At 44.8% G+C, this 144179-nt stretch overlaps 1 protein-coding gene and 1 non-coding gene across 2 annotated transcripts; both read right to left on the minus strand.

The window, feature by feature from the left end:
- Nucleotides 1–1212: 1212 nt before the first annotated feature.
- cd34 (CD34 molecule) lies at nt 1213–66834 on the minus strand. Its single transcript, XM_078546584.1, has 5 exons — nt 66535–66834; nt 36329–36412; nt 35349–35554; nt 5108–5248; nt 1213–1555 (listed from the first exon to the last, which is right to left on the minus strand). The coding sequence occupies exons 1-5, from the start codon at nt 66602–66604 to the stop codon at nt 1358–1360; spliced, it is 699 nt and encodes a 232-aa protein (XP_078402710.1). The 5' UTR covers nt 66605–66834; the 3' UTR covers nt 1213–1357.
- A 60073-nt stretch (nt 66835–126907) lies between these two features.
- LOC144684090 (U1 spliceosomal RNA) lies at nt 126908–127071 on the minus strand. Its single transcript, XR_013577386.1, has one exon. It is a non-coding gene; the product is annotated as a U1 spliceosomal RNA (small nuclear RNA).
- Between the last annotated feature and the right edge of the window lie 17108 nt (nt 127072–144179).

Consider the following 144179-nt stretch of genomic DNA (forward strand, 5'->3'; position numbering starts at 1 on the left):
CAAATTGTCAGCGCTACAGAGTTGTAGACACACTCGAAAAGAATATTTGCAGTGAACTTGGTGAAAAGGAATAGTTAATTTAAGATTGTTGGGGACTAAGTTACTTTGGAGGGTAACTTTTCATTCAGTGCTCTTAATGTACGGTACACAATAACGTGGGTCGCCTAATAATGTCACTTAGGATGTATCTAGTTGACTGTTGTGAATTCTTTACTAAGCTACTTCATTTCCATGTGTCAGCCAGCCGGCACTTCATTCATTTTCATCACTCACCGCCTTTGCTTCTAATAACTAATATTCACCTGTCAGGTGGAAGCAGCTGATGGTTATATATGTCTTCCCAGATTTTTGTGGATCATTATGTAATTCCCTTGCACCCATGTGAAGAGCAGACCCATTACTCAAGGGCTTTAAAGAGCAGAACATAAAGCCATAGAGTCATTACAGCACAGAAGGAGGCCATTTGGCCCGTTGAATCTATGTAACGAAGATAATTGCATTTCTCCAGTGCCTATGTTCCCATACAACACATGAGTTTTCTGTTTAGTAATGCTGCTGCATATGGCTATTGAGAGAAAGTCAGACATTTCCCGACAGGAATGGTGGCATGGGGGCTGTGGGGAGGGGTGTCGGTGCTGGTGGGCAAACTATAACTATAATAACTGTAACTATAGAAGGCCTCTTAATACCTGCATCTATTTTGATTGTACAAAGTAACATTTTTCTTACACTTTTCCCTTGTCTTTTCAGCAACTTCAGTATTTGGATTGTCTTCCAAATCTGTTTGTACAACCAGGAAACTTAGCTATTTGAATGAGTGGCACATCTGATTAACTTATGTTTGCATCAAAATGAATGTAATGTGATGTGACATGCCATTTTCCCATCTGGAAACATACTCATCAAATTGAGGCATAGCAGTGATGGGGAACAGAATATTTCACTATCTTACATCAAGTGCTGACATTAAGCACTGATTCAATGTAGAATTTCACCTTGCATATTACCCTAATTAATTATAAACTGCCTCTTACTATCCACTGCACCAGCAGTATACATTCATTTCATATGCATTCCATCATCTTGCTGATTATTTTTTTGTTCAAACTGATTTAAACTGGAAGGTTTACCACCTGTCACAGAAAAAGCAGCTTTCACACCGTACTTATGTACACTGAGTTGTAAACCAGGTTAATAGCTAAAGCCTTGTCATTTTTTTTGTGCGAGCAACTGTTTTAATTTCATTTTAAAATCAAGTGATTATTCTTCGGTTCTGTAAGCCAAGCATATAGTACCAGGCATAGAGTCATAAATTAGAGAATCGGACAATGAGACCTTGATTTCTTTCCATTGTGGGTTACAGTTCTGTGTCCGCTTCCTCTGCTTTCTTCCTCTGGTGACCATTTCCTGTTGCTGCTCCTGCGCCAGCTCTTTGGTTCTCCCCATTCTCCTGTGTCTCCCCATTCAGTTTTGGCTTCTCATGTGCATCTGATTGGTCCTCTGAAGTGGGAGAAAACATTGTGCTATCATGATCCTGTGCATCAGGCTCTTCATCCTTAAAAGAGAAAGGACATGCTGAATTTATTGCCAGCGCACTGCTTCTGAACTGAGGATAGGCCATAACTGGTTGTTCTGTTTTGGTAAAACTGCTGATGACATTGAGCTATTGGATTTTGCTTGACCAGTGATTTTCTAAAAAGTGCTTTTTTGAGTTTGGTGGACTGTTACACCTTGAGGGAGCGCTGGCTTTTGCCAAGACAGGAACTGAATGGGGGGAGCAGAATAGGGCTTGTTGGACGAGATCACGGCCTTAGCTTTCTTATCTTAACTAACCATGTAAATTCATTTTACACCTTAATAACTAATGACCTCCATAAAACAAAATCTAGTAATCTTTTTTTACATAGAATCTTGGTGCCCAATTTACTTTATACAAATTTATGGATAAGTCAACTTGAAAATTGTACAGCCCAGTTCATAACCATACAGTAACAGTTGGTTATATGATTGTCATTGACTCTGATCTGTAGGTACAGTGGAGGCCACCAGAGGGCTCTCACTGTCTGTGTAACTGACCTACCCTTCCTCAGAATTTGAACTAGAGAGCAGGATTAATTTACACAAATTAATTCTGGAAGAAAGGCAAAACACTGATATCTACATTAGTTCTTGAATTTACTAAGTTAGCAACAGAATGTGAACATGGTAAATTAACTGGGCAAAGCTTTTGTCTGTTTCATTGGTGACAGCCTAAACACTAATCAGGCGCCCATACGCAGTATTGTACCTCCTTTTGATTTCTGATGTATTTCACGTTAAGTTATTGACAATGAGGGAAACTCAACAGAGCTTCACAGTAAGAAAAAAAACCTGAAATAACAAACATGGTGAGTGGCTTTTCTAGAAATGCTACTAATCATTAATTCCTTTATCATTTCACAGGATCTGGGTGTTACTGACAAGCCAGCATTTATTGCCTATCCCTAACTGCCCTTAAGCTGAGTGGCCCTTGGCTTACTAGGCCATTTCAGAGGGCAGCTAGGAGGCAACAACATTGCTGTGGGTCTGGAGTCACATGTAGGCCAGACTGGGTAAGGATGGCAGGTTCCCTTCCCTGAGGGGCATTACTGAACCAGATGGGCCTTTCTTTTTACAACAATCAGTGATAGCTCTCATGATCACCATCACTGAGACTAGCTTTATATTATTGATTTATTAATCGGACTTATGTCAGTTGAACTCATGACCTCAGAGCATTAGCCTAGGCCTCTGGATTATGAGTCCAGTGACACTATCAGTGTGCCACCATCTTGCTCAAATGGTGGTCAGGTAGAGTCAATGTCAGGATGGTGCTCACACACACAAACAGTAATGCTCTTTAACCCATGTGGGCAGAATGGAAGGTGGATGGATGGGTTTACCAGCCTCTCTTGACTCTACAACATTCAGGAATGACAATGACAAATATGTGATCAGTTTTCCACAAACATGTAATTTTTCGAGATTTCATTCTTTCCCCCCTTGAAAGTAATTAGTGCACAGTATTCCAGCCATCTGTGGACAAGGAATTTATAAACGATAGTTTAATAAGAAAATTTTTAACAGTTTTTCACAAGCTCCCACTGAACTTCTGGGCTGGAAGCTCTTCCTTTGCCTTGCCACTACCAGAGAGTAAAATGACCGATGGGTGAGGTAAGTGCATAAGTGGGTAGGTAGTTGAGGTGGTGGGGCAGCAGGTGGGTAGGATGGCAGGTGGGTGAGGTGGTAGGTGGGTAGGGAGTAAGGGGGCAGGTGGGTAAGAGGGTAGGGTGGGTAGCAGGATAGCGGGTCAGGTTGGGAGGGGTTGTGAGGTCTAGGGCTAGTTAAGTTAGGTCGGGGGTGTAATCAGATGGTGGGGGCCAGTCAGGCCGGGTCGGGGCTAGTTGGGTCCACAACGTCTGAAGAGTCCAGGGCTAGTCAAGGGGTTCGAGGTTGGGGAGAGTCAATGTGAGTTGCGGGGGGGGGGGGTGCAGTTGTATAGTTACCCAGGAGTTAGACTAGGATTTTTCTGTCTAAAGTATCCTGGGTAACTATCCAGATAAGTACATCGGAACTGTGCGACATCTCCGGCTCTGGGAGCAGGAGAATTGCCCATGGGAAGTTTAAAGTTCCCAGGCAATTCCCACAGAGTCAGCGTGTCAGGACTTTCGCAGGATCCCAACTCACATCTTGGATCATACTTCAGGTCTCACAATCCAGAACATCTGGGCCATTAATTCCTTATGTGGCTCGGTGTCAAGTTTTGTTAGATAATTGCCTTATGAAGCACCTTGGAATGATTTACTACAGTTAAAGGGGTTATATCAATGCAAGTTGTTGTTATGTCAGGGAAAGAGTGTGCCCCTTGCACCAGAGTTAGATCGTATTCTCTGTGTCACAGATAGAGCGTGTTCTGTATGTCACAGATAGAGCATGTTGTCTGTGTCACAGATAGATCGTATTCTCTGTGCCACAGATAGAGTGTGCTCTCTGTGTCACAGAACATGTTCTCTGTGTCATAGATAGAATGTGTTCTGTGTGTCACAGATAGAGCGTGTTCTATGTGTCATAGATAGAGCGTGTTCTGTGTGTCACAGATAGAGCATGTTGTGTGTGTCACAGATGGAGCGTGTTCTGTGTGTCACAGATAGAGTGTGCTCTCTATTCGGGGAAGGAGCATTTTCCCTGTGTCAAGGTTAGAGTTTGCTATGTGTGTCAGGGGCTCTCAGACGCTCCGATATCCTTTGGCGTCAGAAAGGTGATGAGGACACGCGTTTGCCATTCCCCCACCCTGACTCTCTCCTATCCATTGATGGGACGGAGGGGGGAGATGATCAGGATGAGAGAGAATTGAATATCAAGTCCAATAATTTTTTATTTATTCCAGAAATTAAGTTCAAAGCTTTATATATGTTTTCCAATCCCACCTTATGTTTACTATTAAAAATGATCAAAAGGCTGATTTCTGTAAACTTAAAAAAGGCTCCTGCAATTAGAAAGAAGTGAAGAAAACGCAAATATTTATTCTGCCCCCTTCCCTTTCCTGTCTGTATGAAATGTCCACCAGGTGGCTGCACATAGCATGCAATAAGCAATTTAAAGTGCAAAGAATATTATTTGAACATTGTTGACTCTTTGGGGACAGTGTCTGATACCATTAGTAGGCATCCAATTGATAGATAGTCTTTTAACGGGAACATTTATTTTGGCACCAGTTTGACCCCTCACATATTCGGCAAGTTTTCCTGTTAGGTTGTGCAGAACAATCGATTGATTTACAGCTGCGTTTATATTGATAGGTTTCTACGTTACAAGCATAGGCACTAAATTTACCACAACATAATGTGAAGCTTCGAGTGACACTGGTGTTCAGCAGATGAATTTCCCCGGGTGCTCTGACAACAGTTCAGGAAATTATGAACTTTACACAAATTGTCCTCAGCCGACACATGCCACACACAACTTACTCTGCCCGTACACTCTCATCAGCAGCAAGACACCCTGGCATCAAAAGATACAATCTACTACAATGATTCCCATTTTGTTTTTATCACTGCTACGGAACGTCAGTAAATCTTTAGACAATTACCAGTCTCTTGGTCTGTGGGCTCCAAGTCCGCTTGTTCATCCAATAGTGCACAGCCAGAATTATTGCAGCAAGACACAAACCACATACAAGCAATGCGATTAACACCTTAGGTGGGCCTGCTTTGGAATATATCTTACCATCCTGGAAAGAAAGAAACATAATTTCAGTGTGACAGTATTTATTTCAATAGCCTACAAAGAGTTGGATATCAAACATTGTAAATTTCTAAATGTAAATGAGGTGATGTGTCTGCCTTAAGGGGGCCTTACACATCTATTTAGCAGTAAGTACACTCATTCAGCATTGAGCATTTCATGCCACAAATTTAGTGAAACACTGTCTTAATTTACGGCCGTCATCAAAATAGGACACAGGGCTAAATTTCACCAGCCCTTCCAAGACGGGCCAGGAGGTGAGAGGGTTGGTAAAATGGTAGTCGAAGGTGTTGGGAGGGAATTGATGTATTCCTGACACCAAGGGATATTTTCAGAAGCAGGAATTATAACAGATTGGCCACTTGCCTACCAGGGGCGGGCAGCCATTTAATTCGTTTTTTTGGCCTCTTCACTGCCATTCAATGACTCCTCCAGGATTCTACGAAACTTGGAAATCCCCCCCCACCGCCCGCCCCACTTCCCTCCCCCACAACTGTGCAGTGTGTCTACCAGCTGGAACAGAGCATCATCAGTGGCTCTCAGGGAGGGGGTGAGCCTTCCTTTCCAGAGGTTTCATGGTCCCAGGAGGAGCCCCATGATGACAATACCCACCGTCGCAGCTCCGACGCTGCCTCCGGAGGGTTCACCCCTCAAGTCGCTGGACCCTGTCTGCGCAGGCTCTGGAAGGCACTTCTGGTCCTGACATTAAGACCCTTGGTATGTCGGTAAAATTCTGGCCATACCGTCAGAGGTCAGCTGCAGATTTCAAATCCATCATCTCAGCAAATGGAAACGAGATACATTACGATAACAACTTATATTTACATCGGGCCTTTAATGTAATAAAATGTCCAAAGGCGCTTTGCAGCAGCATTATAAAACAAAATTAGACACTGAGCCACATAAGGTGATATTAGGGCAGATAGCCAAAAGCTTGGTCAAAGAGACAGATTTTAAAGAGTGTCTTAAATGAAGAGATAGAGAGGCAGAGAGATTTAGGGAGGGAATTCCAAAGTTTAGGGGCACAGACAGCTGAAGGCCGCCAATCGTGGAGCAATTAAAATTGGAGATGCTTAAGGAACCAGAATTAGATGAATACATGTACCTCGGAAAGTTGTCAGGCTGGAGGAGATCAATAGAGATAGGGAGAGATGAGACCATAGATGGATTTAAAAACAAGGATGAGAATTTTAAAATTGGTGTATTGTTTGACTGGGAGCCAACGCAGGTTGGTGAGCACAGGAGCGATGGTTGATGGGTCTTGGTGTGAGCAAGGACTCAGGCAGCAGAGTTTTGGATGATCTGAAGTTTACGGAGGGTTCAATGTGAGACATTGGGTAAGGTGTGCTTTGGAATAGTCAAGCCTAGGGGTAACAAAGGCACGAATGGATCATTAAATATCCTAATATATACAAACCGATACAAATAAAAGAAGGGGTGGGAAAAGCAAATTGAAAATCAACCGTTGTTACTTTAGATTCCCCCCCACCGCCCCCCACAGTGAAACAATCTGTTAAATATAAAGATACATTCTTTGCAACAAAAGTCGCTCCAGACTCCAACGGCAGGATTACGTGTCGGTGAGCAGGGGGCGGGGCCCGATCGCCGATGTGTAAAATGACCTGCGGTGACATCAGGGGGAACTCCTGACATCACCGCACCTCATTTAAATTTTCAGGAAGGCGGGGACGCAGTGAAATCAGCTGTGCGCCCGCCGACCTGTCAATGGCCAATTGAGGCCATTGACAGAGACAATTAAGTAATTTAAGGTTGGCGGGCAGGCCAGGAGCCCCGGTGTGAATTAGAAAAAGCATGAAACCTCATCCACAGGCGGGATGAGGTTTCATGTAGGTTTGAAAAAATTTTAATAAAGTTTTTGTGAAAATTATGGACATGTCCCAACTCATGTGACAGTCACATGAGGGGACATGTTAGGAAAATTTTATTTTTCTATTTTTAGCTTTTTTACATCTAGAGCCGATCTCCCTGAGGCTGCACTTAGCTTCAGGGAGATGAGTGCGCTCTTTCGTGCACATGCGCACAAAAGAGCGCACTCTCGATTTTGGGATTCCCCCCGCCCGCACAGGGAGTGCATAGTACTACTGTGCGGACGTCACGCTGGGTGGGCCTTAATTGGCCTGCGCACACCCACCCTTCAACTTCACCCCCGACGGGGGGGCAAAATTCAGCCTCAAGGGTGGAATTTTATGCAGGTGGGATTTTATGGTTCCACCAAAGTCAATGGGCTTTTGAACAGCTCACGGCATTTTATGGCCCCGTCCCCACCATGATGGGCTGTAAAATTCCACCCCAAATGTTGATTTGAAAAATCTGAAATGACTTGCACTGATGTAAGTTACAGATGGACTGCAGTGGTTCAAGAAGGTGATTCACCACCACCTTCTCAAAGGCAACTAGGGATTGGCAACAATTGTTGATCTTGTCATTGATGATCACATCCCAAGGAAGAACAAAATAGAAACGTATTTTGTGCTCTCAGAATGCCACAATACTTTTGAAATGTAGTCAAAATTTAAATACAGGAAACCATAGCAGCGAATTTGTGAACACCAAATTCTGACAAACGGTGATGAGATACATAACCAGGTAATCTATTCTAGTGATGTTGGTTGTGGGATATTTATTAAGTATTGCCCTGGAGAACAGTCTTGCTTTTCTTTGAATAGTTCTATAAGTTTTTTTTTACAGCCTCCTGAGAGGGCCTTTTCTGTTGGTTTAACATCTCATCCAAAAGACAGCAAACCTGACAGTGCATCACTTCCTCAGCGCTGTGCTGTAGCGTCAGCTTGGATTATGTGCTCAAGTTTTCTGCTGTGGAGTTTGAAACCACAGCCTTCTGACTCAGAGGTGAAAATGTTACTGTTGAGCCAAGGCTGACACCTAATACAACAAATACTGCAGGTTTATTGGCAAAGGACAAAACCTTAAATGAGAGGCTGCTCAAAAAACAGGATTAGAATAAGAAATGGCCGTAAATATGCCAGGAGAGCCCTGAGGTGCCTAACAATACATCCGTGCCTGAAGCACATGTTTGCCAAGTATTTTCAATGAACACACAGGGGAGAGATTAGATCCCCGAAGTCTCAACAGCTTGGCAAGCTTAAAAAATGGCTTCCTTTGGAAAAATTAATACACACAGTAGGTTTGTTTTGAAATACCATTCATTATTGCTGCTTGAATTAGTTTGCTAATGTCAGTTTGTTTAATCAGGAGTACAGACATATTTTAACTGCATAGATTATTCTCAGGTTCTCTGGCATGTCAAGTGGGCAGGATTTTACGCGTCAGCGAGCAGGAGGTGGGGCCCACTCGCCGACGCGTAAAATGACCTGGGATGACATCGGGGGGAACTCCCGACGTCACCGCGCCCCATTTAAATTTTCAGGAAGGCGGAGGCGCAGCAAATCCAGCTGCACGCCTGCCGACCTGTCAATGGCCAATTGAGGCCATTGACAGAGACAATTAAGCAATTAAAGGACCTGCCCGTCCATCCTTAAGGTTGGCGGGCAGGCCAGGAGCCCCTGCGCGAATTTGAAAAAGCATCAAACCTCATCCGTGGGCAGGATGAGGTTTCATGTAGGTTTTTAAAAATTTTAATAAAGTTGTTGTGAAAATTATGGACATGTCCCAACTCGTGTGACAGTGTCACATGAGGGGACATGTTAGGGAAATTTTATTTTTCTATTTTTAGCTTTTTTTACATTTAGAACCGATCACCCTGAGGCAGCACTTAGCCTCAGTGAGATGAGTGTGCATGCGCGAAAGAGCGCACTCTTGATTTTGGGATTCCCCCCCCCCCGCCCACACAGGGTGCGGTGGCTGTCAAGCTGGGCGGGCCTTAACTGGCACGCCCACGTAAAATGGCGGCGCGTCCCCCATTGAGGGCGCTGATCGGAAGTGCGCCTGTGCGTGCCCGCCATTCAACTCCCCCCCACCGGACAGGGAGAAAATTCAGCCCAAGTGTTTTAATCAGGTTCTCCTGTCCACTGAGTTTCAATCCAGACCAGCTCCACTGTATTCATTCCTGAGGGCACAACCATTTCAGAGTAAGAGATGAGACACAGGGATGGGCAATAAATGCTGGCCCAGCCAATGAAGCCCACATCCTGTGAATGAATTAAAAAAAACACAGGACCACAAAGAATCCTCAATAGCCATTTATTATTTGCTATCCAATCAGGGGAATCTACACGTGTCAGTCAGGCCTCAAGATTTTTATTGAATTCAAATTTCGCCATCTGCCGTGGTGGGATTCGAACCCGAGTTCCCCCAGAGCATTACCCTTGGGTCTCTCTCTGGAATATAGTCCAGTGAGAATATCACTGTGTCACCGCTTCCACTGCAGGATCAAAGAGAGTGACACGTGTGTTAGCATATGTGCCCTAAGAACATCTCTTGGTTAAGTCTAAAGGCCTCTTCAGGAGAACGCTGGCCACCACTTGGATGGCCAGTGTGTAGTGCACTTCATGGCTGTCTGAAACCCCACCCATCTCCGCCCCATTCCACTTGACCAATTGGCAGCAGCTTTGCCCACTGGACTGCATGCTGTGCTCTCAGCTCAGGCACAGGCATTCTCCTAACCCGCACTGCAAGGCTGCACTCTTAGCTTAAATCATGAGGGATACTGGTCCAAACCTTAATAAAGACATTGCAAGGGGCTGTGAGCACCTCCACCAGTGACCTTGCCATGGCCGCCTTTCGCAGGGGGATTCTACAACTTGCCCAGTCAGCCAATTGTTCTGCTGACCCCTAAAACACACATTAATTTGCAGTCTGTACCCGAGGGGTGAAAAGTACTGGAGCATTTGGTGGCCCTTCATGCTTTTGCATTGTTTGAGTGGGCAGAAAAGATTCAGAGGCCTGACTCCAAGCATGTCAATGGAACTGCTGCTGAACGGTCTCAGCTGCAGAAGGATGCTTACTTTTGACAAGCTTTTCCAAGTGCGTGGCTGATTCCCTCACCCACCACTACCCTACCCCACCCCCCCCAACCCCTAACCCCTCCACCCCCAGCATGTGCTTGTGTACTTCCTTCAGCCTGTGCTGCCTTGGCCCTGCTCCCCCCAGCCTCACCCACACTGGGGCCCTTGCCCCAGCACCACACTGAAAGCCAGGTGGGAAAAAGCGACTTGCCTGTGCACCGCCCACCTCCGTGAATGCGTGGTAAGTCTTCCTCGATGTCCAAATGGTGATGTTTGCGCACTCACCTCCGAGTTCCCCCTCAAAGCTCAGCTGCACAGCTTTTAAAGGCAGTTGTGAAGCACGCCTTTCTGAAGTCTCGCAAACGTGGGCGGTAAATTTGACGTGCGGGGGGTGGGGTGGGGGGTGATTCTGGCGAGCAGGGCCAATAACAAGATGCTAAAGTATTGAAAGTAGGCTCATGTGAGGCGGTGGGAAACGCGGCCTGACATTGGGGTGGAGCGGACAAACAGAAACTGCTTTCACGACGGCATGAAATGATTTTTGGCCTTCTCAGCATATTGTCCGCTCACACTCACCATAACGCCTACCGTCAACCGGAACGGACGATTCCGCCCCTCTGTGGAACCATCTCTTGGGTAAGAGGAACAGATAGAAAAATCTGTCACACTGGATCTATCGGAAATGCATGATGTTGGGGGTGGGTGGGGGGGCGGGAGGGGTTGGTGGTTGGGGCAAGCGTTTGGGGCAAGTTGTTAATTATGAAATTTTTCTGCAAAGAAATTGAAAGAGAAATCAAACAAAAAAGGGAATCGATCGACGAAGGCAATTTTCATTGGAGACGAATTTGGTCCTGGATAGCAATGCAGAATGGGCTATAGTAAATTGTTTTATACTCCAGCTGGACATGGAAAAGAAAATGGAGCAGGGTGTAGAACAGGTGGCCAATTCTATTCGCTGTTTATCAACCTGCTTGCTATTTTGCCAATTACTATCTCAAGGCCTCAATAAAATTAAAGGGATTTAGATTGAATATGGCACCTTAAAATGCATGATATGCAAACTGCAAAATTAGAGAATTTGTACCACATAAATAGGTCTGACAGAGTGATGCAACTTAAAAGAATGTCACAGTTCATCAATTTTCTGATAAGAACATAAAAACAAAAGAAACAGAAGCGGGACTAGACCATTCTGCTCCTCAAGCCTGCATCACAATAATGGATGATTTTCTGCCTTAACTCCACTTTTCCACCCACTCCCCATTTCCCTCGATTCCTTGAGAGATCAAAGATCTCCCTCTCTCAGCCTTGAATATACTCAACGATGGGACATCCACAAATCTCTGGGGTACAGAATTACAAGGATTCAAAACCCTCTGAGTGAAGAAATTTTGCCTCATCTCAGTCCTAAATGACTAACCCCCTTGTCCTGAGACTGTGCTCCTGTGTTCTAGGTTCTACACTCAGGGTGTCTTTTTTCATGCTAACAGGATGCTCCCCCCTTGTTGAAGCCACAATCAGATCAGCCATGATCGTATTGAAAGTTGTTACAGGCCCAAGGAGCCAAATAGCTCACTCCTGCTCCTAATTCGTATGTCTGTATATTTGTATTAAGGCAAAAAAAAACTCTCAGTATCTAAGTATTGTTCACAGAGATTATTAAAAAAATAGCAAGTTTCTCTTTTGGTTCAACCAACAAAATTCATGGATGAATAGAATTGATATAAAATGCCAATTGTTATATTTTTAGAGGAACAAAATAAAAACAAATGTAATATTTTCCTTTCTCTTATAGTAGAAGCTGATGATTGCCAGGATACAGTTCTATGAACAATAAGATCATTAATATAATTGACCAGCCATATGAACATAGAAAGTGAATCCCAGCAGTTAAGTCAAACATGAGGGAAAAGTGAATCAAGAATATCCTTACATGATGTCCACACCTGCATACTTTTAATGAGGTGTCACTACCCTAACAATGTGTATCGACACATTCATTCGCACCCCCTCTCTCAAAAAATAGATACCTTATTGTGCTACAGAACTCAAGAATTAATTAAACGATAAGCTTAATGTTCTACCAGGATTCACAAGCTTAAGGAATATCATAGCAGCGACCAGCTGTTTCATCACTAACAGAAGGAAAGCACAATGACGGCTAAATCACGTCTTTGATAACTTTCCATTGTCATGAAATAACAGGGATGAATACTGCTCTCTGATGCTGTCTTCTACATCCTATATAACAGCCGCACCTTTGAAAACAAAATTTCATCCAAGTTTGTTGTATGAATCTGTAGTTATCTAAAAATATATATGTAATTTTTTGTCAATGGTCTTCTATCTTTTCTGATTCAGTTGACTCTTGCTGAGGAACGGTGCTCACTGCCGGTGTCTTACCCAAATAGGCACTCTTAATGTTTAAATCATGACAATGGAGGAGGTCTTGTGGTGCAATGGTGCTAGAAGCTCTGGTTTTGAGTACCATCCAGGACTTGATAGCCAAGGAAGGTCAATTCATAACACGGTCAAACAGATTATCAATCTGCAAATCCTTCCGACACATGCCAATGGCAGGTGCAAAGAGCAGGAGAGATTCCTGCAGCCATGTGATGGAAAGAACGTTGGAGCCTCTACCATTGCTATCCATAGCTCCAGATTGCAACATGCATGCAAACATGTATGTTGTCAGAGCAAATCGGACTCCTTGAGTGATCTGTAACACACCACCAAGTCAACAATGAATGTTAGGAAATTAATCTTCTAGAGAAGTGTCAGATCTGAGCCCACTGTCCTCATCAAAACACTTGTAAATAACAAAACATAGACTGATATTCTTGAGAATCATTAAAAATAAAATGTGCATGTTATGTGCTGCCCCATTCTTGGTATTGTTGCGCATTAGACCCAGAAGAAACAGAGTTTAAAATGGATTCTGGGAGTTTTGTCCATGGAATATTTACATATCAACAATTAGTGCATTCTGGGAGCTGTAGACTGAACTGCTTCATTCAAGGAAACTCCAAGACCCCAGGTGTTTGAAAGGGCCAAGTCTCCAGAGACCAATGCTGTTGAAGAAAAAATGTTGCACAGGTAAATATGATGATTTTATTGCAACTTGTGCAATTTGTGTTTTCTCTGTTCAAAACTTTACTTTTAATGTCCTTTTTTTATACATTCATGGGATCTAGGCATCACTATTATTGGCCAGCATTTATTGCCCATCCCTAACTGCCCTTGAGAAGGTGGTAGTGAGCTGTCTTCTTGAACTGTTGCAGTCCATGTGGTGTAGGTACTCTCACAGTGCAGTTAAGGACCGAGTTCCAGGATTTGACCCAGTGACAGTGGAGGAATAGCAATGTAGTTTCAAGTCAGAATAGTGAGTGGTTTGGAGGGAACTTCCAGGTGGTGATGTTCCCATCTATCTGCTGCCCTTGTCCTTCTAGTGATCGTGGTTTTGGAAAGAACTATTCAAGGAGCCTTGGTGAGTTCCTGCATTTCATCTTGTGGATGGTATGCACTGCTGCACTATGCGTTGGCGATGGAGGAAGTGAATGTTTGTGGATGTGGTGCCAATCAAGTGGGTTGCTTTGTCCTGGATGGTGTCAAGCTTCTTGAGTGTTGTTGGAGCTGCACTCATCCAGGGAAGTGGAATGTATTCAATCACGCTCCTGATTTGTGCCTTGTAGTTTGTGGACAGGCTTTGAGGAGTCAGGTGGTGAATCACTTGCCGCAGTATTCCTAACCTCTGACCTGCTCTTGTAGCCACAGTATTTATATGGCTAGCCCAGTTCTGTTTCTGGTCAATGGTAACATTAGGATGTTGATAGCAGGGGATTCAGCAATGGTAATACAATTGAATATCAAAGGGTGCTGGTTAGATTGTCTCTTGTTGTAGATGGCATTGCCTGGCACTTGTGTGGCACGAATGTTAGTTGCCACTTCTCAGTCCAAGCCTTGATATTGTCCAGTTCTTGCTGCATTTGGACATGGACTGCTTCAATATCTGAGGAGTCACAAATGGTGCTGTACATTGTGCAATCATCAGTGAACATCCCCACTTCTGACCTTATGATAGAAGGAAGGTCATTGATGAAGCAGCTGAAGATGGTTGGGCCGAGGACCCTACCCTGAGGAACTCCTGGGCCAGGATTTTACAGCCCCTCTTGCCTAGCAGGATAATACGGTCCTGCTGCACTGAATGGAGATTTAAATGGCTTGCTGAATCCGGCAGGGGGAGACAAACTGCGGCAGGGCTGTAAAATCCTGCAGTGATGTCCTGGAACTGTGTTGATTGACCTCCAGCAACCACAACCATCTTCCTTTGTGCTAGGTATGACTCCAGCCAGCGGAGAGTTTTCCTCCTGATTCCCATTGACTCCAGTTTGGCTAGACCTCCTTGATGCCACGCTCAGCCAAATGCCACCTTGAGATCAAGTGCAGTCAATCTCACCTCACCTCTGGAGTTCAGCTCTTTTGTCCATATTTGAACCAAGGCTGTAATGAGGTCAGGAGCTGAATGACCCTGGTGGAACCCAAACTGAGCTTCAATGAGCAGATTATCACTAAGTAATTGATACTAAGTGCTTGATGGCACTGTTGATGACCCCTTCCGTCATTTTGCTGATGATCGTGAACAGACTGATGGGGTGGTAATTGGCCGGGTTGGATTTGTCCTGCTTTTTGTGTGCAGGACATACTTGAGCAATTTTCCACATAGCTGGGTAGATACCAGTGTTGTAGCTGTACTGAAACAGTTTGGCTCGGGCGTGGCAACTTCTGGAGCATAAGTCTTCAGTCCTATCACTGGAATAGTGTCAGGGCCCATAGCCTTTGCTGTATCCAGTGCCTTCAGTCGTTTCTTGATTTCACATGGAGTGAATCTAATTTGCTGAAGACTGACATCTGTGATGCTGGGGACCTCCAAAGGAGGTCGAGAAGATCATCCACTCGAGGTTGAAGGTTGTTGCAAATGCTTTATTTTTTGCACTGATGTGCCGGACTCCTCCATCATTGAGGATGGGGATGATTGTGGAGCCTTGTCGTCTAGGGAGTTGTTAATTGTTCACCACCATTCACGACTGGAAGTGGCAGGATTCCAGAGCTTAGATCTGATCCGTTGGTTATGGAATTGGTTAGCTCTGTCTATCGCTTGCTGCTTATGCTGTTTGGCACGCAAGTAGTCCTGTGTTGTAGCTTCACCAGGTTGACCCTCAAGTTTAAATATGCCTGGCGCTGCTCCTGGCATGGACTAATAATCCAAAGACCCAGGGTAATGTTCTGGGGTCTGAGGTTCAATTCCCACCACAGCAGATGGTGAAATTTGAATACAATCAATAAAAGCCTGGAGTTGAAAATCTAATGATGTCTTGCACTCTTCATTGAACCAGGGTTGATCCCCTGGCTTGGCAGTGATGGTAGAATGGGGGATATGCCAGGCCCTAAGGCTACAGACTGTGGTTGAGTACAATTCTGCTGCTGCTGATGGCCCACAGTGTCTCATGGATGTCCAGTCTTGAGTTGCTAGTTCCATTCAAAATCTATCCCATTTAGCATGGTGGTAATGCTACACAACACGATTGAGGGTATCCCCAATGTGAAGATGGGACTTAGTCTCTACAAGGACTGTATGGTGGTCACTCCTACTGATACTCTCATGGACAGATGCACCTGCAGCAGGCAGGTTGGTGAGGATGAGGTCAAGTAAGTTTTTCCCTCTTGTTGGTCCCCTCACCACCTGCCGCAGACCCAGTCTCGCAGCTATGTCATTTAGGACTCGGACAGCTTGGTCTGTGGTGATTCACTGAGCCACTCTTGGTGATGCAATTGCTTCTTCCAAGTGGTGTTCAACATGGGGGACTATTGATTCATCATCTGAGGGAGGGCAGCATGTGATTATCAGCAGGGTGTTTCCTTGCCCATGTTTGACCCGATACGATGAGAGTTCATGGGGTCTGGAGTCGATGTCGAGGACTCTCAGGGAAACTCTCCTGACGATACACCACTGTGCCGCCACCTCTGCTGGGTCTGTCCTGTCAATGGGACAGGACAGACCCAGGGATGGTGTTAGTGGTGTCTGGGAGATTATCTGTAAGGTATGATTCCGTGAATATGACAATGTCAGACTGTTGCTTGTCTGGTCTGTGAGACAGCTCTCCCAATGTAGGCACAAGCCCCCAGATGTTAGTAAGGAGGACTTTACGGCGTCGACAGGGCTGATTTTGCCTTTGTCATTTCCGGTGCCTAGGTTGACGCTGGGTGGTCTAGCAGCTTGATACAGCTGAGTGACTTGCTAGGTCATTTCAGAGTCACCCACATTGCTGTAGATCTGGAGTCACATGTGGACAGATTTCCTTCCCTAAAGGACATTAGTGAACCAGATGGGTCTTTACAACAATCGACAATGGTTTCATGGTGATCACTAGACTTTTAGTTACAAATTTTTATTGATTGAATTGGGATTGGTAGGATTTGCACCCCAGTCCCCAGAGTATTATCTTGGGTTCCTGGATTATTAGTCCAGTGACAATATTGCTTTTCCACCACTCCCCGAGCAATTCCTATTTCTAGGTCACTGACAAAACAAAGATGGGAGCCAGAAAAGAGAAGTACGTTAAGGTCCAACGTTCAATATTAGCCCATAGTCATCATTGCCTTTGTAACTCTGCTTTTTTGCTATTCCACAGGATATAATTGCCCATGAATTTGGATTGCCATCAGCAAATAATCAGGGTATTGCTGGGAAATACTTGAATTGCTTGAAGTGCAAATTATTTTTTTGGACCTGACACGCATCCAACATGCCTGTATTTGTTTCTGTTGATACATCTCTGTTAAGCAGCACTGGTACCTCCTGATCTTGCTCCTTTAGCAAGGGTAAGATTCCAGGAATGCTATCAGGAGGTAAAACCTCCCCCAGTGTCCATTGCAGAATATAACTAATCTATTGTGATTTCTAGGCTGGTGTCTGAGTGGGACAGAGACAAAAAGAACCTAAGATATTGGAATGTGGGACCTAGCCTACCTCTTACATTAAACCCAGTGGTGATGCAGAAAGGATATGTTAAGTGGGGTTTTTGATAAATATTTCGAATTCATTTATTGCATTCCTCCTCAAACCTAACTTGCTGTGAACAAACGTTCAAGGCAGAGGCCTTTTTCAGCATAATATGTGGAGTAAATGAGTTGGTTCAGTAATTTCTTCACCTCACCCCTCTACCAACTATAATATCCCTTTTGTCAGTAAGTCATTGGAATGAGTTTTGAATAAGCCTAGCTTTTATAGCCAGGTAAAAGTTAGTCAGAAATCATACAGAGAATGCAGCTGCCAAGAGAAAATTCTTGGCATTGAGAATTAATGAAAATCAGAAATCTATTTCATTTCTGGACCAAAAATGCTGAAATGTGTATGGGAAAACTACAAGAAATAATAACCAATCATATCGCAAACTGCAAATGGAAAATAAACTCTTTCATGGGGAATAATGAGAAGTCCAGCAAACAGGAATCTGAATAGATTAACCCACATAAATATTTTTATACAGTGGAAACTCTTGTCATCCAGAGTATTTCTTTTACAGATATACAGTATTTGAACCGTGACAAACTTCTGACTCGGTTGCCAAGAAGTTTTATGTCTAGGTCAGGATTAATTATCTTTGGATGATTATTGCTGCAGAACAGTTGGTTAATTCATAATAGTTGCACCTCAGCTTATTTAAGTGTTCCTTCAGGCTGAATTAACGCTCAGATTGCCTTCCCGTAACAAGAATAAATAAAAACGATCTTTTGTAGCTGGGATTAAAGTCTGCAATTCTTACATTCAGCGTTGCATTCACACAGAAACATTAAGAGCACAATATTTATTCAGCAGAAGTCAGCAAGATGTGTTTCTTCAAATGCAGCCAAACATTGCTCTTCAAATGTTTACACTAGTTTTGTTGTTTTCCATAAAAAATGTCATTGCAATTAAAAGTGATAAATGTTAAAATGTTAAAAGTGAAAATGAAAGCTCGTAATCACTTCCATGCACTGGCAACATACTCCGGTTAGACTGAAGAGCTATTTCAAATGTCGGGTGATAGAGAACAAGAACTGCAGAGTTGCTAATCAATTTGTTTGATGTTTAAAAGGTGGCTCTCAAAATACAGACTTAATTTCATTGGTAACCATCCAATAATATTTGTATTACAATTATTTGTAGTCCAGTATTATTTGTAATGCACAATGCTTGTACCATTTCCCCCGGTAGCGCTCATGATGAGTTGGAGATATGGGACAGGTAAATTTATCAGGGCCATTGATTTGCAGTGATTGCAATAACATTTGACTTCTTTGATATAATGTAAAATTGTCAATGACGCTTTCAGGCTCAAATTGTATGATCATGTGTAATTTACATACAAACCATAAATCAATTACCATGATTTCTATTAGCTAATTTTATCTTTTACCTTTTCTTCAGGCTATGGAATGCAGGGATGGGTCATAGAGAAGATGTCCCTATGTTGCAGTTAGGAACTGTGTACACCAATACAGGGGATTTGGAGAGCCATGCGAATTAGTAACATTAAGTGGGTGGTACTGGGGTTTGGAACCAATATAAGCATGGGTCATAGGGTGTGAGAAAACAGGGAAGGGGGCTGTGGGCACATTAGAATGGGCAGTGCCACTGCTTGGCAGCATTGGGAAGGGGATTTGAGGATCCAGTTAGGAGTCAAGAGGGGTATCAGTGTATGGAACGCAGGGGAAGTCCTAGGGTGTGGGAAGAGTAGGATAGAGCACCATTTGAGAGTAATGGAATGAGGATATCAGCTCTGGTAGAAATGGGAATGGCGTGATGGGAATTGGGAATAGGGGATGGGAAAGTCCTTGTATGTTCTGTAAAGATTCCCAAGGATGCAGGCCCACTGGGAGTGGATGCAGGGGATGGCAATGGTGGTAGGGTGGAGTTTGGGTGAGTCAAGGCTGCAATGGCTGTGGTGGCATGGCAGCACTCAGAGGCTTCCCTTTGTGTGTGACCGTGAGGAGTAGGATGGAGATTGCAACAGTAGGAGAGGGATTGTGGAATGCCATTGGCAAAAGCATGCCTACTGTGTTTCCTGAGGGCAGGTAAGGAAGAGGTCTGGTGGTAGCATGAGAGTGAGGAGAACCAACAGGGGAATGTGGGGAGGGGGAAGAAATTATAAAAAAAAAGAAAGGGGAAGAAATTATAGCTCATTGTGGGAGGAGTCAGAGGCCATGCTGAATGGTGAATGAGGGGAAAATACCAAGGTACCTTGACAGGGAAGTGATGGGTGTATTGATACAGAAGGTGGAGTTGGATGAAGTAGAATAAGCACTTATCACTTCCTAGGGTATGGTTTATCCAGCACTAACCTGGGGAATCTGATGCAATTTAAAATAAAATTGCTGAGCATCTGTTTGAAATATTAAATACTTATGAAGCAGTGAAATAGCAATTATTTAAAATACATATTTATAGCACTGAGGGGGAAAGGAGAAATTGAAGTGATGAGAGAAGGCAAAAGGGAGGGACAGGTGTGCTTTTGTTGGGTTGTCTCAGACTACATTGGGTGTCTTACCCTAGTAAGAGATCTGACTGGAGGCAAAGGTCTTTCTTTCAAAGTACATTTATTTACATAACTAACTTTATACACGGTAACAGTATATTGGGAAAAAGCTACTGCTTCTCTCTTTGAATCCTCTCACTCTTCTCTCTCTTAAAGTGACATCATTATGACAGAGCTCCTTACGCACATGCTCAGTAGCTGTTATTAGAGTAGGATCAGAATTAACCCTTTACTTTACATCTTCCCCTAAGTCTTTATCCCTACATTATAATATACACATCCTCCTACACCTCCCCCAAAGTCCCTGATGTTTAAAGGGATAGTCTCCTCGGTAATTTCGCCAATCTCCCTGAATGTGTGCAGAATTCTTTTTAAGGTTATTGAGGATCTATTTGCTCTGACCACTTTCCCTGAGGGTTGTCACTCCTTGTTTCCCTTGTTAGTGGTTCAGTAGGCTTAATGGTCTCCTGAGGATCAGGATATGCAGTCCATCCTGCTAATGGTTTTCTGTTCATTGAAATCAAAGCACTCTTGTTTCTTCAGATGATGCCTGTTTCTGTCTGAACCAGATACTATCTCGGCTGTTGTAAATTCTCCATTTCGGCACCTTCTCACATGCAGGTCTCTAATCTACGCCATCTCTCCCTTTGGAGACTGGGAAGGTCGTGAACCCTGTGTCATTGGTTGAAAGTTGCTCATTGACTTGCTCTGTAACTTTCTTCCCTTTGCCTGGCACGACCATGGTCTTCTACTGTGACATTTGATATCAACGTGTGGAGAAAGAAAGGAAGTTAGCTTCTTGGCCTGCAGTGTGGGACGAAACCTGCAATTGTGGAGAGCAATGGCATAGCTGGGCTAACTCAAAGTCTTCATATTTTCTGAGTAGGTATTTTATAGTACACACCCCTCTCTCAACTTTTCCATTGGCCTGAGGTTACTTTGGTGAACTTGCGACGTGGACAAATCCACATGATGCTGCAAAGGATTGGAAACACTCGTTGGTGAATTGTGGCCCATTGTTAGAGACGAAGATATCCGGAATGCTGTGTGTGGAAACATGCTGTTCAGATAAATTATAAGCACAGCGCTGGCTAGGCCATCATTTATTGCCCATTCCTAGTTGCCCTTGAGAAGGTGGTGGTGAGCTGCCTTCTTGAACCGCTGCAGTCCATGTGGCGTAGGTACAACCGCAGTGCTGTTTGGAAGGGAGTTCCAGGGTTTTGACCCAGCGACAGTAAAGGAACGGTGATATATTTCCAAGGCAGGATGATAAGTGGCTTAGAGGGAAACTTCCAGATAATGGGTGTTCCCATCTATCTTCTGCCCTTGTCCTTCTAGATGGTAGCAGTCATGGGTTTGGAAGGTGCTGTCTTAGGAGCCTTGGTGAATTCCTGCAGTGCACCTTGTGGATAGTACATACTGCTTGTTGGTGGTGGAGGGAGTGAATGTTTGTGGATGGGGTGCCAATCAAGCAAGCTGGATGGTGTCAAGCTTCTTGAGTGTTGTTGGATCTACACTCATCTAGGGAATTATAGAGTTTTCCATCACACACCTGACTTGTGCCTTGTAGATGGTGGACAGGCTTTGGGGAGTCAGGAGTTGAGTTACTCACTGCAGGATTCCTAGCCTCTGACCTGCTCATGTAACCACAGTATTTATATGGCTAGTCCAGTTCAGTTCCTGGTCAATGGTAACCCCTCCACCCCCCCCCCCCCCCCCCCCCCCCGTCGCATGTTGAATGGCACAGATGACGCAGTTAAAGACCATGAGTAGAATTGTCCCAGATTTGCACTGAGTGCGGTAGCGGGCGGGAAATGGAACATTTTACCCGCTGGCCGCAATGGTGGCTTTTCACGCCGTATCATCCCAATCCCACCTCATTAATCATGCATTCCCGGGCTCTCATTCGCCCTTCATGCCATCACCTCACCCCTTCCTCACGCTGGGCACCATATTTAAGGTATAGCCACATGTATACCTCTCAGTACTTCCAGCCTAGGAATGCTGCACAGAAGACATGGCTCTGAAAAGCAAGAAGACTGCAAACCCACCTCCACCGATTCAGTGTCGCATCCCTCAGGTGCCTTTTGGATGCCGTGAAGGCCCGCTGTGATGTGTTCTACCCCTACTTGGGGCAAAGGCCAGCAAGCAAGGTCACCAATCCAGCATGGGAGCTGGTGGTAGTGTTGGTCAGTGCCAATGCCATGCAAAAGAGGACAGCCACCCAGTGCCACAAGAGGATGAATGGCCTCATCTGTTCTGCGAGGGTAAGTCACTCTTTTCATCACTCTCAACTCGCACACTCCCAAACATATCACACATCCACATGGACCTCACACCCCAAGGGACAACATCCCTAACTCTCACACACACCTTCACATCTCAATCAGGCTCATATCCTCTTGAGCTCGCTTCCTCATCCCGTCCATGGCTCCGTTCACCACACAAACATTCAACGCAGTGCCATGTGTCCTGCTCACACTCTTTCCATCTGTTTCCATGCAGGAGAAGCTGACTCACAGCAGCAGGGAGAGGTCCCAGATCTGGGGTGGAGTGGCTCACATTAAGCCCCTCACTCACTTTGAAGGTCGTGCTATCGCGCCGACTGGTGAGGACATGGACCGTGCCTGCGACAATGGTAAGGTGGGTGGCGAACACCCTCGTGAGGATCCTGCACCACATCATCCCTCTCTCAATGCAACTGCTTTTGACTGTGCTGCCATGCACTAATTACCTCTACTTTGGTTCACAGGGAGCTCTGCCAAGTGACTGACACCCTCAGCCAGCCAGTCCCTCAGCTCCATCCAGGTCCTCACCTCCAGCCAGGAGGACACCTCCTCCATTGAAGAGCTGGAAATAAGCAGCCTGGAAGACACATCACAGCGCTTACCCACACCCTGCACCAGTGCAGAGAAACACACCTCAGTGGGACCTTTGATCTAGAGCAGGCTCAGTTCACAATCTGGTGGTCACCGCATGGATACATGCCCCCGCTGATGGAGAAGACAAGTTCAGCCGAGCTCCCTGGCACTCTGAGCACTGCTGGCGAAGAGGCATCTGTGAGGTCCGAGTCAGATGATAAGCCTCTGGATTCGCCTTCCAACTCATCGTGGAGAGTCAACAGAAGACAGGGGAACATCATGCAGAGCTGTTGGAAGCCCTCAACAGAGTAGCACACTAGTCAAAGGAGTGCGTCTGCCTGCTCTCTGATGAAGTGGTGCCCACAAGTGTGCACATGGAGATCTCCAGAGGAAGGATGGCGGATGCCATGGAGAGTGTGTGGCAGGGCCTTTCGGAGCCTTGTGCAAGCACTCTCCCACACACCTGGGTCCTTTCCCCGTCACATTCATCTCAGTGTCCCGAGCATTTTCAGTGCTGCCTGCTGGGGTTCTCTTTCAGTTGTCCATCTGAGCTGAACCTGCATCTCCGTCCACCCACTGACCACACTCCCATGTAGCACTTGTTCCCATCCAACACGAGGCTCCTTTCACTTTCAGATTTGCAAGCATAGTGCCTTTAACACTCTTCTTCAGGTTCCTCCGTCCTTTCCCCTCCTCCAGTCACCCAAGCCCTTCCCCCATCACTGTCGTCCCCCCTGCATCACCTTCCACCTACACACTGTCACCTTTGGGGTTGTCCAGGTGAATGTGCATATTCCCTACCTTCCCAAAAATTCCACCCCCTTCCACATTAACCTCCCCCACCTCCTTCTTCCCACCCCTAGGGTCTGTGTCTGCTTCTGAGACCCCACCAACCACCCTTACTGTCCCTTCCACCAATACTGTCGCACCCTCACCCTCCCACCACCTCACTCTGCCCTCTGTCATTCTCACCATTCCCTCCTACCACACCCACCCTCATTTTGCACCCCAGGAGGCAGTCATCGACTCCACAGACCCCTCCCTGGCACGTTCACCTGGACATCGCTCCCTCAGGACTCCTTCCCCCCTTGAAACTCCTTCTCCACTTCTGAACTCCTCCCCCTATACTCCACTTCCCACAGAATCCTACCCCTCCTTTCTCTTTCCCGCTTCCTGATTCCTTCATCCACCCTTACTTCTTCCTCCATCCTTACTTCTTCCCCTCTCCAGACTCCTTCCTCCCCCTGGACTCCTTCCTCCCCATGGACTCCTTTCCCTCTCCAGACTCCTTCCTCCTCCTGGACTCGTTCCCCTCTCTGGACTCCTTCCCCCTTCGAACTCCTCCCCCCTTACAACTACCTCCCCAGTTGCCATCTTCTCCCCCCATTACTCCCTCCTCTCCTGTACTTCCTCCCCCCTCCCAACCTCACCCCCGACACTTTTGTTTCCGCCTCCCCACCTCACCCTCCCTGACACCTTCATTCCCCCCTCCCAATCTCACCACCACCCCCACACTCCTTCCTCTCCCAGTCGAACCTAAATCTTCCTCTCCCACCACCCCGGTACATCTTTCTCTCCCATTCACAGCTGTACCTTCCTCTCCACCCCCTTGATGATAATACGTGGTGGAACATGGCCAAAACACTGAAGTTCCAAAGCAGATCCGCAACGGTGATTTTCCACCTTCCCTGAGCTGCTTCAAGGCGGACCCATGTCTATGGGAACCCACCCAGCATATGATGGACGTTCCTCCAGGGTCTCGTTGCTGTCGGGCTCCAGCATCTTCAGTTCCTCGGATGTCCACGATGTGACCAAGGCCCTGATGGTAAGTTCTGATTTCTGCACATCACACTTGTCAAAACGTGTTCTGCAGCGGTGTGTTTTCGCGCCGAAGTGGGCGGTAAATTTGACGTGGGGTGATGATTCCTGCAAGCCTGTCTCATAATGATATGCAGATGTATTGCAATGAAGTTCCTCACATCCAATGGCAGGAAACGTGGCCCGCCATTGACGGGTGTAACGGATGATTGTAAATGTGTTTTATGACAGCTTGAAACTGATTTTTGGCCTTCCTGTCATATTCTCCGCTCACGACAGCTATGACGCCCACCGCCAATGGGAGCGGATGATTCCGCTCCTTGTCTTTGATACAGTGTGAGATACCTGGCCACCATGCGGACTGTTGTGCCCTAGCCCAACACTTGGCAATACCAAGATATCCGTGGTGAATCTTCCAGTGATCTTCCAGGTGGACAGCTCATGGGACAACCAATGGCTAATTATAAACCAAGAGGTCATCCATGAGGCTAATGTGGCAACGTTGTTCAAAGTACTACCTCAAGGCAGGGTTACTAGGAATGTACTGTGGCCATCCATCCTTCATCTCGCCTTTGAGCCTCTCATATTTCTTGCAACTTCCACTCTGTTGCTAGCAAGTATTGAGTAGTTAAGGTCATGAAGGCCTTGACTTCTTCAATGAAAGTTTCATCTTCTCATTCTGGGTAGTTGATGTGTATCCATGACAGGGCGTCAGCTGTAGTTTGGTATTTACTCTGCACATAGTCCATAGTAGCGTCACATCGCACGAGCCTCAACCTGAATCTCTGGATTCGGGCTGGCATTTTTGCAATTTCTTTTATGTTCAACAAAATTACCAGGGGTTTGTGATCAGTTTCGATCTTGAACTGTAGGCCCAAAATGTTACCAGAAAATTTTTCCATGCCCAAGACTCTGTGAGGGCTTCTTTCTCTATGACAGCATAGTGATGTTTAGTCTTGGTTAAGGACCTTGATGCATAATAGACAGGTCTTCTGGTTCCATTACTCTGGACCTGGAATAACACTGCGTGCAGTCCTGTTGCTGACGCATCCACCGCCACAATAGTTGGAAGCTCGGTATCATAGTGAGCTAGGATCTCCGAACATATCAACATCATTTGGATTTGTTCAAATGATTGCTGCTGATGCTCAGTCCAGCATCATGCCTGCTCTTGTCGTAACAATTGTCTTAGAGGTTCATTTAATTAAGATAGGCGAAGTAGGAACTGTCCCAGTTGGTTCACCATACCCATAAACCTTTGTAGTTCAGTGATATTCCTGGGCAACAGGAATTCTTCTATGGCTTTTGTCTTCTGTTATTCTGCAATGATTCTTGTTGCCTGTATAATATGGCCTGGGAATTTTATTGGGTGTTTGGAAAACTCACACATCTCATTGAGCATTAAGCCAGCATCTTGCGGTGTTCTTAATACTTCTGTTACTCTTTTGTCATAGAAACATGGAAACTAGGAGCGGGAGTAGGCCATTCGGCCCTTCGAGCCTGCTCCGCCATTCATTATGATCATGGCTGATCATCCAACTCAATAGCCTGCTCCTGCTTTCTCCTCATACCCTTTGATCCCTTTCGCCCCAAGAGCTATATCTAACTCCTTCTTGAAAACATACAATGTTTTGGTCTCAACTACTTTCCGTGGTAACGAATTCCACAGGCTCACCACTCTCTGGGTGAAGAAATTTCTCCTCATCTCAGTACCTTTCTCCTACCTAAAGAAGAAGAGTTTCTGAAGAAAAGTCACATGGACTCAAACATTAACTTTGTTTCTCTCTCCAAAGATGCAGTCAGACCTGCTGAGTTTTTCCAGCATTTTCTGTTTTTATTTCAGATTTCCAGCATCCGCAGTATTTTGCTTTTACTTTCCTACCTATCTTGTCATGTTCTTCCTTTGTTGATTCATGGATTAAAACGTTGTCCGTGTGGCATATGACACATTCCATGCCTTCTAGTATGTTGGACATTGTCCTTTGGAAAATTTCAGGTGTGGATGTGATGCCAAAAGGCAGACAGTGAAAACAGTAACATTAAAAAGTTTATGAAGGTGGTTAGAAGTTTTGACTCCTGATCCAGTGGTAACTGCCAGAATCTACTGTTTGTATCGAGCTTGGTGAAGGTTGTACTCTTCACAAGTTTGGCTAGGTTCTTGTCTACTTATGACATTGGATGTATTTCTTGTTCCACCACCTTGTTCCATTGCATCAGTTCAACGCAGATACAGATGGAGCCATTTGGTTTTGGAACTGGTACCATACCAGAGCACCACCTGGTTGGTTAATGACTGGCAAAACAATCTCTTGTTAAAGCATTGCCTCTATATCATTCCTTACCCATTTCAGAAGTGGGTGTGGGATCTTCCTGGGTGTTAACAGACACATAAGTTTTGCATCTATCTTGAGTGTGATGTGGTACACAGTTTTCAATTTTCCTAAGCCTCTGAAGAGTTTTGGGTATTCTGTTCTAAATTCATTGTCATTGACTTCACCAATTTTAAGGATTAGGTTCAGACCTATACAGGCTTTGCTGCTCAACAAAGAGCATTCCTGGTTCTTTAGGACATATAGTCTCTCAGATATTTTCTTACCTTTGTACTTTAGTGTCGCATCAAGCTGACCTTTAACATTTAGCTTGATTTCTCCTGGATCTTGGAGTTGGTTGATGAAGTTTGCAGAGTGATTTTTTGCAGCCAGTGAATTCTATCAGATCAAACTGAGATTCTAGCTCCTGTATACAATTTAAATTCTGTATGATGTCCAATGACTTCAATGTTAGCGGTCCAGTATTGATGTTTTGATGTATTTTCTCTTTTTTTTCCCCTAGGAAGGTGGTTTCCTGGTTGTTTGGTTCCTGTATTTCTTGTATAGAGCTTCCTTTAAAATATTTCTCTTTCTGCTTTGCAAGCACAGAATGTTTTGAACAACATACTGTTTTAAAATGACCAACCTGGCCACACCTATGGCATTGTGTGGTTTGGGCAGGGCATTCTTCCCACCTTATGGGCCTTCTTCCCTCCTGAGTGAAAACTTTGGAAAATGGCAGTTGGCGCCCTTTCAGTGCACTTCCCTGGTTGCTGCCGTGATATACTTTCAGTTTTGCACCCCACAAAGTGAATGGCCTCATCGAGCTGTCCCTGCAGGATTTCTCTCACCCCTCATGAGGACTCAATCTTGCCTTCACTCTTTGGCCTGCCTAGCCAGTTGTCCAGCTTGTAGAAAGTCTGACAGAATTTCTTCTAAAACAACAACCACTATTCTATCACTTATCAAGTTGTCTTTTAATGTTCCGTACTCACAATTGTCAGGCAAACAGTGGCGATCATTCATGAATGAATTGATTCCTTCACCTGGTCTTTGACTTTGTCAATTGACTTTTGCCCCCTGTATTACAATGTTTTGATGGAGACTAAAGTATGAGTCAAAAGCTCCGAAGACATCGTCCTTGTTCACCTCTTCCCTGGCCAATGCATCGTCTGCGCTGATACCAATAGCATATAACAAAGTGCTAACTTGGTCCTTGTCGTTCTTCCTCGCAAGACCTGAAGCACTGTGATACCAAGTGCAGCGCTTTCACCAGTTTTGCCATTGCTCAACATGTCTGGGGTCCTCTACGTTCCAGAACAACTCTGGGAGAGGTTGGGTAGATGTCATAGCTCAGCCTCATCTGAGATTCCATTTATTGCACTGCTTTCCTTGCTAGCTGCTGGGCTGTCCTCACGTTTTCCCTCTCTGGTCTAAATACTGGGTTGGCCTCGAAGACCTTCAACCGCTGTCTCTGCTGCTGCTGGGCTTCTCTTCAGACTGCTTCCTGCCATTTGTTTAGTGCTTCCCTGTGGGTATAGTCATTGCTGCCACCATCTGTTATTGTTGGGTTGTCTTGGGGAGACATTAGGTGTCTAACTCTGGTAAGAGATCTGGCTGGAGGCAAATGTCTTCCCTTCAAAATAAATTTATTTACATAACTAACTATATACAAGATCACAGTACATTGGGATGGAGCTACTGGCCCTTTCATCTCTGTCAGAGTGACATCATTACGGTGTAGCTGCTTACACACATGCTCAGTAGCTATTATTAAATTGTGTTAGAGTTAACCCTTTACTCTATAGCAAGTAGTATTGGTCCAGAGATTTATCAGCTCAAAGGTACTGTGGACAACAGCACCATCTAACTTGGAGATTAATCTTGGAGGTCTCACTTGAGGAGGTTAGTGAAATGAATGGCTAAGTTTCATAAAGGAAATTGAGACACAGGCAAAACAGACAAGCAGGAAGGGAACAGCATGTTGAAAAATAATATAACAGGAATGTGTGATGAGAATTGAATATTACAGGTACAAGAAAGTGTACCTCATAAAGAAGACTTTTAATTTAATATGCACATTGATAGTATTTTTAAAATTTAAGCTACACATTGTAATATTCCAGAAACATGATACAAGAAGAATTGGTATTTTCAAGATTGTGTACATTGCATTGATTGTGGATTTCTGTTTAAACGTAAAGAGCATCAAAACACATGATTAGTGATTTAAAATGTCATTGCATCAGCATTATCAGGTTATTTTGGGTAGTTAAATACACTGAAATCAACTCTGCACTATACATGGCGCACCAATGCTTGTTGTGCACAGTCACTCTGCTGCAATACCATCAGGCTGTTAAACATTGTGCTTCATTTTAAATTGGCAGCACACCAACTGGGGCACAAATTCCCTCTGCCAAGCTTATAACAAGAAACCTTTGTAACAATTAAGCCAAAGAAAAAAAAATCAGTGTATTTCAACAGAATGTTACTGTCCTGGATGTGGTACAATTATATTGCAAAGTTCTCAATGATCTCTACAACTCACTCATGAGAACAAAGCAGTGATTTACAATAGTGTAATATAAATTATATGCCTCATTCATAATTCTCTCTGGTTATATCTCATTTTAATTTCCACAGAGCAACATTATTTACTACATTCTCAGGGAAGATCTCAAGCATGAATCCATGTTTGTGTTCTGTTTCCGATGGTGCTTGTAACCTATTCATGCCAATTTCATGGTCAACATGCATATGTTATTCAGCAGTCCACTCAAGGGATGTATAGATACTCTTGGTAATTTAGAAAGGGTCTCCTACCAGCCTGCAAAAGCTCTCCATCAATACTCGAAGCTGAAACCTCTAGAAATATAAAACTGACACCACAACAACATCACCCCCCACCTGCCGCCTCCCACCTTCCCCCAGCCCCATCACCCAGTCTTTACCTTGAAGCTGATAACATCCTACAGATATTGTTAATGTTACAGAGCCAGTTCTACCAAGAAAGAATGATGCTGTGGGGAAACAGAGCCGGCCATGTGACGTTTTCCCGCATAGGTACTATGCTGTCAGCTACTTGTCAACGTGGTTCTCTGTGCTGGTGGAACTAACCGGACCAACTCAATCATCTAATAGTGCTGTTGTTGAAGTTGTTAGTGGAATTGGGATCTGTCCTATAAACACAGCATAGAAGACAAGGACAAGAAGAGGAAATGTTTACAGTGTTTTGGATGAACCGATGGCTCCTGGAATTACGTGATGAAGGATATCCATTTTGTTTCAAAATGTGTTTTAAGAGCAAATCAACACCACCAGGAAACACTGTTTCTCCGTTGAGAATGGATATTAATAGTTTACTTCTTGCAAGACAACAGTGGATGTGAATGTTCCATAAATCTATTATAGTATGTGGGAAGTGAGGAAATAGTGGGAGAAGCATGTTTCCTATTTTTGAAACACATATATTGAAATCTGAAGTTCATAACAGAATGTTCGATCCAAAACTTGGTTTAGCAAGAATAAGAATGTGATCCTTTAGATTGCAAGCCTTTAGAAATTTGGATTTATTCAGAAGATAGGCACTTGTTGCCTTCACTCATTTTCTCACTTCTTGTTCAAGTTCAATTCTGACATTAACATGTGCACCTTTTAATGCAAATGACTCCTTAAATCACAAATGCAAAATGAAAACCAAATTTTGTGCATCACTATTACAGTTACATTAATCTGCTGCAGGATGATGCTTGTAGTTTTGCTGAAACAAGAGACATTCTGTCAAAACTTTTCATGTTGCACTCATCAGGACAGATGCAAAATACCAAATTTCAAAGGGAACAGCATGAGAAAAGGGTGCTAATTGGCTGACAAGTCGACTTTGATTAGTCAAGTCATCAACACTGAGAATGCACCAGGAAACTATTGTCCCCCACGCTTTAGTTTAATTCAAAAAAGGCGCAATGCCTCTACATGGTCCTTTTGCTGCAGAGGACAGGTCCCTGAATATGAATGCATGTAGCTTCTAGAAAGTGTAAGTGAGCTACATTGTGAACCCAACTGATAATCTTAAACTGGCTGTTTGTGTAATTCTTAGTGTACGGGATTGTTCAGCAAACACTGTCCAATTGCGGAACCTCATCTAATATTAAACATTATGTTCTGAGTTTTGCAAGCATGGGCTGGTTGAGTACGATCAGTACTCTGTCTATTGTGAATGGTTAAAGTGATGTGCTGTTTGATATGATCCGCCAGTCATCAGGACGTATGGCCTATGTACCTGACATCGCACCAGAACTGAAATTCATATACCACACCCCTCCAGATTGCAGCACATCCCTTTGGCCATTCACAATAGGCAGAGCACTGACTATAGCCAACCAACCCATGCTTGCAAAACTCGGAACATAACGGGCGGGATCTTCTGTTCCTGTCAGCAGTGGGTATCGTGGCAGGCAGGGGAACTTAAATTTGGCAGGAGGCCAAAAATCTGTTTCCTGACAGCGGGATGAACTGCCAGAATTTAGTTCTTGGGATTTTAAAGGCAGGTTAATGGCGGGTCAAGCAAACAAGCAATGTCAGGAATCCCTTTTGCATGCATTAGCATGTCATGCATGCTCAATAAAAGGCCATCCCATCAGAATTAAGATCCTCCTCCAAATTAAGTTCCCTGCCAGCAAGAAGTTAGAATGTTCAGTTTTACAACTGTGCATAAGTGACGTGCATTTGGCGAGCTTCACTTCTTCCATGACTTTGAGTCAGTAGATGCTGCTTTCGCCGTCTTGAGGACCGCTCATAGCCTCACTCATATTGGGTGCCAGTTGCAAAAGCTGTGCCAAGGTTCGGCATGGGAGGCAGGGCCCATGGGGCAGGGGGGAAGGACGGAGAGAAGGTAGGACCAGTGGGTGGAGGACCTGTGGAGAAGGGTGGAGTGAAGGCAGGACAGGTGAGGCAGGACCAACAGGGAAGGGTGGAGCAAAGGAAGGATCCTGGAGAGGGAGGACCAATGGGGATGGGTAGGAAGCAGTCCTCAGAAGATTGTCCAAGATATCCTAGAAGGGTAAGCATATCACAAATGTCTTGGTCCCACTGTAGAGTGCTCAAAGGTCTCTCTGAGCAGTGAGCATCATGGAGAGATGTGTCTAAAGGCTGTGGTCCATGAATTCCTGAATTTTGTCCTAGGGGTTTGAAGGAGGGTACTGAGATTCAGAGGCTACAGTCACAGTCAGAGGATGGAGTTAGATCTGGTAGGGGAGAAGTGCAAGGGGGTTGTGGATGGTCTCATGGTGAGGGTCTCGGAAAGCCAGGGCACAACTGGCCTCAGTAACGGGAGGGGTCAAGATCAAGGGGGGCATGGTCATGTCGACAGTGAAGTGAATGGGGGGGAAAGCAGGAATGTCCACAAAACTATAATTGGGTCAAAGGAGAGACTGAATGGTTAAAGGAGGGAGAGGAATTAGAAGGCGGTGATTGTGAATGAGGATGGTGGGGGAGCTTGGTGGGTAACTGAGGGAGGGTAGAATGTGTTGAAAGTGCTGCCAAACCCCACATGCACCATTTTCAATACCTAAAAGTTGTTGCGCAGTTACTTGAGGGAGAGACGGCAGCACAATGATAACGTCATTGGACTAATAATCCAGAGGCCCAGGCTAATGCTCTGGGCACACGGGTTCAAATCTCACCATAGCAGTTGGTGGAATTTACATTCAATTGATAAATCAGTAATAGTAACTGTGATACCATTGTCGATTGCTATAAAACACAACTGGTTCACTCATGTCCTCCAGGGAAGGAAACCGGCTGTCCTTACCTGGTCTAGACTACATGTGACTCCAGACCTGGAGCAATGTGGCTGACTCTTAACTGCCCTCTGAAATGGCCTAGCAAGCCACTCAGTTCAAGGGCAATTAGGCATGGGCAACAAATGTTAGCCTCATTAGTAATGCCAAAATCCCATGAAAGAATAAAGAGAAAAAAACTAAAACTTTGCAGCATTCGATATGGGACAAGGTCTCAGAATGGGTGGGAGGAGTTAAAGACTCATCTTTTGAGCAGAGTGAAGGGGCACCCTATTAACTGAGTACAGCTCTCGAGATTCCAATGCCCAGTATGCCAGTATTGTTCTATGACTAATGGGTTGCATTCCAGCGAGAACAAATCAAGGTCTGGAGCTGCTGTACCCGCTGTGCTGAAGGGAGGGAGGGAGGTGGATACTTCCAAGGTGCACGGGTAGTGGACGGCAGCAAACTTCCAACTCCAAGCCTCCTTCCCCCCCAGTAAATGGTTCTGGCTCCTCCTCCCTATGGGTGCCTGATGGCACCTCCCTAACTCCTTGAGGAGAAGGGGCATCTAGAAGGAGGTCAAGGTGCCCTGTCCCCCTCTCGCCTAGCCGCTGCTGCACTGCATCAATGCCTAGAGTGATGCAGTGCAGGTCCGAGCACATATCTGGCAGCCTCTGTTTGTTCTGCTGGACCTGGGTTTCCAAGACGGCTGCCACCCTTTCCACAGAGGCAGTCAAGTGCTTGCATGCCGGAGCTGTGACAGCAGGGACAGAACGGACAGACTCCTCCAGCCTTCGGTCCAGTTTGCGCATGGCCTCTGGCAACCCTGCAAGATGTTTCCATGCCTGTCTCCGCATCTCCAACAGGTCTCTTAAGGCTGAGTCCAGAGGCTTGTCATTCTCTTCGGGCTCAGCAGAGGCCTGGTCTCCAGCAGTCCCCCAAGTGTCAGAGACCTCGGCTGTCACTGCCTCCACCAGCTGTGGACCCATGTCAGTGATGTGCTCGCCAGATTATGATCCCGAGCCTAACCTAGAACTTGGACCTGCCAAGGTGAGTGTATCTGCACTGGTGGAGGGCAGAAGAATGCATTGACAGTGCATCTTCTGAGATTTCTGAGGTATCCTCCTCAGGAGGTGAATTTGGAGCTGGGCTGTGGAGTGTCTGGGTGGCACTCCTCCACTGTTTCTTACCCATACCTGGAAAAGAAAAAAGAAAGATTTTGTGATTGACTAAGCAGGCTTGTAAATTAGAGACATCGCACAGTCGGTGCATGTAACTGAAATCTGCAGACTGGATGCATCCTCACTGTCTTCCTGGGAAAGTCCTATCTCGCCTTCAGCACCGGCATGGCCCTGCTCCTCCCTGGCTGTGTTGGCCTCCTGCACCTCATGAGGTGTAAGGATTGGGATGTCTGCCATTCCCCTCCAGTCTTGGCCTGCTCCTGCTGGCTGTGGTCATTCTTCCACTGCAGGAAGACAGAAGAATTGGTTGTGATTCCAATGGTTGCATGAGCAGTTCAGGAGCACGCATGCCTATGGCTGCTGCTAAGCCCTCCCCAGTAAGTGATTAAGAAACCATTTCTACTGCAACTATGAGTCGAGAACATAAAGTGGCTGGCACACATTCGTTGCTGATGTCCCATCTGCTGGCTGTGTGTGGCGGCCCTATGGACTCCAACCCTTAGGCTGCCTGATGCCCTTATGAGTTATGAGAGTGGCACTTTACAGTGAGTGGACGGTGCACTTACCCTGGCGGAGCATAGCAGATCATTCATCCTTTCCTACACTGCTGGCTGGTTCCTTTTTGGGTCCCATGTGCGCTAATCACCTCGTGACCTCCTCCCAGGCCACTGTGATCAGACGGGAGGGTCTCCTGCTGCCATATCTGGGAAACAGCACTTCCTGTCTTTCCTGGATGGCCTGGAAGTGAATCTCCAAGGAGGCATCGCTGAACCGTGGGGTTGAAGGTTGTTTTCTTCTCTGTGAGATTCTCGTTCAATGTAGAATGACAGCCAGACTGAAGTTCCTGGCTTACAGTGAGTGAATGGCTGTCTGGATGCCTTTTAAATATGGCACCCGGCCTTTGACACCATTAGGTAATGGCAGGGATGGCGGCTTCCTGTCCACTCCCACCACAAGATGACCTGTGCTCCACACAGATGAATATGTAATGAGCTGAACAGCGCAAGATTGCATGTGTTCAGCCATCCTGCCCCGCCCCCAATGGGAATCACTTCCGTGCCTACCACTGGACTTAGACTTCAGAATGGAAGATTCTGCCCAATGTCTAACATTAGATGTTGTTCCATGATTGGACATCACTTGCTGAACTATCCTGAGTAGGTTAAGAATTATACCAACAATCAATTTAAGATTATCAGTCGGGCTCACAATGTAGCTCACTTGCGCTTGCTAGAAGCAACATATATTCATACCGATGCATCTGTTCTCTACAGGCAAATGGAACATATACAGACATTGTGCATTTTTGAATTCAACTAAAGTATGGGGGAACAATAGTTCCCTGGTGCATTCTCCAAGGCAATAAGTTGACTAATCAGAGTCGACTTGCTAACAAATCAGCACCCTTTTCTCATGCAGTATAAATTATTGCTTATTTTGAAATTTGGCATTCTTGCAACTGTCCTGATGAGTGCAAGATGAAAAGCTTCAACAGCAAGTCTGTTTTCTCAGCAATACTCACGTTCTGTACTGCCAAGTGACTATTGTAGTTTTATTTACAACACAACGAGTTTTTACATGAATAGAATACATAAAGCTATAATGAATCTATTTACCTGCATTTCTGACTTTGGTACATTTGCCCCATTTACTTTTGCAGGAAGTGAAGTAGTTTCAAGGTGACTGATCTCACTTTCAGGATTTATCCTGCCAGAAGTGGTACTGATCAAATTATCTGTTCTTGACTGGATAGTTAAATTTTCAGCAAGGGTACTTAAGTCTTCAGAATTATTCAGTGTACTTTTGATTGTAGAAGGAACACCTGTGAGCATACAAATAGATTGAATCATTGAAAGGTTTGTGTTGAGTACATGGCTGGTGCCAGTATTCACAGGCTATGAGTGTTGTAAGAAATCTGACTGAGCTTTAACACTAAATATCAGGGAGTTTCAAATCTCAGTTTTGATATGACGTATTGTATTAATTAACTAAGAAATTAATACTTTTCACCACTCTTCTTCCCATTTAACCCTTCTACCAACAGGCCTCTGTTGCATGTCTGTGTATAGGCAGTGAGTGTTGGCAGGCAGTTTGATATAGATGATATTGCGGCAGAGCTGAAATTCTCATCCAAAGTTTACGCATACACTCTCGTAATCATTGGGACCAGTAAAGAGTTGGTCTTAGTGTTTTTCTGATTGCTAATGCAGAGGCGCTGAGGTGCGTTTATTCATTTCAGAAAAATGTTTAACTTCTGAAACTAGTTGGCAACATTGAGAGACAAGTGAGCAAGTAGTTTACATCAGAGAATACATTGGAAGACCTTGGAGTAGATTTACAACTTAGCGCCTGGGCTATAGCCGGTGTTGAAATCAGTAGAAAGACAAAGAAGGACAGTTCCTATAATATGCAACTGACAAGTTGAAAATCTATCCAATTATTCTCCCGATGACAAAATTATTCTCTACATCTTTAGCATAAATTTGAATCTTTGGTGGCCTTTGACACTTGTAATTTGATTTAATTATGCTCAAAATACCGATACATTAAATATAAATAATGAAGCTGATAGTCTACCAATGATAGTTAAACTCACCTGATTGTGTATTGTTGTTCTTTGCTGCAGCGACAGTTGGAGTTGTGTCAATGGCTTGTGCTGAACTGTGACAACTCCATTGGGCTACATTGAAAAAGAATCAGAAGGTGGTTAACAAGATGGCATCATTTGCATCATTGAACCAGCGAATGGCTATAGGCAGAAAGAACAAGAACACACATTGCACTTGTTGCAGGTAAACAAAACAAGTGACAGCCATTCGGTGGTTCATTCCACAGGGCAATGTTTTGACCAATCAGAGTCAAGGTGCCTGGTTTAAATTTCAAAGAATGTTTAGCAGTTAACTGTCAGTCACATCAACTGGTGCATTCTACATGGCAATGCCGCTACCAAGTAGAGACCATTTGCAAACCAATCAGCACTCTTTTCTCATACAGTATAAATTTGTTGTTTCCCCTGACATTGGCATTTTCTTGCGAATTATCTTGATGTGTGCAAGATGAAAAGCTTTAGCAAAAAAATGTCACTTTTTTCAGCAATACTCAAATTTTGCACTACCAAATTAATATTACTGTGGAAGAAATTAATCTGGAAATCTACTTTAAATTATATGAAGAGAATTGGACATTTGGAGGCACTGGTTTAAATTAGTAAAATGCAAATTTTGGTTTGATATTTCAGAAGGTTTTCTTTGCATAAAGATTACATTTCAGAGGCAATTTATTGTAATGAGTTTTCTGATGTACAGTTGTTCAGCTGTTATATCTCGTATGGGCTTCTTCATCTACCTAAAACAAAAAAATCCACACACACACACTCCTGTCCTACAGTTGAAAACTTCCATCTTGTATGGAAGCTAGATTGCTTGAGTGTTGTCATCCTTGGCTGCTTTGTCCTTCAATTTTAAGCTGGCTTTACTCAGGGTTGCGAGTTTCTGCCATGGATCTTCATGTTACTGTACAGGCCAATTCTCCACCTGCAGATTTTTGGACATGTGGGTCAGGATAGCCCATGAGGTATTGGGATCTGGAGTACAGGATTTGCTTCCTTTTCTTTTTTTCTCTGCCTCATCATTAAGACTCAGAGCGTGATGCAGCTTGATGGGCAAGTTGTCGCCATTTTGAATGATTGGGGCAAGCTCCTCCCAGTCATTAATGTCAACGCTGCCACACTTCAAGCAGAGCTTCAGGGTGTCTTTGAAGCATTTTCTTTGTGTTCCCAGAAAGCTGAGTTGAGAAAACAGGACCTGGCAGGGTATAGATGCTTTTAGACCATCTGGACAGTGTCCAATCCATCAAAGTTGATTTTGCAGGAGTTTCGCCTGAATGCTTGTGGAGCTGGCTTCAAGAAGGGCATTAGCATTTGTTTGACGGCTCTCCCATTTAACCTGGAGGATGTGACGGAGGAATTGTTGATGGAATTTCTCTAGCACTCTTATGTGTCACTGATATCCTGTCCAGGTTTCACTACAGTACAGGAGTGTGGCGATGACAACTATTCTATACAATAGGTCTTTTGCTGACTTGCTCTTTCCTGCTCTCCTGCTTGGGAGTAATCGCTTTGGAAGCCTTTTCATGGGGATTTGAGCTCCACTTCCTCTTTTTAGAACAAGTAAGAAATTAGCATCCCAAGGGATAGAGTACCAGGTTCCTGTCAAAAAGGTCAGATCCTTTTCAGCTCTACTGCAAGGCATTCTCATAGAAGCTTGATTAACATGCATAATTAACAATTATGCTGGAATTTTGTTTGGTTATGGTATTTTCAATAATAAAATTTCAAAATTCCTTATCGCTTGCTGACTAGATTTCTATTTCGTACCTGCGCAAGTTAACTCTTTCACAAAGCAAAAACTTCAGTCAGAGAGAAGTAATTGTAGAACAAACAGTGAAGCACACTTTAAACCTTGATGACAAAGTTTGTTATTGCAGTATTTGTGTGAGTTACAGAAAACAGGGCAGCAAGAAATTCGAGAAAGGACTGGAGATGTTGGCACAAACATATGGTATTTTTATAACACTATTACCTCTGTTCCTTATATATGAACAGCAGAGCATGCTGCAAGTTTAAACACCAGAAGTTATTTCCCTTCTCCTGCGCGCTACAGTAATTCGGACATCGAAAAGCAAATATTCCCTTAACAGTTCCATAATCATCGAATAGGAGGCCTAAACTAACCAATTAAAGTGGTCCCTGGAGTTATAGTTTTAATAATGTGAAGCCAACAATTTGCAGCTTTGAAGATTATGACTTCCACAATACCATTACATGCTGTTAAGATGTGGTGAATCCCCTTCACTTTTATTGTTTTTTCTAACTGATCATTGAAATCTGCAAGAAGCATTTATTCTTCTTTATGCCCATGGCAGACACCTACCCACTGTGTAAGTTATTGGGTATGATCTTATTCAATAGGAATCCCAACATCACAAAGCATTTGCAACAACAATGTTCATAAAAGATATCCACGCCTGTGTTTATTTTTCCACCAGTTTGTATGTGTAGGTTTATTTTTCAGCCCTGTTTTCAGTATTGCATTACTCAGTGAGGACTATATTAAGCAAGCATATGGTTAACTGGAGAAGTGATGAGAATATTAAGCACCCTAAAGGCTAATGTATTTTCTTCAACAATCTTGGATAATCATGTATAACAAATGTTACCGTTGTGAGATAAATTCTAAATCTTGATTAGAGTTATAAAAGTGAACCGCATCACACAACTGTTTCTTTTCATGCAGCATGTTATTTTTATCTGGAATGTACTTGCCTGAAAAGGTGGGGGAATCAGGTTCAAAAGGGAATTGGATCAATACTTGCAGGGAGCAAATTTACAGGTCCATGTACAAAGAGCAGGGAGTGAAACTCTTATAATTGGACAGCTCTTTCAAAGACTTGACACAGGCACAAGGGGCTGAATGGCCTCTTTCAGTGCTGTATCATTCCATAACTTTATGATTGAGAAGGAGTAGTGTGCTGATAGTAATAGGTCTAAATATAAAAAAGGTCATTGTGCCTCAGCAGTTTGCTTCTAAGTGGTTTGGACTAAATTCCCAACTGAGAAAATTCATGGCATAAACTGTCCCTTTTACATTACTGCATTGGATTAATTCAGCAATCTTGTTGAGAAAAATATTGAAAATATGGACAAGTAAAGTAGCTTGAGGTCAGTTTCAGTGTATCAACAGAAATTGTACATAAGAAATTCTATTAACATCGTCATTAGGAGCACCTGATGAATGATACTGGATGCAAGCTTCCAAATATTGTTATTCTTCATCCTGATCATCCCATATCTGCACCAATAATAAAGGAACATCCAACAAGACAGTTCTAATTCTTATAAATGCAAGCATTTTTCAATAATCCTTTTTTGCAATTTTGTTTTTAAAAGGTATAACTTAACAGGAATATTTTTTTCAGATAATGTAAAAGCAGTTCTGCAATATAGACAAGTGACCTAGTACCATGTGAAGTCCAGCTAAGCCTATTAAACTGAGGGACTCCCCAACATAATGGACTGGGTCTTGTTGAGTCAGGGCATCTCGTGGTCCACGATGTTAGTTAGGCTTTTTTCTGCACCTTTCAGTTTAAAATGCTATTGCACTTAACTCACTGGGAGTGCGAGTCGATAATGGCTCAATGAGGGAACAAGGCATCTGAAACCTCAGTGTATGGCAGGACCAATTGTGTATCTCGCTAACGAATGCAATTTAAGGATTGAGAAAGAAACAGAGGAACAATGGACAGGGAGGGTGAAGTAGAGTTAAATCAGGACCAGAAAGAGAAATAAAGAAAATGATGGATTAAATTAGGAGAGAAAGAAACAAAGATAGAAAGAAAAAGCAAGAAAGATATTTAAAAATTCAAAAGATGACATTGATAAAATCTCTAATAACAATTGACTACATGCAAAAATGAGATTGAACAATTTAAATTGTTCTCTTTCTGGGTCAGAGAGGTTGATTGGCATTGCATTAGTAAATATCATGTCTATAGTTATCAGACTTAACTTTCTGTGGCAAGTCTAATGGCCAATAAATGTTCAATTCCAGTAATTTCTTAAAAATAATGGCGAGGTTAAGGTGAGATGTTGTTTGTGTGAAGACAAAGGCAGTGCAGTGTAAATTGGACAGCAATTCTGGAGATTCGCAACTCATGAAAATCTCTTAATCCCCTGAATTTCCTGGATGATTTTCACATTAATAACGCCATGGGTGGAATTTTACGCTGGCCGGATTTTATGGTCCCACCGAAGTCAATAGACGTTCGAATGGCTTGCCACATTTTATGGTCATGCCCCTGCCGCGATGGGGCCGTAAACTCCACCCCATGTGTCGTTAACATGCCATGTCTGTGCGTCATGACTTCCACAGGATCCCAACGTACATCTCAGTCATATGTCCAGTCTCTGATGATCCGGAGACCAGTAGATTTGGACCATTAATTTCTTTCCAGCTTAGAAACAACATCAAATTGGTTTCAGATGCAGCTCAAGGGTTCTTTCTTATGATAAAAGCAAAACTGCAGAAATATTGGAACACATTCCAGTCTGAAATAAGGGAATCAGCATAGGTCACAGTGTATAGCTAAAATGAACTGGCTTGATCAGCCAAGTAATTTTTACTAATTCATGGTCCTGATTTCAACAGGGTAAGGGCAGAGAATGGAGTGCGTGAGTCCTGAAGAATGCCTGGATGTAACTGAGAGGTTAAGCCAGGCCCAATTTTAATTGCTGAGCCTCATTCCTGTAACTTTTCTCGGACTTCCGTTCGAACCCTCCCAGTTCCACTACCTGACTGGCAAGGGTAACTGGAATTCGGCAGGAAGAGGTTGCAGCCAGGGGCCTGTGAGAACTATTCCTGGCAGTCAGCGGGAGGTGGAGAAGCACTTGATGTGATCAGTGAGGGAGAAGGGAGAGTGAGGTCAGGGACCCTGCGGCAAAGGAGGCCCAACTCATCCTTGTGAGGCCTGGAGCAAGCTCTCTTGTTCCTCCAGGTCCACAAGGAATCTAAAATAAAATCTAATAACTTACCTTTCTGGGCCTCTTCTGGTTCATGATCCACCTCCTAGTTAGTCAGGCCGTATGGAGAAGCTGTCTGCTCCCCCACTCAGGCCCCCAACTAAAACTGCCTGGGTGTGCCCTGATGATGCCAATCTACAATTTTTAAAGAGGACCCCTCTGCCATCCTGCTTGTGTCCTGCTCTCCTGCTAAAAGAACAGGTTAACATCAGGACACAGTGGTTAGGCAGCGGAATCAGAGGTGATAAGTCCCTGTCCTCGTTTTAACTGCCACTTCTCCCCACCCAGTTTCTGCCGTGCACTGGGCATTAAAATCGTGGCCCATATATTTTTTTGGCTCACCAATGGAATCCTTCACCTTGATAAAAATAATTACAAGTAAACAATATGTCTGATATCTCGATGAATTCAATTGTTAGTACATGGCAACAATTTTCATTTCAGATATTGCTTTGACGAACAAACATAGCAAAACACTTGACTGCCAACCCACACATTAGGGAACATTGAGGGCCATCAGTATTCAATTTAAAACATCCTGGTTTCTTTCAAGCAATATATAACTGTCATCAAACTCCACACAGGGTTAATACGTTGAAACTGGGATTGAAGAAGCCTCTGAAGAGTGGTTTGACTGGGTTATGTTTTCCAGCTGTACTCTGGAAAATCTTACCTAATTGTACTGATGTAATGCCTTCATCATGTTTCACAAATCCTACTTAGCAAATAGTTGGCAAATTTGAATCCATTGATGAGCTATAATAAAGTTACAGATGTCCTTGGAATAGATTGTATAGTTCTGCAAGAAACAGGACAAAATCTAGAGAGAAAATCAGTATTTCCAATTTATCATTTCAGGTTGATCAGCTTTTGAATGTTCAAATGCTGAATCTTGCTTTAAAAAAAAAATCATTGTCATAAAGCAACATTTTGCACAGCAAATACCAAACATTGCCAAAGACAAATATTTCACTTTGAAGATTTTTAGCTAGTGGTTGAGAGATAACACATAGAACATTCCTGTCTCCTAATTAATCTTTAAGATGATTATCCCCTGTAAGCCATCAGCATGAAGTGTGCTTACTACAAGAACTAATTTGACAAATGTTATTTTGTATTGACCAAAGTTTAAGAGCATTTATAGGATTTAAGCATATTTACACTAGCTATGGCCTGAACCACAGAGGAACAGTTAACAGATTAGAATTTGCGATTGCAATATGGAGCAAAGCGTTATCCGAATTAAAGACATTTTCCTTCTTAGTATACCTCAGACAAGATGTTCCCATGAAAGCTAGACAAGGTGATTCTTTAAAAAAAATTACTCTTATCATGAAAACCAGCAGAACTTACACTAAGCTTATGGGAGAAACCAAAGTAATGGGTAATTAATCTTTCCAGGGGAGCACTGACCCAGGTACATCCCTATTTACACCACAGTGACTGAGAATTTCTTTATCTTGGGAAGAATCTTGGAGCTTTAAATTACTAGTAAAAACGGCCAGGTAATTTCAGACAAAACCATTAGTTTTCATTTACCAGCATCCGTGCTGTGATTTCAGGGTTTTGTTTTAAAGTTTTACCTAAGCAGTGGGTCGATTTTCTTCTTCATCTCCTAGCAGTAACCTAGCAGAGTTGATTCTCACCCATCCATTGATTTCATGGAAGAAAAATTGGGCAGGCTCCATATTGGGTGGGCAATTTGCGCTGCACCATTACTGCAGCAAATGACATTTTTCATTTCCCACGCCAGATAACCTTTGACCTCCCAAAGCGAGTGCCAAATTTGTTGTCATTAAGGACAGCTCTGGGGTGTGGAAACACCGCCCATGTCCCTTAGGAACTGCTTGGAGAACAGTCAAATATAAATCATGCGAAATTCTTGCCAACAACAGACAGAGAAGATTTTCATCCTGTTGAGCCATTGGGCATTGAATTTGAATTCAAATGCCAGAGTTAAAACCCCAGTATCTAGTTCACTGCACTTTTCAGGCCCCAAATAGAGGGCTTTGCGTTCTGCCTGACAGATTTTCAGCTGTGGTCAAAATGAGTACAGACTTTAAAAGAATACAAATAAGGAGCATTTTTATTCTTGGGGGAGAATCTGGCAGAATGAATGGGCCTGCATTGCCCTGCATCCTGCCGGCCAGCTGAAACATGTGTCCTGAAGCAGCTTGCTGGATCCACGCTGATGAAGATTGCTTGACAGGTGGGCAGGGGGTTTGGGAGGCTACACTTTGGAAGTGGTATGTTTGTGGCAAGTGGCCCAGTCAGTAGGCAGTTAAAATAACATGGGGGTCCTTTCTAGGTAATATGACCCCCTCATTTGCACCTAAAAGCTTGATCATAAAACAGCAGTGTTAAAATAGCTGAATTGGTGGAAATGAATGGTAAGTGTACCCCTTGTTTGGTCAGAGGGAATTGATATCATGCCATGTCATGTGAAAGTATGACCAGACTAAGGGCGGAACTTTCTGAGCCCGCTGGTGGCGGGAGTGATAGGCGACATGCGCGGAAAGTATGGCGGGACCCACTTCACAATGGCTAGCTCTTGGAACGCCGCCATATCGTCCGTCCACGTCGGTGGGAAAGCATGCCAACGTGTTTCACAACAGCACACAGGTGACATGCACTTGGAGGCCTTCACTTTGGGGGGGAACTGAGATGAAGGAGCAGCAGCGTTCTCCACAGCTTGCCCATTGTTTACAGGCCTCAGGAGCGCCAGGGGGAGTGGGGCAAACTGATGCCTGGCCCCGCAGGCGACTGCTGAGGGGTGAGGGGGTGTCTCGGGACAAGTGCTGGCCAGCTTTGGAGGCGACTTCTGAGGGGGTGGGGGGTGATGTCTGGGGGCAAGTGCTGGACAGCCTCAGAGGTGACTGCTGAGGGGGGGGTGGTGGGAGTGGGTGTCTAGGGGCGGATGTCTGGGGGCAGGTGCTGGCCAACCTCGGAGGCGACTGCTGGGGTTGGGGGTGTCTGGCGACAAATGCTGGCCAGCCTCGGAGGCCACTGCTGAGGGGGGGTGGGGGTCAAGTGCTGCCCTGGTGCTGCATCCTGCACACAGGCAATAAAGGTGGGGGACAGGGTAAGTGAGGGAAATGGCCATGCATTAGGGACACCTGTACAAATTGACCATGCCTCTGCAGTTAAGACAGATCAGGCGCAGCCACGGTGATATGATTGGGGTCGGGCTGGTAGCCTGCCCGCCCATGCAAGCAACGCAAAGGCACCAAAGGGCCACCAAGGGCTTCATATCTGGTTGCGCAAAGGCAGGAGCAGCAACCTCATCAAGAAGGGGCAGCAGGGGCTCCCGTACACGCTGCCCAGGAGTGACAGTGAGCCGTGGCTGGTAGGTGCCTAGCGACACCCAGGGTCTATAGACGCCACCTGCCATTCCTGCTGATGACTGCGAACCAGTGTCGCCCACAGCTGCACATGTCTAGGGACCTGGTGGCTCACAACTGCCACTTACTGCAGGACTTGGCACCAAGGGGACATGGAGGGCAACCACTGCCAGTGGCTGTGAAAGTGGCCGTGATGGTCAATTTCTATGCCAGTCGATCCTTTCAGGGCTCCACAGGTGACCTCTGAGGGATTTCACAATCCGCCACCCACAAATGCATCCATGAGGTCACGGATACCATCTTCTCCATGGCACACAACTTTGTGCATTTCGCCTGGGACCGGGACAGTTAGGATGAAAGGGCCATTGGATTTGCCCTGATCTCGGGATTCCCACAAGTGCAGGGTGCGATTGACTGCACTCATGTTGCGCTCAGGTCTCCATCGCTACACTCTGACTTCATCAACCACAAGGGCTTCCACTCACTGAACTTGCAGCTGTTATGCGACCACCAGAAATGCATCCTGCAGGTATATGCACGGTTTCCAGGGACTGTGCACGTTGCCTACATCCTGAGTTGCTCGCAGACCCCTGCAGTCTTCCAGGGTCCACAGAAGCTGCAGGGTTGGCTCCTTGGTGACAAGGGCTACCTGCAGAGGCCGTGGCTGATGACACCCGTGCGGCGGCCTCAGACTGCAGCAGAGCGACGCTATAATGAGGCTCATGCAGCATCTCGCGACTTGGTGGAGCAGACCATCAGGATGCTGAAGATGCAGTTCCAGTGCCTGGACCAGTCTGGTGGAGCCCTGCAATACAGTCCGCAGAGGGTGTCATGTATCGTCATCATCAGCTGCACCTTTTACAACCTGGCGCTGCAACGTGGAGAGGATCTGGCTGAGGAGGAGATGGAGGAGCTGCACGTCTCCTCTGATGAGGAAGACACCGACAGGGATGAGGGTGAAGGTGCCCTCGGTGGTGACAAAGATGAGGATGAGGCTCTCGCACTGGCTAAATGAGGCAGGCATGCGCAGGAGGCCCTCATAGCTGCCAGATTTGTGGAGGATGATGACGACATGCAGTGAGGTGTCCCCATAGACCCTCACATCACAGTTGTGAACGTTTGACTATGAGAATGTTCCTGTCATGGAGATGCAGGGGAGGCCCTAATAGTCGCTCGATCGCAGGAGGATGATGACAACATGCAGTGAGGACACTCCATAGATTTTCACAGAGCCTCTGAGAATGTCTGACTCCTGTCTGGCTGAGGGCAGCTCGCTTGCACTCTGTGATCAGGGTCATATCAGAGAAGCAGCCATGAAACTTTAGATGCATCTGATGCTGTGTCCACCTTCAGTACCTCAGCCCTTCAGGAGCTGGTGCACAGCATCACTGGTCGCAGATGCTGGTGTGATGGGGGCCAGCCCCACCTTAAAGGTGCTGAGAGCACACAGAGAGAATGGGAGAACTCTGTGGCGCCTTCCCACTACATTCTGGCAGCAACGACCAGCACCGTCGAGGTGCAGACATCAGTAATGTTTCCAGGGAGTGTCAGGCTGGACCATCACTGTGGTCTGAAGGCTGCACAGGGCACAGGGAAGAGGCCCTGGACTGAGACACCTACCTGTGTTCTTGTGCAGAAAGGTTTCACATCTGAGTGACAAGAACACTGCTCATCAGAACAAGGAACCATAGGCAGGGAGACATTCTAAGCAGTTCATTGACAATAGTGAACATTATGTACAAGTGATCAACACCTGTGCCCAGGCTGTGCAATGACTTTTGCCTAACTTTCCTAACTCTGCCGCTATGTCCTGGTGCTCCCCGGACATCCACAGCAGAGGTGGAGGCAGCCTGCTGACTGTGATGCCCTGTCTGTGATGACTTTGGCTGGTGTCCTCTGGAGGGCCGAGACTTGGAGGGCTTTGGTCTGCTTTCGGGGTCCTGCTGTGTGGCAGTGGCAACCTCCTAGGCCTGTGAGGCTGGATCTGCAGAGGTCACAGGAAGATCGGGTTCGGATGGGCTGGTCACTCCCAGAGTCACCTGACTGGATGGCCCCGGAGCGTGCACCTGCTGATCCTCCTCCCTATGGGTGTCTGAGGGCCCCTGGCTGACTCCGTGAGCGGAAGGGGTAGTTGAAGTGAGATCGAGCTGCTCAGCACCCCTCTCGCATACACACAGTTGGAGTCCAAGTGTGGCATCAGTGATGGAGTTAAACCCATGCAGCAGTGCAGGAACAACGTCCTGGACCAAGGTCTCCATGGTGGATGCCATCCTGCCACTGTTGATCTCGGTGCATTGGCATGCTGGCACTACCACCTCAGCCTGGAGGCAGACAGACTCCTCCATCATGCCTGCAATCTGAGGAGTGCAGCGGACATCCCTTCCTGATGTTCCCTAGCTTGCCTTTGCATCTCCAGCAACTGTGACATGACCGAGTTCAGAGGCTCATCATCTGACTCGGACTCAGCAACGTTCTGACCTCCAGCAATCCTCCGAGTGCCGGGAACCTGGGAAGTCCCTGCCGCTGCCTACTGTGGATCAGAAAGTGTGATGTGTTCACCAGATTGTGATCCCAAGGCTATTCTAAAGCTAGATGCCACCGAGGTGTGTGTCTCTGCGCTGGTAGAAGGTGTGGGTGAGCGCTGTGACGGGACTTCAGGGAGGGTGCCTCCAGATTCCTCTTCAGAAGTTTCTTCGGAGCTTGATTGGAGGCCCTGGGTCATGGACTCTATCGGCTGTTTGGCAGGTGTGCCTGCGAAAGCAAGGGGAGTACATGGCAGTGGCCTGTGAAAGAGGACACATCACTCACAGCATGGTTGTCTGATGGATGTTGCACTGCTGGATCCTCACTTGGTAGAGCAGCGCTGGCCTCACCGTCAGCACAGGACTGGTCCAGATCCTCGCTGGCCAGCTGGATGGCCCTGTTTTGATCTCTGGTATTCCTCCACCTGTCTGCGACCTTTCCCTCCTGTTGTGAGCGAGTTTGTCCTGCATGGATAGAGATGGGGAGAGTGTACCAGGACACCTGCCAGGCCAGATGATAAGTATGCCTGGCTTGTGTGCCTGGTCCCATGGATGGGATGAGGACAATGACGGTGTGTGTGAAAGAATGAATGGTGATGTCCCTTGCACTGGCAGTGAGTGAGGGCCCTGTGGATGTGTGATGGGTTTGTGAGTGTGTGAGTTGGGAGTGATGAAAAGAGTGACTTACCCTGGTGGAACGGAGATCATTCATCCTTTTGCGGTACTGGATGGCAGTCCTCCTCTGCAGAGCGTTCGCACTGACCACCACTGCCACTGCCTCTCAAGCCATGTTGGTGACACTGCTGCCCATCCTGTGGCCAGAGCTGACAGCACATCCCGGCGGGCCTCCATGGCATCCAGCTGTCGCTCGAGGGACCCGTCGTTGAAGCAGGGGGGCTGCAGTCTTTTTGCCTTTGCTGGTCATGTCTCCCAGGCAGCTGTGGTGAGCTGGTGGCAATGAGCACTTTGCTGGCAGCTGCCTTTTAAAGATGGCGGCCGGCGTGATGCAACAGCGGGGTGATGATGAGCGGGCGAATGAGAACCCGCCTGCCATGGAAATGGCATGTTTCGCAGGGGTGAATATATAATGAGGCGGACTCAGGAAGATACGGCGTGAAAACCCGCCATTTTTATCGGCGGGTAGGACTCCATTTTACCCGCCCGCTACCTCACTCAGTGCAATTCAGGGGAAATTCCACCCTCAGCCTTTTTAGCAGTTACTGCTCACCACCAGCATGAGCCACTGGGAAATCTGAAGCCAATGAAATGAAATCTGTTGATAATCCAACATAAAATAATATCCAGGTGTCAGTCTTCATTAAATATGATTGAGAAGTTTTAGAAGCAGGCAGTCTGACAGATAAGTCTTGTTTCAAATCATGAAGGATTCTATACCTCTAACATTTCTTTGTAGGATTTCAGCATTACTATTATCCGTCTCTTGTGCCGATACCAAAGCAATGGCAGACTCACCTTTGTCTAAATGAACCGTTTAAGCCGTGTTGAATACAAAGCTTGTCCAGATGTTAAAAAATAGTTAATATTGATCACTTAAATGCACAGCCCTTACAAACACCCTAGCATGGAGTCACTGTCTGTGCCTTTAAAATGTGGTCATGGCCAAGCCAGTCAGCCTACCAAAAGTCAAGATTGAACCCATTTGTTTCCTGTGTACATCTTGAAAATATATAAGATCATTGCCCAATGATTGCTTTGTATGCAACGTTTCAGCTCATAGGAAGCAAGGGCTTGCCTTTGTATGCAATCTTCTGTGTTGCACACGTGAAATAGTATCTGAAGAGTGTCCAAATCATGACAGTGATACGAAGACTTACTACTCAATACACACATGTGAATGCACCTCATTGACACACAGTGGAACCGAACACTGAAAGTTAATTTTCTATTTACCTAAAAGATTTCTGTAGATTTGATCATTACGGGTTTTTTTGCATTGCTAATTGTTTAAATAAGCAATGGCTTTCCCAATGTGTAATGCAAATAGAATCTGAATAAGGATTTTACACTGTGTAGATTATAGGTTAAAATTAACAAAATATTCTGCACAAACTCTATTACAGCAGGCTTGACATTCAGTTTTTCACGAGATAACCTAGATCTTAAGCTCCTTTCAAAGATGATGTTCTTTAATTTCTAATGATCTCTGGTAAATATATATTCAAAACTGTAAAATAATTAGAGTTTTACACAATTCCATCTGAAACTTTTTGAAAAACTAACAGATCTCACAAGGCGTTCCTCATGATTTTTGTTTTTAATAAAAATGAAAAATGGAACTTAGAAATAAATAAATGCATACACACTCACTGCACTTGGATAAATAAATATTTCTTGCATGAACGACACTAACAAAATTCAATGTGTGCCTCTCAGCTGTGGCTGCACCTTGTTATAAAATCATTACAAATGAGTAGCTGACCATCATAAACATAGAGAATATACAATATAGGGAACAATGAATAAATATCAGTGTAAAAGACAAAATTAATCAAATTTTCCAATTCCATATGATAGTAAATAAAAACAAGTATATAATTTGAAATTATTCACATTGTTACATATAAATATATTTGATTATAAGGTAAAATGTCAAATTGTAAATAGATACATTTCATAGAATGGTTACATCACAGCAAGAGGCCATTCTGCCCACTTTGTCCTTGCCAGTTCTCTGCAAGAGTTCACCTAGTCCTACACCCCTGCCCTTTCTCTTTAGCCATGCAAATTGTCTCTCTTCAGGTGTTTATCTACTTCCCTTTTGAAAGCCATGATTGAATCTACCTCCACCATACTGTCAGCCAGTGCAATTCAGATCCTAAAACCACTTGCTGCTTGAAACTGTTTTTTCCCATGTCGCCGTTGGTTCTTTTGCTCACCAGTTTAAATCAATGTTCTGTGAGTTCTCGATATTTCCGCCAATGGTAACAGTTTCTCTCTATCTGCTTTGTCCAGAACCTTCATGATTTTCAACACCTTTATCAAATCTCCTCTCAACCTTCTCTTCTCTAAGGAGAGCAGTCCCAACTTCTCCAATCTATCCATGTAACTGAAGTCCCTCATCTGTGGAACCACTCTCATAAATCTTTTCTGCACCCTTTCTAATGCCATCACATCCTTCCTAAAGTGTGGTGCTCAGGATTGGACACAATATACCGGTTGAGGCTGAATCAGTGTTTTATAAAGGTTCATCATAACCTCCGTGTTTTTGTACTCTATGCCTCTATTTATAAAGCCTAGGATCCAGTATGCCTTTCTAACCACTTCCTTAAAGTGCCCTGCCATCTTCAATGATGTGTTGTTGGGAATAATGGGCCGTAATCTTCGAGCTCCCCAGCGTTGGATTTGGGGTGGCTGATACCGCAAGATGTGCTGGGGAATCCCTCTCGGAAGACCCAGGTAAACGTTTGCATGGCAGTTGCCCAGAAGCGCACACTTCCTCTGGACAACTACCCAGCGCTGGGAACCAACTGAAAATGCGACTTAAATTGCATACTTCGGATGGTTCCGCCAGGGTTACACCAATAGTTACTCAGAGAAAGTTAGAAGAATTAAAACCTCTTCTAAATTCTGGGTAGCTATTGTAAAGATCCAGACTGACCCACGGGATTCCCCCCACACCCCTGGCCCCCTCACGGGACAACCCCCACAATGGAACACCCCACCCCCCCAAACCCTCCAGCACCCCCCACCTCACTGGACCCCCCCCCCCACCACCCCACCTGGACCCCCCCCCCCCCTCCCACCCCCCCACCCCCCAAATCCTATCCACTTACCTTAGACACTTATCTTCTCCCTGGCCTGTCAATTTCCTTGGCCCTTTAAACTTACTTGTTTTACCGCAGTGAGTGCTGTAAAAGGGGGCGTAGCCTCCATGACTCCGCCAGAGCTACACTTCGCTGGGGCCTGCGAGGAGTCTTTCGATGCAGGCCCCAAGCAGCTCTGGTGAATGGAAGGGCCAGCGTCATTTTCAAGACCAGGTAAGTGTGCCTTTATTTCTCCTAATTCCTGTGGGCCAGCACTTCCCAAAGCTAGTTGGAAGTTATGGCCCTATGTATAATTTTTAAGTTGAATATATATATATTTGTGCATTAAGTAAGGTAGAAAGGGTTCCATTTAGGTTGTGTTTGTGAGCCTTAGTGCTGGAAAGTCTGGATGGACTCTTGACTAAAAGGTCAGGCCTTTTGGGTTTGTTTGTGTACATACATTTTTAATGAGGTTTTACAAATCCTGAAGTTAAAAAAAATGGTTTAAAAGGAGTAGGAGTTTAGTGATTTTGGGAAAAGCACAAAGTAGAAAAAACTGTGCTGTTACCTAGCAACAGTGGTCAAGTGACAAAGGGACACGGAGAGGGATCAGTGTCTGTCAGAGAGAGAGAAAAAAGGATTTTAAGCTCTCTGAAAAGTAAAGCCACAAGGCTATCGGGATGGTAGTTAACTGAAACATCAGCCATAGAACTCAATAAAGTGATGAATTTAGCAGAGGTGCTACTGGGAATCTGAGTTTAGGGAACTCATGTCATAGTCATAGAGGTCTACAGCACAGAAAAAGGCCCTTCAGCCCATCAAGTCTGCGCCGGCCAAACAAGTACCTAACTATTCTAATCCCATTTTCCAGCACTAGGCCAATAGCCTTGTATGCCATGGCATCGCAAATGCACATCCAAATGCTTCTTAAATATTATGAGGATTTCTGCCTGTACCACCTTTCAGGCAGTGAGTTCCAGATTCCCACCACCCTCTGGGTGAAAACATTCTTCCTCAAATCCCCTCTAAACCTCCTGCCCCTTACCATAAATCTATGCCCCCTGGTTATTGATCCCTCCACCAAGAGAAAAAGTTCCTTCCTGTCTACCCTATCTATGCCCCTCATAATTTTATACATCTCAATCATGCCCCCCCCTCAACCACTTCTGCTCCAGGGGAAATAACCCCAGTCTATCCAATCTCTCCTCATAACTAAAACTCTCCAACCCAGGCAACATCCTGGTAAATCTGCTCTGCACTCTCTCTAGTGCAATCAGATCCTTCCTATAATGCGGATTCCAGAACTGCACGCAATACTCTAGCTGTGGCCTAACCAGCGTTTTATACAGTTCCAGCATAACCTCCCTGCTTTTATATTCTATGCCTCGGCTAATAAAGGCAAGTATCCCATATGCCTTCTTAACCACCTTATCAACCTGTCCCACTACCTTAAGGGACCAGTGGACATGCACACCAAGGTCCCTCTGAACCTCAGTACTTCCCAGGGTCCTACCATTCATCATGTATTCCCGTGCCTTGTTTGTCCTGCCCAAGTGCATCACCTCACACTTATCCGGATTAAATTCCATTTGCCACTGATCAGCCCATCTGGCCAGCCCATCTATATCCTCCTGTAATCTAAGGCTATCCTCCTCTCTCTTCACCACCCCACCAATTTTCGTGTCATCCGCGAACTTACTGATCAACCCTCATACATTCAAGTCTAAATCATTTATATATACCACAAACAGCAAGGGGTCCAATACCGATCTGTGCGGAACCCCACTGGACACAGGCATCCAGCCACAAAAACACCCCTCAACCATCACCCTCTGCTTCCTGCCACTCAGCCAATTCTGGATCCAATTTGTCAAATTGCCTTGGATCCCATGGGCTCTTACCTTTGTTATCTATCTCCCATGCGGGACCTTATCAAAAGCCTTGCTAAAGTCCAAATAGACTACGTCAAATGCATTGCCCTCATCTACACACCCGGTCACCTCTTCGAAAAATTCAATCAAATTGGTCAGACATGACCTCCCTTTAACAAAACCATGCTGACTGTCCTTGATTAATCTCTGCCTCTCCAAGTGTAGATTAATTCTGCCCCTCAGAATTGCTTCCAATAGCTTCCCCACCACTGAGGTTAAACTGACTGGCCTATAGTTCCCTGGTTTTATCCCTTCCTCCTTTCTTGGATAATGGTACCACATTGGCTGTCCTCCTATCCCCTGGCACCTCTCCTATGGCCAGAAAGGTATTGAAAATTATTGCCAGTGCCCTTGCTATCTCCTCCCTTGCCTCACTCAACAGCCTGGAATACATTCCATCCAGGCCTGGAGACTTAATTACTTTTAAGCCTGCCAGACCACTTAGAACCTCCTCCCTTTCTATGCTAATTTCTTTAATTATATCACAGCCCTTCTGCCTGATTTCCATACCCATGTCGTCCCTTTCACTTGTGAACACCGACACAAAGTATTCATTTCGAACCCTACCTACATCTTCCGGCTCCACACACAAATTACCACTATGATCCTTATTGGGCCCTACTCTTTCCCTAGTTATCATCTTACTCCTAATGTACTTGTAAAATAACTTTGGATGTTCCTTTATTTTACCTGCCAATGTTTTTTTCATGCCCCCTTTCTGCTCTCCAAGTTTCCTTTTTAAGTTCCCCCCTACACATTATATACTCCTCTGGGGCTTCCGCTGTTTTGAGCCCTCAGTATCTGCCATAAGTCTCCCTTTTTCTCTTAATCCAATCCTGTGTATCGCTCGAAATCCAGGGTTCCCTGGATTTGTTGGTCCCACCCTTTACCTTTATTGGAATATGTTGGCCCTGTACTCTCCCTATTTCCTTCTTGAATGAGTCCTACTGCTCTGACGCAGATTTACCTAAAAATAGCTGCTCCCAGTCCACTCTGGCTAAATCATATCTGATCTTATAAAAATCAGCCTTCCCCCAATTTAAAACTCTGATTTCTGGCCCATCCTTGTCCTTTTCCACAACAACCTTGAATCTAATGGAGTTATGATCACTGTCTGCAAAATGCTTCCCCACTGATACCTCTATCACTTGCCTGGCTTCATTTCCTAAAATTAAGTCCAGGACCGCCCCCTCTCTTGTAGGACCTTCTACGTACTGGCTTAAAAAGCTCTCCTGGATGCATTTTAAGAATTCCATTCCCTCTAAACCTATCACACTATGACTAACCCAGTTAATGTTGGGGGAGTTGAAATCCCCCACTATTACTACCCAACTATTTTTACACTTGTGTTTACTCTGCCATTAAAGCAGTGGTAAGGTAAGTTTAGAATGTGATGTTGGGTGTCTCAGGGAGAGATACAAGTTGTGTGAAAAGCCTTAAGCGAATGATCAGGAATTAACATGAATAAAACTGTTGGCAATTGTGCTAGTCCCAAGCAAGAAGCCTTTGTGTCAAGATAGTGGTAACTCTTCACTGGTTTATGCGCCTGTAATCATACTGCTGGGTAATGGAATAGTGCGATTTGAATCATTTTCTTGTGTTTGTATGGAGATCTTTCCAACCTTTTTGTCTGGTTCACTTTTCTTGTTTTAATAAATATTTATTCTTTATATTAAAAGTTCATCAGCAGACTCCTGTGAATTTGTTCAGTAACTTATCTCCATGGTTTCTAAAAAAAATTAGAATCTATCAAGCCAGGTTTCATTCTGAGATCTGACTTGCCCAGTATTTACATCTGCTGGGATTGTAACAGTGTGCACATATACCTCAGGTCTCCCTACTCCTGCACCCCCTTCAGAATTGCATCCTTTATTTTATATTGCCTCTCCTGGTTCTTCCTAACAAATTGTATCATTTCACACTTCTCTGCATTCAATTTCATCTGCCAACTGGCTGTTCATTCTTTGTCCTCCTGAAGTTTATTGCTATCCTCTTCACAGTTCACAATACTTCCCAAGTTTTGTGTCATCTGCAAATTTTGAAAGTGTGCCCTGTAAACCCAAGTCTAGGTCATTAATATATGCCAAGAAAAGCAGCGGACCTAGGACTGACTCCTAGAAAACCCCATCATCTCCTCCAGACTGAAAAACCACTGTTCACCACTTCTGTTTCCTATCACTCAGCCAATTTTGTATTCATGCTGCCACTGACCCTTTCATTCAATGGACCTCAACTTTGTTGACAAGCCCATTATGTGGCACATTATAATACACCTTTTGCAAGTCCATGTAAGCCACATCAACTGCATGACCCTCATCAATCCTCTCTGGTACCTAATCAAAAAACTCAATAAGGTTAGTTAAAATAGATTTTCCTTTAACAAATCCATGCTGGCTTTTCTTAAGTAATTCAAACTTGTTGCAAGAGATTGTTAATTTTGTCCTGGATTATCTTTTCTATCACCAAGGTTAAACTGACTGACCTGTAATTTCTGGGTTTATCCTTACACCCTTTTAGAACAAGGGTGTAACATTCAAATTTCTCCAGTCTTCTGGCGCCACTCCTATATCTAAGGAGGACTGGAAGATTATGGCCAATACTGCCACAATTTCCACGTTTACTTCCCTCAGCATCCTCAGATGCATCCCATCTAACCCTGGTGACTTAGCAATTTTAAGTACAACCAGCCCATCCAATACCTCATCTTTAACAATTTTTCGCTCATCCAGTATCTCAACTATCTCATCTTTCACTATGAAAATGTAAATATACCTATTCAGTGTCCGTAAAAATGGAAGTAAGTGAGGATGCTATTGTTTTGATAAAAGGAGAAGATTTAGATGGAGCTGAATTCAGTCATTGCTTGTCTGATTGGCATGATCCTCAATTTTTATCACTTCACCATCAGTTGCCTCAACCCTAAACTCTGGAATTCCTTCACTAAACTCTCCACCTCTCAACATTATTTACGATACTTCCTAAATTTCATTTTTTGACCAAGGGTTTGATTTATCGCTCGAATATCTCCTTACGTGGCTCGGTGTCAAATTAAAGATGCTATATAAATGCAAATTGTTGTTGTATGTCAATAGATGCAGACCTCACTTATCAAATACAACCTGTTACCAAGCAAATAAGTCTTGCAGATCTTTCAGCCTGTGTATTTGAATGCAATTCAGTTGTTTTCACAAGTTTTTCTGGATTTTGTTTTCCACACAGTGTTTGCTTATCTGTAAGGAATAGCTCTGAGTTGGAGGGTTGAACATGTAAATATGGTTGGTTGCCAGGTTACAGAACACCATGGCTGACAGTGGGCAAAATGGTTAGACCAAGGCAATGGGAGGTTCTGTAAAATTACCTGGGGATTATGAGGCAGTTCAGAGCCGAGGTTGTAGATAGGACCAATGTTCAGGATGAGATTAGGGACTGGATTGAGATATGGAACCATAGATGTGGGGCAGGGAACAGAAAGGCTCCACTGGGAATTAGGCTAATGGGATGGAGCAGGCTAGTTGCAGAGTTGGAAGGAATAGGTATGAGGAGGCTGATTACAGGGCCAGGCTGAGAGTAGGAAAACTGGTGTGGAATCTAACAAGGCCAGTTTGCTTATTATAGCTGTCAGATCAGATTGTTCAATGGTGAACTATGACTGATAATTTTATATGGTTTGAGAGCCAAACTGTGTTATTTTAATAATAGAGGGGCATTGATTAGAAACAAAGCACATTTAAATTCTTGAGATTAAAAGCTTCCTGGTAATATCAGTAAACTGGTTAATTCAAGTTCCACAAGCACTTTCTTATTAAGATACTGGAGATGGAGACCGGATATGGAGCTTTAAACAATGTCCTTTAACCATTGGGCCTTTAGCGATATGATCTAAATATCAAGAATCCAAACAGATTGCGGGAGATATCATTTGTGTTGCATTTGATACTTTCACCTGAAATATGGACTAAATGTTACAGACTCAAAGATCTACCTTGGACATTGTGCTCCTATAAATGACAAGTGTAATTCTTTCTGCACATCGAAATACTGGAGATGCTTTTAAAAGTTATGATGAACGGGTGGCTTATTTCAAACTAACATTTTCATTTGCGTGCACAAGTACGTGAAAGTAATTTGGGATACGTAAACCACGTGTCTTAGAAAATGTTATAAAGCTGGTATATTTATATATTAAATCTGTTTTCTAAATTAAAGATGTTACCAATTATCTAAAAATAAAGACTGCAACTTAGAGGTTTGGGTAATTGTCGCATTATTGTGCAGCAATCCATCTCTCATCTGTGTTTCACATTAGTTTGTTTCACACGAACCTTTTTTGTACATTGCGTCCACAACAGTGACTCCACAGTTAGTAGGATAGCAACTCTAGAAAATACTTGACCACAGCATGAGAGTATGAAATAGCCACCAGCCTTGCATCAAACTGCTACTGCTGACCCTCATGTTATCAGATATTTTTCCTGATCCAAAATACACTGCAATGATTAAATGAGTTTATTAAAAACTCTGGGAATAATCGTCCCAGATTTTCACTAAATGTGCTAACAGGCGGGAAAAAGGACGTTTTACCCGCCCACTGCAATGGCGGATTCTCGCGCCGTATCCTCCCATTCCCACCTCATTAATTATGCATTCCCAGGAAACTTGCCAGGCCGCTGGCGGGGTGGCCTCTGATTCGCATGCTGCTGTCAGTAAACCGGGCGCCATATTTAAAGGCCGCCCCTGCACAGAGCTAGCATTCTTCAAGGGATAGGAAGCTGCTGGGAACTGATGGCTGCCAAAGGGAGGAAACATGCTGCCTCCACATGTAGCGACACCTCCCTCGAGCGCCTACTGGATGCAGCGGAGGCCCACCGCAAAGTCCTCTACCCCCGCTCTGGATGAAGGCCAGCAAGCATGGTCACCAATCCAGCATGGGAGGTGGTCAGTGCCAATGCCATTCAAAAGAAGACAGTCACCCAGTGCAGGAAGAGGATAAATGCTCTCATCTGTTACAGCAGGGTAAGTAACTTTTCTCATCACTCTCAACTCACACACTCACAAATCCATCACACCTCCAAGTAGATGCAGATGTATTAAAATGACATTCCCAACGTGTGGCAGCGGGAAAGGTGGCCCGCCATTGACGGAAGGAGCAGACAATAGCGAACTGGTTTCACAATGTCGTGAAGCCGATTTTTGGCCTTCCTGCCTTATTGTCTGCTCAGGCCTGCCATAACGCCCGACGCCAATGCAGATGGAAAATTCCGCCCTCTGATTCTAGCAGGTAACTTTTTTTCTGAAAAATCTTCACCTTTTAGTTTATGTTTTCACAATTCAAGCCAAAGAGGTAAAATATTATTTAATCACCGTGTTTGAAAACAGTGTTCTTACTGGCTGGACAATGCACGTTCCAACTTGCAGGAGGAAGATAAGGCCACAGAAGATATTTTATTCTGGGATGGGGGGGTTAACGAGGGGGACGATGGGGGCTGGGGAGCCGGGGCAGACAGGCCAGGAGGAGGCGAAAACGAAGGAAGGGTGCCCCTTGTTGGGCCCAGCAGGCCCATTAAGGAGACACCTCCTTACCCTCCAAGTGAAAGCTGCCAGTCTGGATGCTTGACCTAGGCCTCTCCTGCTGCTGGTTAAATCCCAGCAGTGGCAGGAGGAGCGACTCAATTGGCCCATGGGCGGGTGCAGGCCTCCTGACGTCCCTCTCACCATTGGTAAAACAAATGCTGCATGCTGTAAATTGTTGTTAGGGAAAATGTCAAATGTCAAATTTTAACAATTTTACTTTCTGTTTCTTTTTTCTTTCTCAATCTAATCCTCTTTGGCTCTCTTTATTTGTCTTCCATTATCTGTTCTGACTCTAATTCACACTCCTTCTCCTTTGTTCCTCTTTCTAAATCATCACATCTTTTTTGTTGATGATGTATACTTCCAGCAAGTTACGGTGCAACTTTCTTTCGAGCAGAATGGTGCAGAAAAGGTCTAATTAATGGCGTGTGGCGTGAGGTGTCCCATTTCAGCAAGTCCCAGCTCAATATTTTCAAAAGGAAGGATGAATTATGTTGACAATGCAACCTTTGTTTTAACCAGGAAGTATGATAGGTGAGACATTATAGCCTCTATTAGTGCCAAATGCATACATGCGAAGGGACAGAAGCAAGGCTCTCTGCCGGCCTCTTGAAATGCAAAGTTACTCTTAAAAACAAATGGTCTGCATTGTTTGAGTGAAAAAGAAATTGCTTTGATCGTTATTTATAGCAGAGGTGACAGGATGCACTTTAAAATCTGGCTGAACTGTGTTTTTACCATAAATATGTCATCGAACCAATGATTAATAAGACTAAGAAATAATTACAGCAGTTAAATAATGATGTTTATTCAGATGCAGCCTGTGGCTTAACCTTTAAACCCACATAGGATGAGATTGTTCAGGCCATTTAACCATTCTCACAAGGCACCGACACACATGTGGCGTAATTAAAGGAAAATAAGATCAAATTTAAAAACTTAACTCTTTAGACATTTTCTGGCCCTGATCTTCTTCCCCGCAGGGTTGGCTTGGTGGGAAACTCGATCATTGCTGCTGTTTAATCAGGCCATCTAGTGAAAAGAGAATCTGGCCTCAAGTCACCATCGGGACTCAACATGCAAATATTAAAAAGGATGCTACCAGATTTGGACAGGTGTCCTTGCCAACTGCTTAGGAGAATGGGTGAAATTCAGGACCAGGTAGCTCTCAATGGCTTCAGGGCGCTTAAGTACTTTGGGCAATTTTAACTGCCCACCTATCCGGGTACAGCAAGACAGGTAGAGCTAACATCACCCTGAATGGGTCCGCGCTTTTTTCTCTTCTAATTTCTCTCTTTCCCATTAGCACTGTTTCATGGGCACTGATCTATATCTGTTACCTCAACCAAATAGCGATGTTGTTGTTTGTGAGCCTGCCTGGCGAGCGTTGGTCTAATGAGGATCATCATAACTGAGCCCAATCCTGCTCTCACTTGATATCCACCAATGTGCATTTTCAGCAGGACTCACTGCGGTCAAAAGAGGGAACACTGGATGATAATCAAAGCCTCGGCACCCGGAAATACTGAGGTCAATTGGGAGACCACAAATGCTGCTCCAGCTGCGTGCAACTAACTCACAGGGAGCAGAAGTTGTCTGCATGGCCCAATTCCACACGTGAACGTGCTAGCTCAGGCATTGATTAAGCCTGCACAAATTGTGAACCTTTTGTGCTGTTGCATCATGCTCGAGATTGAGAGAGCACAGGCCCATTTCATACAGGTCTTCCTGTATTTATTATTGCGGAAAGAGGAGGCTCTATGAATCTGAGCTGGATTCAAACTCTGCCCCCAGAGAGACAAGTGTTTTAACTCATTGAACCATCTGGTTCCCTCTTTAGCTTAACTGCCTTGTTTGTACATTGCCGCTAAATTCTAAAAATCTCTTCCTAACAGTTATCTGATGTCTCAGAAAATTGTCCCTTTGATGTCAATAATATAAAAAATAAGGGAACTAAAGTGCATGTGTTTTGACAAATACAGGTAGTATTAAAAGTTATAGTTTAAAATAACGAGGTCCAGTGACAAATTTCTCTGCTTCGAAACTATCACATTGGATATTCTGGTGAAGATTACATCTTAAAACAGAACATAGTAATCTCCAAACATTCTGCATTGTCTCACATTTGGACAGAACTCACTGTGTAACCAAATTAACGCTGTATCAAAATACCTGTATGTTTGCAAAATCTGACCTGCTCACAGGATCCCATGTGGGTGAGGACACACACTGACCCAAATATCTAACATTTGTGTTAATTTTCATGTAGAAAATGGGTGTGAAACTTTTAACCTCAAGTCACTGAGGAGACAAGGCTACACTGGGTAAAGGAAACTGCGTTGTCTAAGTTACAGTATTGATCCAGTAAACTTTGGAATGATGTCCTTCCTTTAGCTGCATGAGGAACTGACAGATGGAAAAGCACCAGGCAAGTAATGGAACAAATTTTCACCACTGAAGTTTAGCAGCTGCTACACTGATCACTAGTCCTCAGGCCACCAAGAGCAATTCAAAGTTGCACAATTCCCTAAAGCATCTGTAAGTGGCTTCCAGCAGTCATGAAGGCTTTACTTAATTATGAAATCATAGAATCATACAGCACAGAGGGAGGTAATTCGGCTCATTGGGCTTGCATCGGCTCTTTGAAAGAGCTATCCTATTAGTCTCACTCCCTGTCTTTTTCTGGTAACACTGCAAATGTTTCCTTTTCAAAGTTACTATAGAATCTGATTTCAGATAGTGAACTCCAGATCATAACAAATCACTGCAAAGCATAAATTCCCGTCATCTTCCCCACTGATTCTTTCACCAGTTATCGCAAAGTGTTCTTAACTTTATATTATTTGAATGTACTTTGCTACAAAAGTGAGACTTTTAGGAATTGAATTACTTATTTGGGTTTGAGCCTTCACTGCACAGAGAACATGTACCAGGAACAAAAACAGAAAATGCTGGAAAAACTCAGCAGGCCTAGAAGCATCTGTGGAGAGAGAAATAGAGTTGACATTTCGAGTCCATATGACCCTTCTTCTGAGCTGAAGAGAAGTGGAAATGTGATGAAATTTATACTGTTTGTAGGGGGGGGATGGTGGAGTTGGATAGAAGGCCAGTGATAGGTGGGGACAAAGGAGGGACAGACAAAGATGTCATAAACTGAAGGACAAAGGGAGTGTTGGTGGTAGTGGTTAGTGCTAAAAAAGGTGCTAATTGTGGCATAAAGGTAAGAAAGCAGCATGTGATTACATCAGAACAAGGGTAGCATTGTGTGAAAGAACAAAATGGAACAAGTAACAGATGGCCCTGTGGGGGATGGTGGCGGGGAAAAGAAAGGATAGAAACTGGGACATAAAAGGGAATAAAATCACGGGTAAATGAATAAAAATAAAAATAAGTGGACATAAAATAAAAATGGATGTAGAAAAATGGGGATTAAAAAAGGGGGTGAAGATGAAGGAGAGAGTTCATGGTCTGAAGTTGTTGAACTCAATGTTAAGTCCAGAAGGCTGTAAAGTGCCTAATCGGAAGATGAGGTGCTGTTCCTCCAGTTTGCGTTGGGCTTCACTGGAACGTTGCAGCAGGCCAAGGATGGACATGTGGGCATGGGAGCAGAATGGTTTGTTGAAATGGCAAGCGACAGGGAGGTCTGGGTCATGCTTGCGGACAGACAGAAGGTGTTCTGCAAAGCACTCGCCCAGTCTGTATTTGGTCTCTCCAATGTAGAGGAGACCGCATTGGGAGCAGCGAATGCAGTAGACTAAATTGAAGGAGGTGCAAGTGAAGCGCTGCTTCACCTGAAAGGAGTGTTTGGGTCCTTTGATAGTGAGGAGGGAGGAGGTAAAGGGGCAGGTGTTGCGCCTTCTGTGGTTGCATAGGAGGGTGCCGTGGGAAGGGGGCGAGGTGTTGGGGGTGATGGAGGAGTGAACCAGGATATCCCGGAGGGAATGGTCCCTACGAAATGCTGACAGGAGTGTTGAGGGGAAGTTGTGTTTGGTGGTGGCATCATGCTGGAGTTGGCGGAAATGGCAGAGGAACAGGTGCCAGGAACTTCCTATGAAGGGCCTAGCAACAGCACTACTTGTCGGCAACTAAATCAGCAATTTTATAGATTTAACTTGGGAATTTAAGGGACAGAAAATCACAAATTGCAAGTTGGGAATGGTAAATTACTGAATCACCCTTACTGGTCTGAGGAACTGCTCATAAATGGTATGGGCAACAGCACAACTGATCATAAAGTGTGTGAATGCATTGCTATTATCCTCCTGTGCTTAACATAAATGCACCTTATACCCCATGATGACCCAATCACTGTTAGATCAATGCATTCTCTATGAAGTGAATTTGTGGCAAGAGTGAGAAGCAGTTGCAGGAACGGAGAGTTCTGACTTACACTAACCTTTCACAGGTACATAACTCTTCACTAAAGCCCTTCACACATGGGGCCTAATTTTCGGGTCATTGGGCAGGCGGGCCTGGGAATGGCCGGGAAATGGCCCGCCACCCGCGATCGGCCTCTGACTGCGATTTCACGCTGGCTTGCCCGACGTCATCGCGCGCTACTTTACACCCGATCAGGTCAGGTGCGCACCCACGTAAAATTCTGCCCATGGATCTGGATTATACAATTGGTGATGAATAAGCCTGGCACACTGTGTTGAACTTGGGCATCCAGTACATCACATTGTAAACTGTCTTCTTTAGGTTCTTTCACTACGTTGATGGCAAATGTCTAATGAATGGGTGATAAAAAACTGATGGTGGCTAGTAACTATTGTCATCTTCCTGAATAGACATATATCACACTCCATTTTCTCCATGAGGAAATTCTAGGACTTGGGACAACAGATGCTGGAAGGCATTACCTGAAGGTGGTTATGAGAATATGTAATCTTATATCTGTGGAGCCGGTTAGCTCAGTTGGCTAGATGGCTAGTGTATGGTTCAGGATAATGCCAACAGCATGGGGTTCAATCCCCATTCCAGCTGAGGTAGACGTGGGGCCTGCCACATCTCCCTGCTCTGTGGTAAAACCAATGCTTAAGCCATGGTTTAGCAATTTTCAGGTAATCGAGGATGCTACCCGGAGAAGAAGAATCTTATATCCAGGTACAGTGCCCACAATGATTGGGTTGAGAAGTAGCCAGAGCTCTAAATTTCTAAAGTGATGTTGCTAATTCTGCTCATAAGGAGCTCCTGGTACCTACTGTCTGCCTAGTGAAGGCTCAAACCAGTGCTCATAGTTGGCTAATGGCCAACAAATGATTAACTACCTGATTGAGGTCCCTTTGGGTTTTAGATGGATCCAAGATTACACGCCCATGGATGTTCAGAACCAACTTCTGAACAGATGTTGGAATCTAATACTGGAAGCAGTATTCCAGAACACATCCGATGATTCACCAGCACCAGCCAGCCTGCTCATTTCACTAATGGAATCTGGAAGGTGGGGTGGGGGGTGGGGGGTGGGGGGTGTGGGTGGGGGAGGAGTGTGCAGGCAATCTGTTACTGTACACTGGGATGCTTTGCATTCAGTTCCAAATCTGTACCAAAGTGGGTACAGTAGTGTGGTTCTTGCTGCAGAAATAGCAGAAAGTCTACCCGTGCTTTGTCTGGCATGATGTGCCATTTTAGCTGGTTAAACTAGCTAAGTTAAAGAGAAGTAAAAATGTAATTGAATTTATACTGTTTAAGGGGGGGTGGAGCAGGTGAAGCTGGATAGAAGGCCAGTGATAAGTGGAGGTAAAGGAGAGATTGCCAGAGATGTCATGGACATAAGGACAAAGGGGTGTCAATAATGATGATACTGGCTAAAGGAGGTGCTGATGGTGGAATTAAGGTAAGAAAGAAGAATGTGATAATAGCAGGACAAGGGTAAACTCTCTGGAAAGAACAACATGAACAAATGATAGATGGTCCTTGTGGGGGTGGGGTGGGGGGAGGGGATGGTGGTGGGAAAAAAGATTGAAAATAGGATAAAATGCGGTGATAAAACAATGAATAAAAATGAAAATAAATAAATAAAAGTGGATAAAAAATACAAATTAAACAATGAAAATGAATATTGAAAAAAGGGGATTAAAAAGTGGGTGAGGATGGAGGAGAGAGTTCATGGTCTGAAGTTGTTGAACTCAAAGTTAAGTCCAAAAGGCTGTAAAATGCTTAATCAGAAGATGAGGTGCTGTTCCTCCAGTTTGCGTTGGGCTTCACTGGAACATTGTAGCAGGCCAAGGAAGGACATGTGGGCATGAGAGCAGGATGGGGTGTTGAAATGGCAAGCGACAGGAAGGTCTGGGTCATGCTTGCAGACAGACCGAAGGTGTTCCGCAAAGCAGTCACCCAGTCTGCGTTTAGTCTCTCCAAAGTAGAGGAGGCCGCATTGGGAACAGTGAATGCAGTAGACCAATTGAAGGAGGTGCAAGTGAAGTGCTGCTTCACCTGAAAGGAGTGTTTGGGCCCTTGGACGGTGAGGTGGGAGGAGGTAAAGGGACAGGTGTTGCACCTTCTGCGATTGCACGGGAAGGTGACGTGGGGGTGATTGAGGGTGTCCCAGAGAGAACGTCACCCCGTGTCATTTTACGTGTCGGCATGTCGGGCCTGCCCCCGCACGCCAACAGCAATATTCTGCCCTCTTTTTTTTTCTCTCTCCACAAATGCTTTTAGACCGCTGAGTTTTTCCCGCATTTTCTGTTTTTGCTTAGATTTCCAGCATCCACTATATTTTGCTTTTAAATTAGCTAAGATTTGGCTCCGTCAATCTGAGTTTGAGCTCTCAGTAACTGGAGTGTGAGACTGCAGGGAGAGCTTCTGCACTCCAAATTGGACAAACAGAAACTCTGCTTTGTTTGGATTTCTCAGTTGGTTAGTTTAGAGACCCTTATACTTGATGACGTGCCTAAGTGATTTAAAAAATCAACCAGCTAAGAATCAAGACAATAATAAATGAGAAGTCATAAATGTATCAACGCTCATGGATTATTTTGGCCTACAGGAGTCCAAGTATTAAGTAGAAATCTCCTTACACCCTACTCTTGACCAATTGGAACCTTATCATAAATCCAAGTCTAAAACCCAGCAAAATATGCCGATGTTTGGCTTCTCTTGTCCAGGGTGGAGCTGAGGGAATAACAGGATTTTGCTTAATCTCCATTCAGTTTAAAACAGCACCCTTAATTGCTTGCACATGTGAACTGAAATAATGATTCCACTGACATTTTTCTAAGTATCACACTTTCAATTATTCATTCATTCATTCTTCAGAGTTTTTTACTCTATTTATCTCTACCTACCTTCTCCTAGATCGCAAAGCATTTATTTTTCCATGTATAAATACTTTTTTAAGACATTCACTAGTATCTAAATCGCATGAATTAATTTCCTTGTCTTTTGCACATACTCCTGAACATTATCAAGATAATGCAATCAAGAACATACTTGATTGTAATGATTTAATCTATTATTTCTTTGAAATTAATTTTGTCACTTTGTTGCAGAACTTGCTAGAAATTTATTAAATTTGTAGTAGCCTGCACAATTTTGTTTGCTTGGTATGGTTTTAAAACAATGGAGTATTTGTCAGAACTATGAGAAATATATAAACTTTTCACACAATCTCAAGTAAGCACCTTTTTGAAAATGGTAGAGAATTATAAGATGTGCTTGAATCTTTAAATGAAAAGCGTTACAGCTGTATTAATTAATCATTGATATGTTGGAGTTTTGCTCAGACTAATGTTACCATATATGAGGTGAACAAAAGTCCAAGGTCAGAATTCTTATCAGCAACTCAATGCTATAAGTTTCCTTCTGAAAATTGATAATTTCCATTGCTTTAATTCTCTACATTATTGCATACATTTTAACAAAATTAATAGTATGATACTCAATAGACTTTCTTTTAAGACAACTCTGCATTTGAAAAATCTAGCATTAACCTTGTTCCCTGTTTATGAATAAATACTTATATTTAGGAGAAAGGAAATATTTAACAAATATACTAAAGAAAAATTATATTCCTTGTCATATTTGGAAATTAATATAATATATTTTTCATTTTATCAGAAGCAACTTGCTGGCAATTATTTCCATGCTTTTACTTACCAATCAAACACAATGCACACAGCATTAGGGAGAACTGATGTCCTTTTGAAATGTTCACTAAACTCCACATGATAGACAATGATGTTTAAAAGCTAAATTCGTACTGCAGTTTCTTGTTGGTTACTCTGTAAAGTCAGTGCCCAGCATTACACACAGTGTGCTTTGGAGTGGTCTAGCTGAGACTGGATGTTTTATACTGATAGCCCCCTCCCATTCTCTCCACCTCCTTTAATGACAAATACATTCAGGAACAGGGATATCGAAAAGCAGACCTCCATATCTGGAGCGCCCTAAGTAAGGGGAAATGTTTATAATTGCTAAGTGGATAGCTGCTGCAGCATCAGGAAACAGTAAAAAAAACAAAGAACTGTTAGGTCACAAAAGCTTTCTCTATGTTATACACCCCTTCATGAAACATATTTTCCCCTGGACTCTGTTCTGGTTCATTTCCTTTGGGATTTGACTAGTGGAGCGCGCGTCAATTAAGTGTGTCACTTTTAACCCTATCCTGCTAAGTCAGCCACACCCTTGAACTTTTGGAACAAATGTGAAAAGTGCCTTAATATGTTTGGATTGTAGTTAACAAGTTCAACTTTATGGCATGCACTGTTTTGAATTTCGGAATTTTAAAAAAACCTTACATTTACATAAGGCTTTTCTCGGGATGCCCCAAAACTCTTTACATCCAATAAAATACACTTTAAGTCTAGCAACTGTTGTACTATAAGAAATGCAGCAGCCAAATTTCACACAGCAAGCTCCCACAAACAGCAATGTGATAATGACCTGATAGTCTGTTTTAGTGATGTTGCCTGAGGGTTAGGTCTTGGTTAAGACACCGGGAGAAATTCCCTGCTATTCTTTGAAAAAATGCCATGGGATCTGCTTTGTCCATCTGAGAGTGTAGATGGGACCTTGCGAGTCGGATTGGAAGTCAGAGCCACCACTCCTGGAATGAGTGCAGAGGCTGCTGGGTGCAGAGGCTGCTGGGTGGAAGGCCTGCCTCTGTGCTCCGTTATTTTGTTGAAGTTATTTTTAAAAATATTATAACAAAAACAGCCCTCACCCCCTCACCCCCACCCATTCCTCATACCCCATCCATGTCAACCTATGCCACCTCTTGCCCCCCATCAACCCCATGGTCCCTCATATCCCCATGTGCCTCTACACACCCCCATGGTCCTTCATACCTCCTATGTCCCCCACACCCCTATGGCCCTTTATAGCCTCTATGCCAACAGTGCCAACTCATGCCAACCCATGACCCCCACCGACCACCTTACCCACTTTACCCCCTCCATACCAACTCACTGAGTATACTTTGGCAGTTTCACAGTTCTTTGATAGCTTGACAACTCCTTGACACCTTCGACCATTCCAATGAGTTTATGCAAACAATTGGAGGTGCCGGCTTTACCCACAGTAATGCTCACTTTTAACAATCCCAAAGGATGCATTACCTCTCCCAAACGCGTCCAGGGACCATATCCAAAGGGGTACCTTACCTCTCCAAAGGAATACCCTGGCTATCCAAAAGAATCCACCAAGTTCAGACCTCCTCTTATCTGGTCGAATCTGCACAGTCTGGGTTTCACACTCTTGGGCTACCAAAACCCCACATCAATGGAGACAGCTGGTGATTTAACTGGCCAGCTGCCTTCGTGAACTGTGCATGCATGAGCACTGACATGCCTCTCTCCCGACCCTGTAAAAATTGGATGTACCATGTTTGGGGTCGAGACTTAGGATTCCATGGCATCTCCTGAATTTCCGCCCCAATGGAGTGAAAATCTGGGTCTATGTTCTCAAGTCCCTAGAGCGGGACTTGAACCTACAACCTTCTGAAGCATGGCCTTTTGGGAAGGAAATCTGCTGTCCTCATCTGGTCTGGCCTGCATGTGACTCCAGATTCACAGCAATGTGGTTGACTCTTACATGCCCTCTGAAATGGAACCAGAGGGACCACCTGGCATTGACCACCTGAAAATGGCAACGGCAAACTCAATCCTGTCGACCCTGCAAAGTCCTCCATACTAACATCTGGGGGCATTTGCCTAAATTGGGAGAGCTATCTCACAGACTAGTCAAGCAACAGCCTAACATAGTCATCCTCATGGAATCATACCTTATAGATAATGTTCCAGACACACCATCATCATCCTTGGGAATGTCCTGCCCCACCAACAGGATAGATCCAGCAGAGGTGGTGGCACAGTGGTATACAGTCAGGAGGGAGTTGCCCTGGGAGTCATCAACATCGGCTCAGGATCCCCTGAAGTCTCATGGCATCAGGTCAAACATGGGCAAGGAACACTCCTGCTGATTACCACAATTGGCCCTCCCTCAGCTGATGAATCAGTGCTTCCCCATGTTGAACATCTCTTGGAGGAAGCACTGAGAGTGGCAAGGGCGCAGAATGTACTTTGGATGGGCACGTCAATGCCCATCACCAAGAGTGGTTCAGTAGCACCATTACTGACAGAGTTGGCCGAGTCCTAAATGACATAGCTGCTAAACTGGATCTGCGGCAGGTGATGAGGGAACCAACAAGAGGGAAAAACATACTTGACCTCATCCTCACCAACCTGCCTGCTGCAGATGCATCTGTCCATGACAGTATCAGTAGGAGTGACCACCGCACAGCCGTTGCGGAGACGAAGTCCCGCCTTCACATTGAGGATACCCGCCATCATGTTGTGTGGCACTATCACTGTGTTAAATGGGAGAAATTTCGAACAGATCTTGCAACTCAAGACTGGGCATCCATGAGGCACTGTGCACAAATTTCCCCAACCTCAATGATGGGGGAGCCGAGAACATTTGTGCAAAAGATAAGGCTGAAGCACTTGCTACAATCTTTAGCCAGAATTGCCGAGTGGATGATTCACCTCGGCCTCCACTGGAGGTCCCCAGCATCACAGATGCTAGTCTTCAGCCAATGGGATTCACTTTTGGTGATATCAAGAAACGGCTGAAGGCACTGGATATGGCAAAGGCTATGGGGCCTGACAATATTCCAGCAATAGTACTGAAGACTTGTGCTCCAGAACTTGCCACAACCCTAGCCAAGCTGTTCCAGTACATCTACAACACTGGCATCTACCTGCCTATGTGGAAAATTGCCCAGGCATGTCCTGTGCACAAAAAGGCAGGACAAATCCAACCCGGCCATCCATCTATTCTTGATCATCAGTAAAGTAATGGAAAGTATCATCATCCGTGCTATCAATCTGCACTTGCTTAGCAATAACCTGCTCACTGACACCCAGGTTGGGTTCAGCCAGGGCCATTCAGCTCCTGACCTCATTACAGCCTTGGTTCAAACATGGGCAAAAGAGCTGAACTCCAGAGGTGAGGTGAGAGTGACAGTCCTTGACATCAAGGCTGCATTTGACCAAGTGAGGCATGAAGGAGCCCTAGCAAAACTGGGGTCAATGGAAATCAGGGGTAAAGATCTCCTCTAGTTGGAGTCATATCTAGCACAAAGGAATATGATTGTGGTTGTTGGAGGTCAATCATCTCAGTTCCAGGACATCACTGCGGGAGTTCCTCAGGGCAGTGTCCTCGGCCCAACCATCTTCAGCTGCTTCATCAATGACCTTCCCTCCATCATAAGGATTGAAATGGGGATGTTCGCTGATGATTGCACAATGTTCAGTACCATTTGCGACTCCTCAGATACTGAAGCAGTCCATGTCCAAATGCAGCAAGACCTGTACAATATCCAGGCTTGGGCTGACAAGTGGCAAGTAACATTCGCACCACACTAGTGCCAGGCAATGATCATCTCCAACAACAGAGAATCTAAACCCTTTGTCGTTCAATGCCATTACCATCACTGAATCCCCCACTATCAACATCCTGGGGATTACCATTGACCAAAAGCTGAACTAGACTAGCCATCTAAATACTGTGGCTACAAGAGCAGGTCAGAGGCTAGGAATCCTGCAACAAGTAACTCACCTCCTGACTCCCCAAAGCCTGTCCATCATCTACAAGGCACAAGTCAGGAATGTGATGGAATACTCCCCACTTGCCTGGATGAGTGCAGCTCCCACAACACTGAAGAAGCTTGATGCCATCCAGGACAAAGCAGCCTGCTTGATTGGGACCACATCCACAAACATTCACTTCCTCCACCACGGATGCACAGTAGCAGCAGTGTGTACCATTTAGTGCAAATAGGGATGGGCAATAAATGCTGGCCTAGTCAGCGAATCCCACATCCCGTGAATGAATAATTTTTTTAAATGAACCCAGTAGTGAGTTACAGAACCCCTGTTGGTTACACACACTTCCTAGCTGGTGCTTTCTTTACTTCACCTCACAAAATATACAACTTCAAAATTGTGTCTGAGAACTGATTTAAACCACTTGTGTATTTCATTTCTACGCACAGTAGCCCTGTACAGTCCAGCAATCGCACCAAACATTAATGACCAAGTATTTTTCTGTGGGCCCTTATGAATTAACCCCAGCCCCCACCCCAATTTCATTTACCCTAATGGAGAGAAAAATCACAGGCTCTGGAGAATAAAGGCATAAAGCACCGGTGAATAATTTCAAGAGTTTCGCTTATGCATGAAGACAATCATTACAAATAACACTACCAAAGAAACAGTCCAAAGAATATGTCAAATATTTCCAAATGAAATCGAACTTAGTGTAACAAGGTCTGCCATGTCATTTGGAGTTAGATATATACACTAGTGTTGGACTAATGCATAAACTGTAGCATGCCTGTAAGGAATATAGAGAGATGGTTTGTTCACAGACAATTTAAAGTGATCACACTGATAACTGTCTCATCAACCAAAGGAAATAATTCTCAAATCACTAAATAAAGCTTTCATAATTTTAAAAAAACACTATTAAATCTCAGCCCTTTCCCCTTCTATGGAAATAGTCTGAGTATTTCAATTCTCGCTTTGTAACTAAAAGGAAAGAAAAGGAGGAAAGAAATTGTATTTATGTAGAACCTCTCACAACCTTGCAATGTCCCAGAGCGCTTTACAGTCAATGAATCTGCTTTGCATTGTAGTCACTGTTGTAATGTAAGAAATGTGGCAGCGAATTTGTGCACTGCAAGCTCCCAGAAAGAACAATGATGGAAACGAGCAGGCATCCTTTTTTTGTCAGTGATACTGAATGAGGGGTAAGAACTGCGCAGGACACTGGCTGGGGGGATCTCTTCTCCAAGTTGTGTCATGGGATATCTTACGTCCACCTGAGAGACAACAGTTGTGCAAATCTAGCATGATCTGTTTGTGGATCATAGCCTAAAGATTCATGTAGCACCATTACTGGCACTACTGGAGCAACCTCCCCACCAGCTTAGTGAGTTTTGCAGGGTGGTGGCTTGTTGTTTCATGGGTGGGCAGCGAAGGACAGATCAGCGTAACCATAGATCCAGTGGCCCACATCTTCATTGCTGCTGTCCTCTCGCTGGTAGGCCCAATGTTCAAATAGGTGTTCATCTCTCCAGGATTGATTGCCATTTGAATACAACACTCTGGGGCTCAAATACAGACTGAATGGCAGGTACGCCTGGCTCATGTAGACGCACTTAACATTGGCCGCATGGTAGGTGCAACTGGTCAAATTTCTGAGGGAACTTGGAATCCTTACGGACATATCGCCAAATGGAATGGCATTCACTTATCCCCCATTCTTTTAAAATGTGTTTGTGGAGCAGGTAGGGAGTGAAAACCCAATGGAAATGAGATACGCTGCAATTTTCCTCCTCTTTGCCCCAAGTTTACTAGTTTTTTGCTTTGTAAAGAGTGAATTTTCACTGCTTATATATCTATTTTATTGATATATAGGTGCTTACACTAAAACAGCTAGGGCAGCATTTATTACCCATCCCTAATTGTCCTTGAGAAGGTAGTGGTGAACTGCTTTCTTCACTACTGCAGTGCGTGTGGTGACAGTACTCCTGCAGTCCTGTTAAGTTGGGAATTCTGGGATTGTGGCTCAGATTTAATGAAGGAACAGTGTGTGACTTGGGGTGGGGTAGGGGGGGAAGGTGGGAGTGAACTTAAAAGTGGTTGTGTTCCCTATGCCTGCTGCCCTTGTTTTTCTAGATGTTGGAGATTGTGAGTTTGGGAGATGCTGTTGAAAAAGCCTTGATGAGTTACTGCAGTGTATCTTGTATACTGCTCCCACTATGTACCAGTGGTGGAAAGAATGAATATTTAAGGTGGTGATAGGGTGTCAATCAAGCAGGTTGCTTTGTATTGAATAGTGTTGAGTGTTGTTGGAGCTGCACTCATCCAGGAAAGTGGAGAGTATTCCATCACAGTTGTGTCTTGTGCCTTGTAGGTAGTGGAAAAGCTCTGGGGAGTCAGGAGATGAGTTACTCGGCGCATAATTCCCGGCCTCTGACCTGCTCTTGTAGGTACAGTATTTATGTGGCTGGTCCAGTTAGGTTTTTTTTCAATATTGACCTCCAGCATCCGAATGGTAGTAATTTGATGATGGTAATGCCATTGAACATCAAGGGTAAGTGGTAATCAGCGGGTGATTTCCTTGCCAAGGTTTGACCTGCTGTAACGAGACTTCACGGGGTCTGGGTTCAGTAATGAGGTCTCTGGATGCACTCGCTTCCAATTGTATACCACTGGTGCAGATTTCTAAAATAATACAGTACTTAAAAATCAATGGGACAGTACCTCTGATGGACCTATCCTGTTGGTGGAATGGTGAAGTCTGGGACCTTGGTTGATTGATGTGATTCTGTAACTATGGCTTGGTTAGCCTGTGGGACAGCTCCCCCAATTTTGCCATGTGTCCTCAGATGTTATTGTGCAAGAATTTGCGGGGCTAACTGAGCAGGGCCTGTCTTTGTTGTGGCCAAATCTGATGTCGAGGCGGATACCAGGTGGTTGATCTAATTTTGTTATTGTGTTTTTTATAGCAGTCTGAGTGGTTTGCTAGGCTATTTCGGAGACCAGTCAAGAGTAAAACCACTCTGCAACAGACCTGGAGTCATGTATAGTCCAGACTAAGTACGGACGACATGTTTCCTTCCCTAAAGAATATTAGTGAAGCAGTTGGGCTTTTACAACAATCCAAAAGCTTCCTGATCTCCATTTCAAATTTATTAAATTAACCGAATTCAAATTCACAAACTGCTCCGGTGGGATTCGAACCCACTTCCCTGGATTGCTTGAATTTGTCTTTTCACTTTGGGTCTAAATTATTCAGAGGGATGGGCTAATGTTTTGTCTTGGGGCAAAATGATATTCTCTGTATTATTCTTACTATTCTCTGTGATGATGGTGCATTTTTTTCTGTGCTTTTCTTCAGAGCTTTCACACAATTGGTCATGCTATTCTTTTCGAATTACACTTTCAAAAAACATCACAGCAAATATAAATTAACCATTAGAAACGTGACTTTCTCAATTTGAATATTGGTGGAATATTGATTTGTGGAACTGAAGACTAGCGAAATAATTGTGCTTTCTGCCTCTTTGATAATGTTAATGTGGGTGGTGGTATGAAACGCATTTGAAACGCTTTGCAAGTTATTTGCGATTTTGTTTGAACAATTCACAGCAAAGCCTGTATATTCTGTGTTATTGGCCTCAATTTTACCTCTGGAGGGCGTGCGCGATCGGCGGACTTGGGAGCAGTCGGGAAATGAGCCCCCAACTGCAATTTCACGCTGGCTGGCCAATTAACAGCTCAGTGCTGCCGGGGTGGGGGCGGGAAGAGGGCGAGCGATGACATTTCCACGTGCACGGGTGGGTGCTGCGAGAAAACTCCCAGAAGGCAGGCAGCAGCCTCAGGGAGCTGCGGACCTGAAAATGCTAAAATAAAAGCTTAAAAAGCTTCAAATATTCAAGCATCATAATCAATCACCTGAAAGTATAGCTGATAAAAATGCTGTCCACAAATATTTGTTTTTATTATATTTCATAATGGAAATTTCATCCTCCCTTGGATGAGGTTTGATGAAAAATGCAAACGCTGACTGGCCAATTAGCCCGTCCGTCAACCATAAGGTTGGATGGCCCACAAAAAAATGGGAGACAATTGCATTGTTAATGGGCTTAATTGCCCTCTTTATTGACAGTGGGTGTGCTTCCAACTTCTGCGCATGCCCACTGAGTGAAATATCGCGCGAGTGCGCGATGACATCGGGATGCTCGCCCAATGTCTCCTCACACGATTTTATGTCCGATCAGGTTGTGCGTCGCCTGCCTGTGGCACATAAAATTCAGCCCAATTCAGAGCTGAAAGTGCCCTTCAATTTATACCAATCTTTTGTGTGTGCTTCCCTCTCCAGTTTCATCTGGTCATTTGCTATAATCTCAGGGAACATTTTTGAAAACGCAGTGGGAGGGAATTGATTAGTCCCATTTTTTGGGTCCCAAATGGTCATGATACCACCCTCCAGAATGAGATTGGCCTGAGGCTTGGTGCACAAGCCTCATCTAATTCCAGTGAATGGCAGGCGCCTTCTCAAGTCCCCTGAAGACAAAAGCTGGCTCTCTCTGGATCAACTTGGGACAACTGCAACATTGCCAGCAACTCCCAGTTAGATTCTTTTAGGAATGGTGGTGGAGGCTAATGAGAGGGTGTTAGCATGATTCAACAATGGCTTGTAATCACCCTGTGGAGCATGCCGGCTACTCCTGGCTCCATTTGCGTTGAAAAGAAAGATAAACCTGACCTTACTGTTGGCCGCCTTCAGCAGTCCCATTAAGAATCTCTGGTTAGGATGCAGAAGGAACAGGAAAAATTGAATGGATGTCTGAATGTACATATTTCAGGTGTCACTAGGTCCTGGGGCATAAACCCCATAATTGACCTTTTTAACCTCAATTTGTAAAAATGCACAAAACAAGGTGCAATTTCTGCCATGTTAATACTGCCAAAACAGTTTACCTCCAAGGAAAATTATTTGTGTTTGGTCATAATCAGGACAATTTCATGTTACTCTTTTCATGCAATGGGATATAAATAGGTTAAGTGAGTGGGCAAAAATTTAGCAGGTGGAGTGCAATGTGGGCAAATGTCAACTTGTCTACTTTAGCAGCAAGAATAGAAAAGTAGTATACCATTTAAATGAAGAGAGATTACAGAACTGTGTGGTACACAGGGATCTGTATGTCCTGGTACACGAATCATAAAATGTTAGTATGTAGGTACTGCAAGTGATTAGGAGGGAATCTTGGCATTTATTGCAAGTGGAATGCAATATCAAAGTAGGGAAGTTTCACTGCAGCTGTGCAGGGCCTTGGCAAGGCCACATTGTTCTGTTGAAGGGTCATGAGGACTCGAAACGTCAACTCTTTTCTTCTCCGCCGATGCTGCCAGACCTGCTGAGTTTTTCCAGGTAATTCTGTTTTTGTTTTGTACAACTTTGGTCTCATTATTTGAAAAAGGATATAATTGTGTTGGAAACAGTTCAGAGAAGGTTCACTTGCTGGAAGAAGAGTTTTTCTTATGAAGAAAGGTTAAAAACAGGTTGGGCCTATACTCATTGGAGTTTAGATGATGATCTTATTGAACACTTAAGATCCTGACAGAACTTGATAGGGTGGTTACCAGGATGATGTTCCCTCTTGCAGACGAGACTAGAACTAGGGGACACAATAAGAGGTCTCCCTTTTAAGATGGAGATGAGGAGAATTTTTTTCTCTCAGACGGTCATTAGGAATTCCCTTCCTCAGAAAGCTGTGGAGGCTGGCTCATTGAATTTATTCAGGACTGAGTTAGATAGATTTTTGATAGACAAGTGAGCTAAGGATTATGAGGTGCAGGCAGGAAAGTGGAATTGAGACTACAATTAGATCAGCCTTGATCTTATTGAATGGCGGACAGGCTCGAAGAGCCAAATGGCCTATTCCTGCTAAGTCCTAAGTTCCTAATTCCCTAATTCCCTTTTAAATCAGGAATTCTTTAGATGTGCTCACTAAGTCTGCAATCATTCCACTTATTGTTAGTCCACAAATTAACAAATGTTGTGTACATAGTACTCCTTAGGTTATGTTTAGCTCAAGGTAATTATATATCCTGGTTTTATCTATTTTTGTAGAAAATAAACTTTCCTTGCTTATGTGATGAAACTCAAATACTTACCTTTGGAGTTTGGAAACTCCAGTTCCGGTGAGTCTTGAGCCTTACACACGCGTGCCGGCCGGGAAATGACTGCATACACACAGTTCTTTTATGTTCTTTAGGCTGGAACCGGCCCTGCATGCCTGTGCAGAGGAAAATAAGTAGAATGGCGTGAAAAGCAAGTCAGGTGACCTGATAATGGAGTACCATTGTGCTGAGTGTGTGCCAGGGAGCAGAACATGGGAGGGAGACAGAAAGAGGTCCCAGGAGAAAGTCCCAGACAGGAACAAAGACAGGGATCAGAAAGAAGTCCCAGGAGCCAAGTTAAAAGAAAGGAGCAGAGCAATAGGCTCCGAGTTAAAGAGAAAGCTGCAAGGAGCAGACTTGAAGTGAAATAGGCTGAAGAGAAGCCCTGAAGATCCGAGGAGGTAGCCTAAGCTTGGTGACTCTTTACTGTGGGCTTTTTGGAGCAGTGGTGTTCTGCTTGGCATGCCAGAGGATTTGAAATTGCACCCGGAAGGTGAAATTTGAGTGTACTTGGGGATCCAGGGGAAAGGAACCTCAGAAGGCGAGATTGAAATCCTGTGAGGTGGACCATTGTTGCAGCTGTCTGGGTGGGAGTGATGTTTGGAGAGAATTCCAAGACGAGCTCTTCAAATGTGGAAATTGGAAACCCTCATGAGAAAGATGAAGTTTCAGTGAGACTGGTTGGCTCACAAAGTGACAAATATCTGGGTGAGAAATCTATGGAATCTACTTTGGTCGCATCTGTCATTTACTTTGGAATGTGGTTTGTCTGACCACAGTTCACCTGTTAATTCATACGTAACTCATACTTACCCTGAAATTAGCGTATAGGATACATATTTGAAATTGTTTTATCTTTCTGAATTTGTGTGTGTCTGTATAGATTTTGCTGGAGTGAAGGAATAGTGAATACTTGAATCATCTTCTTATGTTTGTATTGAGATTTTTCCAACCTCTTTGCATGATATAATATAATTCACTTTTTCTTGTTTAATAAGTGTTTTATTCTTTGTGTTAAAAGATCATCAGCAGACTCCTGTTAATTTGTTCAGTAACTTTCCTACACTGCTTCTGAAAAAAAGTTAGGATCTGGCTTGTCCAGTACTAACATCAGCTGGAATCGTAACAATTAACTCATTGATTCCCTCATGATCATGCCTTCTTCTGTAGACAGGGACCAGATTTAACCTCAGAACTCAGACATAGCTCATTTGACAAAGTCATTTAAGGGGCTGTAAGTGCTTTCAATCAAGTCAGAATGGCTGCAAAGATTCTAACTGACAAGGGTGCCTGAATACGTGGAGAAGTTTTGCCTTCTACTCACTCCTGATGATCTCCCAACATCATGACAGGATGTGGCATTGCCTCTTCTTAAAGTTGCAATACTGGAACTGAAGAGACAGTGGGTGGAATTTTCCAAGCCTGCCTGGAGCAGGAAGAAAGACGGGATGGGGAATTGAATTGTGCAGGAGGCCGAAATTTGCATTCCCGAGGGCTGGTTAAACTTTTGGTTTTAAGATAGAATAAGGTTTCAGGTGGGTTGACCTTCCCAATTCTGATGGTCGGGAAGCTCTTTTTTGCAATCATTAATAAGAAATACATACTCATTAAACCCCCCAACCTGCCGGTATTATGTTCACGGTCGCAATCTTGTTAGTAATGAGCGAGAAAAACATGCCTTCAGAAACGCAACCATATGTGAGAGGCTGCACCTGGCGAGGTAGACTTCTTCTTGCACTTTGGAGTGAGTAGCTGCTACCCTGCTGTCTTTCAGGAGCATTCCTCTAGGGCAGGGTTTGACTGAGTGAGGCAGCAAGGGAATGCGAGGGTGCAGGGATATGGGAGGTAGGGAATGGCCTTGCTTGTTGGGTGTGGGGTCCTATGGTCGGGTGGAGGAGGGGTTTCCTGGCAGGGATGGTGGGAGAGAGTTGGATCTAAAGGATCTAAAGGATGGGGTCCTGGGGGTTGAACTGAGGGTACTGGACAGTGGATGGAGCAATCACAGTGAAAGGGGGGAGTGGGGTGCAGTAGGGGGGGGCGCAGGTCCAGGGTAATGGTCGTGTAGCTGATGGTCCCATGGGGCGGGGGTCATGGAAATGAAAAAAAACAGGTGGTTTGGAAAATACGAGGGGTTAGGTTCAGGATGGGCATGGGACACTAACAGATGTAGGCTCAGAGAGGAGAGAAGGCATGTGGAGGGTGATGGTTATATGTTCAAGGCTAACAGGGGGAGATTCAAAGGCGACAGAGGGGAGAGGAATATTGGGTGAGTCAAGGGTGACGGGGAGAAGTTAGTGGGTGACTGGGGGAGGGTGGAAAGTGGTGGATCTAGTTTTGAAAGTGACTCGCACCATTTCTTGAAGCTGGTACTGAGAACGCAGTAGCTCCAGAAGTTTAATTCCTTGAAGCGGGAGCAGGGTCTTCTCAGGTGGGTAGTGTTGATGGTCAGCATTATTGGCCAACTAAAGGGATTCTAATAATCATGAGTCAAGTGGATGAGAACCATGCTCAGCTGTGTTCTCCTCTCTATGGTGAATCCCGCACGGCAGCAGGTTTGCCCCCTGACTCAGGGGTCGCAAAACATTGAGATCCTGGCAAGGTCGGGAGCTGCAGCTGTCTCAGCTCATGGGATAATCCCCCAGTCCCTGGAATAAGCCTGGTGAACCTTGGTTGCAATCCCTTAATGCGAGGTCAGTCCTTCCCTAGTAAGGAGACAAACAGGACAGACAGTACTCCAGGTGTGGTTTCACCAAGGCTGCAGTCAACTGCTACCAGAACTCTTTAATCCTACGCTCAACCCCTCTTGCAATCAAGGCCAATTTGCCAATTACCTCCTTACTTGCTGGCTACACCTGTATGTGAGCTTACAATTACTTATTGCACTAGGACAGCGAGGTCAGTTTGGCTGTCCCCACTTCTCATTATCTCACCATCTTGGAAAGGCTCTCGGTTGCTATTCCTCAGACCACAGTGGAGACCCTCATGCTTTTGACCTTCATACTCCATCTGCCATGTTCCTAGCCACTAGCTTAGACTGTCTGACTCCCCTTGAGGCCTCTTTACACCTCCTCATTTCTCACATCAGGACACCAGCAAGATATGCAATGACTTGACTAAGAGGGCTCAAAACTGGGTAAAACCGGCTGGGTTGCTTGATGCATGCCGAGAACATGCCTAGGCATAAAATTCCTGGAAGTCACAATCACGGCCTTCTGTACATGCACGCCCCATTTTTTGTCGACCTCGCTAACTTTAGCCAACTCTGCAAAGCACCGGGCACTTCTACAAATTCAAACCGAGCCAGTAGAGATTAATTAGCAACAAGTTGTTAATGATCCCTTTAAACAGTACTGTGTGGAGGCCTTCCTGCTGCTGCGTGCATGCCTGAGATTTATATCCACTGGAGTAACAAGTTTAAAAGGGCAATGGTAGAGTTAAATCAGTGCCATAGGCTGATTGATGTTACAATCTGCCTACTTTGCATGCTTTCAGCACAGAGTTCGAACACCAGCACTCATGCCCTCGTCAGGATTGTATTTGTCACTGTGTGGCTGCACCAGATAGGCGCATGTGTGGCGCAGGCACTATTTCAGTACCTAAACAGTGTTGAAATTATAGATGCCACAGAGCCCAATTTTCCAGCCTATATCTTTTTACTTCTGATGGCAATCAACCTTTTTGTTTGCTCTAAATCACACTAGTGAAATAGTGATTATTACAAAACACATGGCAAAAAATAAGATTCAAACGAATGAAATTAACCTCAAAGTAGGTCGTAGGGGCCATTAATTCAAATTTTTGAAGAGGAAGAATGAAGTTCCTGTTTGTTCCACCCTGGAAGATCATATTGATTGAAGAAGTATGTTTTCCTGCTCCTTTCCAAACAGACTCTTCCTCACTTGGTTCAGGATTTTATTAATGAGGATGTTAATTTCCTCTCAGGAAAGATCGCCACTATTATTTCCACAAATGTTTTCTGAAACACTTGCTGGCCCTTGAAATGTGTACTTGCAGCCCAATTCTCTTTCCAATTGTGCTGCTATCTGCAGCAACCCTTTAGCACAGCGGCAGCCACATTTCCCCTCAGTCCAGCCTCAGAACTAGGCAGCTGCCATCACGGACATATGGAGAAGGGAGGCCTGATCATGAGATGGACCATTTCCGACCTGTTTCTTGATAAGATGACACTGGAGTAGGGATGAAACGTTTGGTCATGAGTGCAACATTAAAACTGCCAGAAGTGTCCCATAGCACTATCCAAAAAAGAAGAGGGGACTTCTCTTCTTTCCTCTGTTCTTTCAACATTAAATGTATTTGTACCATCACAGCAGAAAATATGACCTATGGTGAAATTGGAATTGTATTTCTGATTCTGTTATGCAAATGATCATTTAATTGACGGGGAATGTTACTGTGTGTGGGAGAGGCACAGTTAATGGAAAATACTGGACAGGTTTTTTTAAAAAACAACGTCAATCATGTCAGGTCTGTACTTTGCTTTTCTTGCAGTCAACCTAGTCTAAAAGCTGCATGAAAGACACTTAGTAGGAGTGATGACTTACAATCTAATGGTTAACTTGTAACTGTCTCTGATCCCAATGGTGGTCAAAAGTAATGAGGGCTGAAATTCATTCCAATATATTTTGGGGCCAGGAATGGGCAGCAAGAGCACAAGAAATAGGAGCAGGAGTATACCATATGACCCGTCAAGACTGCTCCGCCATTCAATATGATTATGGCTGATCTTTGGCTTCAACTCCATTTTCCCGTCTGCTCTTCAATATCCCTTGATTCCCTGACCAACAATCTGTCTATCTGAATCTTAAATATTCCAATGATGGAGCATCCACAACCCTCTGAGGTAGAGAATTCCAAAGGTTCACAGCCCTTTAAGTGAAGAAATTTCTCCACGCCTCAGTCTTGAATGATCGACCCCTTACCCTGTGAGTGGGCCTGTGCTCTGGACTCTCCAACCTCTTAGTGCCTACCCTGTCAATTTCCTTCAGAACCATATATGTTTCAATGAGGTCACCCCTCACTCTTCTGAACTCCAGGGTGTACAGACCCAATTTACTCACCCTCTCATCATAGGACAACCCTCCCATCCCAGGAAGCTGGTGAACTTTCACTGTGCTGCCTCCAAGACAAGTATATCATTCCTTAATTATGGAGACCAAAAATATTCCAGGTGTGGTTTCACCAAGCCCTTTACAACTGTAGGAAGACTTTCTTAATCTTGTCCTCCAATCCCCTTGCACTAGAGGTCAACATGCCTTTTGCCTTCCTAATTGCTTGCTGCAGCTGCGTGTTAACTAATGCACTGTAACTCCTGCGGCAGCCGATGTGCATGTGCAACTGTTCCTGATGTCTTTCCAGTTGGCGGTAGGATGGAATTTTTGCCTCAATCCTGGGTAATTACAATGATTTTTAGACAGTTTTGATTTTGCGACCAGCAGTAAAACCCTAGGAAGTGAACTGACACTTCATGCCTCACACCCATTCTGCCATGGGTTTAAAAAGGTGCTCAAAGGCTTTGAAGAAAAATGACTGGAACTACAGAAGGGTTAACCCCCCCCCCCTCCAACACCATACAGAACACCAATTAACTTGCCACAATCCATAATAAATCAAACAATGAAAATAAACAAAATAAATGAGTTTATTTTAAGTTCTATTTCTCCCCGCAGCATGTTAAAGCTTTGTGCAGGAGCATCAATGCAGCCCAGGTAGATCAGTTGGTAGATAATGGGACTCTTAATCCCAGGGTCATAGTTTCGATGCCTGCATGAGGTAAATTTTTTAAATATTTTATTCAAAATACTTTTTTAATTCATTCTTACCAAAAAACGTTACACTCAATTCTCCATGGTCTCTGGATTTATTAGAAGTTGGGAATCTCATTCACTGAAATTTCCTGATGATATATCTTTATCATTTCCTGAATTTCCAGAAGCATGTTTCACAAAGGGAACAGTTGATAAATTATAGGCAAACTAGATAAGGACTGCATAGACCTAAAAATAGATAACTTGGACTTTATTGTTAGTCTGTGTCAAGACAACTTGCTCATTTCAGTGCAGCAGCTGACACTGTGCACATGCAGGAAGTGTGCCTCCTAATGTTGCAGAACAAATAAACATGGCTTTACCATTGTGGCCAGGGTGCATTTCTAATGTGTCATGTGGATGCAAAAGCCACATGCAATATTGGATGTTTAAACATCCATTTTACATTAATAGAACAGGCTCAACATCAGTTAATTTCTAGGCCATAATTTCCTCTGTGTCAACTGTGGATCAGTTGGTACAGCACTCTCACCCCTGAGCCAGATGTTTGAGGATTCAAAAGAAAGATCAAAGTTGACACTGTCAATGATTCAGCCTTTCAGATGAGACCTTAAACCAAGGTCTGCCCTCTCACATAGACACAAAAGTCCCCACAGAGCTATTTTTAAAAAGAGCAGGGCAGTTATCCTTGGAGTCTTAGATCAGAAGTCATAAGAAATGGGAGAGTGGGCCATTTGGCCCATCGAGCCTCCTCCACCATTCAATAAGATCATGGCTGATCTGACTGTGGTCTTAACTCCACTTTTCTACCTGTCCCCCGTAACCCTTGGCTCCCTTATAAACCAACAATCTGTCTAACTTAACCTTGAATATATTCAATGACCCAGCCCCCATTGCTCTCTGTGGAAGAAAATTCCAAAGACTAACAACTTTCTGAGAGAAAAAAATTCTTCCTCACTTCCATCTTAAATGGGAGACTCCTTATTTTTAAACTGTGTACCCCATATCCAGATTTCTACACAAAGGGAAACATCCTCCCAGCATCTACACTGTCAAACTTCCTCAGAATCTGATGTGTTTCAATAGTACCACCTCTCATTCTACTAAACTTCAATGGCGATGGGCCCAACCTACTCAACCTATCCTCGTAAGACAAGCCCTTCATCATGGAATCAGCCTAGTGAACATCCTCTGAAACTGATCAATATTTATTGCTCAATCAAAACCGCAAAAATAGATTGCCAGGGCATTATCACATTGCTGTTTGTGGGAGCTTGCTTTGCGCAGATTGGGTGCTACATATCCTAGTGATCACATTTTAAAAGAGCTTCATTGGTTGTAAAGCACTTTAGGATGTCCTGTGGTTGGAAAAGGCAATATATAAATGCAAGTCTTCCTTTCTTGCTCGCAGGAAAACCTAGCTGGTGAGTACATCACATAAAAGCATTTTTCTCCACACTCTTCATTTATTTCTGCCTTTCTCATTACTGAGCCTGACAGTGTGACAGCTGATTTAACATTGGTTAAGATGCAGTCAGTGACTTGCAAGTGTTTCAGCTTCAAATGTGCATGTTAATGCACATGCCACTCTTTCGTTCCCCTGGTAATGTCATCAGCACTCATTGTGTAAATGAAATACGTTATTTAAATGTCATCAGCAGTTGCTTAAATGATGGCAACTCTTTAAAAAAACAATCAATTGAACAAACAGGGAATAAACGTTTCTTTCATTGCACGATTTTCTAAAGGGTAATAATGACAGTTGTGTCAGAATGAACAACCTTTTGCCATAAAGGACTGGAACCTGGCGAGATAAGAACTGCTCTTGCGCTAACAGTTAAATAGAAGTTGTATACCTGAATACATTATTGAAATACATTGAAATCAGGACTTGATTTCAGCAGAGCTGCGCTTGTGAGCTACATTTTTCCAGCAGAGACATGTTTTGAGCGACTGGTTCCAGTACACAAGCTAAGCTTAGTAGTATTAATAATTATTGACATATGTAACAAGAAATTGGCGCTCCAATTATAAGTTGAAGAAAAAGACTTGTTGACAACTCTCTCAAGATTTGATAAAATGGAATAGCTCTCAGCATCTCTGTAGTCGTGGCACTTTTGTTGCATTTTTTTCTAACTAACATGATCTCTACATGGTGTTTGCTTCCACAATCTGTGGTCTGGAGCAGATGAGATTGGCAACCACTATGTGAGAACATTGCTCAAACTTGGATCTGTTTCTTTTCTAAACAGTACTCTGATGCCTGGGCTGCCACCATTTCTGTATAGATGTACCAGATTTGGAACAGGCTTTCTGGAAATTTCTATTGTGTAAACTAGATATCTGCCATATATATCCCCCAATCTCTTCTGCCACATTCCAAGAGGTCGCCTGACCTCTTCTGTGATCTTTTATGGTCTTCCCCCTCCCTCTGATAACTACTCCCAGCTGCAGCCTGATGCTACAGGCCTTCCTGGTCAACAGCTGCCTCTCAAACTGGGAAATGGAGTCAAAAAGTTTATATGAGGCCCTGCCAATAAATTCCGAAGTACCTATGGGTTTCCCAGCCACTGGCCCTCTTCCCTCACCCACCCACCCACCCTGCCTCACAGTTATTATTGGGGCCTTAGCTCTAATGTCATTATACCATCCCTTTTAATATTTCATTTTGACCTCACTGTCTTAGCCTCATGCTGCTCAGTCCTCATGACTTTGGCACTATAAAAATCACTTACCCCTTATATTGCTCATTACATTGTATATAATAAGCAACAATATATAGACACTCAGGTATGAGGGGAACAATCCTACACCTACTTTCCATTGGGAAAAAAAGATAAAACAAAACTATGACACTGTTACAACACAGCCCAACAGTCACCCTGGCTCCTCCAAGAGAAGAAATTTGATTTGAGGTGGATTGTGAGAAATTGAGAAATGTTAAAGGTTCTTTTACAGGTGCAGTGACTGGTTGATTTTATTTTTTGTTGGCCCTGGTCAGAAAATCACTTCATACAAAACTGTGCAAAATCCACTTATGTCTGCCACTTCCATACTGGGTCATAATTAACAACTAGGAATGGGCCTCCCTTTAGATAAAGAAGAAACTATAACCTTAAGGCTGAAAATGATCTCTGTATAACTGACACATAATGCTGTGATTAATCCTTTAGGATTGATGTATAACCGATCTCCTTTCTGCAGTGCAGACTGTATGCATTCTCAACTGTGGTCCTGGAAACTAATCATGGGTTTTTGTAGGATGGGTCAAAACTGCATTTGTGGTCGATTGAACCCATTAGAATGTTGGATAACAGATGATCGAAATGTGCAAACTTGAGAAATGTGGGGTCGAAGAAATGGATCCATATGTGCGTAGACAAAATACAAGCTCTGGGCAGCAAAAAAATTCCACATGAGTGAGCAAGAAACCTGCCCAACAAGGCTGACCAAGAGGAGGACACTGACTGTTATGGAAATGGGGTTGTACCTCCAATAAAATAAATCGAGGAATGTTGCTCCAAACAGTGAATGGCTGCTGATGGTCAATAGTAAGCATGACTGCAGCTAACAATTCATTCACTGGAGAATCTATTTAACTCATAGGCTTATTCAAGGGGTTCACAGTATGCAAAGTAGAGTTAACTCACTCTAGTTGGGAGGGAAGGACAATAACTTAGGCGTAACTCAAAATGTGTTACCATTGTTCCAGAAAATTGAATAAGGGAGGGTTTAACTGCTCGTAGCATGTGTCTGAAGTCTAGATAAGGGAGGGAGATATTCACATGACTGATCCTGGATATTTTTGCAGAGAAGCTACATTTTCTTTTATGCTGTCATGGGATGTGGGCATCACTGGCAGTGCCAGCATTTGTTGCCCATCTCTAATTGCCGTTGAACTGAGTGACTTGGTAGGCCATTTTAGAGGGCAGTTAAGAGTCAACCACATTGCTGTGTGTCTGGAGTCACATATAGCCATGGGTGGCAGATTTCCTTCTCTAAAGAGCATTAGTGAATCAGATGGGTTTTTATGACAATTAGAATAGTTTTCAATTCCAGATTTTATTAATTGAATTTAAACGCCACCAGCTCCCATGTTAGGATTTGAACCCATGTCCCCAGACCATTTGCTTGGGCCTCTGGATTACTAGTCAAGTGACATCACCACCACCATCTCCCCTATACAATCACTTGTTGGATAAGAATTTGATCCTAGGCAGCTTAGTATGAGGGAAGTATACAGGAATCAATGGATCATTACCTATTATTATATTCATTTATGTTGAGTAGCACACAGTTCACCAGTCACAAGAGCTGCAGTTGGTTTCTTGATTTTTGTTCAGTCTTCTGTGAAGAAGGAAAGACTTGCATTTATATAGCCCCTTTCAGGACCACAGGTTGTCCCAAAGCACTTTACGGCCAATGAAGTACTTTTTGAAGTGTAGTCACTGCTGTAATGTAATAAATGTGTCAATTTGCGTACATCAAACTCCCACAAACAGCAATGTGATAATGACCAGACAATAGTTTCAGTGATGTTGATTTAGGGATAAATATTGGCCAGGACACCGGGGATAGCTCCACTGTTCTTTACATAAGAACGTAAGAGATAGGAGCAGTAGTAGGCCATTCGGTCCTTGAGCCTGCTCCACCATTTAATAAGATCATGGCCGATCTGATTGTGGCCTTAAGTACAATTTTCTGACTGCTCGACATAACCCTTGACTCCCAAGTAAATCAAAAATCTATCTTCTTTGAAATACTGCCATGGGATCTTTCAAATTCACCTGGGAGGGAAGATGAGGCCTCGATTTAACACATCCAAAAAATGGCACTTCCAACAATGCTAACTCCCTCAATACTGCACTGGAGTGTCTAGCTTGATTTTAAGCACTTTAAGGTATGTTTCTATATTAATGCGCTATATAAATGCAAGTTGCTGTTGTTACTCACCCTTTCCGCATGATCACAAAGTGCCCATGGTCTTATAAAACAGCTGGATCTATGGTAAGGAGCATGGTCAAAAACTGCATATGCTCTAAGGATGGACGTGAGATGCTAGTTAAACCATTGCTCACTAATGTTATGTTATAAACTTTGATTCAAGTTCATAGGAACAAGACTTCCTGGATCCAAACCTGTAGTATAATTTATACTAACTCTTGTTTGCAGTAACAATCAGCAATCTAGGGTTAATTGCTGGACAAGCTTAAGGTTCTACCAAAAGCTGCATACCTGCAGAAGAGACTGACTGTCTCATCAGGAATAATTACATCCCGATAAACTATCATTTGTAAAAGAGTCTAGAATGGAGGACTGTAATGTTGGGGGAAAAAAATTCTCCTAATTTGTACCACCACTGCTGAGATAGCATCTCCTCATATTTTTTAACATATGTTGTCCCCTGTGAAATTCAAATTGTGATTTGCAATAGCAGAGTAATTATGATTAACATCAAAGAGGTTGATTCAAAGATTTGATTTTAATCTACTGTTGGGGTTCTTTATATCCACCATTATATCCATTGTGCTGATTACATCAGATTGTAACTGAACTCGCTCCATTAACTCCTGCACCATATTCACTGCAATTTCTGCATTATCAGGTCCATCAAGTTGCCCTTTTTGAGTGGCAGTTTGTGTGCCCACCCATGGCTACCCACATGATTATAGCACTATTTCTGACTACTGGCAAGAAGCTGTCGCCTATGTTTTTACTTACTTCCACTTTTCAGTCATTTCCTCTGATTCTTTCCTCCTTATGCTGGATGTTAAACTGACTTTGCTTTTGCCCTGTTAAGGCAATTTCCTTTTAATGACCAATTTACGGCTTGGCTATGTAACAATGGGAGCACCAACCCAACATCCTGGATTACAAAACCTTCTACAATTCTACTTCCTGCTTTTTAAAATATTTTACTCCTTTTTTTAAATGACTGGGATTAGAAATGTATTGTGCAGCTACAATCTTGTGAATGTCACCTCCTGGCAGAATCAGACTAAAATGAATGTATTGGAACAGAAACATTTAATTGGCATAAAGAAAATCACGTTTTACTAAAAAATCATGGGGAGAAGCTTTCTCTGTGCATGAGATGTAGCAAAAGCATAAATGCATTTATACATGATTGTGCTTACATGTTGGCTGCAGCCAGCGTCCAAAGGAAACCTTCTCTTCACTGGCTAAGTATTGAGTTTATTTCATAGACAGAATATTGACTGTCAAAGAAATCATGTGACTGATTTAACCAAGGGATTCTGAGGGTGCCACAAACCACAAGTACAAAGGTCAGGCCCCAGTGTTGGTGCGACAAAACTGAGTTATCACAGAATCACAGTGCAAAAGAGGCCCTTCGGCCCATCGAGTCTGCACCGACATGTGAGAAACGCCTGACCTACCGACCTAACCCCATTTACTAGCACTTGGCCCATAGCCTTGAATGTTATGACAGGCCAAGTGCTCATCCAGGTACTTTTTAAAGGATGTGAGGCAACCCGTCTCCACCACCCTCCCAGGCAGCACATTCCAGGCCGTCACCACCCTCTGGATAAAAAAGTTTTTCCTCACATCCCCCCTAAACCTCCTGTCCCTCACCTTGAACTTATGTCCCCTCGTGACTGACCCTTCAACTAAGGGGAACAGCTGCTCCCTATCCACCCTGTCCATGCCCCTCATAATCTTGTACACCTCGATCAGATCGCCCCTCAGTCTTCTCTGCTCCAAAGAAAACAACCCAAATCTATCCAACCTCTCTTCATAACTTAAATGTTTCATCCCAGGCAACATCCTGGTGAATCTCCTCTGCACCCCCTCCAGTGCAATCACATTCTTCCTATAATGTGGTGACCAGAACTGCACACAGTACTCCAGCTGTGGCCTCACCAAGGTTCTATACAACTCCAACATGACCTCCCTACTTTTGTAACCTATGCCTCGATTGATAAAGGCAAATGTCCCATATGTCTTTTTCACCACCCCACTAACAAGCCCCTCCGCCTTCAGAGATCTCTGGACACACACGCCAAGGTCCCTTTGTTCCTCAGAACTTCCTAATGTCATGCCATTCATTGAATACTTCCTTGTCAAATTACTCCTTCTAAAGTGTATCACCTCACACATTTCAGGGTTAAATTCCATCTGCCACTTATCTGCCCATTTGACCATCCCGTCTATATCTTCCTGCAGCTCAAGACACTCAACCTCACTGTTAACCACCCGGCCAATCTTGTGTCATCCACAAGCTTACTAATCCTGCCCCCCACAGTGTCATCTATGTCATTTATATAAATGATGAATAGCACAGCACAGATCTCTGTGGTACGCCACTGGACACTGGCTTCCAGTCACTAAAGCATCTTACTGTCATTACCCTTTGTCTCCTACAACTAAGCCAATTTTGAATCCACCTCATCAAATTACCCTGTATCCTATGTGCATTTGCCTTCTTTATAAGTCTCCCATGTAGGACCTTGTCAAAAGCTTTGCTGAAATCCATATAAACTACATCAACTGCACTACCCTCATCTATTCACCTGGTCACCTCCTCAAAAAATTCAGTCAAATTTGTTAGGCATGACCTCCCTCTGTCAAAGCCATGCTGACTATCCCTAATCAAACCTTGCCTCTCCAAGTAGAGATAGATTCTCTCCTTCAGAATTTTCTCCAATAGTTTCCCTACCACTGACGTGAGACTCACTGGCCTATAGTTCCCTGGCTTCTCTCTACAACCCTTCTTAAATAGCCGGAACACATTAGCTGTTCTCCAGTCCTCTGACACCTCCCCTGTGGCCAGACAGGAATTAAAAATTTGGGTCAGAGCCCCTGCGATCTCCTCCCTTGCCTCCCTCAGCAGTCTGGGACACAAATCATCCAGACCTGGAGATTTGTCCACTTTTAAGCCTCCAATACTTTGTCACTCCCTATACCAATTTGCTCAAGAACCTCGCAGTCTCTCTCCCCGAGTTCCCTAATGGGCCATACTCTTTCCCTGGTTATCCTCTTCCCATTGATATGCTTATAGAATATCTTGGGATTTTCCCTACTTTTACCCAGCCAGAGCTTTCCCATATCCCCTCTTTGCTCACCTAATTGCTTTCTTAAGCTCCACCCTGCACTTTCTGTGCTCCACTAATGCCTCCGCTGATTTGCTCCCCTTGTACCTGCTAAAAGCCTCTCTTTTCCTTCTCATCGTAGCCTGAATATCTCTGGTCATCCATGATTCTCTGGGCTTGTTACTCCTTCCTATCACCCTAGAGGGAACATGTTGAGACTGTACCATCCCCATTTCCTTTTTGAATGTCTCCCACTGCTCCTCTGTAGATTTCCCCACAAGTAGCTGTTCCCAGTCTACCTTGGCCACATCCTGCCTTATTTTACTGAAATCCACTCTCCCCCAGTCCAAAACATTTTTTTGCAACTTGCCTATTTCTTTGTCCATAACAAGCTTAAACTGTACCATGTTGTGGTCACTAACACTAAAATGCTCCCCCACCACCACCTCAGCCACCTGTCTGGCTTCATTCCCCAGAATTAGGTCCAGCACTGTGCCATCCCTTGTTGGACCCTTTACATATTGACCTAAAAAGTTCTCTTGTACACATTTCAAAAAATCCACTCCATCCAAGCCCTTAACACTATGTCTATCCCAATTAATGTTGGGAAAGTTGAAATCACCTAATATAATTAGCCTATTGTTATTGTTTTTACACACCTCTGCAAATTGTGCACATATTTGCTCCTCAATTTCCCGCTGACTATCTGGGGGTCTATAATAAACACCTAACAATGTGGCTGCCCCTTTTTTATTCCTAAACTCTACCCACAAAGAATCATTCGATGCCCCCTCCAAGTTATCATCTCTCCTTACTGCAGTAACTGACTCCTTAACTAATAACGCAATGCCTCCTCCTCTTTTACCCCCTCCCCTCTCTCGCCTGAAGATTCTATATCCCGGAATGTTGAGCTGCCAATCCTGCCCCTCCCTCAACCACATCTCAGTGATGACTACTGTATCACAATTCCACGTGTCAATCCTCACCCTTAACTCATCCATTTTGCCTGCAATACTCCTGGCATTAAAGTGGAGGCCATCCAGCCTTGCCTTACTCCCTTAAAACTTAATGCAGCTGTACTCCCTCTGACTTGATTATTTTACTGTATTATGATGTGTCCCTATTCTGCTAACATTCTGTGTCCCCTCCCCCTGCCGAATTAGTTTACACTCCTCCCAACAGCACTAGCAAACCCGCCTGCAAGGATGTTAGTCCCGCTCTGGTTCAGATGTAGACCGTCCCGCTTGTACAGGTCCCACCTTCCCCAGAAATGATCCCAGTGATTCAGGAATCTAAAACCCTTCCTCCTGCACCAACTCTTAAGCCATGTATTCATCTGTGCTTTCTCCTATTTCTGAGCTCGCTAGCACGTGGCACTGGGAGTAATCCAGAGATTACAACCCAAGAGGTCTTGCTTTTTAGTCTGCTGCTTAACTCCCTGAATTCTTGATGCAAGACCTCATCCCTCTTTCTACCTATGTCATTGGTACCAACATGACCTCTGCCTTATCGCCCTCCCCCTTCAGGATGCCCTGCAGCCATTCAGTGACATCCCAAACCCTGGCACTAGGGAGGCAACACACCATCCTGGGGTCATACTGACGGCCACAGTAGTGCCTATCTGTTCCCCTGACTATAGAATCCCCTATTACTATTGCTCCTCCTCTCTTCCTTCCCTCCTGTACAGACAGGCTGCTTGTGGTGCCAGAAGCTTGGCTCTGTCTGCACTCCCTGGAGGAACCAGCCTCCAAAATGGAATACCGATTTGCGAGCAGGACCCCAGGGGACTCTTGAACTACCTGCCTGTTTCTCTTGGGCTGCCTGGTGGTCACCCATCCCCTTCCTTCCTCAAGTCCCTTCATCTGCGGTGTGACCACCTCTCTAAATGTGCTATCCACGATGCTCTCAGACTCGCGGATGCTCCACAATGTCCCCAGCCGCCGTTCCAGCTCTGAAACCCAAGTTTCCAGGAGCTGCAGCTGGACACACTTCCTGCACACATGCTGGTCCCAGGCACTGGAAACGTTCCCAGCTTCCCACATGGAGTACAGGGAGCACACTATGGCTTTGAGCTCTTCTGCCATGACTTATCCCTTTAAATTAAACCTTTTAAATCAATTACTGTAGGGCCCTTCTTTCCTGATCCCCGTTACCTCAGAATATACAAACTATAAACCACAAAAACACCTTAAGCTATAAGCGATGGAAGTAGTAAATACTTACCCGACCTTACCCACTACTTACCAGTCATTCCTTTCCCTTGTAGCCTCTACTGCTGCAGTAGGGCAAGACCACTCTCTGAAGATTTAAGAAGTTGGATAGCAAAGAAAAAAATGCAAAGAGCACCTCTTCCCCTATGCACTGAATTCTCACTGTGCACCAAATTGCCAATACCCACACTCACTCTGGCTGTGTCTCACTCAGGATGAGCTCGCTCCCTTGTTCGTGTGCAAGCACACTGTAGTGTGCTTCTAAATAGACCCTTTCTTAAACAGAGCTGAGATGACGCACACTAGTTAAGCTTCAAATAGTAATCAACACCCTAAACTGTCAATCACCTGAAGCCTGATAACTGCTACACAGTCGGCTGAGTCAGTTATCTTACCAACCTTTTAACTAGACTGCTGAACTTACAAAAGTTAAAGAGAAATTAAAGAAAAGAGAAAGACTTACCAATTGAATTCCCACTGTGCACCAAGTTGCTAATACCCACACTCACTCTGGCTGTGCCTCACTCAGAATGAGCTCTCTCCCCTGTTCGTGTGCAAGCACACTATACTATGTTTCTAAATAGACCCTTTCTTAAACAGAGCTGAGATGACTCACACTAGTTAAGCTTCAAATAGTAATCAATACTCTAATCAGGCTTCAGTTACAGTTACTGTTCGTGTGTTAGCACAATGTAGTGTGCTTCTATGGTTGTTATGGTTGTCAAGTTTTATTTCAACATAATTCAGAACATGGGTTGAATTAATATTTCTAAACAATGATATAGGGAGTGCAAAGCTCTGGATTAAAAACAAAAAATGCTGGCAAAGCTCAGCAGGTCTGGCAGCATCTGTGGAGAGAGAAACAGAGTTAATGCTTCGAGTCCAATATGACTCTTCTTCAGTCATACGGACTCAAAGCGTTGACTGTTTCTCCCTCCGTGGATGCTGCCAGACCTGCTGAGCTTTTCCAGCATTTTTTGTTTTTATTCCTGATTTCCAGCATCCTCAGTATTTTGCTTTCAGCAAAGCTCTGGATGCTTTATTTTCCTGATGAGATAAGATATTTAGGGTAGATTTCATTTATTTTCCTTCTTCCTTGTTGGTGTGGGCTTTGATTGGACAATTGTTCTATACCAGGAACTTTACCGTTCCTCTCTTAAAAGTGAACCTTGATGGGGAGTGTCAACAGGTATTTGCGTTTAGTGGGGGAATCCAGCAAAACTCAATCTTGGCCTCGCCTAGTATCTATATTTTGGCTTGGAAACTGGTTCACACCTGAATCAAGCCTGCTGGTGACAGGCAAACTGGTCGCCAGCCTCATTATTTATTGGCAAGTATTAGGTGCCAGTCACAGCTGCATAGGCTCCAATATCTGCTGATGTTGGAGTTCAAAAGTCCAGGGAGGAATATGTGCTGGGCCCAAAGCAACTGAGAAGAGGAGCAAGCAATGGCCAGCCCACAACATTAATGTGGTCTGGAAGCAGCAGTCCTCTTCTTCTTCCTGACTCCACAGTAATTTGAGTAAAAATATTATAACTTGTCTTTCCTGAGGCACCCTCCAGTGGTTCCTTTAAGGACTGCTGGCTGAGCTACCAAGTGCCTCAGGATACTCTCCACAGAATGAGCAGTACAAGCCGAGGTCAGACACAAACTAAATTTGGAAAGGGGACCTCAAATGGGCATTAAATTCCTGAGGCTAGTACCTGCCCTGGAGGCCAGTACAGGGTTGCTTATGAACACAGTGGGCAATGTACTTTGGGCATGGAATGACTGCAGCTTATGTGCCCATTTTAAGACTGTAAAGGGAGCGCAGCACCATCAAATTTCCCTTGGAAGTTCAAGAGTGCCGAGGCATTGACTGGCATCCTGGCTCAGATCAACTCAGAAGAAGGAGAACAACAACAACCTGCATTTATATAGCACCTTCAATGTAGTAAAATGTCTCCCAACATACTTCATCCGAGCAAAACAAAATTTAACACCAAATCACATGAGGAGATATTAGGACAGATGGTCAAAAGCTTGATAAATCTGGTAGGCTTTGAGAAGCATCTTAAAGGAAGAGATTGAGGTAAGGAGGTGGAGAGGTTTAGGGAGAGAATTCCAGAGCTTATGGCCCAGGAAGTCGAAGGCACAGCCATCAGTGTTGGAGCAATTAAAATCAGGGAATCACAGAAATTCAGACAGCAAAGACAATGGATACTGCCAACATTCAGTTATAGTGATGAAGACTTATCCTCAGAACTAGCCATGCCTCTTGCCAAGCTGTCCCAGTACAACTACAAGATTGGCTTATAGCCAAAAATGTGGAAAATTTCTCAGGTATATCTTACCCATAAAAAGCAGCACAGATCCATTCTGGCCAATTACCACGCCATCAGTCTATTCTCAATTATCAGCAAATTGATGGAAGGTGTCATCAATGGTGCTATGAAGTGGCACTTACTCACCAATAACCTCATCATTGCTCAGTTTAGATTTTGGCAGAAGCACTCAACTTTGGCCAGAAACTTAAGTGAACCAGCCACATAACTACTGTGGCTACAAGAGCAGGTCAGAGGTTGACTATTCGGTGAAGAGTAACTCATCTATCAACATCCTGGGGTTTACCATTGACCAGAAACTGAACTGGACTAGCCATATAAATACTGTGGCTACAAGAGCAAGTCAGAGGCTAGGAATCCTGCAGCAAATAACTCACCTCCTAACTCCCCAAAGTCTGTCTACCATCTTCAAGGCACAAGTCAGGAGTGTGATGAAGTACTCCCCACTTGCCTGGATGAGTGCAGCTCCAACAATATTCAAGAAGCTTAACACCATCCAGGACAAAGTAGTCCGCTTGATTGGCACCCCATTGACAAAAATTCACTCCCTCCACCACCGATGCAGCAGTGCGTGCCATCTATAAGATGCACTGCAGAAATGCACCAAGGCTCCTTGGACAGCACCTCCCAAACCCATGACCAGTACCATCTAGAAGGACAAGGGCAGCAGATACGTGGGAACACCACCACCTGGAAGTTCGCCTCCAAGCCACTCACCATCCTGACTTAGAAATATATTGCCATTCCTTCACTGTCACTGGGTCAAAATTCTGGAACTCCCTCCCTAACAGCACCGTGGGTGTACCTACACCACAGGGACTGCAGCGGTTCAAGAAGGCAGCTCACCATCACCTTCTCAAGGGCAGTTAGGGATGGGCAATAAATGCTGGTCTAGCCAATGAAGCCTACAACCCCTGAATGAATCAAAAAACCTCCTTCACCCAAGGCATGCCCACCATCTACAAGGTACAAGTCAGGATCATGCAGGAATACTCTATACTTGCCTGGATGAGTGCAACTTGACCCCATCCAGGGCAAAGTAGCCCACTTGAATGGCACACATCCACCAGCTTAAACATTCAATCACTGCACTACTAGTGTACTGTGGATGCAGTGTGTACCATCTGCATGATGCACTGCAAAAATCCCTCAAGGCATCATTGACAACACTTTCCAAATTTTCAAAATCTACCGCCTAGAAGAACAAGGGCAGCAGGCAGATGGGATGGCCATCAACTGCAAATTCCCCTCCAAATCACACATCATTCTGACTTGGAAATATATCATTGTTCCTTCATTGTCACTGGGTCAAAATCATGGAACTCCCGCTGTAACAGCACTGTAGGTGCACCTGCACCACACAGATTGCTGTGGTTCAAGAAGATGGTTCACCACCTTCTCAAGGGCAATTAGGGTTGGCAATAAATTCTGGCCTTGCCAGCAATGCCCACATCACAGGAGTGAAGAAAAGCAAAGTTGTTTTGATATAGGAATTCTAATGTCAACTGAGATCGCAAAAAGAATAGGAACACAGGGAACAGGAGGAGTAAGCCATTTGGACCCTCGAGCCTGCTCCGCCATTCAACTAGATCATGGCTGATCTTCTAGTTCAACACTATTTTCCCACACTCTCCCCATATCCCTTGATATCCTTAATACCTAGAAAGCTATCAATGTCTGTCTTGGATACACACAATGACTGGGCCCCCACAGCCCTCTGGGGTAGAAAATTCCAAAGATTCACCCCTCTCTGAGTGAAGAAATTCCTTCTCATCTCTGTTCTAAATGGCCTGCCCTTTATTCTGCTATGATCCTGCATGATCCTGACTTGTACCTTGTAGATGGTGGATATGCCTTGGGTGAAAAGGTGTTTTTATTCATTCAGGGGTTGTGGGCTTCATTGGCTAGACCAGCATTTATTGCCCATCCCTAATTGCCCTTGAGAAGGTGATGGTGAGCTGCCTTCTTGAACTGCTGCAGTCCCTGTGGTGTAGGTACACCCACAGTGCTGTTAGGGAGGGAGTTCCAGGATTTTGACCCAGCGACAGTGAAGGAATGGCGATATATTTCCAAGTCAGGATGGTGAGTGGCTTGGAGGCGAACTTCCAGTTGGTGGTGTCCCTTGGTTCTAGAGCCCCTGAGCCAGGGGAAACATCCTTCCTGCATCTACCTGTTGAACCCTGTCAGCATTTTGTATGTTTCAATGAGATCACCACTCATTCTTCTAAACTCTAGAGAATATAGGCCCAGTCTCCTCTATCTCTCCTCACAGGACAATCCTGCCATCCCAGGCCTGGTGAACCTTTGTTGCACTCCCTCTATGGCAAGTAATTCCTTTCTTAGGTAAGGAGACCAAAACTGTACACAATACTCCAAATGCAGTCTAACCAAGGCTCTATATAATTGCAGCAAGATTTATTTACTCCTGTACTCAAATCCTCTTGCAATAAAGGCCAACATACCATGCTGTAGCTACAGTGGCATAATTGCAAAATCATTACTGCTGCAGGATTTGAAAGAGGGTATAATATAAATACATTATACTTTGAAAAAGTGGGATAGCTTTATTTTTCAGAGCTTCCAAGTATCAATCAATCATAGTTCCTTGTTTTAGTTACCTCCTCCTGAAGCTGGCAGGAGGTAATGTCTTCACCCTTTAGTCTGCTTGTCTGTAAATGATATACCTGTATCTCAAAAAAAAAATAATAGAAGGATTTCAATGAAACTTGGTACACAAATAGAGTATGGCCCATGGAAGAACTGACCAGTTTTTGGGGAAGATGCAGATCCGGATTCGATCCTGGAATTTTTTTTTTAAGAATCTGTTAACATTGGGAATTAGGGAAAATTGACTTTTTTATTTAGAATGTTGTTCGTCATTTTATTTAGGATGTTGCAGATTGTTTTACAATGTTGTGAATTGTCTCAGTCTGTGGTGGAATTTGTCACAGCTGTCAAAATGTGAGCAGAGTTTTCAGAGTAGGTTGTTAGATGTGAATTGGCCTGAAGCCTCCTCAGTGAGATGGAAGCTCTTAATAAAAATATTTATTTTTTTCAGCTTTGTAGTTATAGAGCATCAAATAGATAGAGGAAAGCATCAAGGAAGATCTTTGTAAGTGTAATAACATTGAGTTAAAAAAGTGCGGCAGAGGTCTGTGTTCTACACCTGTTTAAAAATGTAACCTTGATGGATGAAGGTCATTTGAAAAATTAACTAAAGCTCACGTTTAAAAAAATGTAGTCTGTGTTAAACTGCCGATTATAGTCGTGCTACTAACATTTCCTTCTTGTTCACAGTTTTGATTGTTATATTTCTAATTTGCAACTATTCCACTTTGACCCTAAGCTCTTGCAGTTGGGAAGGCAATTTAATTAGTTGCTCTATGATATGCTGAGCTTTTGTCTTTTTGCTGGGTGAATAGGAAAACTGCACATAATGACCCAACTGAGAACTGAGTTATTGAGAATAATTAGAAGGTTAACGCAGCACAAGCAGAACCAGCTGGGAATACATTTTAATCTGGACCAGAAATGTGAGCTTATCCTAGCTTGGCTGATTGACTGGGCTCGGCCAAAACAAAGCTCAACTTGGACATGAACAGCAGTTTTTTTTTCAAAGTCAGTTTGTGCACATTTCCAGCTGCAAGTCGCAATTGGAAAACAAGCCTAAACAAGATCATTGGGGAGTTGTGTTTCAGACAGATGGGGAACGTTGTGATGAGTAAAACCACATGCAATCAGGAAATTAGTCATTTTGAGCTGGGATTTGAAAAGGTGGTTCCAAGTGGCAAGCTGAAGCATCCTTAATAAACAATCTTTTTGAAACACTTTAAAACACTGATTTTTAAGTTCGAGTCTAAGAAAAAATACAATTCTCACTTTGGAAAAAAATGTAAACAAGCTTGTTATCCTAACTAATGTGTGGTTATGGGAGAAATATTCATCTTTACCACTTAGACCGTAAACTGGCAGTGAATTATCTGCCTATTAAAGAACCTGCACAATTTTAGTTTTCAGTGGGTGTCTGATTCACTCTGCCAGGTTACTTCTCGACAAATGGATGAGAAGATTTCCCCATTTGAATCTTACTATTTGATCACTAAAGTACAATCGTTGTACTTTTTTCTTTCCAAGTCTTACTGACCAGAGGACAAGCTTTAAATTCTTGAATAAAATTCATTGTGTGTGTCAAGATAATTTTTCTTTCCCATTTAATTCAGGCTGCTTATTCCTTCTGCTGGATGTAACTGATAAAGAGTTTCATTCTAGTAGAAAACTCACATTTTGTAAAGGAGAAACAAATAAAACCGAATACACATAAACACTTGATCACTTTAACTCACTCTGATATCAATATGCATAATTTTCAAATTACGATGAAATCAGGAACATAGGCGATTTGTGTTAAGATACAAGTAAGAAACTTACAGAAATAACATTAGTGGGGAAAGCAAAGAATGAAATGCTAACAAATTGAGATGGAAATGAATATTTGGCCAGGAAGAAGTTATGACTCATAAACAGAGGCATTTATTTTCCTTCAATTAAAAATATTGAGAAATGCACCAATCAGAAATCATTAACCAGCATAAAAACAGCCAAAAACAACATATACTTTCCAGGTTCTTTGAATTGCCATATTGGTTCCTCAACAACAACATCATACGTTTGTATAATGCCTTTAACATTTTAAAATGTCCCAGGACATTTCCCAGAAATTGGACAAAAATTGATACTGAGTCAAGGGAAGAAATATTAAGAGGTGGCTAAAAGTTTGATCAAACGAGTCTTCCAGAGAGAGGGAGTGATGGACAGGGATAGGTTAAGGAAGAAAATTCGAGAGTTCATAGCCCATAGGAGTGAAGGCAGTGCTGGGGAGTATGGAACAGGGGATAAATCAGACCTGGATACATGAAGTTTCCTTGGAGTAGTGTAGGGCTGGAGGAGGTTATGGTGATAGAGAGTGGCAAGGCTGCAAAGGATTTCAGCATAAAGGTGAGAATTTTAAATTGGAATCTTGAGGTTGAGGGTAGATTGCAGTGAGTGGATTGCCAATCTGGGTCCACGAGCACAAAGGTAGTAGTTTTGGCTGAGCTGAAGTTTATGAAGATTGAAGGATGGAAGGTCAGCCAAGAGAGCATTGGAATGATTGAGTATAGAAGTGGCAAAGACATAGATTATGGTTTCAGGTGGTAGATGGTCTGTGGCAGCAGCATAGACATAGACTTTATCAAGGTAGTATTAGTGATAAAGAAGATACTAAGTCAGATAATTAGTCGGAGTCAGATAGGATGCCGTGTTTGCAAACAAATGGTTTTAACCTAAGACAACCTGTGCACACAATAACAAATAGGTGTTTGCAGAGGCAGGTGTTTGGGTTTTGAAATGCAATCATTACTACATGGCCTATCTGGCTTGCTGTAGTCATGTGACCTCTGCCACAAGGCACTCCCTACAGGCAGCCATCTTACATTCAGTTCAATAAAGACACTACACTAAAAAGACTGTAGTCTTTGAGCTCATAACATGGTGTTAGAAGTGGAGCTGAGATTGAGATTTGAAAAGCTGTAAGAGAAGCCATAGCTTCTGAAAGAGGAACACTGAAATGTTCCAAGCTGCTAAAAGCCACTAAAAAAACAGACACACAAAAGCCAGCACAAGCTGAAGGCTGCAAGTAAAATGCTGAGTGAGACAAAAATGGCTGTAAATTTTCCACTCCCAGCTCCTGTTGAAATGAAAGGAACTTAATGACAGAACTGACAATTTTTCCACTTGCAATGGCAAAACCATGAGATTGCAACAGATTTAATTAATAAGCAGGAGCTGATACGAGTAGCAACACTTTTAACACTGATGGCTACAAATTGTATTCCACCCCAAATCTATCCAAGGAACAGAAAAAAACAGACTGTAGAAATTTTGAAAGCCTTGAAGGCATACTTTGAACCCCAAGTGAATGTCACCCATGAAGGGTATGTGTTCAACATTAGGGCTCAAGGTGAAAAAGAGTTCATAGATCAATACGTGACTGCAGTAACACAGCTCACAGAATCATATGAATTTGAACAACTAAATGATGATCTCATTATAGATAGAATTTTCATAGGCGTAAGAGATCTGACAGTGACAGCAAGTCTACTGAGAGAGGAGAAACTTACTCTCAAGGAAGCAATAGATGTGTGCATAAACACGGAGGTTATAAAACATCAGCAAGCGCATATGTTTGGCAGAACAGAGCAGAAGATACATTATGCTGAAAGACATTCCAGGCTGAAAGGGCAGAGGGCAGGATGCAAAAACTGCGGAAGAAATCATACAAAGGAAAAGCAGAATTGTCTAGCATGGGGGAAGCAATGTTTTAACTGCAAGCAGCCAAATCATTTTGCACACAAGTGTTTAGCTAGAAAGAAGCAAAACAAACCTATACAGATAGTCACTGGAGAAGAATTTGATGAAGCATTATACACCATTCAACATGTTGGTTCTGTCAGGTCTGTAGGTGATAAATGCTTTGTGACTGTTAGAATGATGACTGCAGAAGGAATCAAGTGAACAAGAAGTGTTACTCTGGTGCGTCATGCAAACATCATGATCTTCACAGACCTGTGCGAAGTGGCTCAACATGGCTATCTAAGACTGAAGCCCTCGAAAGTAAGGTCGAGGCTTTTTGATGGCACGATACTCATACCGAGAGGACAAATTAGCCTGACAGCCCAATGCAATGGCAAGAATGAAGATCCGGAGTTCCAGATCATAGACAGTACGCAACAACCACTCACCTCAGCTGGAGTAAGTCTAAAGCTTGGACTGGTAACCCTAAACTTGCCAACAGAGATTTACAACATGTCGCACCACACAAAACCATTGACTGCTGAACAGATCCCAGAGGAGTACAGGATGCATTTCCAGGGTTGGGATTTCTACCAGGAGAATATCATCTAAGCAGTAGATGAGAGTGTGGACCAATTCAGCATCTGCCAAGAAGAGTTCCAGCTGCCCTCAATTCCAGCCTAAAAAACAAGATAGAAGAGCTGGAAAAGAAGGGAGTAATCAAAAAAGTGACAACTCCTACAGACTGGATTAGCAGCCTGGTAGCAGTGAAACAACCTGAAAAACTGCGAGTTTGCTTAGACCCAATGTATCTAAATATGGCGCTGAAGAGGTCTCTCTACCCCATGTCAACCTTCGAAGGAATTTTGCTGCAACTTGCCAAGGCAAAGATCTTTAATATCCTAGATGCGAAGGATGGTTACTGGCAAGTGAAGCTGGATGAAAGCAGCAGCTTTCTAACTACATTCTGGATGCCGTTCAGGAGATACAGATGGTTGCGCATGCCAATTGGCATTGCCAAGGCTCCAGGAGAGTGTCAACGTAGACAGCATGAGATAGTCAGTGATCCTCACTGAGCAGAAGTCATAGTCGATGATCTACTAGTCTATGGATGTGGAGACATAATGGAAGAAGCCATAGCGGACCATGGTTAGAATTTAGTACAATTGCTAGAGAGAGCTCACCAGATGGACCTGAAGCAATAAGAAAATATTGCAATTGAAGATGTCTGAACTCATACTCAGGGGATTAATGCATAGGTCATGTACACTCAGCAAAATGTCTTCACCAAGATCCTGACAAGGTGAGAGCTATAGCAGTAATGCAGTGTCCAACAGATGTGAAAGTATTTAGCAAAGATTTTTGCCTAATTTGTCGTCGGGAGTGTGAACCATTATGCAAACTCATTGCTAAGGATGTGAGTGGTATTGGGGATCAGAACACGAAGTAGCATTCACTTAGATAAGTCAACTAATGAAGACAACGCCAGTGCTGAAGTACTATGCCGTCAATGACGAAGTCACTTTGCAGTGTGACTCCAGCGAGACAGGTCTTGGAGCAACCCTAATGCAGCAATGACAACCAGTCGTATTTACATTCAGGGGATTAATGCAAAACGAATGACGCTACGCTCAAATCAAAAAAGAGTGTCTGGCTATTGTTTTTGCTTGTGAGTATTTTCATCAATACTTGCTTGGTGGAGTCTGACCACAAACCGCTTCAGAACACTTTTTTCAAACCATTACTATCTGCGCCAAAGCGTCTTTAAAGAATGTTTTTTAATTTACAGAGACATCATCTGGATATAACATACAAACAAGGGAAACAGATGTACATCATTGACATGCTGTTGAGAGCAACACTCCCCATGAAGAAAACTGAGGATGCTCCAACAGAATGTAAAATCTTCCATATTCAATGTGAAGCAACAGCTTGACATGATCTGGAAGTCATCAACCCAACAGAGACATTGAATCTGATAGACAAGCACCTTGCTCAAATCAAGCGAACTACCTAAAAAGATGCAACTCTCCAAGTGCTGCGAGAAGTAGGGATGGAAGGATGGCTTGGGAGCACAAGGACATATCTGTGGTCACAAGAGCATATTGGGCAAATTGAGATGAACTGACAGCCCAAGATGGCATCTTGTACAAAGGAAATAGAGTCATCATCCCTAACGAGATTAAAGGAGAGATGCTGAAGGGCATCCATGCAAGGACATCAAGGAATTGACTCGAATCTGAGGAAGGCAAGAGAAGTGCTCTACTGGCCAAACATGAGCAATGAAATTAAAGACCACATAGGTCAGTGCAGTGTTTGTAATGAGTATAGAGCTAGACAAGCTGGACAGCCATTGATGACGCATGACATCCCAGACAGAATATGGATGAAGCTGGGAGTAGACCTCTTCACTATAGCAGGAACTGATTATCTTGTCACTGTAGACTATTATTCTGACTACTGGGGGGTAGACCAGCTGACTTCAATGATGACAGGAGAGATAGTAGAATGCTTGAAAACACTCTTCAGTCATTACGAAATTCCAGACATTGTGATGAGTGACAATGGCCCTCAGTTTACGAGTGAAGAAATCAACCGCTTCACAAAAGATTGGGAAATTCAACATTTCACATCATCTTTGCACTATCCCCAGTCGAATGGAAAGGCTGAGACAGCAGTAAAAGTTGCCAAAGGAATCAAGAAATTGAGCATATCTAGCACAGATGTATACAAGACAATGCTGGAGTGGAGAAACATACCAATTGAAGGCATGGAAAGTAGTCCAGTCCAAAGACTAATGTCATGCTGTACACAAACTACTCTTCCAATGGCAAAAAAGCTACAGAATCCAGAAGTAGGAACAGACATGAGTGAAAAAATCAATGTGAAATGGCAGAAAGCCATTTCATTTTGACAAGACCTCCAAACCATTGCAAGAATTGAGCATTGGAGAGGCAGCCAGGGTGCAAACCTTCAACGCTCTCAACAGGATTCAGTCCAACTGGCAACTTGGGACATGCTTAGAGCAGTTGTCATCTTGATCGTATGCAGTGGAAGTGAATCACCAAAGATACTGGCGTAACCACAGACATATATGAACAACTAGAGAAGCTGTTCCTTCACAGGAGGTGGCTGATCAGGAAGATGGTATCTCAGCAGCTGCATACAGAATGACCATCAGTCGCAGAGATCCACAAATCCCCAACATGGAAACAGAACAACAGCAACAGTTACCATGGCAACAACAAGTGCCACAGGAACAACACTTCCCGGAGAGGGAGCATCACTCAGATGAACAGCAAATGCGAAGTGCATGCATACCATTATGAGACCTGTATGATTTAATGACTATGTATGCAATGCATGTGCAGTGACTGATGAGAATAATGAACAGTGTGTTAATGCATGAGAACATTGTTGTATCATGGGTAACTTGGGTAACTCACAGTTACGCATGATAGTGCCTGCAAATTTGTCTTTTGTCCATTAGGAAAAGAGGGATGTTTGGGTTTTGAAATGCAGTCATTACTACTTGTCTGATCTGGCTGGCTATAGTCATAGTCTACCATGAGGAAATCTCTGCAGGCAACAATTTTACATTCAGTTCAATAAAGACACTACACTAGAAAGGCTATAGCCTTTGAGCTCGTAACAGCTGTGGTCTTCCCAATGTTTAACTGGAGAAAATTATGGTTTCTCTAGTACTGGCAGTCAGACAAGTAGTTTGGGAACACTGAGGGAGTGGTGGGGATGCGAGAGGTGTGGAGAGCTGGAAGTTGGTGTGAAAAAAAATGTAGGAATAGGAGTTGGCCATTCAGCCCTTGAGCTTGTTCTGCCTTCCAGTTAGATCATGACTGATCCGTAGCTTGACTCCAACTACCCGCCTTGGTTTTGTAACCCTCAATAGCCTTGCCTAATATTATGATCCCGGCTGACGTTAATACTGGATAAGTCAGATCCCAGAGTGAACCCTGGCTTGATAGATCCTAACTTTGTTATTTTTAGAAACAGTGGAAGAAAGTTACTGAACAAATTCACAGGAGTCTGCTGATGAACTTTTAACACAAAGAATAAAACATATATTAAACAGCAAAAAGTGAACTATATTACACCAGGGAAAGAGGTTGGAAAAATCTCAATACAAACACAAGAAAAAGATTCAAATATTCACTACTCCTTCACCTCAGCTATATCTTTATGGACGCACACAAATTAGGAAAGCTAAAACAATTTACCATAAGGATATTATACTCTAATATTCAGGGTAAGTATGCGGTACATGTGAATTAACTGGCAAACTGTGGACAGACACACCACACTCCAAAGTAAATGACAGATGCGACCAAAGCACAGTCCATGGATTTCTCAACAATCCATCCAAGTGCTGGTCACACCATGAGCCAATCGGTCTCACTGAAAATTCATCTTTCTCATGAGGGCTTCCAATCTCCATATTTGAAGAACTCGCCTTGGAATTCTCTCCAAACATCACTCCCACTCGGATGGCTTCAACAAGGATCCACCTCCAGGGTTCCAATCTTACCTTCGGAGACCCCTTTCTCCTGTATCTCTGAATACACTCAGGCTTCACCTCCCAAGCACATTCCTAGATTTTTGGCTGTATCAAGCAGAACAGCACTGCTCCAAAGGGGTAGCTTTGCCCTTACTACCCACAGCACAGAGTCACCAACCTTAGGCTGCCCTCTCGGATCTTCTGGGTTTCTCTTGAGCCCACTTTACTTCAAGTCTGCTCACTGCAGCTCTGTCTTAAATTTTGAGCCTATTTCTCTGCTCCTTACTTTTAACTTTACTTAAGGGATCTCTTTCTAATCCCTGTCTTTGTCTTTTACCTGGGACTTCCTTTGAGGACTTGATTCTGTCCCATTCCCTGGTTTGGGACTTTCTCCCTGTGCCCCCTCCCCGTGTCCGGTTCCCTGGGACACCTTCCTCTAGAATAGCAGTCCCGTTCAGGTCACCTGACTTGCTTTCTCGTGCCATTTCACTTCTTTTTCTCCTTTTCTTCTGCACAGGTGAAAAAAACACTAATGCGCATGTGCGGCCATTTCCCACCAGCGCATGGCATGAAAGGCCTGAATTACGTTTAAAAACCAGAAATGCTGATGAAAAATCAAGATAAGTGCTTGCGTTTCATCACATTAACAAAATCTACCAACGCCAGCTAGCTTTGAAATTTTCAATTGAGCTCGTCCCAACAGCCTCTAGCAGAAATTATTCCAGATTCCAATTACCCATTGTGATTTATGTGAAGAACTGAGTTCTGACTTCACCACTGAACAGCCTAAAGCTCATTTTAATGTTGTGCCCCTATTCCTGGACTCTCCCATCAGAAAAAATGGTTTTCAACTATTTACCCTGTCAAATCCTTTAATCATCTTAAATACATCAGTTAGATCAATGCTTAATCTTCTATCTTCAAGGGAAAGCAGCCTCGTAATTTACCACTTTTAACCCTGGTATCACAGTATAATATTGAAATTGTTAACCCTCCTCCTGGGAGTGGTTTGACTACCTGTTGTTCAAAGCAACACCCCCCCGCACCCCCCCCACCTCCCCCCCCTCCCCCCATGGGATTCATGGGAACACCACCGCCTGGAAGTTCCCCTCCAAGCCACTCACCATCCTGACTTGGAACTATATCGCCGTTCCTTCACTGTTACTGGGTCAAAATCCAGAACTCCCTCGCTAACAGCACTGTGGGTGTACCTACAAGAAGGCAACTCACCACCGCCAAGGGCAATTAGGAGTGGGCAATAAAAGCTGGCCTAGCCAGCAACACCTACATTCCGTCAATGAATAAAAAAAACTCCACCCCAACCCTCTGCATCTATAAGACCATAAGACCACAAGATGTAGGAGCAGAAGTAGGCCATTGGGCCCATCGAGCCTGCTCCGCCATTTAATGAGATCATGGCTGATCTGATAATTCTCAACTCCACTTTCCTGCCTTTTCCCCATAACCCTTGATTCCCTTATTGATTAAAAATCGGTCTATCTCAGCCTGAATATACTTAGCGGCTCAGCCTCTACAGCCCTCTGCAGTGAAGAATTCCACAGATTAACTATACTCTGAGAGAAGAAATTTCTCCTCATCGCTGTTTTAACCAGGCACCCCCTTACTCTGAGATTATGCCCTCCGGTCCTAGACTCTCCCACAAGGGGAAACAACCTCTCAGCATCAACCCTGTCAAGCCCCCCAAGAATCTTATATGTTTCAATAAGGCCGCCTCTCATTCTTCTAAACTCCAATGAGTACAGGCCCAGCAGCTAATCCTACATCCGTTAAAGTTAAATATGGGTGGGTTGCAGATAGCTTGGGGTCAGGTTGGGATTGGTCAATTTTTAAAATATATTATCATATCCCAATCCATCTGGTTTTGGATATTAAAATTACCCCAAACGTATTTGGATGGTGTCACCAACAGCTGCATGTAGATGATGAAGAGGAAGGGGCCAAGAATACATCCTTAGTGGACACCAGATGTAACAGTGCAGCTATGATATAGAAGTCATTGCTCTATCTACAATTGTATAGGTGAGAGTGGAACTAAGTGAGATCAGGCACACTTAGCTGGACCATGGAGGACAGCAATTGGACTAAGATGGTATGGTCAACTGTGACAAAGGTTATAGAAAGGTTGAGACATGAGGAGTGATATTGTACCATGGTTACAGTCACAGACAGCATTCCTCTACCATCTTACTCTCCTGCCACTATCCCAAGTTTGAATCCCCCTTGGTTAACCTACACCAAGTGCGGGATCTTGTGGAAGTGACAGCGGTCTTGCCCGTCATCCTTTCCCTCATTTAAATGCCTCCGACGCTAATGAACGCATGGAGAATGTACAAAAGTCGGCCCTAAGTATCTGTGCTTCTTTCAGCATTCTCCAAAGGGTCCATGAAGGCACACATACCTACCTCCAAACGCTCACTGACCCCAATTGATCCAACATTGTCTCTTGCTGATCTTCCTATGTGTGCCCCCACTAGAAGTTAATCTCACCAACCTCCATACCCATTCAGCCCATCTACAGCTCCCACCTCAGACTCCACCCGCAGAGCATGAGTCACTGCCCCTTTCCTCATTTCCCACTAGAATACCAGCTCACTCACATACCTTTGCCATCCATGACCTTATTGGGGATAGTTGCAATGACATCATGGCTTTGAGGAAATCACAAGCATTGATACAGTAACCCTAACATCCCTGCCTGGCTATACTTTCCATCACCTGCCCCACCCAAAACCCTGCCGCGGTGGTGTGGTCCTTATTATAATCCCATATTAATCTCTCTCCCTACAGAAAACTTTTCTTCCTTGAAGCACTCTACCTTGCTTCACCTGCTCACCTCCAATTTAAAGTACTTGCTCCCTACTGTCACGTAAGCGCCACCCTGAATTTTTCACTAGGATAATTTCACTTTTTCCAACCCTCAGCCTCTGCACTGAACAACTCATTATCCACAGTGATTTCAATCTCCATCTCAATTTACCTTGCCTTCTTTTCCCTGATTTCACTGTCCTCCTCCCTTCCTTAGTGTCACCCTCTATAGGAAGACCCCTGTCCATATTTAAAGCCACCCCTTCAACTTCTCCATCTCAGGTGTCCTCTCTACTCCCATCATTGGAATCACAGACAAGCTCATGTCTGATTGCAGTTTGTCTTCCTCACCATTCACATACCCCAATCCCAATTACAAACTCACTTCTTTCAGCATCTGTCCTCAGAAAAACTCACCAAAATCACTTACTTTTAAAAAATTTGTTCATGGGATGTGAATGTTGTTGACAAGGCCGGCATTTATTGCCATCCCTAATTGCTCTTGAGAAGGTGATGATGAGTCATCTTCGTGAACCACAGCAGACCGTGTGGTACAGGCACACCCACAATGCTCTGCATCTCTACTTGCAAACTCCCCTAGGTCTAACCTTTGGCTTGCTGCTCATCACGCCACTTCTGCAACTGTAGGTCTGCTCAATCGTTGCCTCCCATCAGGATTTGGTTCCCTTGTCCCCAGTAAGTTGGTCAATATATCCCAGCATGCTTTGTTGAGCATTATTTACCTCTGTAGCGAATGTATAACCAAAGTCAGTTTGGAGCTTAGAAAGAGAAAGATAAACACCAAGGTCAAAAATAAGCCCATCCTGATAAGACTAGCCACCAAGACATCATATGCTGCAGTCAAAGATATAAAGATAGGTCTATACACTTAGAGTACAATAAACAAAGCTCATAGAACAGATTTGGAAGCTGAAAAGATTAGGAATAGGGGAAACACCTCAATATGTGACCCCAGAAAATGTGTACCTACATATTAATTTGCCCATAGGCACAGCCCTATGTAACCAATAGCATAAGAACAGAACCTGTTCCCCTGTGTAGAGTAAAGGGTTAACAGCAGGAGCACCTGATATTGATGTAGCTATTGATGTAATGTCACATGGTTAAGTCACTGAGAACTGGAGGGGAGAAGTACAGCTTTGTGTAGATGCAGCAATTATACAGATCTATAAATAAACAAGAATGGTTTTTACGAATAACAATCTGTGGTAGCAATCTTAGGGTAACAGGCAAACTCTAAGAAACCCAACTAGACCCCAAACTCAAGATGAAACATGGTGGCAGTGGGGACCCAGCAAGGACCCTGAAAAACTCCAAGTGTAGACAGTGGACTGGAAGGACCTTGGAAAAATGACAAGAGGAAAAAAGATTGAAGACTCACCTGAGAACAGAACACTGTCTGTGCAGCAGGTGCAAGCTGACATACAGACCCAGAGTTCAGGCAGCAGTGCATACAGCTCACAACCTACAAGGCAAATTACTGATGCAGCAACAGATCCAGAGCTTAGGGGAAGCAGAGAGTCTACGTTGCCACTCCCAGAACATTTCCAAAGAGCTGAATGCTCCTAATAGGCTCAATACTGGGACAATTAGAGGAAGAAATTCTCCAGAAGTAGAACAGTTTCAGGTTTGCATAAGAAGGAACAAAAGGGTCAGTTCAGTATTTTAATCTATGCAGTAGGGACTAGTCAGGTGATGTAATAGTGAGGCAGGGAGACGATGAGGCTTCAAGCTTATACAATGAAGTCCTCCAGGCATTTGATGAGTACTTCAGGGCTCAAAAAAATTTGATCATTGAGTGAATGAAATTGAATAAGAGGAAACAGGAACCAGATGAATGCATGGATTTGTTCATTAATGACCTGTACCAGCTCACAGAGAATTGTATCCATGGGATCTTCAGAGATGAATTAATACTCAATCTTCTGGTAGTTGGGATCATATATGAAACCCTAACAGATCTCTTACAAACGAGAGAAGATTTAACTCTCAGAAATGCAACACAAAGCATGACAGAGTGAGCTTAGGAATCTAAACAGAGCGATTGTCTGTGGGGAAAGTGAGATTGCTTGGAAAAGAATGAGAGACGCCATCCAATATGTCAGCCAAAAAAGAGAAAGCACAGTGAAGCAAAAGCCTGCGAAATCGGGAAAAGACACACCAACCGCCATCTTGATATGTTCTCAGTCTGGCGGGAAAATCCTGTTTTATCAGGAAGAGTGCCCAGCAGGGGGAGCTGAGTGCCACAACTCTGGAAGGTTAGGAAATTTTCAAAATGCCTGTTAATCTAAAATACGAGTAGCTCACATGAAGAAAGAGAAAAATAACAAAGCCAAATCAAATTCAACAATGGAAGAGCCACAGAAAACACAAATAACCTTCCTAGGAGAAGTTAATGAAACAGAAAATAATTACTGGAGTATTAAATTCGCAGTTGATGATCACCCTACAGAGTTCAAGCCGATGCAATGATTCAGTATTATCTGATGAAGTGAAATGGCTTAAAAATATCACTTTCCACAATCCCGTTAAAAGGTCCAGGAGGGACACCACTAAAGGCAATAGGCCAACATTCGGCAAAATTAAGATATAGGATATAGAAATAATTGAACTCCTGTATGTTATACAGAACCAGGAGTCATCATTATTGAGCAGAAAAGCAGTCTTGCAGTTGAGGCTGATTTATAAGGTTGACGAAATTGTTGATGAGCAGTCCAGTAATGTATTCAGAAAGCAATTTCCATCCCTATTTTCAGGCTTAGGAAAGCTGTAAACAGAATATCACATGACCCTAAGGGTAGATGCTTAGCCTGTCTCTTCACAACAAGGAAGGTTCCTCACCCACTCTTAGACAGAGCCAAAGGAGAGATTGAACACATGTTACAGCAAGAAGTCATCTCTCCAGTAATCACACCAACAAAGCTGTGTTCTGGATTGGTCACAGTATCAACGCCTAATGGTTCAATTCAAATCTGTGTAGACATGACTCAATTAAACTAGTGAGTAGAGCACCAGATCCACACAATGGCATCAGTGGATGACAGTTTCACCAAACTAGAAAACAGCACCCTCTTCACAAAATTGGATGCTAACAGCCTTTTACAGTTGCCTCTGGACAAAGAATCCAGATTGTGAACTAGCTTTATGACCACATTTGGTCATTATTTTTTTAATAGGTTACCATTCGGAATTTCTTCTGCAGCAGAGTTATTCCAAAGGATAATGTCTCCGACCCTGGAAGGCATGGAAGAATTAATATGCCAAGTGGACAACATTCTCGTACATGTTTCATTGATGGAAGAACATGACCTTTGAGCGAGAACAGTCCTCAAAGTTCTACAAATGCAGGTTTGACATTAAATGATAAATGTGAATTTGCAAAGCCTATGATAAAATTATTAGGCCACTTTGTTCAAGCTTTGGGAATTACTGCCAACCCGCAGAAAACCAAGACAGTTAGAGAGTCCACAAAGCCTAACAAAAATCATAGAATTACAAAGAATCCTTGGGAAAGTCAATAAAGTAGACAAGTTCCTACCAAACTTGACAGAAATCAATGAGCTGTTCGGACAGCTGTTGAGACAAGGTCAAAAGTGGTGCTGGAATATGGACCAGCAAAATGCTTTTGACAAGGTCAAAAACCTCCCAAATTCACCAGAAATTCCAGCGCACTGATCCAGAGCTGCCAACAATTGTAGCAGTGGACAAATCATCTACAGGTTTGAGCACAGTGTTGTTTCAAGTTCGAAAAGATGGACATGAAGACCAGTTTATTATGTTTCAGGATCTCTCATGGACACAGAGAAAAGATATGCAACTATTGAGAAAGAAGCATTATCAGCCACATAGGCATGCGAGAAGTCCTCTGATTACGCCATGGGATCAAGGTTTAAAATTGAAACTGATCACAAGCCTTTGGTTACTCTTCTTAACCTAAGGGAAAATTGTAAACATGCTGCCTAGAATTCAATGCTTTAGACTGAGGCTCACGAGATACAATTCAATTACTGAGTAGGTTTAAGGAAAGTACCAGATGACCATGAATGTATTATCAAGAATACCAGTGGAGGGAGTCAAATTGGAAGACTTAAATGTTATTGAGGAAGTGGAAACATATACTTCGCTCGTTACTAAACACTTACCAGCCATGGAAAAGAGATTGCAAGAGATTAAGGAAGCACAACAGCAGGACGACAAATGTATCAAAATAAAAGAGTATTGCCAGAACGGATGGCCAGATTATGCTCCTAACAATCCAATACTTCGACAGTTCTTCGAAAAGAGAAAACATCTCACAATCATTGATAATTTCTTAGGATGGAATCATCCACTCCAGGCCTAGGTTCAATGGAGAGGGCAGGAAGTGAGAGCGATTACTGCCGTGGAGTCCAGCAGGAAATCAAGCCATACTGGACTTATTAATTATGCAGCTGGGTCTTTCCCAACATTTCTCATGGTGGGCGGGCAGGATGTTGTGCACCTCACTATCATATCCAGGCACCATATTTAAAAGGCGCCTGGACCAGCCACTGTTATCTCGCTCTTCACAATGGACCAGGACATGGAACACAGAAGACAAGGATCACAGGTCCCCATCTTCAGCGATGCATCACTGGAAGTACTGCTGAATGTAGTGGAGGAAAGGAGGGACATCCTTCACCTGAGAGTTGGGAGGAGGAGGCCCACCTGTCTCACTGCCCCGGCATGGGAGGAGGTCACCAGGGTAGTGAGTGACAACTCCACGCACAGGAGGACCACCCTGCAGTGCAGGAAAAGGATGAATGACCTCATCTGCTCCACCAGGTAAATGAACCCTCTACTACCCATACTCACCTCACTGAATGGGAACTGACATTGGCCTCAATGGCAAGACCACCATTTGCACAGCTATGCATAAAGGCGAGCCTCAGCATGCTGCAGTGATGCCTTAGTGCCCCACTGCAGTCAATGTAGTCTTCAGGTAGGGAGGGGACTGTGGGTCTCTGACCCTGCCACACTGAGAGCTCAAATTTGGGGGTGGGGGGGTAGGGGGTGGTTGGCAGAAAGGGCTGCAGCATTCGCTGCTGATGCCATGCCTCTGTTGGCCTTGTCCTTCAAGCTGCAGGAGCTTGCTACTCTGGAGGGTGCTGCTGAGGAACACTTATTGATTAGCTGCAGTGTAACTTTCACATGGCACGTATTTGCCAGTGGGTTGGTGGTGAGGATTGGTAGCATGCGATCATCACCTGCATCTCAATTGCTCTCAAAGCATCTTGTCACCTTGAGCAGGACAAGTTAATGCGCAACAGGTACGAGAGAGAGAGAAGACAGGAGGGGGCATGCCCAATTTCTTCCCCCTCACGCCATTCGAAGAGCGAGTTTCCAAGCTGGCAGGAGAGGATCGAGACCATGAATGTGGAGTTGATGAGGCTGGTCACCCCCAGCCATCCAGTGAGGAACCATGCTTGATGTCTTCACATAAAAACCTAAGGGTCATGCTCGGTAATATGTTGAAGGAAACCCCGAACCCCAGTCTAGCTCCAGCTCCAGCCCGCAGAGGAGTGAGGAGGATGATAGTGCACCTGTAGAGGTGTCACAGCAATCACTTGCACCCTCCACCAGCCCAGAGACGCACACCTCAGTGGGTACTAGAACTAGTTCAGGCAGGGCCTCAAATTCTGGTGGTCATGTCAGCAAGGAGGAGGAGGCAGGGCCAGCCAAGGTCACCGGTACTCGGAGGACTACTGGGAAACAGGCCCCTGCGAAGTCTGAGTCAAATGATGAGCCTCAGAAAGCAGTCCTAGAAAAGACGCTGGAGATGCAGTGAGAGGTGGAACATAAGGCAGAAGTGTTGGAGGCCCCCAAGAGAGTGGCACGTGAATTGGAGGAGTCCACCCACCTTGCTGGCTGATGAAGTGGTGCTGACATGTGCACACGTTGAGGTCTCCATGGGAAGGATGGCAGATGCCATGGATATCCTGGTCTAGCAGAACACCCAGTTTCTGCCGGAGATGCGCGTAGACCTGCACTCCATCGCTTTAGCCATGGGCAAATTTTTGCAGTGGCTATGGGAGAGGGGGGTGGGGCACTTCAACCTCCCTCCAGGTGCCCCATATCCTCAAGGAGGGGCCTTCGGGCACCCAATGGGAGGAGAAGTTTCAGGTGAACGCCCCTGGGACCTCCACTCATGACTCTGAGGGTGTCGGGCCTTTCTGAATCCCCTTTCTCCGTGACCCTATCAGCTGTGGCCACTAGGACCACAGAGATGCACCTGCCCCAAAGTAGGAGACCCAAAGTAAGCCAGGGCCCTACAGGCCTTGAGGATCCAGAGGGTGCCCGCCAAAGTCATCAAAGGCAACAAGGCATAGTGATCAGCAGGCTGCCTTTAACCCTTCTGCAGATGCCACGGAAGCGCCTGGATGCAGTGACAGGCAACAGAAAATTAAGAAGTTCTGATTTCACAATGGTAACATGGATGCATTCTCATTGTTCATTGTTGGTGCACAGTTGTTAGTATATGCCCACTTGCACTTTAAGGGGGTCTAATGTGTTTTTATTGTGTCTGTTAGTTTTAAAGCCTATGTGCACTTACTATATTCAAGGGGACCACCCAGGCTTGGTCTATGCCCTCCAGAATCATTAATGTGCAGGGAGGCATCGATCCTTGCCAGGGCCCTTGCAAGCCATGTGCGAGAAGCCTCCCGCATATGCTGGCCCTTTGCCCTTCACACCCTCTTCGAACCAAATGTCTTTGCATAGTCAGATCTACGTGCTGGGGTTCCCCTTCAGTTGTCCAGTTGAGTTGACCTGCAGCTCCGCCCACCTGATGACCCAACTCCCATCTAGGATTTCGATATCTGGACTTTGAGGCACTAGGCAGGTTCGCAGCGGCCATGGTGCACGTGTCCTTTGAGACTAGCTCCAATACCTTCTATCTTCCACCCCATCACCATTGACCCTCCCCGCCCCAGTATCACAGTCAACCTCCCCATGGCCAGCCCTGAACCCACACCCCCCCATTACCCTTCGGCCCATCTCAGTCACTGTCCACGTCGCCTCCCTCCCTGAACAGCTTATCCCATGAACTCTCACCCTTCCCACTCCAAAGATCCACATTTCATTACATGTCTCCTCCAACAACCCTAATTGCCCCTTCACTCATCATCGTAAGACCCTCAACCCCCCACCCTACCGTATAACATTTCCCCCTACACAGTCACAATTCCACCTACAACCAATTCTCCCGCTTTGCACCCCTCTCGCTCCCTGAGGATTCAGCAATCGATTCCATAGACACCTGCGTCTGAACTCTACCATCCACTCTCGGACCCCTTCTCAACCTGCACCTCCCCACTCATGGACCCCTTCTCCAACTGCACTCTCCGCCCTCAGTCCCCTTCTGCACCTGCCACCCAATTACAGTGCCCTTCTCCAGCCTCACCCCACCCCCCACTCACGGCCCCCTTCTCCACCTGCACTGCCCCTCCCCTCCCCCACTACTCATGGTCCCCTCTGCACTCCCTCTCCCCCAACTCATAGTCCCCATCTCCACCTGCCACCCCCATTCATGATCCCCTTCTCCACCTCCTCCAACACCCCCCCGCTCTCAGTCCACTCCTTCACCTGTGCGCCCCACCCCCTCTCACTCACAGTCCCCTCCTTCGCCCATGGCCTTTGCCATGGTTCTACTCCTTTCCCCCATCACACAGATCCAAGACCCCACAAGACTTCAATCTCTACCCCCGCACATTTTGGCCTCCACACCTGCACCACCTCTTTGTGCCTCTCCTCCCCATCTTCCACCCCCACCCCACCCACTAACACAACGATCATCGACGCACTCCATTATCTGCTGCAGCCTTACACCTGTTCCTCAGTTGTCCGGCTGCTTGATAATTCACCTGCTTGATTTTCTATGTGCTGCTCCAGGGTCCACCATCGCGAGACTCTGCCACCTGCTTCAGGGTCCACAAGCTGCTCCAGGCCTCCATCCAGGTAAGTCCTGACATGTGCACGCCATGTTGATCCAGATGTGTTCTGGACCAGCATGCAATCCGATGGCGGGGCAGATGATTGGACGGGATGGGGGACAACCCTGGTCGAGCGTTCATTTGAATCTCGACAATGAGATGCAAAATGGCTTCCTGATGACCTCTGGTGGGAATGGCAGCCCGCCACTATCCGGCCATGACAGTCAGGACTGCAAGTTCCCGCCATCATTTCCCACCATTGGGAAACCAGGTTTTCAGCTCCTGCTGTATTGTCCGTCCTTGCCTGCCACAAGCCCCACCACTGGAAGAATGAGATAATTCCACCCTTAGTTTTTAAAGACAGACTAGTTATTCCTAAAACTTTTGATTTGACATTCTCCAGAAAATCCATCAAGGTCACTTGGGGATAACGAAATGCAGAGTAAGAGCCTAGCAGTCAGTCTGGTGGCCTGGCATCAGTCAATCCATTGAAGTGTTAATAATACATTGCCTTAAGTATGCAGTGAATAGCCAACACCAGAGTGAAACACTGGCACCCTTCACTTTTCCTTTGAGTTCATGGCTGTGGGAATGGATTTATTTGAGTTTAAAGGCAAAGCTTTGATCATCATCATTGATTATTACTCCACATGGTTTGAAATGAGTAGACGGCACAGCACCATGTTGGAGGCAGTCATTACATTGCCAAAAAGAAGCTTCGCAACACATGGGCTGGGATTTTCTGGCACTGTTGCGGGCGGGACCCATGGCGGGCGAGGTGGCGCCCAGCCAGATGTCCATTGCCTTGTGGCGGATCTGGAAGATCATGGGGGCGGGTGGTTGCGGAAAATCCTGCAGGTGGTGTCAGACCGTGGCCCTCTGTTAACAAGCTTTTCTACAGTTTTGCACAGGAATTTGGTTTCATGCATGTGACTAGTTCATCTAGATATCCTCAGTCGAATGGAGAAGCAGAAAGAGGAGTTCAAACAATCAAGGAATTGATGAAAAAGAATGAACATATTAACATAGCCTTTCTTAAATACAGAACTCTACTGATAAAAAAAAATGGGTTCTCATCATCAGAGTTATTGTTGGTAAGATGGCTTCAAACATAACTTCCAGCTCTACAACAAACACCACAACCTAACATTACCGTATATGATCGAGAGAGTCAGGAAGTGTGAGGAGCAAAAAGAGACAGTCAAGCTCATGATTTCAACTTCAGGCACAGAGCAAGAGACTTATAATTGTTACATCCTGGGGAGAGTGTGTGGATATGAGACCAACAGAAAGAAGGCACTGTAACAGAAGGAGCTCAGCAACCAAGATCTTACAGAATTGAGATGGACCAAGGAAATATCAGAAGGAACTGAAGAGCCTTGATATCATTGGGAAGGAAACCAATGGAACTTTGGACTTATTATCCAAATCCAGTTGGAGACAAGGAACCAGAAACGATTAGGAACTCTACAACCACCCAGGTGGTAGACACTCCTATTGAACAACGAGAGAGCATAGTTTGTCCTCAACTTCAAAATGAAGTCAGGGCCACATCAGGGAGATTGGTCAAGGCACTACAGAGACTAACCCTATGAAGTCTGACACTTTAGGGGGGAGATGTAGGTGGATGTATATAATTGAGGTAAAGACTTTGGGGGGTAGATGTATAATAAAGGCTTAAATTCAGGAGCACCTGTTGCTGTTGTACTGTTGTAACTATGATGCAATGTCACATGGTTAAGTAACTGAAATCTGGAGAAAAGCAGAAGTACAATCTTGTGTAGAGTACTGAGCTGTATATAGACCTGTAAATAATCAAGAATGGTTTGTACGAATAAAAGTCAATGGTAGCATTTGGGTAACAGGCAACCCTAAAGAAACCCCATCTGGACCCCGAACTCGAGATGAAACACCCTGCAGGTCATTCTCAGCCACAGAGTGGCACAAACAGTGTGGAACTGGTCACCAGACCATAGTAACAGGGCTGTGTTGTTCTCTTGGGAGTCAGAGCACTCCCATAGGTAGTCAAAAACTCATAGCCACAAAGGCAGCCTAGCGAGCTAAAAGTGATCACTCCAGGCCAGGGCACTAGGGTGTATTATTTGCATGTAATCTTGTAATTCAATATACTGGCATAGAATATTTATATAAAACCTAATATTGTACTGTTATTCGTCAATATAAATAAAGCTTGTTGTTTAAAAACCACTGGGGCTAGAATCTGAGTGGTGTTATTGTCACTGTGCTAAGGATCCTTGTCAATTTCCATGAGGAAATCCACTATCATCACTTTTTTCAATCTTTTCTCATTCTTCGAGCTCCTCTTGTTTATTAGATCCACCTCCTTCTCTCCCGAATCCATTTCCACTAAATTGCAGGTAATCCATTAATAGGTCTATTATATACAATTAAAAACTTCAATTTCTAACATAGCAAACACTCAAAAACAAGTAACTTACAAAAAAAAGCTTTGAGCTTACTTGTAAAAGGGCCCACATACTGTTGGAAATCCGCCCGATAGATTTTGTTCACAGCTTAACTGTTTTCCTTTCCTGAAATGTGTTTTGTCTGGGACTTTCCTCGTGATATTTCCTAGATCTCTACCTGTATGTGACTTTACCCCTGGGTATCTCCCCACCATTCTACCTGGGTATGTAAATAAAATATCGCACTGGGATGGAGAGAACAAAACAAATGCCTTGTCAACCACAACAGAAATAATGAAAGTTCACATAGCAACTAATGAAACATAGAAACAAATAATGCAAATGAGGCAGCCCATGGATCATTGCTGATGTTGCCATATGCAGAGAGTTGGCTCAAGACACCATGTTTGAGTCCTTTCACCAAATGAAGCTAGAGATCCTGAGGGACATTTTTGATTTGCATCCAAATTGGGTGGGTAGTGGGCAGGGCATCTACTCTGACCATCCAATGGACCATTTTCACCATTGGACCTCATTACAATAACATCAGCAAATCGATGGGCAGCTCGCTGATTGGGGGTGGATGAGAAATCTGGCAGTGCCTCCTTAGAACTGAGCCGGAAGTCAAGCATTTACTAGGGGGAGGAGTGGGTGCGTTAGTCCAAGGGGGACAGGGACACCTTGAAGTGCAGTCGTCATTGTCGTAATGTGGGAAATATGGCAGCCAATTTGCACACTGCAAGTCCCACAAACAGCAATGTGATAGTGACAAGATCATCTGTTTCTAGGCGTTAGCTGAGGGATAAATGTTGGCCAGAACATTCACTCAGGAGAACTCCCTTGCTCTCCTTGTGCCATTGTATTTTTTTACATCCACTTGAGAGGTGGGGCCTCACTTCAATGCCTCATCCAAAAGGCAGTACTTCCGATAGTACAGCACTGGAGTGTCAGCTTAGATTATGCACTCAGTTCCCTGGAGTAGGACTCGATCCCGTGACCTTCTGATTCAGGGGCGAGGATCCTACCACAAGCCATACTCACATGGCAAACAGTTCCATTGTGTAAAAAAAACCCAGCAAATCTTTAAGATGATTGTTCTGTACAGCCCAAAGTGGCCCCTTTAAGGACCATGCATACCACCGGTTAAAAAAAAGGCAGAGAAAGAGAGGAGTAGGTGAAGTGATTTCTGTTCAACAGCTATTATGTTTCAAAAAGTGTTGGGCCACTTTCTATAAGTGAAACTGTTCTTAAATCCCTTTGTTCCAGATAGAAAGAAGCCAATAAGGTGATCCATCATAGAGAAAAGCATTTCATTTTTGTCACAGTTAGTTGTTGGACCTTTCATTCCCTGGTTTTACCCCGAGCGACAAATCGAATTAAGGTAAATAAAATGCTCTGGGAGGGAATAAAGTCCACAGTTATATGGTGGAAAATGTAATATTGACTGGAATATGCACAACATGGAAAGTCTTGTAGTGAGCATGAATTTATTGAAGTGATTTCTTTCAGAAAATAATGTTTTAGGATATGAGTAATTTGAGACTTGCGGTGTGGTAGATGAAGAACTTTTGAGAGGAATAGGTGGCTTTGGACCGATGGTTGCCAAAGCTCTCTACCACTGGATGTTTATTTGTCTCATGTTTGGATTTGTTGTAGGCTGCAAGATAGAGACTGACTGCTATAAGTAGTAAATGTCTCCATTATCAGTATATAATGTAACTACCAGGATGGTAGAAGATGAACTAGATGGACTTTGGACTTTATAAAGTGGTAGTTGTAGGGGATTCTATAATTAGGGGAATTGATAGCTTCCTTTGTAAGCAGGATCGAGAGTCCCGCATGGTATGTTGCCTGCCCGGTGCCAGGGTGAGGGACATCTCTGACCGGCTTGAAAGGATATTGGAGAGGGAGGGGGAGGATCCAGTTGTTGTGGTCCACGTCGGGACAAATAACATAGGTAAGACTTGGAAAGAGGACCTGTTTGGGGATTATCAGGAACTAGGAACTAAATTAAAGAACAGGTCCTCGAGGGTTATAATCTCCGGGTTACTACCCGAGCCACATGCAAATTGGCATAGGGATGCGAGAATAAGGGAAGTAAACACGTGGCTAAAGGAGTGGTGCGGGAAAGAGGGGTTCCATTTCGTGGGGCACTGACATCAGTATTGGAACAGGAGGGATCTGTACCGTTGGGACGGTCTCCACCTGAACCAATGTGGGACAAATGTTCTCACGAAAAGGGTAAATAGGGTGGTCAACAGGACTTTAAACTAGAAAGTGGGGGGGAAGGGAAGGGTAAAACTCCAAGAAGTATGACTAATGGGAAACAAAGCAGCAGGTTAGCGTGTGAGGGGGTGGATTCAACCTCATGGAAAATTATGAAAAAACTGAAAAGAAAGGAGAGCCCCGGAAAGACTATTAAAGTCTCCAGAACACAAAATAGGACAGAGTGTTTGGAAAGAGCTAGGAATCTAAATTCAAGCACATCAGATAAAGGGACGACAATGAGAAAGGGGACGGGAAATACAGGACCGAAGGTGTTGTATCTGAATGCATGCAGTATTCGAAATAAGGTAAATGAGCTTGTGGTGCAGATTGAAATTGGCAGGTATGATGTGGTGGGCATCACGGAGACATGGCTGCAAGGGGATCAGGACTGGGAGCTAAATATCCAAGGATATACATCCTATCGAAAAGATAGGCAGGTTGGCAGAGGGGGTGGGGTTGCTTTGTTAGTAAGAAATGAAATTAAATCGATAGCAAGAAATGTTGTAGGGTCAGATGATGTAGAATCTGTGTGGGTAGAGTTGAGGAACCGCAAAGGTGAAAAAGCCATAATGGGAGTTATGTACAGGCCTCCGAACAGTAGTCAGGATGTGGGGCACAAGATATACCAGGAGATAGAAAAGGTGTGTAAGAAAGGCAAGGTTACAGTGATCATGGGGGATTTCAATATGCAGGTAGACTGGGACAATCAGGTTGGTAGTGGATCCCAAGAAAAGGAATTTGTGGAATGTCTACGAGATGGCTTTTTGGAGCAGCTTGTGGTGGAGCCCACTAGGGAACAGGCAATTCTAGATTTAGTGATGTGTAATGAGGCAGATTTGATAAGGGAGCTTAAGGTGAAGGAACCCTTAGGAGGAAGTGACCATAATATGATAGAATTTACCCTGCAATTTGAGAGGAAAAAGCTGGAATCAGATGTAATGGTACTACAGTTGAATAAAGGCAACTACAGAGGCATGAGGGAGGAGCTGGCCAGAATTGACTGGGATATGAGCCCAGCAGGAAAGACAGTGGAACAGCAATGGCAGGAGTTTCTGGGAGTAATTTGGGAGACACAGCAAAAATTCATCCCTAGGAAGAAGAAGCATACTAAAGGGAGGATGAGGCAACCATGGCTGACAAGGGAAGTCAGGGACAGCATAAAAGCTAAAGAGAAATCATACAATGCGGCTAAGAGCAGTGGGAAACCAGGAGATTGGGAAGCCTACAAAGACCAACAGAGGACAACTAAAAAAGAAATAAGGAGGGAGAAGATTAAAATGAGGGTAAACTAGCCAGTAATATAAAAGAAGATTGCAAGAGTTTTTTTTAGATATATAGAGGGTAAGAGAGAGGCAAAAGTGGACATTGGGCCACTGGAAAATGACGCTGGAGAAGTAGTAGTGGGGAACAAAGAAATGGCAGAGGAAGTGAATAGGTACTTTGCGTCAGTCTTCACAGTGGAAGACATGAGTGACATCCCCAAACTTCAAGAGGGGGGCAGAGGTGAGTATGGTGGCCATTACCAAGGAGAAGGTGCTTGAAAACTGAAAGGTCTGAAGGTGGATAAATCACCTGGACCAGATGGATTACACCCCAGAGTTCTGAAGGAGATAGCTGAAGAGATAGTGGAGGCGTTAGTGGTGATCTTTCAGGAATCACTGGACACAGGGAGGGTCCCAGAGGACTGGAAATTCGCTAATGTAACCCCCCTGTTTAAGAAGGGAGTGAGGCAAAAGACGGGAAATTACAGGCCGATTAGCCTGATCTCGGTCGTTCGTAAGATTTTAGAGTCCATTATTAAGGATGAGATTTCAGAATACTTGGAAGTGCATGGTAAAATCCGGCAAAGTCAGCATGGTTTCATCAAGGGGAGGTCATGCCTGACAAATCTGTTAGAATTCTTTGAGGAGGTAACGAGTAGGTTAGAGAAAGGAGAGCCAATGGATGTTATCTACTTGGACTTCCAGATAGCCTTTGACAAGGTGTCGCACAGTAGGCTGCTCAGTAAGATAAGAGCCCAAGGTGTTAGAGGCAAGGTACTAGCATGGATAGAAGATTGGCTTTCTGGCAGGAGGCAGAGAGTGGGGATAAGGGGGTCCTTCTCAGGATGGCGGCCGGTGACTAGTGGAGTTCCGCAGGGGTCGGTGTTGGGACCACAACTTTTCACTTTATACATTAATGATCTAGATGAAGGAACTGAGGGCATCCTGGCTAAGTTTGCAGATGATACAAAGATAGGTGGAGGGACAGGTAGTATTGAGGAGTCGGGGAGGCTGCAGAAGGATTTGGACAGGTTAGGAGAATGGGCAAAGAAGTGGCAGATGGAATACAACATGGGGAAGTGTGAGGTCATGCACTTTGGTAGGAAGAATAGAGGCATAGACTATTTTCTAAATGGGGAGAGAATTCAGAAATCTAGAGTGCAAAGGGACTTGGGAGTCCTAGTCCAGGATTCTCTTAAGGTTAACTTACAGGTTGATGCGGTAGTTAGGAAGGCAAATGCAATGTTGGCATTTATTTTGAGAGGACTAGAATATAAAAGCAGGGATGTGCTGCTGAGGCTTTATAAGGCTCTGGTCAGACCACATTTAGAATATTGTGAGCAATTTTGGGCCCCGTATCTCAGGAAGGATGTGCTGGCCCTGGAGAGGGTCCGGAGGAGGTTCACAAGAATGATCCCAGGAATGAAAGGCTTAACATATGAGGAACATTTGAGGACACTGGGTCTATACTCGATGGAGTTTAGAAGGATGAGGGGGGATCTGATTGAAACTTACATAATACTGAAAGGCCTAGATAGAGTGGACGTGGGGAAGATGTTTCCATTAGTAGGAGATACTAGGACCCGAGGGCACAGCCTCAGAATAAAGGGAAGACCTTTTAGAACAGAGATGAGGAGAAACTTCTTTCGCCAGAGAGTGGTGAATCTATGGAATTCATTGCCACAGAAGGCTATGGAGGCCAGGTCATTGAGTGTATTTAAGACTGAGATAGATAGGTTCTTGATTGGTAAGGGGATCAAAGGTTACGGGGAGAAGGCGGGAGAATGGGGTTGAGAAACTTATCAGCCATGATTGAATGGTGGAGCAGACTCGATGGGCCGAATGGCCTAATTTCTGCTCCTATGTCTTATGGTCTTATGGTTTTATTAATCAGTTTTTCTGTGCAGAACTTGATTCTTAAACTCCATGCAAGTTAACTGGCAAGGGGCAATAGTAGAACACTAGATTCAATGTGACCTAAAAAAGAGGAGGCAATAAATTAAGTTGTAGTGAAGGAATGTCAGCGCCAAGTGATCATAATATTGACACTTTTAAGTGAAAACAGAGATGGAAAACAAGTGAGTCCATAAAGGTCACTTTTAGGCGAGCCAACATTATAGGAAACACATGAAGGAAACGAAATGGAACAAACAGCAAAGGTAAAGGATGTGGCAAAAATATGAGGATGTTTTAAAGTAATCATTATTAAAGTTGAGAGGAATTTATCCCTGAAATTAGGTGAAGGTCAGATAGACGAGAATTCTGTGGAGGGACTGGGAGAGTTGAAGAAGGCATTAAGATCAAAGTAGTAAAATTCACACAGTGTTCAAGAAGTCAAATAATGAAGAAGGTAAAGTTGCCCTCAGTCTTAATATGGAGTGTTCCTGCTCCTTTCAGTTCCACGTCCAGGCAGGGAAAAAGTTTTTGACTTACTTTTTTTTGGCGACATCCTTCAACAGAGGGATCTGGATGTCTTAGTGCATGAATGCATTGGAAGCAGTTCAGAGAAGGTTTACCAGACTAATACCTCGAATGGGCGGGTTGTCTTGTGAGGAAAAGTTGGACAGGCTAGACTTGTATCCCTTGGAGTTTAGAAGAGTAAGAGGCGACTTGATTGAAACATATAAGATCCTGAGGGTTCTTGACGGGGTGGAAGTGGAGAGGATATTTCTTCTTGTGGAAGAGTCTAGAACTAGGGGTCACTGTTTAAAAATAAAGGGTCATCCATTTAAAACGGAGATGCGGTGAAATTTTTTCTCTCAGAGGGTCGTGAGTCTTTGGAACTCTCTTCCTGAAAAGGTGGTGGAAGCAGAATCTTTGAATATTTTTTAAGGCAGAGGTGGATAGATTCTTGGTAAGCAAGAGGGTGATAGGTTATCGGGGGTAAGCAGGATGCAGATTTCAGGTTACTATCAGATCAGCATTGATCGTATTAAATGGTGGAGCAGTCTCAAGGGGCTGAATGGCCTACTCCTGCTCCTTGTTCATATGTCATGTTGTCCCTCTAAGGGCCACTGGAAAAGGGCCTGCAATAGGTGGTAGGCCCCTGATTTGCAAAGAAAATGAGCCTAATGCCTGGCTCAGACAGGCAGTATTTTGGTTCTGTTTCTGGGTAGGACAGAATTTTTATTGAATTCAGAGACCAATTTCCCATGGGTAGCTAGTCCAGTGCCATAAACACTAGGCTACCATACACAAACATTACAATACCTTCCACAATATCTGTTACAAAATGGAAATTTTGCAGTTGGGTTCCTTTCATTTTTAAAAAAAAATGTGCTGTTCCAAATTCAGATAAGAAAAATAAACACCATGCTGAAGTTAACTGCTTGTAGCTGGGAGAGAGAATGAGAGAGAGAAAGATGTAGGCAGGGGTCCAACTGTTGATCCTGGTGTGAAGTGACAGGAATAGGTGAGAAATACAAGATAACATGGTTGCCATTCCGCCCCATGCTTGCAAGAACATGGGAAAGTATTTATGCTTGAAGACCACATATGCGTTACATGAAATTTTGTGAATGTTTGATTCTATTAGATGTGAACAACATTGCATCATGCTTAAAACAGCTGTTTCTCATTCACACAATTGGGTCCCATTTGGGGACATGATCTCAGACTGAAGCAGAATAATGCAAATGTTAAACACATATGTATTGAACCCTGCAGCATAGCAACAGAGTCTGAATTAACTATGCAAGTTACAGAGTCAGAGAATCACAGCATTTGCACAATCCAAACAGATTCTCAACCACATCCAGCATACTGAAGTGATCATCACAAAGAAAAAACTTGCATTTCTAAAGTACCTTTTATGTCTTCAGGATATCGCAAAGCACTTTACAGTTAATGAATTATTTTATGTTGTGTTGATTGAGGGACAAATATTAGCCAGGACATTGTGAGAACTCCCCTGTTCTTCTTTGAATCATGCCATGGGACTATTTTTTTTATTCATTCATGGGATATGGATGTCACTGGCTAGGCCAGCATTTATTGCCCATCCCTAATTGCCCGTGTTCAGAGTGCATTTAACAGTCAACCACATTGCTGTGGGTGTGGAGCCACATGCAGGCCGGACCACATAAGGACAACAGATTTCCTTCCCCGAAGGACATTAGCGAGCCAGATAGGTTTTTACAACAATCGACAATGGTTTCATTTGTATTGAATTCAAATTTCACCATCTGCTATGGTGGGATTCAAACCCAGGACCCCAGGGCATTACCCTGGATCTCTGAAATACTAGTCCGGTGAAAATACCACTATACCACCGCCCTTCCTACAACTTATTTTGGTGGGTAGAAGGCTTTTAGATTACTAGGCAGCATCATAACGTTACCACAAATTTTGCAGTCTAGTATCCCGCAATAGGGGACATTGCAGGAGTCAGCACACCCAAAGTGCAAAGGTCTAGCCTTGTCCTGGGAGAACCACTTTCATGATCATGGTCTCTCCCCTGCCAGGTAAGCATAGTGGGCATAAGGATGCACAATGAATCCAGTTAATCTTGAGAGTTAGTGGAGCTAACAATGTTAAACTGCCCATTATTCAGGCAATTTGTTTTTTCTAATGATCTTTAGCTGCTGATTCTAGCAGCCCAGGTCCCCTGCAGCGGGCAGGCAGGTGAATATAAAACTAGTGGTCTTTTTTTTTAGATCAGTGGCAAGAAATTGGTATTTGTTCCCGACTTAAGTGCTACACTGGTTGAAGCACAAAGTTCCTCGAGTTTAAGCATTGCTTGGAATCACTTGTCCACTGGTAGACACAGGGCCCAATGTGCAACATGAAAGTACTTTGGGTAAGTGGCATTCTTAGGCCATGTTCCCTACAGATAGCATTTAATGTCCTTAAAAATATTTAATTGCTTGTGGTTGGTATAGGGTCACATGAAGGTGATTGATTTTCTCATGCTGTACTCCAAATGAGACAGCATTTTTTTGTCCTGGCTCTCCAGGGAGGAAGATTAGTAACAGAGCAGAACACTTCTATTTTGCCACCAGCAAAAACTACAGACGAGCCTTAAGATAGATTGTAAAGGTTGCTGATATGGGAGGTGGAATATAGGGGTGGAGGGAAAGGGGGTTAAGGGAGGGCAGAGGCCCTGAAGTTGGTTCTGTGACACATTGAATGAGTGGGAAGCTTTATATCACATCTGTCAGAAGCAGACCTGGCCCACAAGGCACTTTCTATGCAGATTAAATTCTGGATGAAGCCTTTCTAGATCCAGGATACAGGACATCGATTCCAGAACAATTACAAAGAATCAAAGATGGTTGGCAACTCCCAATGTAATGGCTAAACAGAATTTTCAAAGGAAATGAAATAATCTGTACAATTTTGGCCATTAATGGAATCAAGGGAGTTGCTGGTGGAGCAGGAAAGTGGAGCTGACGTAGAAGTTGTTCTGTCTTGATCTTATTTAATGGTTTTATAGGCCTTATGGCCTCTTTGTGCTTTAACTTTTTGTGTTTTTAAATTCCAGTCATGTGTTGAAGCCAACAAGAGTTTCTAAAATGTCCAAGCCATTTCATTCCAATTTAACCACTGTGAATGTGGCACTTTTACAAACATACTATTGGTTGTATAAAGAGAGAAATTTTTTTAAAACTTATTCACAACACCAGATGTTATAAGTAAATGATGTCACTTGACACGTTTGCGAGGCGAGTTCATATATCTTTCACAACCTGACTGTTTGGAGATTGAAGTTCTAAATGCTTAGGAAACGTTGGATGACACATCCAATGAGCCACCCATGTTTCCTGCCGAAGTGCAGCACCTTTAAGATCAATTTTCACTTGCTGGAGAAGAGGCAATTGTTAAATAGGAATTTATCATGGGAAGGGTCACTGGGGTTTGCTACATTAATCAAAATGAAATAGAATTGACGCAAGTACGTCTGCAAGTTATAAACGAGGTCATCTGGGACAGACATTTCTTCCTGCTGCATTGTTTGATAAGTAAGAAGGATCATTATTGTGAGGGAGTGTGTATTTTTGAGTTCATGCTGTGTGTTTTCTGGGCAGAGGACTACAGCTCCCGGCATGCCCAGGCTCCAGTGCCAGCTCAGAGAGTGACAGGGACACAGACCATTCATGTTTGGAAATGGTGCAAAAACACAACCAGGAAATCTGGTGTGCAGTGTGAAAATGCAACCATGGGACCATGTACATGGAGCAAAGAGAACACAGGCATGACAGGATTCGGCAGAAGAAGGCTGGAAGCAGTAGTTATAGCTCTGTGCTGCTGGGAACCTGGGGCTTAAAGAAGCCTGCAAACTGTCAGTTCAGTGAAGCTGAAGAGGTCTTTGCACCATGAGGCTGGGAGTTGGGGCAAAGAAAGTCCATAAGCAGTGGTGTTCTGTTCAGTGCAGCTATAGGGCTGCGATTGTGCTGTTGATTAGAAGCTGGGATGCAGCCTTGTAAACCCAGTGAGATGCAGTCACGGGAGAAGAGATAAGAAGTATAAGGTAGATAGTATTGTCTGTTTGCTTTGTTGATTCTTATATAGCAAAATACTCCTGTTTGTTTAAAAACCGTGGAATCTTGTGGCTTTATTCTCTTCACCTGCCTTACAACAATAGTTACTGGTCCTGAACCGGATAGTAACATTTTTCAAGATCATTTTCGATGGGGGATCTTGGTTATCACACCAAGCTTTTAGTAAATACCCCAATCAGTGATGACGTAACATTGTGGAGGTTTTCCAAAGTCCAGTGTGAGCTTAAAGATGACAAAGTGGGTACATGTTAAATAACCTTCCAACAGTCACTGTGGGAGATTTTTTATCTCCTATAGGCATTACTTTTAATGGATGGAAAATCAGACAATTTCTGGGGGAGGGGAGTGTCTGGGGCAAGTGCTGGCCAGCCTCGGAGGAGGTGTGGTGGGGAGGTCAAGTGCTGCCCTGGCGCTGCATCCCGCGCACAGGCAATCGAGGTGGGGGGGCAGGGTAAGCAAGGGATGTGGCCACACATTAGGGACACCTGTATAAACTGACCATGCCTCTGTAACTGAGGCAGATCAGGCACAGCCACGGTGATATGATTGGAATTGGGCTCCTAGCCTGCCCACCCATGCACGCATCACGAAGGCACCAAAGGGCCACCAAGCACTCCATACCTTAACCCCACCCCACCCCACCGCCTCCTCCCCCACCCCCGGCACAGACTTCGAGTCCACCACCACTTTATTGGACCATGGAGCAGTTGGACTGCACACGTTGTACAATCTCCTCACCAACGCTGGCCATGTAGCAGTCACTGCTGGAGGCGCTCATAGCCCCTTGCAATCTCAGCATCCCGGTTTGGACCAGTGTCCCCCATATCACAGGTTGACAGGGCAGCCATGCAGTACATTCATCACTGGCCATCTGAGGGGTGACCAGCACTCTCCGGGAAGCATTAAGGGGCGGTCACACAGGGCCAGGAAAGGTGCTAAGTACACCCATGATAATCATGTCTCTCTCTCTTTCATGCTGCAGGAGGACCACGTCAGGATCATGGATCCTGGTGACCTAGCTGTCTGCCTGATGACCTACAGAGACTCTAGAGGACTGAGGAGAGAGCGACTGAGGCTCCTGGCCGCGCAAAGGCAGGAGCAGCAACCTCAGGAAGAAGGGGCAGCAGGGTCTCCCGCACACACTGCCCAGGAGTGACAGTGAGCCATGGCTGGTTGGCGCCTAGCGACACCCAGGGTCTATAAATGCCGCCAGCTATTCCTGCTGATGACTGAGAACCAGTGTCGCTGATGACTGCACATGTCTAGGGACTTGGTGGCTCACATCTGCCACTTACTGCAGGACTTGGCACCAAGAGGACATGCAGGGCATCCACTGCCTGTGGCTGTGAAAGTGACTGCGGTGCTCAATTTCTATGCCAGTGGCTCCTTTCAGGGCTCCACAGGTGACTGTGGTGACTCTGTGGGATTTCACAATCTGCCACCCGCAAATGCATCCATGAGGTCACGGATGCCATCTTCTCCATGTCACACAACTTTGTGCATTTCACCTGGGACCAGGACAGCCAGGATGAAAGGGCCATTGGATTCGCCCTGATCTCGGGATTCCCACAGGTGCAGGGTGCGATTGACTGCATTCATGTGGTGCTCAGGTCTCCATCGCTACACTCAGTGGACTTCATCAACTGCAAGGGCTTCCACACACTGAACGTGCAGCTGTTATGCAACCACCAGAAACGCATCCTGCAGGTGTGCGCACGGTTTCCAGGGAGTGTGCATGATGTCTACATCCTGAGTCACTCGCAGATCCCTGCAGTCTTCCAGGTTCACAGAGGCTGCAGGGTTGGCTCCTTGGGGACAAGGGCTACCCACAGAGGCCGTGGTTGATGACACCCGTGTGGTGGCCTCAGACTGCAGCAGAGCAACGGTATAATGAGGGTCATGTAGCAGCTCACAACTTGGTGGAGCAGACCATCGGGATGCTGAAGATGCGGTTCAGTTGCCTGGACCGGTCTGGTGGAGCCCAGCAATACAGTCCGCAGAGGGTGTCAAGAATCATCATCATCTGCTGCACCTTTTACAACCTGGTGCTGCAACAGGGAGAGGAGCTGACTGAGGAGGAGATGGAGGAGCTGCACATCTCCTCCAATAAGGAGGATGCCGACGGGGATGAGGGGGTGAAGGGGTCCTTGGTGGTGATGATGACGGGGATGAGGCTCTCGCACTGGCTAGACGAGGCAGATGCACTCAGGAGGCCCTGATAGCTGCCAGATTTGTGGAGGATGATGATGACACGCAGTGAGGTGTCCCCGTCGATCCTCACATCGCAGTTGTGAATGTTTGACTCCAGTTTGGCTTACGGCAGCACCAATACCCTCAGTAAGAATGGTCCTGTCATGGAGATGCAGTGGAGGCCCTAATAATCACTCGATCGCAGGAGGATGATGACAACATGCAGTGAGGACACTCGATAGATCTCTGAGAATGTCTAACTCCTGCCTGGCTGAGGGCAGCTCGCTTGCGCTCCATGATCAGGGCCATCTCAGAGACGCAGCCATGAAACTATAGATGCATCTGATGCTGTGTCTGTCTTCAGCACCTCAGCCCTTTAGGAGCAGGTGCACAGCATCACTGGTCGCAGATGCTGGTGTGATGGGGGCCAGCCCCACCTTAAAGGTGCTGAGAGCACACAGAGAGAATGAGAGAACTCTGTGGCCCCTGCCCACTACATTCTGGCATCAATGACCAGGACTTCTGAGGTGCAGGCAACAGTAATGTTTCCAGGGAGTGTGAGGATGGACCATCACTGTGGTCTAAAGGATGCACAGAACACGGGGAAGAGGCCCTGGACTGAGACACCTGCCTTTTATCTTGCGCAGAAAGACAGGAACACTGCTCATCAGAACAAGGAGCAACAGGCAGGGAGACATTCTAAGCAGTTCATTGACAATAGTGAACATTATGTACAAGTGATTAATACCCGTGCCCAGGCTGTGCAACTACTTTTACCTAACTTTCCTAACACTGTCTTGGTGCTCCCTGGACATCCACAGCAGAGGTGGAGGCAGCCTGCTGACTGTGATGCCCTGTCTGTGATGACTTTGGCGGGTGTCCTCTGGAGGGCCGAGACTTGGAGGGCCTTGGTCTGCTTTCGGGGTCCTGCTGTGTGGCAGTGGCGCCCTCCTCGAACTGTGAAGCTGGAGCTGCGGAGATCGCAGGAAGATGGGATTCGGTTGGGCTGGTCACTCCCAGAGTCACCTGGGTGGATGGCCCGGAGTGTGCACCTGCTGATCCTCCTCCCTATGGGTGTCCGAGGGCCCCTGGCTGACTCTGTGAGTGGAAGGGGTAGCTGAAGTGAGATCGAGCTGCTCAGCACCCCTTTTGCATACACACAGTTGGAGGCCAACTATGGCATCAGTGATGGAATTAAGCCTGTGCAACGGTGCAGGAGCAATATCCTGGACCAAGGCGTCCATGGTGGATCCAATCCTGCCACTGCTGATCTCGGTGCATTGGCATGCTGGCTATCACCTCAGCCTGAAGATGGATGGGCTCCTCCATCAAGCCTTGCAATATGAGGAGTGCAGCGGACATCCCTACCTGATGTTCCCGAGCTTGCCTTTGCAACTCCAGCAACTGTGACATGACTGAATCCAGTCATACGACTCAGACTCAGCAACGTTCTGCCCTCCAGCAGTCCTCCGAGTGCGGGGACCTGGGAAGTCCCTGCCTCCACCTGCTGTGGATCAGAAGATGCAATGTGCTCAACAGTTTGCAATCCCGATGCTACTCTAAAGCTAGGTCCCACTGAGATTTGTCTCTCTGCACTGGTGGAGGGTGAGGGGGAGCGCTGTGATGGGACTTCAGGGAAGGTGCCTCCAGATTCCTCTTCAGAGGTTTTTTCGGGGCTTGATTGGAGGCCCTGGGTCATGGACTCTGTCGGCTGTTTGGCAGATGTGCCTGCGGAAGCAAGGGGAGATAATTAGTACAGGGCAGTGGCCTGTGAAAGAGGACACATCACTCACAGCATGGTTGTCTGATGGATGTTGCACTGCTGGATCCTCACTTGGTAGAGCAGCACCGACCTCACCGTCAGCACAGGACTGGTCCAGATCCTCGTCGGCCAGCTGGATGGGTCTGTTTTCGAATTCTGTCGGAAATTTGATCTCCAGCATCCCTCCACCCGTCTGTGACCTTTCCCTCCTGTTGTGAGCCAGTTTGTCCTGTATGGATAGAGATGGGGAGAGTGTATCAGGATGCCTGCCAGGCCAGATGATAAATATGCCTGGCCTGTGTGGGTGGTGAGTGGTCCCATGGATGGGATGAGGACAATGACGGTGTGTGTGAAAGAGTGAATGGTGATGTCCCTTACACTGGCAGTGAGTGAGGGCCCTGTGGATGTGTAATGGGTTTGTGAGTATGTTGGGAGTGATGAGAAGAGTGACTTACCCTAGCAGAACAGAGGAGATCATTCATCCTTTTGCAGCACTGGGCGGCTCTCCTTCTCTGCGGGGCGTTTGCGCTGACCACCGCTGCCACCGCCTCTCAAGCCGGGTTGGTGAGTTTGCTGCCCATCCTGTGGCCAGAGCGGGTGTAGAGCACATCCCGGCGGCCTCCATGGCATCCAGCAGTTCCTCGAGGGACCCGTCATTGAAGCGGGGTGGTTGCAGTCTTTTATCCTTTGCTGGCCGTGTCTCCCGGGCAGTGGTGGTGAGTTGGTGGCGAGTTGGTGGCGATGAGCGCTTTGCTGGTGGCTGCTTTTTAAAGATGGCGGCCGGCGTGATGCAACCGTGGGGTGATGGTGGAACAGGCGAATGAGAGCCTGCTCGCCATGGAAACTGTGTGTTTCCCGGGAATTAATGAATAATGAGGCGGACTCGGGAAGATACGATGTGAAAACCCACCATTTTTGTCGGCGGGTAGGACTCCATTTTACCCGCCCGCTACTGCACTTAGTGCAATTCTGGGCAAATTCCACTCATTGCGTTTGTTGGGGGTGCTGAGATCGTTGGGAATGCGTGCTGTGCAAGAATCCACAATGGCAGGCACTGGGAGAGTGCGGTCACCCAGGTTTTCAGATGCTGGAGGTCTTGGTTGAGGAGATGAAGTGGGGGAGAGATATATTCTATCCTCAGAGTATCAGACAGCCCTCTAGGCACTTGCTCAGAAGGCTGTTGCGAGAGATAGCCATAGGTGTCAATCACAGGAAAACTCCAAGAACATGAATGCAGTGCAGGAAGGAATTTAATGATCTCAAACAAGTGATCAAGGTCATTGAGTGCATCTTCAAATACCATTTACTACAAACTGCATCATGTCCCCCACACTGCTCAATTCGTCACAATGCCACCACTCACCTACCAACAATCGCTATCAATCAGGTCTTGTACTTAAAATTCATATGCTTCACTCATCCTCACACACACTTAGTACTGTCGTAAACCTTGCACCCATATCTCACAGCTTGCAAACACTGACAGATATTCAACCATGATAGCCACATCACCAAAACATATTACATAGCACCCACTGACACACTTACCACTGTCTCTTGTATGACAAGGTGGCGCATGTCCAGAGACAACAGGAACTAACCAGAGTGAGGGACACATCTGCATGTTTTCACCGCCCCCTCTCCCCCCCACCCTGCCCCATAGAGGAGTCAGTGCTGGTAATTATGGGAAGGGCCAATGCTGAGGCTGTGTCAACTGGTGGGGCTGAAGCCATTGAAGATGAGGGTATCCACATACCAATTATCCGAGAATTTCAACCTGCCCAGGTAGTGCAGGAATAGCAAGAAGAGAGTGAAGGTGGAGGCACACAGTGCAAATCTGGGATGATTCTGCCCGAAGTGCGGCAGCAGGCGTGAAAAAAGACATTTTTCTTACCAGCTGCAATAGCGGATTTTCATGCCGTGTCATCCGCTTCCCACCTCATTAATTATGCAGCCCCAGGAAACACGCTGTCTCATTGGCAGGCGGCCTGTGAATTGCCCACTGTGCTGTTACCTCACTGTTACCTCACTCCGGGTGCCGTAATGTCCCCCACCCCAGCTCTGGCCACAGGAGGTTCAGCAATCTCACCACTCTAGCTTGGGTGGCAGTGGCAGTGGCAGACAGTGCCAATGCTGCCCAGAAGTGATTGGCCATCCAATGCAGAAAGAGGATGAATGATCTTGTTCGTGCCACAAGGATAAGGCAACTATCTCATCACTCTAAGCTCATACACTCACAAACTTATCACATTTACACTGGCATCTCACTCACTGTCAGCTGAAGGGGCATCACCACCCACTCTCTCGCACACACCCTCACGTCTCCATCTGGCCTGGTCTTCTCTGGAGACTGCCTCCTCATACCTCACCATCTTGAGGCCACTTGCACAGATCAACATGCGCCCCCACACACACCCTGGGATACCCTCCTTCCCCAGTACAGCCTCATCCTGCAGCCTCTTCCCTTGCCTGAGGCCACTTCTCCCCCTTCCCCACCAAGCCCTAGCCCTGCAACCATTGAAAAGCCACCCCTGCCTTATGGCTGGTCTGGTAGGTAGAGACCTGCCCGTGAGCTCCCCTAAACATGCTGTGGTGCTGCCTGTGAACCCTGGCACTGATGACTGTGAGTGCTGCCCAAAGCAAGGTGGGCAAACAAACCTCAAAATCCCGAGTGAAGTGCAGCTTGCCTGGTGCATGTCGCTTATGTACAGTTGTGAAACACTCGTGTGCAATCACACCGATGTGCCCGGATGATCCAGCGTGGGGGGATAATTCTGGTGCGCAGGGCTTACAATGAGGTGTTAAAGTATTGAAATTAGGTTTGCAACGTGCAGCGGCAGGACACACTGCCCACCATTAACGGGCAGAGCAGACGATTGCAAACTGGTCTCACACCGGCATAAAAACCGATTTTTGGCCCTCTCACCATATTTTCTGATCATGCCCATCATGAGGCCCCCCCGTGAGTCCCCTCGTGAGTCCCCTCGTGAGTCCCCTCATGAGTCCCCCCGTGTGTACCCCGGTGTGTCCCCCCGTGAGTCCCCTCGTGAGTTCCCTCGTGAGTTCCCCCGTGAGTCTCCTCATGAGTCCGGCCATGAGTCCCCTCATGACTCTCCCCGTGAGTCCCCTCGTGAGTCCCCTCGTGAGTTCCCCCGTGAGTCTCCTCATGAGTCCGGCCGTGAGTCCCCTCATGAGTCTCCCCGTGAGTCCCCCCGTGAGTCCCCCCGTGAGTCTCCCCGTGAGTCCCCCCGTGAGTCCCCCTGTGAGTCCCGTCGTGAGTCTCCCCGTGAGTCCCCCCGTGAGTCCCCCCGTGAGTCCCCCCGTGAGTCTCCCCGTGAGTCCCCCCCGTGACTCTCCCCGTGAGTCCCGCCACCAACAGGAGCAGAAAATTCTGGCCGTTGTCTCTCAATTTCCCAGTTGCAGCCACAAGCTCAGATAGTAACAATTATCATTGTCATTAAAGGATGGGAAAGGGGCAGGATCTGCACATGGTGAACACAGGTTCTCTGCATCCAACACAAATGGAAATGATAGCAGTGGTGCCAGCTCGCCAGAGTGATTTTGCACACTAGTCCTGCTGCAGAGAATTCCGATTCAGACTTCAATGAGCCAGGCTACAGAAGAAGGCAGATGACTGTTACAAACCCAAATGTTTCAGGCTCGGGAAGGCCTGCCAGAAAGTCTCTGTCTAAGGTTAGGAAACATGGAGGCATCTGACACCAAGTTGGCAGAGGGCTTTGTACAGAACTTGGAGTCAGCTGTGGAAGCAACAATGATGCAATGTGTGATGGCAGATATTTCAGCTTCCATTGCAGCACAAGCAGGATCCGGCCAATGTCTGAGTGCCACAGTGGAAGCTCAGGCTGGTATCATATTATTGCAGCTTGCTACCATCATGATTCTGGAAGCCGCTGTTCAAAGAGCTTGGTGGGCATCGCAGCACGCAAGCAATCTGCTCTCCAACAGAGTACCAGGATTATTGGGTGACTGGCAGAGGCTCCAGAGAGTATTCTTTCGCTCTCAGATGACAACATTTGTGCTTCTAGCCCTGCCACTCCAAGAGTGCTGTTACTGTTGCCTGTCAGCCAGCCCAAACTGCTACAACCCAGGCTGAGATGGTGCAGTCTGCAGCCAGGTCTTCTAGAGCTGTTTGATGTTGTTTCCCCCCCAAAGTCATCTAGACTCTTCTCCACTAAAAGTCAGCAGCCATCCACCACCCCTTCTGTAGCCATTGGTTGAAGTACCAATAAGGAGCGCTAGGACAGATATATGGACACGAGGCACTAAGGGAATGCACAAGGGTGATTGGTTTGTTTTTGTATCCGCTATGGCACGCTTTATTTTATAAATTTGAACTGGAATGTGTATTTTATGTTGGCTTTCATTTGTGCATTGTGACCACATACAAGCTGCACACTGAGGGAGTGGAATCCGTTTTGGTTCAGATGCGTGGCGGTGTACAATGCGCACACAACAACAGCATATGTGCAGTCAATGGCACCCTGGGAACGTCTGTAATCCTTGCAAATCATCCTGCTTAGTCCACCTGCTTCTCTCTGGCCAGAGGAGATGAGATGTCTCTGTGTATACAGTATAACACCTCAGTGACCTCCCTTACGCAGCAGGGCACTGCAAACTGAGAGATGTGGGTTATGTCCGGCAGCAGCTTAGGAGGAGGCAGATACATAGCAGTTCAGAGTCAGTCACCTTGACAGCTCTAGGCAATGTGATCCTTGCCCTGCTCTGAACTTGGAGCTGTGGCTGCAGCGAGTGGCAGATCTTAGTCACGACTTCTTTTGTGAAGTGCAGACGTTTGAAACATTGGTCACCGATGAAGTTGAGGTTGGAGAATTGGTCTCTAAACGTCCCTTGTAGATATGGATTTCCATGTAGAATTGCAGGAACAACCAGAAGAAATAAACAAGCAACACAGTGCTGGTCTGGCTGCAGAATCTTTTTTCTAATTTAAATTTTAAAAGGTTAGGGAGAGGCATTTCCAGTTTGGGGTGACCTCTCCCTTGCTTACCTGCCAGGGCATTGTGCTGCTGCTTTCTGGAAGACCTCTAGTTGACCCTGAAAGCATTAATTGGCCACTCCAAGGAAAATCACAATGAGTGAGTGTTTCCCACGGAATGTGGACTTCTGACCCCCAACTGACCCTGATGGCTGGGTTCAGAAGCCCACAGAGAAAATCCTGAGTCAACAGGTTATTGGATTTCCACTAACATTGAAAAGATTCAATTTATATGAGTATAAAGATATTATTGCTTCATAATAATGGGATCTCTTTTAAATTAACACCAATGAACCAGGGGAAATATACATCTTAAAATGAAGCTGAAAAAGTTCCAAACTGTTCCATTACACTGCCAGCAAATGCTTTAAACTTGGCTTTGCACTGGAATGCAGTTATACTGGATCTAAGATGAAGCCAAATGGTGTGAAGCTACCTCTTATCTAATTGCATTTTGAGTAACTTAAGCCTAAACCACACTGTAGCTTGTGTGAATATAAAACCAAACTGCTTCGCATGAACATGAAATGTCCAATGTAACCTGCCCGCTAGCCTGTTAAAAAGTTTGAAAAACAAACACAAGGCAAACTTCTGGTGGTTGAAAATTATGTGGTATGCTTCTCGTTAAAGCGGAGGCAGCAGGACGTGAAGTACATTTAAGGAAGCCCCACTGGATCTAACATCTGTGGTGGAAACCAGCAAGAGAGCCAATATGGCAGCTCTGTGCATGAACTTTCAGGGAAGGGTGCTCCTGTGGATTGAGCCACTGTTACAATTCCCCAAAATGGTAACACCACCCTTCATCTTTTCCAGCTGCTGCTGTAGTGAGCAACATTGTTTTCTTCAAAAACATGCTCTGGGTAAGTGCTATTCTTTTAGAGTTAACGAACATGCTAGTTTCTAAATACAGTCGATACCAAAAAGTTAATCTACGTTGTTTCACTTCAGTAATGTGTGCCAGTAACAAAACACTTGCTTTGGCTGTTTTTTTTTTATTGCAGTCCAATGCTGTTATTGTTCTTCCTATAATTTGGATCAAGAATATTTGTCTATTTGTACCCTGGAATCATCAGTATATTGACTCCTAGGCCGAAATTTTCTGCTCCCATTGGCGTCAGGTATCATGGCAGGCGGACAATATGGCGAGAAGGCCAAAAATCGGTTTTATGCCGTCGCAAAACCAGTTTGCGATTGTCCCCTCCACCTGTCAGTGGCGGGCCGCGTTTCCCACCGTCCCACATCGGGATCTTAATTCCAATGCATTTGCATCTCATCATTTTGCCTGCCCGCTGGAATCATGCCCTCCATGCTGGGTCATCCACGCTGACCCATTTCACAGCAGCATTTAAAAGACATGCATCTGGTGATCTGAACGTCGAGGGGAACTCGGAGGTAAGTGCACACTAACATTCCACGGCGCTCGCGAGGGTCACCCGTTCGACTTCAAGGAAGAGGTGCAGCGCATTCAGGAGAGGGCACAGGCAAGTTGCTTTTTCCCACCTGGCTCACAGTGCAATGCGGTTGGGGGGAGGAAGGGTTGTGAGGGGGGCAACGCAATGGCACAAGCACATCCCTGGGGCGGGGGAAGCGACCACGCATTAGGGAAACCTTGTATTAAGCAAGCATCCTTCCACAGCTGAGACAATTCAGGCGCTGCTACATTGGCGTGGTTGGAGTCGGGCTTCTAGCTTATCTGCCCACTCATGCAATGCAGAAGCATGAAAGTGCCACCAAATGCTCTGAAACTTTTCACCCCTCAGGCACAGACTGCAAAATTAATGAGCTTTTTAGGGGGCTGCAGAACAATTGGACAACTGGGCAAGTTGCACAATCTCCTTCCTAAAGCTGCCCATGGAGCAGTCACTAGTGGAGGCGCTCACAGCCCCTTGCAATGTCTTCATTCAGGTTTGGACTCATTCAGTCTCCCCCATGGTTCAAGCTAACAGCACAGCCTTGCAGTGTGGGTTAGGGGAATGCCTGCACCTGAGTTGGGAGCACAGCATGCAGTCCGATGAATGAAGCTACCGCCAATCGGTCAGGTGGAGTAGGGTGGAAGTGTGTGGGGTTTTGAGCAGCCAGGCAGCGCACTAAATTCTGACCATCCAGGTGGTGGCCAGCACTCTCTGGGATGCATTAATGAGCCTATAGACTTAAAGAAGAGAGGTTCTTAGTATATTCATGCTAGCCCACACATCTCTCTCTTTCATCCTGCAGGAGGAGTACATCAGGAGCATGGAGCCTGGTGACTTAGCTGTAGCCTCATGGCTTATAGAGAGCAGAGAGGAAGGAGAAGAGAGCAACGGAGGCAATCGACTGGGCAGAGGGAAGAGTACCACCCTCAGAAAGAAGGGGCGGCTGGGGCTCCTGCACATGCCACTGATGAGCCACAGTGAGCCGTCACTGGTCGGCGCCTAGCTAGACTCAGGGTCGACAGATGGCGTTTGTCATTCCTGCAGATGACCAAGAATCAGTGTCACCGAAGACTACGCATGTCCAGAGAACTGGTGGGTCACATATGCCATGTGCTGCAGGACTTGGTGCTATGGGGAGAATCAACTGCTAGTGGCTGTGAAAATGACCAGGGCATTTAATCTTTACGCCAGTGGCTCCAGGACTCCAGAAGTGACCACTGCGGGATCTCGCAAGCTTCCACACACAAGTGCATCCAAGGAGGTCACGGATGTCATATTCACGAAGGCACTCAACTTTGTGCATTTTGACTGGGATCGGGCAAGCCAGGAAGCAAGAGCATTAGGATTCGCCCAGATCTCAGGTTTCAGACAGGTGCAGGGTGCCATCGACTGCACTCACATGGTGCTTAGATCTCCATGGCAACAAGCAGTCAACTATGTCAACCGCAAGGGCTTCCATTCGCTGAATGTTCAATTGGTCTGCGTTCACAAAAACGCACCCTGCAGGTCTGCGCACGATCCCCAACGAGTGTACACGACTCCTACATTCTCAACCAGATCGCTGACATCTTCCAGGGTCCACAGAGGCTGTAGGGTTGGCTCCTTGGGGACAACGGCTACGCACGGAGGATGTGGCTGATGACGCCCGCGCAGCGGCCTTAGAGTGCAATGAGGTACAACGAGGCTGCACATTTCCTCCAATGAAGAGGATGTCAATGGGGATGAGGGAAAGGAGGTCCTCAAAGGCAAGGATGACTGCAATGAGGCCATTGCATTGTCCAGACGAGGTGCACTTAGGCACCTCGATTTGTGGAGGATGATGACGACATGCAGTGAGGAGCGTAGATCCTCACATTGCGTCTGTGAACGCTTGACTCCTGTCTGGCTGATGGCTGTGCACATACCCTCCATAATAAGGCCCCTGTCATGGAGACATGGCAGATGCCCATAGTCCTTACATTCCGGAGGATGATGATGACATGCAGTGGGGACAGTCCATAGATCCTCCCATAGCTTATGTGATTCTCTAACTCCTGTCTGGCTGATGACAGATCTCTTGCACTCTGTGAACAGGGTCATATCATGGAGATGCAGCGGGGAAACTTTAACTTCTCCTGACACTGTGGCATCCTTCGTGAGCTGAACCCTTTAGGGCCACACTGTCACCGGACACAGATGCTGATGAGATAGGGGGGGCCAGTCACACCTCAAAGGTGCTGAGAGCGCAGAGAGAATGTTGGACTCTGTGCTGCTGGCCCAGGACATTCTGGCAGCAATGGTAAGCCCCATCCAGGTGCAGGCATGACTGATGTGTCCAGTGACAGTGAAGGCACACCATCAGTGTGCTGGGAAGGGTGTGCAAAGCACAGGGAAAAGGCCCTAGACTGAGGCACCTGCCTTTGTCTTGTGCAGGAACCAAGCTTTCACTTCAGACTGACACAAACACTGCTCATCATAACAAGGAGCTCTAGACGGGGTGATATTCTCGCGAATTTGTTCACAATAGTCAACATTATGAACAAGTGATTAATACCCATGCCCACGCAGTGAAGCTACATTTTCTTAACCTTCCTGACCCTGCTGCTACATCTTGGTGCTTCCCTGACATCCACAGCAGAGGTGGAGGCAGCCTGCTGACTGTGACGCCCTTTCTGTGATGACCTTGAGGGGGCGTCCTATGTAGAGCCTAGACCTGGAGGGCCACGGCCTGTTTTCGGGGTCCTGCTGTGTGGCAGAGGCACCCTCCTCGGCCTGTGGAGCTGGAGCTGCTGGAGTCACAAGAAAAGGTAGGCTGGACATTCCCGGAGTCACCTGGGTGGATGGCCCCGGGCTATGCACCTGCTGATCCTCCTCCCTATGGGTGCCCAAGTGCCCCGGTTGACTCCTTGAGAAGGGGAAGCTGGAGTGAGATCGAGCTGCTTTGCACCCCTCTTGCATTGACACTGTTTGAGACTAACTATGGTGTCAGTGATGGACTCTGGCCCATGCAGCAGTGCAGGTCCAATGTCCTGGACCATGTTCTCCATTGCAGCCACCATCCTACCAGTGTTTATCTCGGTGTGTTGGCATGCCAGCGCTATCACCTCAGACTGAAGACAGATGGATTCCTCCACCGTGCCTTGCAATCTGAAGAGTGCAGCAGACATCCCTCCCTGATGCTCCCGAGCTTGTCTTTACAACTGCAGAAACTGAGGTATGACCGAGTCCAGAGGCTCCTCATCTAACTCAGGCTCAGCAGATTTCTAGCCTCCAGCAGTCCTCCGAGTGCCGCAAACCTGGGAAGTCCCTGCTGCCACCTGCTGTGGATCAGACAGTGCGATGTGTTCAACAGATTGTGACCCCGAGGCTACTCTAGAGCTAGGTCCCACCGAAGTGTGTGTCTCTGCACTGGTGGAGGGTGTGGGTGAGCTCTGTGTTGGGTCTTCAATTAGGGTGTCATCAGATTCTTCTTCTGGGGTGTCAGGAAGATTATAATGTTATTGGAATTTATTGTAAAAGTGTGTGTGTGTGTGTTAATTGGATTAAAGACAGCTGGTCTGAGTCAAAGGCAGCTTTGAACTGGTTCAGTTCATCTGCCATCTCCTTATTTTCCATCATTAATTCCTCAGACCCACTTTCTATAGGAACAACGCTCACTTTGTTAACTCTTTTCTTTTTAAAATATCTATAGAAACTCTTACTATCTTGTCTATATTTCTAGCTAGCTTTCTCGCGTACTCTAATTTTTCCTTCCTTATCAATCTTTTGGTTATTCTTTGTTGTTTTTCATATCCTGCCCAATCTTCTGACATGCCACCCATCTTTGTGCAATGATATACTTTTTCTTTAAGTTTAAAACTATCTTTAACTTTTCTAGTTAACCACTGATGGCAGGCCCACCCCTTGGAATTTTTCTTTCTCGTTGAAATGTTTCTATTCTGTGTATCCTGAAATATCCCCTTAAATGTCCACCACTGCATCTCTATTGACCTATCCCTTTACCTAATTCACCAGTTCACTTTAGCTAGCTGTGCTTTCATGCCCTCATAATTGCCCTTATTTAAGTTTAATATACTAGTTTTGGACCCATTCTTCTCTCCCTCAAACTGAATGTAAAATTCAATCATATTATGATCACTGCTACCTAAAGGCACCTTCACTATGAGGTCATTAATTAATTCTATCGCTTTGCGCAATACCAGGTCTCGAATAGTCTGCCCTCTGGATGGTGGTGGAATGTGCTGTTCTAAGACACTATCCCACAAACATTCCATGAATTCTTCATCTAGGCTACCTTTGTCCATCTGATTTTCTCAGTCAAATGCAGATTAGAATCCCCCATGATTATTGCTGTACCTTTCTGACAAGCTCCGTTATTTCTTCTTTTATACCCTGTCCTACCATATGGTTACTGTTAGGGGGCCTGTACACCACTTCCATAAGTGACTTCTTAACGTTATCATTTCTCATCTCTACCCAAACCATTTCTACATCCTGGCTTCCTGAGCTTAGATCATCCCTCTATAGTGAACTAATACCATTATTAATTAACAGACCCCTCCAACTTTTCCTAGCTTCCTGTCCTTTCTAAATGGCCTTAACCCTTAATATTCAGGTCCCAATCTATGCCACCCTGCAACCATATCTCAGTAATGTCTACCAGATTGTACTTATTTATTTCTATTTGCGCTATCAGTTCATCTGTTTTGTTTCGAATGCTTT

The sequence above is a fragment of the Cetorhinus maximus genome, chromosome 8, assembly GCF_964194155.1.
Source record: "Cetorhinus maximus chromosome 8, sCetMax3.hap1.1, whole genome shotgun sequence".
Classification (NCBI taxonomy): domain Eukaryota; kingdom Metazoa; phylum Chordata; class Chondrichthyes; order Lamniformes; family Cetorhinidae; genus Cetorhinus; species Cetorhinus maximus.

What these genes read in the sequence shown, in the direction of transcription:
- cd34 (XM_078546584.1), bottom strand. Translation starts at nt 66,604, where the DNA reads ATGTGGAGTTTAGTGAACATTTCAAAAGGACATCAGTTCTCCCTAATG. An exon ending in TACCAAAGTCAGAAATGCAG is followed by an intron (nt 5,249 to 35,348) that starts GTAAATAGATTC and finishes CTTTCTTTCCAG; the next exon opens with GATGGTAAGATATATTCCAA. An exon ending in GCCCACAGACCAAGAGACTG is followed by an intron (nt 1,556 to 5,107) that starts GTAATTGTCTAA and finishes TTCTCTTTTAAG; the next exon opens with GATGAAGAGCCTGATGCACA.